General features: G+C 41.1%; 1 protein-coding gene across 5 annotated transcripts; it reads left to right on the top strand.

Moving 5' to 3' along the window:
* Positions 1 to 16,815: 16,815 nt before the first annotated feature.
* syndig1l (synapse differentiation inducing 1-like) lies at positions 16,816 to 92,558 on the top strand. 5 transcript variants are annotated; one of them, XM_076756312.1, is made up of 4 exons: positions 16,816 to 16,931; positions 63,980 to 64,653; positions 81,536 to 81,673; positions 89,719 to 92,558. In XM_076756312.1, the coding sequence occupies exons 2-4, from the start codon at positions 64,144 to 64,146 to the stop codon at positions 89,875 to 89,877; spliced, it is 807 nt and encodes a 268-aa protein (XP_076612427.1). In that variant the 5' UTR covers positions 16,816 to 16,931; positions 63,980 to 64,143; the 3' UTR covers positions 89,878 to 92,558. The 5 variants fall into 5 exon arrangements, with proteins under 5 accessions (XP_076612427.1, XP_076612423.1, XP_076612424.1 ...); XM_076756308.1 differs by lacking the exon at positions 16,816 to 16,931 and adding an exon at positions 57,752 to 58,233; XM_076756309.1 differs by lacking the exon at positions 16,816 to 16,931 and adding an exon at positions 57,807 to 57,989.
* Positions 92,559 to 123,091: the final 30,533 nt, after the last annotated feature.

Here is a 123,091-nt window from a genome sequence, read left to right as displayed (position 1 = left end):
AATGAAAATTTGATCAAAGCTACAGCAGCACTAAATTATGATTTGCAATCTGTCTGCAAAATCCTCTTCCTCGTATTTACACAGATTTGTTTCCTGTCTGCTCTAATTTTGCAGACCTGCCTCAGATTAAACAACGCTGATGGAGCCTCTTCTCTCTTTTCTCTGTCTCGAAGAAAGTTCCTCAACTGTCTCCCTCTGAGCCAATTAAAAGATTACTGTACGTACAGTAGGTCAGCATGCAGAGGCTTTGTTGTGCGCTACTGGCAGAATAAAGAGGAAAAAAAACATAAAAATGAAGTTGGTGTATTAACTGAAAAACATGTAATCTCGTCGAACCAGATCCCTACCTCCCTGCCATCTTCTGTGCCTGTTTATTCAGCTCGGTGTCGACTGAAAACGATTTCCAAATCAATTAACTCTAAGAAAACACAACGAGGCCTGAGGTGCAGCAAAACCAGTGGCATTGATGATGAGAGGCGGACAGGCAATTTGCCACTTGTGTGGACTTTAATAGGGCAGTCTAATGCTTATAAGGGAGAAATAAGGCAATTTGGATTCATGGTTAAACTTGGGAGGAGGGTCAGCCTTTGGCAACCGCAATAACTGGTCTCTGTGTGCATTCCATAATAATTCACTGCTTCGTCGATCAAGGTGTTTCAAATAAACTATTTAAAGCGCATGGTCATATGTTACTCACAAATAGTGCTTTATGTACAGGTATAAACAGGAAACTGCTACCATGGAAGCAGACCTGCTGCCAGTAGTAAATAGCAAACGTGCCTTCATCAGAAGAAGAGTCCTATCTGTGGGTGTCAATAGGATTAATAGAAATTTGATGTGGCTTATATTAATAATACATGCCTCCCGTGTGTGTGTGTGTGTTGATAATCAGAGGAAAGCAGCGTTCCCATTAAGCATGCGATTCATGTTTCATTCATGTTACCACCTTCTATCATTATTGTGACAATCATTTGTCTAATTGATGCTGTCATACATATCAGCTAATGCTTGACATTTGTGACAAGTGATTGTCTGATTACCTCTATTTGTTTGATATGTTGCTCTGTAGTTTCATGATTGAAATTGACTGATTAGAAATGGTTAGGTGGCGCCTGAATCAGCAGCCAGCAACAGATAGTTATTCAAAGCCAAAAGAACAAAACAAAAGACTTTACAGTGTGTGGTGTACGTGTGCTATTGTGAGATCCACTGTACATGTATTTGTCTTTATTATTACTTCTTTTGCTTGGTAACGCAAACACTAACCATCTGGTTTTATCCCATATCCCCAAGTGCACATGATGCAACCACCCTCATATTCATGCACATGATCTGTACACAAAAGACTTTAAACGGTGAAACCGCCATTATTATGTGCTATAAGATGGTTCCACCTTCCAATATAATGTATGTATGTATAATGTATACATCACCACAAACTGCAGAGTCTGACTTTGTCATAACCAAAAGCTAATGCGTGACTCCTGCAGTAGGTTACATTTTATTTTACAGGTATTCAAGCTGTTGCATCCACCCACTGTATATTCATGCACACACAGCAAATGGCTATAGATACACTGAAAGGATAATAAAATTATGCTATAAAGTGGTAAGGTTAGCATTAAAAGGGCAAAGAACAAAGAGCGGGGTTATAAAACAGCACGATCCACGTGGTGACATATGATAACCGCATGCATACACACAGCCCCATAAACCCAAACAGTAAAACAAAGCACCTTGGCAATAGTCTTCAGTTTGCCTGTGGTGACTGTAACAATTGTTAAACACTTAAGTCTCTTTTGCGCATCATCATTATTTCCTATCCTGTCTCACTGTTTCCCTTCCTCCCATCCAGAGTCTCTCCCCTGTTTTCTTTGTTTGTCTCACTAATTACAGCTACAGGTGAAAGGACCTGTGTAATAGTGAAGGCTGCTGTGTTGAGGCAATCTGTTGAAATCAATTGATTCGCCTGTTTTTGCTTGACAGTCTCACATCTGTTTTATCGTCTCTGCTTTTCACACAAATGTCACGCGTAGATTGATGCATAGACAAACCCTTTCTATCTCTCTCTCTCTCTCTCTCTCTCTCTCTCTCTCACAAACACACAAACATGTTAAGGCAGTTCATTGTTACGCTGCACACACACCTTGGAGAGTGGAGAGGGATACAGGGAAAGTGCATCAGGTAGGATAGAATGGCAGGTCATTAACGGAACCACTGAAACATGCATCTCTGACCTGTCTTGGCAGAGGAGCAGCCAGCAGTGTTATCACATACTCCATCGCCCAACCTTACTACAGCCATCTGGAGACTACATGCATGTGTGTGTGTGTGTGTTTGTGAGAGATTGTGTGTGGGTATTTGTGTGTATATGCCTTGAGGTTTCCCCTAAGGCAAAACACTTACCATGGTTGGAGAGGAAAGGGCAGAGCTGGAGTATTATTCTTAACCTTGGTGGTTCTCAGTTGAGTTTCATTATGAACGGGGCTTCAGCGTTCATGCAATGTGACGCTGTTCTGAACCTTCGTGTTATGACCTTCGTGCTCGTGAATGCTGCAGATGAAAAGAGAAAGTGGTGCACAACGTGTGATAACAGATGAAAAGGGCTTCAGCTTTGTTCTAAGGCCTTTGCTGGTGACGTTCATGGATGTGAACGCAATGGCTGACAAGTAAAAAATGCTTTTATGGCTGGATGGAGGACTGACTCTGTGGTTGTAATCCCAGCAGGGCAACTCATGTGCACAAAGCCTGCCTTAATACAACACTCACATGTTTACATGTGTAATTTGAGAGCATTTTATAAGATGTTATAATACATTTTATAAACTTATTGGATGCTCTCAGCTATAAATCCACAGTCCTTGCTCTGTGCAAAAATGCATTCCTAAGTTCAGTTATTGGCAGTTTCTGTCAACACAATAAACCCAAATTCATCAAAGGCTGCACAAAGAAGAAATTATGAATGAGTAAATAAATAAATACCCACTCAGTTTGGCTAAGTCAGACAGCTGAAGCTTCAAACTATCTGAAGCTGCACATAAGAACGAATGAGAAGTGTGGATTTCGCTCCCCAGTTCTGATCATATGGAGAAGAGGAACGACTGCAGTGACCAATAACCCTTTAAATGCATGAATATTGTATTGAGATTAGAGAGAAACAAACGAGCGTATCCTTACAGGAAGGGACATTTTGAATCCTCATCAGGCACGAGTTCAGTTTTTTTACTTGATCTCTATAGTCAGATATGAATTTTTGATTTCTCAGTAAAACTCAAGGACAGTGAACAAGCTTGAGATGATTGTTTTTTTGAGGGTTTTTTTCATGCACTGTTTGCAATAGACTAAGCAGCAGAAAAGCTCACTGGAATTAGAGCTACCTCAAGTTTTTATTTATGATGTTGCAACCTGACACAGGTTTTCCTCAGGCAAAGAGTTGAAAATGCTGCTAATGAAAGCTTGCGAGCTCTGATTCTGGTGTGTAGGTGATTTTCTATTGTACTGTAACTAGCAGCATCTGCCTTTAACGTGTGTGGTCCACAGTGTAGCATCCTTAGTGTAGCGTAACATCATCAGGTCTGGTTGGATTTAATGTATGCATGTCAGCATTAAACAGCATAACCATATTGCAGTAAACCACACCTATTTTGTTCACTCTGTATTTGCATCAGGCCGTGAGCTTTGTTAATATTTAGCGAAGCATGAATGTATGATAAAGGACAAAAAAGGGGGAGGCGGAGAGTGAGTGAGGCAAAAAATAAAAAGAAAGAGAGAGGAAAAGAAAGATCAAGAAAGGAGAGGGGACACAGATGAAAGGATAAAAGCTGTTAAACTCTCATTTCTCTCTGCTCTCTCCATGACTAAGCACAACTCCGAAGACGATGGGGCTGATCTGATTTCACATTCAGAATAAAACAGTCTCTCGATGGCTCGAGAATACTTTGAAAAGAATGAGATTTTGGCTATAGTCGTGCAGACGAGACAGTGGAAAATTGGCATTTTTAAGTTACAAGAAGGGTTCGTTTCGGGGGAAGTTTTTTTTCTTTATTTTTTAAACATTTCAGCTCACATTTGAAAGAACAGAGCGTTCAATTTATCAAGTAATGACCTTTTTCTAAAAGCAAAATGATAGGATGCTGTCTCGGGTAATTAAGTTTTCGCTACATTTGATCACACTGGAAAGAACTGCCAAAAACAAATTGGTGGGATAAGAGAGATTTGCTTTTTCAGTCTCTCTCAAAAGACAGCGCTCAAAATGACTAAAGATAAATCTCAGTTTTGGCCACAAAAGTGTCAAATCATTGTTGTACTGTGTATCCTACTTTGGATGCTTTGAAGTCAAATTGGCTTGTTAAAAGCTATAAAATATGTATGTCTTAAAGTTTTCAGCTCCTCTGTGGTCATTTGTCACCTACTGAGCTCATATTTGTATTAATTTGCCAACATACTGCTATATAATGCTCTGTATACTGTTTTGCCAATAAAGTCAAGGCAAGCAATTGAAGAGAAAACTGCAAAGTGGATTCTTGCAAATGAACACGAACAACATAACCTTAACTTAAAAGCGTCTCGCCTATGAGACAATTGTACCTGCATCTGATTGAAAGCAATGGAAGAAGCAGAGCTCACTGCATCAAATTGTTTCTGATTGGAAATGCAATCATCAGTTACTACTTAATTGCATTTTTGTGCCATTCCGATCAAGATAGAATAATCCCTATAACTGTGCGCGTACATTAAGGCTAAATTACCATTAGAGCTGCGGTAGCTCATCACCAGGTAAAGTGTTAATTACAGGGGAATGACAGAAATGCTCCCAGGGGCCCCTGCTGAATGGAGTTTCATGGAGCGAATTAGTGGGCGAGATAGGGGATTCATCTTCTCTCCCTCTCTACACAGAGACACACTTGCGCACACACACAGTCGGTGTCCATGTGTGTGTCCTTGCAGTCACAGCTGTCACGAAGCTTTGGTTTCACCCCGGTCAACCCTCTGCTTTCAGGCCATTGTGTGCTCCCTTTCAATTTCAGTCCGCCCCGCGGTGGATACAAACCATTTTGGAAACTGCTGAGTATATCGAACTTTTCTGCATGGCTACCGAGGAAGAAAAATCAGCTCATCAGAAAAAGCTCTCTGGGGCTTCCAGACAGGCTGAGACAAGGATTGGTCAATTTACACCTCGAGAAGGTGTTGTCTCTGCTGCATGTCTCTGTGGGTGAGAGAGTGTGAGAGTTTACTGTCGCTAAATTGCTCTATTAAGAACAACATGCATGAGTCATTTCAGTTTTCTATTAATTGCATTGCATGTAAGTGGTGCAAAGGAAGGTAATGAATTTGTGGACTCTGCTACGTGGTGGTTGATGATCTGCAGCTCACTGTTCTTTAGATATGTGTGATATGTGATATGTGTTTCTTTTATTTAATATTTTGCAGCTTTTTTGCCACACCAGCATCATGACTTTATATATAACACACACACACACACACACACACACACACATACGTGTCTGTATATATATATAGTCTTCAATATCCATACCTTGCTATCCACCACGTAAAAGGTTACAGTTATTTTTCCTTGTTTCTTTGTCACTCAAACACCGTCTGTAATAAAGTTCACTCAGCAGTTGGTGTTTGCAAAGCAAAGACTGGTCTGAATCACTTTTCCATTTTAATCAGTTCAGCTGCTGAAACTATTACTGCAGATTTGCTCCTTCATCACTGTTTGCTTTTCTCTCTTCCCCATTCCACCATCCCCCGTCTGCTCCTATCTACCACTGGAGATCACCTATTTCTACCCCCAGTTGCTTCATGATTGTATTTTCACATAACCCTCCCACATCCCTACACCACAAACACACACACACACACACACACACACACACACACACACACACACACACGTATCTCTCCTTTCCCAAGCCTATCTTAGATTTTGATTTGGGTTTGTCCAGGGCATGTTTGCTCTCTTCCTTATGCTTAGCAGCCAATACAGAGAAAGAGCAGGATGGTTGATTTTTGTTTGCGAGACGTGTGTGTGGGAAGACAGAGTAAAGAAAAAAGAAAGATAGAGGTTGCAGGATGCCGAGATTGTGAGGATTTATTTCATAGACAGAACCTCCTGATGGGATATGTGGTGTTGAGCTTTTCTTTGCCTGGCAGGAGGGTTCATGGCCCCACTGTGCTGCTCAAGACTGAAGGAGGAGAAACACTCGTCCACTCATCAGCCTTTCACTTGTTCCTCATCTGGGCGGTGCTCCTACTGTGACACCAGACAGGGTGCACAGGCTATGATTTTTGGGGGTTTTTAGATATCCCTGACATTGCGGGGTCTCAAGACATTTTTGAGTGACATAAAAAATCTTTTCATGTGTATTGGTTGAAAGAGAGAGCTCAGAGTGTTATGAACAGCTGGTAAAGCATGTCAGGTTTTCAAAAGGACTGGCAAAAAATACCAGAGGTCAGAGAGTAAATCTAACAATTTAAAAAGGCTCGAAGAAAAGTTAGAAAAGCAAAACAGATGGCTTTGGGGTTTGGAAACTGTGTGTATGGGTTGTGCAACAAGCCCTACACTTAACTTCACTGTATCACATCACTTTTACTATGTGCAGTTACTCAATGTCATAACAGATGTCTGAATGGGAAGGTAAATAAAGCAAAACTAGTGTGATCGAGGCTATCATTTAGATCAGTGCTCAAGGCCACAAATCATTTTTCCTGCTTAAATGTGCCATTAAGTGGTGACTGTTGTGCTAAAGTTTATTCTTCATGTGCCCATTTATTTAGAAAACCAATATCTCCAGCCAAATTGCAGTTTGAGTGTTCAGACCCCCTCGAAAATCCCGTCATTGTTGCAGTATCCAATATCACTCAAGTTATCTTTTTTGAAAAGATTAACTGTATCAGAACACTGAGCAAATGCAACCACACAAACCCATTTTCTTCCTCTTTTCTTTCCAAACAATGACCTTTGTGTGGACCCTGCCAACTCCAGAACCGATCAGGCAGACAGTGGTCCCGCGGGGCCGCCACCTTTTTCTGAGTGTTTGCCAGAGTGCTGTTGCCCTTTTCGCCTACAATTGCACTTCCATTTCAAGCAACTGATTGTTGTAGCAGTGCCCATGGGTCCTGTAGAGGAGACATTCAAAGCCATGCTCTTCTGCTCATTTTACGGCCCACAGACCATGGCACCATGGCTCCAACACTTGTGCCAGCCAGAATTGGGCACTGCAGCGCTTGCTACCACCTTTTGTGATTCTAGCAGGCGGTGAGAACCAAGGAACCAAAGCAGAGCCAGCACGAGCCCCCGAACATGCTTTGTGATTGTTTATCTGGCATGGCAGGGTGGAGCAATTCAGAATAATAGCATAAACCTGGCTGAACTAAGCTTGTTTAGACAATTGCTTGACATAAAGTAACTTCTTCTGTTTTTTACTATTTGTCATGGGCCATGTGCTTATCTTACCCAAGATGGTGGAAGAGAGAGAGGGGCGAGATAAAGGGGTTGGGACGTCGCTTCAAGCAGTGGAAAACAAAGAGCAAAATCATACTGTGAAAAAACACATAATTACTGTGACTACTGTGAAGAAAGCATAATTGGTTTCCGTCCTTGTGGTTATCTCACATGAAGATGGATGCCAAGATTCACCGAGAGGATAGGCAACTTCTCTGCAATGGTGAATATGAAGAACGGTCGACAGACAGAAAGAAAAAATCCATTTAAAAAAGATTTAACCACAGTTTCTCACTGGGAGCTCTGTGGTAAAGACCTTGTCTCTCTGTCGCTTTGTGTGAGACTCCAGGAGTCTTTGGGACATGCTAGATTTAAATATGATCTGGGAGCGCTTGTTACTCCTTGCGGTAAAGGACTCGGCGTCCTCAGACAGAACACAGAAAGAGCAAAAGACAGAGACAGAGGAAGATAAAAACAAGACGAGCAAGTGGAAGATTAGAGTGGTAGAGAGAAAATCTGACAGTGCTGGAAAAGGGGAAAAAAACGAGTGAAAAAGAAAGTTGAAAGAGAAAGATAACACGCAATAGAATATTCATGAACGTTGCCTCATATTCATTCATGCTCTGCTGCTGGTGATGATGGGACCTTGACACCAGAGCCCCTGCTTTCTGATAAGCATGCTTTCACATGCTCCCACCCACCCCATAGCTCCCCCATGGCCCCTGCACCCAGCTAATCCTCAACCTCCGTTTGGATCCTCAGCTATGGGGACCAAACAGTCTCCCTCCCCAGAAGCCTCGGGGGCTCCTTAGCGGTAGTACTTACTGTGTAATATGATCAGGCTGGAGCAGAGCCCTCCACCACTGAGGACAGCTTGCTGTGGAGATAGTTTGGACTGAAGGAAAGTCACAAATTTTTCACTCTAACATGGCGGGCTGAATCATGGCGTGCAGGCAAAGGAAGGTGGAGGAAACACACTCTCTCTCCACTCTCCCTTCCCTCTTGTAGTGCAAAGTTCCCATATCAGCATTATCTTTTGTCAATATTCCTGGAAAGGTTTTCCAGCAATTTGCCCTTGCAGAAAGTGCAGAATGTAAAAGCTTACATTCATCCCAACTACCAAGATGACTCCATCCCCGGTGTTCTGCAAGTGTCAAGGTTGTCCATTAATGAAAATCCTACCATAAAAAGATAGAAAAATCTATGTTGCTTCCTTTGACAATACCTCTGTCACTGCCCTTATCAGTTGACTTCATGTACGTAAGTAATCATGAGTTTTACTGATGGTACTTTGATGGAGGTAAAGAAAGTGTTGATTGAATATACAGTATAACATAAAACAGCATACATGCACATGAATCTTGAAGAATCTTACACAGCATGCAATCAAATCCCCAATGCTGAGTTTACACGAGCATAGTGTCAGCAGACAGCTTTTGCAAACAGTAGCCCATAAAACATACTGACACAAGCAAAGCAACACCCTATATATAGAACTCTGGCAATTATTGGACCAAGTACAAAATAAGAGAGGCAGCAGATTTCCCAAATATGTTCTCTTATATTTGATAAATAATGAGAGACTTTGGTCGGGGTGCTGCTGAGACAACTCATTTAGGTGCTGAAATGGAGACCAGCCTTTCTCCAGTGTTGCTTATAATGTGCAATTTACTCAGTAAATAATAATTTCAAATCTTTCAATTAGCCACTGTGATAATACATCTGCTCCTCTTCTGTGGTGTCCTTATTGCAGTATCCCAGGTAGTTATGTCCATATTGGGCGATTCCACACCTCACAATGAAGTGACGAGATGGAAGTGAGAATATGTTGAATGTACTGCAGTGTCACGTGCAGATATTCTAGAAAGCAAGAGCTGTAAAACCATTTACATCAAACCAACAGCCCTGCTGTCTGGTGTTTGGTTCAGCTGATTTTCGACCTGCTTTTATCTCTGCCGAATATTAAAACGAACCTTGATGCATGAGGCATCACAGCCGTAGGGAAGGGGTTACATACTGTATGTGCTGTTCCTCCTCATGTGAAGCCACAAGCCCAGTTTCATCTCACACCCAGGGGCTTCTCAGTCGATCTGGAATCTCATGAACTCTGGACAGAGACTGGTTAACACATTTTTCATACAGGAGACCTGTGTTTGTGTCAACACCAAAACCACTATCTTACCTGTATAATTGAATCCCTGTATAATGTTGCAGGTGCCACTTCTGAAAGAGGCCTAAGTAGACACTCTTCCCATCAATGACATCTGCCTCGAGTTGGCTCCTCTTCACAGCCCACTATCCCATTCAACATCACTCTCTCTTTCATCACTCTCTCTTTTATGCACTGTCTGACTCCAGCATCCACTCCTATTCAGCTCCTCTCCTCTTTCCATGCTGCCAGCGCCATTCATCCTGCTGCGTGTACATGTGTAACCATGGTGACTGGCAAATAGAGCTGTGTAGCATCATTCAACTTTTTGTGGTAGACATGTAATTTGCAAAATGTGCTTGGGAAAATGGCTTCTTTACACAACCCTGTATTCGTTTTAGTGAATCATTTTGAAGTTTGAGGAAAAAGTTCAGACTTCAGACTCCTTTTAGTGCCTAATCTGTCATTGTATTCATTTTTCAATTTACCATTTGTATGACAAATATAGCATATTCAAATGCTCCATGCTTGTTGACCTTGATCCTCACACCCACTCGACAGATTGCTGGAATTTGCATGTGTTCAAAAATATGATAAGCTGCTACCTTTTCCAGCTTTTTGAAATATGCCAACATGCATAATGCCATACGAGCAGCTCAAACAACATCTCCAGCCCCTACATATGTTTGAATCATAAACACAGGGAATAGTTTATGTTTGTGGGAATGATTAAAGCCTCCACATATTTCATTTAACTTTCTAAGTCTACTGACGAGCTGCCTGCAGTATGTCTGTGCTTTGATGCATCAGTTCTGTGCAGGTACAATCTCTTCCTCCCATTACTGTCTGAGTTACATCCATAATAGTGACAGCTTGCTCTGAATCATGAGCATCTGCATGGTCGGAAAGCTGATGAGCTGAAGTTCGGTGTTTATTAGCGAGCTATATTTTTTAAGGTTAGCGGACTTAAGAAAACGATGCTGCTGCCGTCTCCACCTCATGGCACGGCTCTGTGTGGTTGAGGCATGCAGTGCTCTGAGCTAAATGCTAACACCAGTGGGTTGACATGTTGATAGCAGCGATAATATTTCCCATGCTCAACTTTTCAGTTTAGCATGTCTGTATTAGCTCATTTGTTTTGCAGGTATTTGATCATCAACCAAAGTATTGGACAAATTAAACTGTTGACCTGATGATGGTGTTACATGAAAAGCTAAGGGATCGTTAAAGTTATTCAAATTCATCCTGAGTGGGGCGTGAATGTCTGAACCAAATTTCTCAGCAATCTGTTTAATAGTTGCTGAGCTGCTTTGCTAAACCAAACTATTCTTAGCAGCTGTCGCTCACATAAGAGTACATATAGCCTGCGTCAGACACCTAAAGTAGGTATTATCGTCCACAAATAAACATACACACACCATGTTTTCTGGATGCATTGCACAATTCATTTATTTATTTTTATTTTTTTCTGCTTTATTTGATAGTGACAGCGGAGACAAGAAAGGCAGAAGAGAGAGAGAAGATGACATGCAGCAAAGAGCCAGGCTGGAATCAAACCCAGGCCGCTGTGGTGAGGACTCAGCCTTATGGTACACATTCTACGTGGTGAGCTATCAGGGTGACCACTTCGCTCAATTTAATCCTCGACTCTGGCTTGTGATACCAGTCTGATCTAAAAAGTAATAATGATCATAGGGCTCATGTTCAGTTGACATATTGCTGATTGCAAAGAACTCAATTGAGATTGCAGCCTGTGCCAGAGATGAAATTGATGTGCCTTGCACCTCCGAACAACATCACAAAAACCATTTTAAGGTTTGACTGTGCAGGCTGAAACCTCCCTGTGCTATGTCACTTTTTACAACCACCTGATGTGACTCCTCTGTGTTGACATGCATCTGATGCGTCAGGGTTTCTCCCTCATTTAAGCTCCATGTCTGACAGGAGCCCTCCCCTCACTCATCATCTGTCGCCCTCAGTGAAGTTCATGTGATCGGAGGCAAACTGGCCCATTGCTGTTGAGGCTGATTAAAGCAGCATCAAAGTCTCAGTCTGTGGCTTTGAATACATCACATGTCAGCTTATATGAGAGTACTGAATAATAACCACAGCTTAAACATCCCTCCTCAATCTAAGATGCAAAATGCTTCTTTACCAACAACGTCCTCTTTTGGAAATATAATCTCCCTGAATCAATCCCAGTTAATTGCTCCTTCTAAACTTTGTAGAAAGTTTCTAGCTAGTTTGTATTCCAAGTCCATTCATTAGCTGGATCGAGTGGTTTGGAAACAGCCTTCTTTTAATTGTTTCTGTTTGATTCCTACAAAGCAGGGCCTGTAATTAAAAGGGAAACAGACAGAGGGGAGATAAATGGAGAGCTAAACTGCCAAAGTGATCTTCAAAGTGCCTAAGCAAGTAGGGGAAATAAAGCCTAGGAAGTGACCTCTTCACTGATACTAATTTTGTTTGTTCAAAACTTCACAATAATGACTTGCATGCCTGCATGAAATATATGCACATAAATCCATATTCATGTATACAGAAATATTATGAGGAAAGTAATTTATCCAGAATGAATGCTTGTCTACAGGGCATCAACACAAACAACATAAAAATATTCTTTCTTTCGCCTGCTGCCTGGAAATAACCCACCATCAACATTTGTCCACTGGGACAGCAGAGCTGGATGCTGTCTGTAATCATCAAGAACTGGAAAAACACTGGAGCTGCACATGAACTGTTGCACCTCAAGCAAAAAACTGAAATATCTACTAAAACCACATTTGAATCCTCTTTTATAAGTATTTTATTTCTGCAGTAACTTCATATAATACAGTATTAAATCTGACATCACTGTCGTCAGCCAGGGTGCCACCCGCCCAGGTCCATTTTCAGTGTTATATAGATAACCATGTTACACAGTGACAATATCCTGTTACGCATATTTCTGCCCACAACCATCAAAGCAGCATTATCTGCCCACTGACCCACAGGCTGACCTGCTGTATTAACAGGTTATGCTGAAAAAGTGCTGAGTGGACGTTTCCTACAAATGGGATTTCCTTATCTCTAGTCTGAGAGTATTCTGTCAGCAGCAATAGATGACTCTCTCCATTTTGCTCTGTAATTCATTTCCAGGGTTTCTCTTTGCCTCGCATTCCTCCTCTCTGACAGGTTAGATAGATAAAATATTGTGAGCCAGTCGGTGGCTGATGGCTGCTGAGGATCTCGACTTCACAAGGACAGATAATGTAAATGCAACAAGCTTTCCGTTGAGATCTTGAAAGGCCAAGTTGGATAGAGAATTGAGGATTACGCAGAGCATCACAATTTCATTTTACAATGAAAGACTGATACACACGTTCAATTATTTAACATGCAAATGAGGAAGATAATTTAGAATTTTTTAATTCTCAGAGACCCTCTGCGGTGCTATCAGCTCAACTTTTTCATGCTTGTATGCTAATCTGCTGTGTTTATAATCTAACATTTGCATTCTGCAAGAACTAGACGGACCAAGTACCACACACACAGTTTTGTTTTCATCACTTTTAGGGACACTGGATAGACATTCATTTCCTGGAAACTTACTCTAACCATAACTACTACTTGTCTAACGCTAACCCTAAACCTAACTTAAAACTGACCTCACCCTGACATAAACTCAAATCTTCACACCTAAAATTCAATGACATTTTGTCCCCATAGGGAAGGCGAGTCCCCACAGTGTAACTTTGTGACTATATGTGTCCACACACAGACACACACACACACACACACACACACACACACACACACACAATGTTATTGGCTTCAGTATGGTGGTCTGTTGGTAAAGCCTCTGGGACCCGTGCCAGTAGAGTGCCATCTCATTATCTCCAGTAACACAAATGCTGTGGAACTGGTGAGAAAAGTGCAATTCGCTGCAACTGTTGTAAACGACGGGTGAAGTCAGGACATGCTCTGCACAAACACCAGCAGCCAGCACAGAATGGCAGAATGGATGGCGTTGCAAGCTGTGGTAAATGTCCATTTTTCTTTCTCAGAACTCAGCATTTTCTGACAACTTGGGCCACATTTGCATTTCCAATCCATCTGTTTTGGGACATATCCGTCTGACAAAGAATGAAGGAGAGGCTGCTTTGAGATTTTATTTTTTCAACTGGGATGACAAGAAACCTTGAGGATGGATAAAACGTATTACAAAGTGAACAAAGGATATGTCCTCATTTTGAGCTCCAGGCTGAAAGGAGAAAGAAAACAGAAGTAGTCATGGATGAACACGGCACACTTTAATAGTCTGGATGATTCTGTTCTTTCCTCACTCATGTCCTTGGCAGTATTGTAGTTAATCATGTTGACACTCTCCTTGCTGCCCAGGTAGCCCCGGACGAGCGCCCCCTTTGCTAAAGTTGCCGGTCAAGGTCATTAGTGAGTCATTACAGCCTCCTCCTCGCACATTTTTCAACTCTTTAATGATGCGTGCATACACCTGCCAGCAGACAGAGTGAAGAGTGAAAAATCATCCTTCTCTTTTTCTGACCTCCTCCCATGCTCTCGCTCTTTTAACTCCCCGTCTCCACCCATCTATTAATGCCAGCTCTCCTCCCCTCCCTGCTCTGTAATGTTGACTAGGTGCAATATCTTTCCTCTCCTCCTTGACATTGATTCCAGTGATTTAAATCTTCAAACTCGTGACACAAATTACCTGTAATTTACAGCCACCCCTCCATTTCACTCATAATATGCTCCAGTGAGAATTCAATGTTCCTTCTGTCTCTTTCTCTTGTTTTTTTTTCACCTCTCTTTTCCATCCTCTTTGTTCTCCCCAAACCCCTTTCACTCTTTCTCTCTCAGTCTCCTTGCACTCACGCCTTTACAGCATCACGATTTATAACCTCGGCTGTTCGTCGTAGTAAAGACAAAGCCTATGCAAGCACAGGGTGAACTCTGATAAAGTCTAACACCTTCCTTTTGAATGGGAGCTGGGATGTAAAGCTGGAAAATGAAGTCTCAGCCCTGCCACTTAAAATAGACAAAGGCTGGATCCATCAATACTCAGCAAAAGATAATGTTGGCTTACATCACAAGAAAGGCCTATTTTACTGTAACACCCAGGGTATTTGTTCGTTCTCTGCCTTGAAAAACTCTATAAATTGATCAGCGTCTCGTCAAAGCCTCTTCAGCAGGAGAGAAAATGTTTTAACTTGGCACTTGCTGAGGGATACTGTCAAGTTTTTTTTTCATCCTCTTTCTGTCATTCTTCTGAAAAGTTAAAAGCAATTCGCTGGTTGATTCAACTTGTGACAGCATAAATCCTGTCTATTGTTTCCCCCAAGGAGAAATTTCAAGAGTACATCAAAAAGCATCACATCAGACACGTTTTCCCCTCAAACTAGGAGCTCTCCTGGAAAGGAAAAAGGGGGTTGGACGGTGTCACAAACCAGTGAGTGGAAAATGTCCTTTGTCATTTTAGTGTCTGCAGGTAGAAACCTTGCAGATATGGCACTTCAGGAATGGAGGTTCCAATCACCTCTGAAATGGAATTATGGAGCTCTTCACAGCTCAGTGGCATTTGAGCGCTTTCAGCAATATGCTATGAAGGGGAGGAGGCTTAGACAGCCAGAAAATGACACAGACACCTGGACTATAGGCACAGAGACACTGAAGAATGCACGTTAGGTATTCTTCCATCCTTTTCTCTCTACATTTTTCCCCTTTTTTGTCTTCTCTCTTTCACCAAATTGCAGTATCTCTAACCTGAACTGTTATTGAGACCTTATGAACGTCAAAGTTGATATTGTGCCGAGCGAGGTGAATACAGATATTCAGGGGACAGAAACTTCTTTGACGGAGCATATGGGCTTTGTCTAGAAGATAAACTTTTCTTTTCAGAAAATGTATCTGAATATTGTACAATAAATGTGTCCACCGGCTCCTTTGACTGATGATATGCTCAAGGCAATGGCAGCTCTCTGACATTCAAGTGCTGATTAAAAGGAAATATAAGTAAAAAGCGCAGAGATGGAGACGTCAGGTACGACCAAAGATGGCTCCATTACAGAAACTATCCATCGGTGTTACAGACTGGGGACAATGCACTGAGTCTAACGGCTCCATTTAAATGATAATGAAACTGGGAGATTTGGGCCAAGCTGGTCCACGAAAACAATCTCCAGAGAATTTAACACAATCACATTAAAGTCGTGTGCAGAGGGAGACTCGCCAGTAAACAAAACGCTTGACATTTCTATTTTCATTTTGCGTTGACCTGTAATTTCCTGCCAAACAGCATAATGAAGAAAAAAGACAAAAGAGACCACATTACGTCTGTATTCAGTCAATGCAGACCTTATTTAAGACAACGGAGATACTGTAAGAACAAACTGAAACATTTCTCTCATTAAAGTTTCATCATTGTGATAAAGGGTGGGTTTCTTATTTTATTATGCCTTTTCAGCATGTAGTTGTTGGGGGGTTTTTTTGCCTTTGAAAGTTGTCTTTGGCTGATTAAGATAGATTTGATGTATAGTTGGAAGCATTAAAGTGATGAAACGTCTCAGATCAATAGCTGGCAGACCTGCACTTTCATTGTACTTAAAATATGGCTGCAATACTACAGATCAGGATTTCATCTTTTACGTCTGACAACTCAAATAGCTTTCTGCTTGAATAGTGCTTGATTGAATTGCTGATGTGTTCTGTGTGTGTGTGCTCCAAGTGAAAAGGAGGATGATAGAGTTGGCGTGTTTATTGTTATTGTGCGACTCGGGTTTCTTCACACGCACGCACGCACATGCATGCACAAACACAACTTTAATCTCCATCGAAGAGTTTGCTCCTGGATGATATTGTTATGCTTTACAACCAGCAATCAATCTGTGCAGAGCCTGAGCTGGTTTCAGCACCAAAGGGATTAAGGTGACCGTCCAATTTAAGTATGAGTATTCCTCTGTCGTGGCCGATGTCATTTTCATTTGACCTTTCTACTATATCTGTTTCCAAATGAGCCGTAGCACATTCTCCTTAACCTGTAAAATCATTCCTCTGTAAATCATACGCTCTCTTATTGCTGCTGATCTAGATGCTGATGTTAAGCCACTTCTCGTGCTCTCATTTACTTTCTTGGTCTGTCCTTGCTTTTCTCTTGCAGATGTCTCTTCCCAAAAAGTCGTCCTGCTGGATTCCATCCTCATACCATTTCAGTGTAGGAGTGATGGAGGAGGCAGCAAGTCTCCTTAGAGTTGACTCATCCGACTCATCCGCTGACTCTTCGCCCCTGACTGAGTTCACGAGGAGATTTTAATTACTCGGTGTCGTGGATTCTCTCAGGTAAGGCATGTGGTGACCCATCAGGACGACTTAATGAGTGGCGAGAGGGTTAGTGAGGCACGAGGAGGTTTGGGGTTATGGGAGTGTCTAGCAGAGAGAGGGAGAAGTCAGAGAGTGAAACATGCCAATGAAACTTTTCCACAGCCGCTTTTGTAGAGTAGTGGGGAGAGTATGATCTTTAATGTTTATGCAACAAAGCTGGAGGGGTATGTTTTATGATATGTGACTATTTAGTGATGGAATGCAAGTTCAGTCAGGGACGCTCTGACCATTTACAGCAAGCAGTTACACAGTTAGATCTGTCTTCAGCAGCAGCGAGGATTCTGCTGATGGAGCTCGTGTCCCCTCATCAGGAATAGAAATGAACAGGAATCTTAGTCAAATAACCAGTGGGCAGAGTTTCAGGTTATAGTTGCTGTACACCTGCATGAGTATAATGAATCGTTGCCCCGATTTTAGCTTCATGACAATGCATTTTTCAGATGACTAAATGGTTTAAAATTGTTGATTTAAAAGAGAGGGTTATTCTCTTAAAGGAACATTAACTCCTTCAGTTTATCTTAGGCACATAGCTGCCATTGGTATGCCATAACCCTGTAATGTAGAAAATAAGCTTTGCTTTATTAGTACTAACCAGTTTATAGGCCTCTGTATTGCCACCCACATCAGATTGGTTCAATTCAAATAGGTTTGCTGTGGTGCACATCGACAGTAACTGGCAGTTGGGGATAAAATCAATCAGGGTTCAGTGTGAAACAAAATGGCAATTCAGTCTTATTATTAGGCTTCATTAGTCCAATATCTTAAAGGTAAAATACTCCCTGAAACATTAGTTCCTTAACATTTTGATTTGGCTCACCCAAAACCAAACTGCACACAGCAGAGACTCTTGTAATGATGAAAAAAACTGATCATTTCACAACTATAGTGAGTTTTCATGTTGTTTGCAGGGATGTTGGATCTAGTCCTCAGTTAATATGTTGGTGAGTGGATGATGTCTGATTCGGTTTAATCCAGGCCAAAGTAATGAGGATAAGTACATGTGATCATACTCTTTTCCAGAGTAGTACAGTGAAAATCGTGACGGCACAATCAGAGCAGCTAAACGCCAATCCTGTAACTTTATGCAAAGCAGCCAATATCTATTCTGAGGAAGCAGAAAATGTTGAGCCGGTCTTTCGCTTGTCAGAATGGTAAATGCCTCTGCCAGACTACAGAATTCCATTATAGTTGTAATATCTGTTCATGGTGTCAAACCCAGGAAGGTAAGGGGCCCGTGGCATTACCCAAGGTGCATCTGACTTCATTTTCAACTCAGAAACACAAATGGGACATTTCCTCTCCAGAGAAACAAAGAAGGAGACACTCCGCTGTGTCTTCAGTGACAGAATATTAAATACGTGAACAGGAGTTGGCATTTAATGCAAGACTAGGCTGTCATCAGTAGATGTCCAAGCCTCCAAATAATGTGTTTTTCTATTTTTCAGTGCTTACATTTACCGCTTTAATGAGAACAATGATGGAGAAAATTCACTGTCTACCTGTCTGTCTGTCAAATTAACTATATTTAGGACATCTGAACTTTGTCCTAATATCAGTTTAGCTCTACCAAACATCTTTCCACTGTTAGTGTTGTTTGAATGGCAGTAGGCCAGTGGTGCTCTACACATGCTACCCTCTGAATTATGTTGTATGAGTTCACATTACAGTGTGTGTGGTTTCTAGTAGCCTACAAAAGAGACATAAGTTGTCAAACAAAACAAAAGAGAACAAGATACTTCATGCTTACAATTAGCCTTGTTGCTAATAAAACCTTGAAATCCCTGGCTGCGATTTCTTAGGCTTTGGGGGCTTGTACTCTTTTATGTCTACTTTGTAGAACAAGGTATTTCCATGGCATAAAAAACAAACATTTATTTGCTTTTGTAAGACTGCTCTGTACATGATGCAATTATCTATGCATAATTACCTCCTGCAAAATGATGGATTTCACAGCTTGGGTTTTACAGTGTGTGGGCTAATGTAACTTGACAGGGACAATTCCTCTTCATTAGAATGATCCAACAACCTCAGTGACACAAGATGTCCATGTTCACATGACTAGAGAAAATTCAACACCACTGCCATATGCACTCTTTTCCTGTCTGCAGTCTTCATTAATACTATGCAAAATAACCCAGTGTAGAAACACCTTCTCCTAACCTGCCAGCAGTATCCCTCCAAAACAGAGGACTCTGGCAGACGGCTACTTTAATCCAATCACAGTGAAGCATATTTGCCAAAATGTTTCATCAGTGTTACACACTGTGACAACAAAGCTTACTGTCATAGAAGATGCATCTGTGTAGGTGCGGCAGTGGATACACTGCTCTGTGAAGATAAGTGATAGTCACAGTCCATTTACAGAACAAAAGCACAATCTCTTGGAAGTGTCATGGAAGTTGTGTATGTGTAGCAGTGTAACATTATAAAACAGAAATCCAAACAGGAATTTCTGCTCCATTTTCCATGTGATTCAAATATGCCAACACAAGTCACAACTTATATGTGTTTCTAAGTATTTACGCCACCAAAATCCTAGAAAGAATGTGCCTGTTCTCCAGTTAGTGGCATTGAGGAAAAACCGAGCTTGATTAAGAAAAAAAAAAACCAAAAAAAAAAACAGGAACATCTTCATGTTGCCTTAAAAAAAAAGAAAAAAAAAGAAGCAGTTCATTTACATGCAAAACCAACATTATGTGAGCGCTACATTAACTTTCTGCCTAATTAAAAGACATCATGCCGACATTACACCTACGCTGTGTTTGTGTTCAACTTTACTTCCTCAGTCTGGAAGACCTCAGTAAAACACATGAGTTTTATACAGAACTGTATGTGAGCATACATACGTGTGTAGATTAGATCTGGATACCAAACAAAACCAGCACTGCTACAGTATGTTCCCATAGGACCTCTACCAGCTGCATCTGTCATTCGTGTTCATTTCTGCTTGTTTGTGTCTGAACAGGTGAATTCAACATGGTGGGCTACGTTCCAGCTCTTGAGGATTGTAGGGCGTATTCAGTGTGACATATACAGTATACCCATATTGCTGCTGAGCCCTTTTTCCTTAGCTCATCCTTGCAGTGTGGAGACCATCTGGGGGCCTGTTGGAGGTTTGGTAATTGAAGATGTGGGGGTTAGAGACAAGGCCTCTTTGGCAATCCCCAGCAGATCAGCCATTATCCCATGCAGAGGACTGGGAAGCTGCTCCACTGCTGACATTTCCATTTATATCTGTCACGTTTGGATCCCGGGAAACAAAAAGAAAATGAGACAGAGGGAGAAGAGGAGGAGACAGTTGGTGCAAGGCTTGTTTATGGCTGTAAACAAAAGTTTGAAGCAGCTATGTGAGTGCCACAACAATAGATTGGGGTCTTGGTATAAGTGACTGCTTGTGGACTGCATGGGGCCTCGCAGCCCACCTCTCTGACTGCTAGGAGAAATAAGATGACACACAGGCGTGAACTCATTAGAGTCAACAGCCAGTGAGACTACTGAATTGAATTAATAGCCGTGCATGTTGTTGTTTTTGTCCTTCAATTGACAGTGTTATCTCTGTTTTTCCTAAAATCTCTACAGTCATCTGTGCATACTTTAGCTAAAGAGAAATAATTACTGTCGGCCATCTCTATAGTGCATTTGAATGAAATTTAACTTTATAAGTGCAATAAAAAATTGACATAATGCTAAATGGGTTCAGGGCATTATATCTAATGATTACATCTAACGTGTTTTGCCACAGAAATGAATCTAGACTTATTATTTAAACTTTGATTTTGATGCATCTTTTATTTATGCTGTGACTGCTGATGAACCCTTTCTTATTGTATGGACACGTGACAAACCACTTACGAATAATGACTGCAATAAAAGATGCTGTCATCGATTATAAAGCATCACCCAAAGCTTACATGGGACTCTGTTCGCAGCAGCAATGCTTCAGTACGTTGCCAAGAAAGAAACTGCTTTAGCGGCTAATGGAGTTGGACAATGTCCATTTATGTCTTTAGCTGTCCTTATAAATGCATTGCCTGTTGTTCCTCTCTAAGGCTTCCCACCTGTCAATGTCCCTGCAGTACCTCAGTGCATAATTTCTTTGAATTCACATAAAGTGCTCCCACAGAGACTTCTAACAGCACGATTTCTCCAACTTTATGTAAAATTCTTTTCAGTTGGTAAGATAATTGCACACATCAAGGTGACAAGCAATCATGAGCATGGAGGACACTATGAAATGAAGGAAGAGGAGTATGAGGAAGACAAATCTGAACAGTGGCATTAGTTTGAGATGGGTGTACCAGTATCCTTTGAAGTCAATTAAAGTGATGCACTTGGGACTTAGTCCTTTTTCTTGATAATGTAACAAAAAAACTAAAAAAAAAAAAAAAAAAATGATGGTGAAGTGAGGTTATGTATGTATTTGTGGCTATCTAAGATTAACACCTGTAATGTATTAATGGTGGCACAAAGTGTTGCAGTGCCATTCATACACCAAAGTTACAGAAATTCTCTAATCTGCTTCCTTGTAACTGGCTAACATACTAATCACTGTTAATGTTAAAAATAACTTTATAGGAACAGCCAATCTTCCATGCAGCTTCCATGCCTCGTGGAGTCCTTTTCTTATTGGAGCTGTATACTGACATTTTGACTGAAATGCAGCTTTCTTCTTCTTTTTTTTTTTTTTTTACTTTTTTCTCCAAACCTTCTGTCATTCTTCACTCAGTATCATCCATCCTTGAGCCCACGTCTCTCTCTCTCTCACACCACTCCTGCTGCTTCTCCTCCACTGTTTGCTGGAGCCTTCAGATGGCTCTGCAGCTGCTCCCCTGCTTTCTTCTGGGCAGCTGTGACTTCATCATTCACCTTTTTCAGGTGCTCCAGCTGAGCCACTCAGGAGGTCTGTGTTTTTTCCATCTCCCCCTGACCCTCCTCTTTCATCCTCAGTCGATCTCTCTCTAACTGACCTGCTTTTAATTGTGCCTCTTCCACAACACAGCTCTTGTCACCGGGCTGTATTGACTTTGATTCTGAGGTGTCTCTTCAGCACTTTGAGCTGCAGCATTTCAAGCAGAAGATCATCGTTGTCCTTCTGGTTTTTGGCAGCCTCCTCCTCCAGGTCTTCTTGATCTTCCCTGAGCTGCAGTTGCTGCTCTGAAACAGCAGCGTTTACTCTGCCTTTCTGCTGTCTCGTCGAGCTGTCAGTCTGCTGTTCTTGGTCCCTGTGGGTTCTGTTCCACTGGTACTTTGTTGGAGCCTTTTTCTTCTTCCCATCAGTTTTCAGACTCAGGACCTGCTGCATCAGTTTCACACTGAAACCCATGGTGCCTTTTTTCAAAGCCCTGACCTTCTCCTGCTGCTCTTGTTCAGCTTCCTCAGTCTAGTCCACACTGTGCCGGCGTTTGTCCGTGCACTTCTCCAAATCTTCAAGAGCCCTCTGCAGCTGCAGAATCAGCTCAGAGATATCTCTCTCATTAGTCTGTGAAGCCTGTGTGCACTGATTGGCAGCACAAACCTTCCTCACATTTGCAGCAGCCGTGGTGCTCTGCTTCTTCTGCTGTTTTTCCATGTCCATTTTGAGATTAAGACTTGCAGCTTTGCTTTCAGAGGTGACCAAGTCATGCTGTGCTTTCTTTAGCTGATTTTTCAACGCTCTGATGCTATTCTCTGCAGTAACTAGCCTACAATCAAACTGCTTGAATTGAGCATCTTCCAGCTGATCTTTTAAAAGAGCACTTTCTCGCATCAGCATTGTCACAACCTGACAATCCAAGTCTTTGATGCCACTGTTTGTAACTTCCAGTTATTTCTTCTGCTGGGCCTCCATATTTCTTCTTTGGTTTTTGTGCTTTCCGTTTTTTCCAGTGTGGCAGTGAAACTACTGACATCAGTTTCGTGCCTCAATATTCTATTTGTTTGATAGAAAGTGACTTCACGATCACTCGTTTGGGTCATTACTGTCAAGAATTATTTTTTAGAGTTTGTTTGCGTCTGTATTGTGCAACCACGGTTGTACTGTAAAGACAGCAATAATAATAGGTCTTTAGATGTTAGGGTATGTTTAACTGTCTGCTTAACTGACTGTGAAGATGAATGCTTTCAGATAACAATAACACAATGCAAGAATTTGCTCTGAAATCAATCATTAGAAGAGACATTTCAACATTCCTGACATGTTTAATGCCTCCTGTATTATTTAAATTAAAATTAATATTCCTGTATAAAATGCTAATCGGATACAAGCTGCAGACTGAATGTCAGTGCCAGTGAGCTGCTTTTACCATGTGTTTTTTTTTTTTTGTTTGTTTTTTGTTTTTTGTTTTGTGTATGTATTTTGATCATATCAATCTTTTTTCAGTTAATGGCCATCAGACACAGCCCCTTAATCCTTAGGCAAAGGGACAGAGGGAAGATCATTCCCTAAGGAAGCAAAGGAGATGAGTCTCACACAGGTAGAAAAAAAAAAAAATTACATCCAAACCAAAACACTTGCAATTTATATGTGCCAGACACCCACAGGTCCTGAACGGGAGGATCTATCCACTTGTCTTGGAGTGAAAGGCCCATGGGATCAGCACAGTGGTAGGATGAATGGGGTGTTGTGCCTGACACCAAGAGATTCGAGTTAATAAATGGTGTGCTTGATCTGGGGCTGGCTTTGCAATTGTATTTGGACAGTCTGATGAATTGGGGACCGGGAGCTGTCCTCACTTTTTTCCTGAACAGAGGTGATAACTCATGTTGGAAAGCTTGGCGTCATCTTTAAACTGTAGGTTTTTCTGTCAGAACAGTAGCAGAGAGCCCTCACACCGCTGACTGGAATACAGAACGGTGTTAATTTGTCAGTGAAGACGGCGATGAAAAATATTTTTTGACAACTTTTTTTTTTTCAACCACAAAGAGGAAACAAAAACTAAACAAAAAGTAACTTTTGTTGTTAAAAAATGTGAAAGACTGATGAATGGACAAAGTAAGCATTAGTGCATTGTCATCCATTGATAAGCATGGATTCATCCACCGTATAAATCTGAAAACCACTGCAGACTTTTGACATGACGATCCTCCACTGCAGCAACTCCCCTGTCGAATTGGATCTAGCTATTCACTTCACCTCTTGCACTAACAAGCAGCATCTTGCATTTCAGAGGCATTGGGCCTCCATACCATGCACTACATACTCAATATGTGTACTATCACTCAACGTACTTCCTTGTAAATGAATATTAGTATGTACGGCTCAGCGCAGAAGTGATGCACACGCTGCTTTCCAAGAGCCTCCTTGGAGATACTTCACCGTGGCAACACATGCCAACCAACCTCACCTCTCCTGGCATTTCAAATATTCCCATATCTAGCCATAATCATATAATGCATCCTTGATATGCATGCATTCAAAACATAGATATGAGAAGAAATGCAAGCCACAGGGGAACCCATTGTGCATCTCTCGGTCGTCTGAAGTGAAACTGAAGTGAAACTGAAGTGAAGTTGTATTTACACTTAAATTGAAGATTAATTAATGTTATGCCAGAGATGAAGCTGCCTTGGTGGCTGTCCACTATCAGTGTTGTAATCGATACTGCATTGCATTGTGGGATAATTGTGATTGCATAGTGTCCAGTGTTTGCATACTGAAATATTTACCAGAAATAGTGTGCACTTCACATACTATTTAGTTCATACTCAATAGTATGTTAGTATGGAATTTCACACAGGCCTGCTGTGTCATGTAACGTGTGAAATGTAGAGCTGAAAACAATACTCAACAATAATCCTCTGCAATCCATCTGAAAGTGAGAGAATAAAAACAGCAACAAGAGAGCTGAGAAAAACCCTGATAATGAGCTGTAGCTACAGTGGATGAGGCACCAAATATGACGACAGCTCTAGCCTCCAGAAACTGTGACAAGAAATTAGAAAAGCAAAATGAAAATCAGACTCAATTTCATAAATCTAAACAACACCTAAAAACAAGCAAATGTAGAATGTAAATCTGAGGAATCTAAAACGTGAATATGGAAAGGTGAATATTTTCATCACGACTGAGACCAGTAATTCAAAATAAAGTATCAAAATTAAAATTCATGAATGTGTGGATTTTTCAAGCAAGACATTTTGATATTGCTACTTTAATTAGGAATCAGAGATCAATAATATATTTGAATTGCATCTGGTGTAAAGTCTACCACACTCACCTGGAGTCTAGAAAGTAACCAAGACTGTTAGATGCAAAAAATGTCGCTTATCAACAAAGTAAGTGACACGTCACTCACCTGTGTTTCAGCTTCCAGTGGCTGGAAGGAGTCCTTTCGATGTTTTCAGTCCACAGACTGAACCAGCATCCAGAGGCTACCTTTAGCTGATGCCACACGTGAGCTGAAACGCCTTTAATATGTCATTCAGTCAACTGGACTGTTTGTTATTCTCTCCACAAGACAAATGTTAGTCTTGTTGAATTAAATCAGGCGACAATATAATTGGAAATCATTATCATTAGTGCATAAATAAACCAATGATGTTTGTTCCTGCTGCATCCTGCCGTGCTTTTTGTTTCTTTGTTTCCGTTGGTGCTGCAGCCTGCTCTGTGGAGTTACATACAGGGTGCAGAAAGAGATCAAAATGTCTGTGAGACAGACCTCTTGCACTTTGCACAGCGGGCGAGCCCCGAGCCCTCGCAGAGTAACTTTATCAAGACTGTGCATTAACCTCTGTGATTCAGTCAGTAGCCACTGAGAACTGCCATGCTGCTGAACTGTATAGGATGGCCTCAGATGCATGAAACTGGGTGAGGTTGTTGCTTTGAGGCACATACCAGATTGGCCTCTGTTGCTATACTGCCTGAAACGACAAACCACATATCTCAGTTTCATTTCTCTCCAGCAGGGACAAGGTGTATGTGAAGGACAACGTGATCTGGTCCAGGTACAGTCTCCACAAAGGAAATCAATCAATCATTCAATCAATGTGTGAACATTACCGTTTAGTATGAATATTTACAGTGAATGTTCTCTCTGCATGGCTGGCAGAGAAAACAAACGGGAGGTTTGGATATATCTCTAAATTTTGATCTCTCTCTACCTCAGGGGTTGCAGATTGGGTCAATTTTCCAACTGTTCACTCACTTCCAGTTTACGTGTTACAGTACGAGCTACAAGCTGCAACCAAAGTTTTTGAACGACCTTCAATGTTGCGTAACAGACACGTCTATAATTTTGCCAATCCATACACGGACAAAATCACAGCTCCATCTTTGTATTCAGATGCGAGCCTCAGCTGTGCTCTGTGCCCAGAATAGCTTGTGAATGGGTGCTAGACAAAACTCAGTATGACTATGGCTATGCCAAATTACTACTTGCTTACATGGAGACAAAACATGAAACAGTGCTGCTTTATTTGCGTGTGTCTCATACTGAATGCATAATGCATCAAGAGCATGAATAATTTACATAAACAAGTGGAGGGAATCTGTTTGGTGCTGTGCCAAGCCTTTCCTCTTCTGCTTCCACCTAAAATGCTGCTTTTTTTTCTTCTGTATAAAAAACCAAAACAAACCTCCATATTGGAGAGACAGATGGCAGACAGGGTGAAACTGAGTCTCCTATCCAAAATCACACTGTGATGGAAATGGAGGTTGCCATGGAAATCAGGATGTGGAGCAATTTGTTGGATTCCCCTGAGAGGATGTGGTGGTCACTTGGCGGACTCACACAAAGTCGTTCACATCTGTAAATATTTCTGTATCGTTTGTGAAGTTTTGAGGCAGAAAAGTGAAGCAGTGAGGTGGTTTATGGGCAAACAAAGAAGCAAGCTGTCCATCGCATGGCACGTTCCAGCTCGGTAAATACAAAGTAATGAGGGGGTAATATCTCTGGAACATCAAGTTAATTCTGTGGTCATACCATAGTACATTCAGGGGTAATAAACTTGTCATATCTTGGTAAATGAATGAGACCAGTGGTAGTATTGGAGATATATAAAACTGCCCTTGCATTTTTGGTCCAGGTCCTTGCAGTCTCCTTAAATATGCACACTGTACTATTTCCCCCAAACCACTACAAAGCTGAGTAGCAGTGCTATGGACAAGTGGACCAGTGTACTCACTCGCTCTTGACTGACTCCCTGGTGATCAGAGGTGGCAGTGGAGTACAGAGTATCCACACTCATGGAGTCTACAGCTTCTTGTTCCTCCCTCTGTCTCCTCCACTGCTACCTTAACAACCTGGTTTGACAGTGACATAAGGAGAGATGGAGAGATGACTGTAGTGTCATGTGAAAATACTATCAGGAGGTGGCAATTGTCTTTAGTCAACTTTATCATCTGACCGATAACACTGGAAACGGACTGGACTCAACTTCACATGGACAAAACTAGACCACAATGGATGAGTGAACGGGCTGGAACCTGAACCAGTCAGCAACTGTGCTGATGTCGTTTAAGCATCCTTACACCATGCACCATACAAAATAGTACCATGACAATACAATGACTCCAGCTAATTGGGTGGAGTATTAAATTAACATCATTATAAATTCAGATCTAAAGCTGGAATTCCCTGGCAAAGACGTGCAAAAAGCTGTACAATTTAAACATTACCTTACTGGTAATGATCAAAAGTTATTAATTCAGTTAAGGCATAAAACTGTTCTATGATAGTGACTATTGCATCAGGTGTTTACATAGTTAATATGCAGATCACTTTTTCACTTGCTAGTAATGTTCAGATAGGAGTAATAGACCTGTGCGTGTGATAGGGCAATTAAATCAAGGTCGTGCTTGTTTGTTTGGGGAATTTGAGCCATAACTGCTCTAACTCACATGCGTACTCATGCTCAGGTGCTTGCCATGTGAATGTGTGCATGCTTACATCACAGCAGCAGCCACAGTTTGTACATACTGTAGGTGACGAAAGGTCTGAGTGGCTACATATAGGCCTACATTGCCCCACAGATTGTAATAACAGTAGTCTGTGTTGTAAATATCACAGTAGTTACCACAGACCTGAAAATTGATACAACTCTCTTGTGTGTACGGTGAATATGTAGCAGAAGCCAGCATCCAGTTAGCTTCACACAAAGAATGAAAAGTCCTGCTATTTCTTAAGGTATCACAATCTGTCTTCCATCACCTTTAAATGGTTAAATTGTTGTTTTTAAACTTCTTTTTTGGATAAATTAAACAAACCATATATAATGTGTTAAATGATGAACTTTAAAGGTGCTGATAGGTATATTTTGGTACTTTTGGACAGAGCTGTTTCCCCTTGTTTCCTGTCTTTATGCTAAGCTAAGCTCAAACATTGAACTATTACTTTACTTTTAAAGGCACTGGAATGTTAATACATTACAAAATACACAGAATATCTTAAGTGAAGTCATATATAGCATGTGTTTGGGCAAGAGTGAGTTCATTGGAGAAATAATTAAAAAAAAGTAAAATTAGAAAACATTTGGCACAACCACCAGTTTAAAGGTCGTTCACTCTCACAAGACCTTAAAAAATCTACGCCTGTAAAGACAAAGCCCACAGCAGCTTACCATAAACACAGAGTGGTTTGGTACGCTGAGAGCAGCAGGTCAGAAAGCCTTAAACTACTCTCACAAGGCTGTTTTCTTTCCCAACCTGTGATTCTGATTTTCTGTTCATGCAGCCAGTCATGCTCAAATGTGATGTGAGACTGTCGGGGAGGTGGTGGTAGGGGTGGTGGTGGCGGTGGAGACGAATTTCACATGGGGTGTATTTTTAGAAGAGTAACACACGCATTGTTTTCTCGCCCTCGTCTTGAAGTTCCATGTAGTGTTTGATTTTAATCAGAGGCTGGTTTGCTGCTGGTCTCGCAGTCATCAGCTCCCATTAAGAAAAAACAAAGACGGAAGAAGAGTGTTGAATATGTCCTGTTGCTAGGAAACTGAAACATCATTATGACGACACTGTTTCAACATATTCGGTATGCAGAGTGTGAAGGTTTATGTTGATTTATGTTCATGCCACGCCCGTTTATTTGATTACATTTAGCTAAATGGAAATGGTCACTGTGTAATGTCCCAAATTGGATACATTTTCATTCTGAATGTGTGATAATTAAATTGATTGCAGCAGTGCAGCACGGTAATGTCACTCGTAATTGCTTCACAGGTGCAAAATTAGGCAAATTTAGTGCGCTTAAAACATATTAAACTTGTAAATATCATCAATCGTTGTTCAAATCAATGTTAGCTGCTGTGACTTTCTGGCAAAGTTTGAATTTTAATGCTTCAGTCAACCCACACTTCATCCCACTTGTGTCAATACTTGATTTAATGTTATAGTCTGTACATCCTCTGTATATTTGCACTGCACACTGTCTCTTAATTTAGTGACTATCAGCATTAGATTTTCACCACCCACATGGACAAGAGCCGGAACATATGTTGTTCCGCTGAACTCAGGACTCGGGGTGAGAGCTTTTCTGCAGCAAATGCTCCGTCCTCTTTAAGATGCCTGTATCAGTGTCAAGTATAAAACTATCTGTGCTGCCTACCTTCACTATTAGTGGTTCCAAAATATAAGCACAGGAGGCCAGAGGTAGACTACATTAATAATAGCTTGGGATTGAAAAACAAAAAAGAATGCATATATGGTTTGATAGGAAACCTGACTGGGCAAATTAAATGAAGGACGGACTGTCAGACAATAACAATGATCTTCACATTTTCAGTGCTTTGGTTGTTTTTGTGTGTTTACCACTTGTGGCTGACCGATTTGCAGTAGCATCCTTGTGGACAATAATCTATATAATACCCATCTGTCTGAATTTTTACTTCAGCAAGGTAATTAAACACTCAAACATTACATGCATGGCGGGTAAAGAAAAGCAGAGTTTAAAATATGCTGAGCAGATGACATTGTAAGGTTTTTCCTTTTAAAGCTGAAGAAATCCGTCTTGTACAAGCCACATGCATCTCAAGTCCTCAAAGATTACTGTGCTCTCTTTTACTCTGCTGCATTCATTCCTGCTCTGATGCAGTTAAGCTTGATGTTCACCGCATCTGTCAGACAACAGCATGTCCAACTGTCTCCCTCAATCATCTTCCTTTAACGATTCAATTTGTTGTGGATTGACAGCATCCAGACACAGCGGGAGTGATGAATGGCCTGCTGTGCCTCCAGTTTACTAGATTACCTCTGTATTTATGTGCACAGGCAGAGAGTCATATATGGTTCTGATCAGCAGGTTATAGTGGAGAACATATAAGCATGAAATCTGGCATGAAGGGTCAGCTATTTTCAGGACAATCAGCTTCATAAGCCTCGCCTGGAGCTATGAACTTCAGCATCATCCCGGGGAAAGTCCTCCTGCAGCTTGGGGATAATGGATGTACTTTACACATTTATCTGATTAGATATGCAACGCATGCGATCATACTGCACACTTGGCTCCAGTGGGTATCTTGAGGCTCTGCCCTGCTGCCGGACACGTTAAAAAAAAACTCTTTCTCAAGTGGTTTCACGGATGGTTGGAGCTCTAGGTCACACTTGTACTTTGTACATTCCCGCCTCTGACGTCTATCTGGTGCCTACTGACGTTAGAGTTGTGGGCGTGGAGGCAGTCTGCAGGTGTATGTCTGAGTGCCACTTTGGACAAATTACGGCAGGTAGCCATTACAGCCACTTGTCTGCTTGTTACACGGCAGCGTCCAAATGTCACTTATTTCAGGCAGCAATGTTGAAGGGTTGCACATGGGTTTCCAATATCCCGAAGACTTATTTCCATGTTGGAATATTCTACACCTCATAATTTATGTTCAGTGCCCTCTCAACCAGTTGCCATGTGAAGATATTATAGAAAGTGAGAATAAACTAGAATTAATTGAAATTTTCCGGCGCCCTGCTCTGGGCTGTCCCCCCTCCTGTACTACTGTCCACATACCCATTACATTTAGACAATGGTACACACATCCCTGCTTTATATAAATGGAAATTATATAAATTCAGCACTTTATATAAAGCACGCATCACTTACACATTATGCTTCAGTTGTGATTTTGAGAGGGGGTACTGGCAAGTGAGACAATTGGTAAGAGAAGGTAATTACAGACGGGTGGATGAAAGAGACAGCATACAGTAAATACATTTGGTGCAATTGGTGGAGCATGTTGGGTGCACTTATACTCGGCAAATTTGTCATTTTGTGTGATTCTCAAAAATCTGTGTGGCATATTTTACAAAAAGCATGACATAACATTGCTCTTCATTCAGTTCGTGTAAACCCCCTCCCATTTGTTGACATGCTTGCACAAACTTTTAGCCTTTTTGGCAGCTGCTCCATCACTCCCTTCTTCTTCTTACTCTTCTTCTTCTGCTTCGTCTTGTTTGGGTGAATGACTTTTTGTCACTAGATGTTGCAACCAGCTGTACCACAGGGGAATCGAGCTATGGACTATGGATGAACATAATGCCTCTGGCCACATTTGTTGCTGCTACAGAGGCCTGAAAAATAAAAAACTTGTAAGTGAACATAATCAGGGATTTTTCAGAAAGAGGTTACAGTCCTATTGTGATGGTGCTGTCCATGGCCACCAAGCTGCATTCGTCGACATGAGAGCCTGAAAGAACAGAGATATAATCGAGCTCTCATCCAAAATGTGCGATGTGATGAAAAAAACTTCAAAATAAATCCTATGCCACACTGGATGCTAGTTTGCTGTTGCTTAGCAGCATTACAGATGAATTAGTGGGCAGATATGTTCTGCTGGGTACGACAGGTGCTCAGGGCATTACAGCAGTCAAGGCATGAAAACACAGAGGAATCAATCACAGTTGCCAGGTGCTTAAAAGACAGAAGAGCTCTATTCTTGGAAAGTCACATAAATCGCAGCTGCACAGCTGTTTTTTGCTATCTAGACTTGCCAGTAATAAAGTAAGTACGAGATAACACATTCAGTTTCTAGTGATCTGAAATTCCTCTTGTTCTCTGCTTTTAAGCTGTTTAAATATACTTAGTCCAACCAACAGGAGGAAAAACATTCCAAATCCCATTTTTCTTCGTGCAGGCAGCAGAGGAGACACATTTTTCAGGAATGAAATGACACCAAGCCACAGAGTGGACTCCATCGGGGAAAAATACAAGAACAGAACTCATGAATGAGAGATGAGATGAGTGAAGAAAAACACTTTCAACGGAGCGATAGAGAGAGACACAAGGAGAAATAAACAGACAAGAGAGATGGAAAATAGAGAGACTCACACACACACACACACTGAACAGAGACACTAGTATTAAGAGCAAATTCATCAGTTTAGTTGTCTGTGAGGCTGTTGTTGGAGAGTTATAGGAGGAAGCTATTGGGGTTAATTAAAGCCTCTAATCGCATTAAGAGGTAGAAGTTGAGAGGGGGCTGACAGCAGGGCTGAATCTGCCACTTTGTGCTCACGGGGCACGCCAGTGGCTCATTTACATCCCTCTCCGAGTCGATCGAGCTGTCGCTGTTCTCCCTCACTGGGGCGGACTGGCCTGTCATTTCCGCCACCTCAACATCAGGTGCTGCAGTCGGATCCACCGTCTCCCCGTCTGTAATTGTGTAAAGTGAAGCACTGAACATCCTGTGCTCCAGCTGGTACATCATCAAAGTTCACAAGGAACCTGATTTGAAGAACTGACTCTAAATGCCCCCTCACCCCGACGGCGATCAGTCCCAGCGCCAGAGGAAAATATCTGCAGCGGCACTTCAAAGTCGTTCTGAATAATCTGAATATTTCAGTGTTAGGTATATTTGCGTGTTAAAAGACTACAATTAAATCATGTGCTTATCATTATGGACTGTATATTTTAATGATGACACTTTAAAATTCAGTTCAGTCAATATGAATTAATTGTGACCTGATAGGGCGGCCTATTATTTATGAGAATGGCAAAGTATGCTAAAGTCATGTAGTGTCACGCCACTATTTAACCTTACAATGCATACACAATCAGTCTGAGGCCTAAGCCAGTTATTAGCGCAAAACAAAGTCACTAAAACAGTGATATCGTTACATCAGGCAGCACTGCACATCAAACAAGCAAGGCTACAACAGCGTGCAGCTCAGGGACATTTTATTCTACTCTCACATATCTATTACTGGATACTGGCAAGCATGCACTGAAAAAAACCCAGTGTTTAAAGCGAGAAGACAATTCAGGAAAAGACAGCTTAGACAGAAGTGATACAACTAATATGATTGTGGCCTACTTACTACACTTTGGTGGCTCAGGCTGGGCCAAATAAAGCTGCAGCTGGTCTCTCTGCTCCGTCTTGTGTTTCATGGTCAGGTCTTTCTCAAAAGCAAGTTGAATTAAATGGGCTTTGCAGCGGTGTGACATGCTTCTTCGATGCTCAGTGAACACATTTTTCAAAGTTGGAAAAGAGTTCTCACAGCCTTTTACTGTAAATGTTAAATCTAATTATGTATGAGGCCTAAACTGTCCAGAGGGAAACAGTCTGCAGCATCACCCCTCACAGAGCACTCCAGCCAGGGTCTGTTTTGGTACCATGCACTTGCAAAAGCGCGTTTCTTCACTGAGAAGAGCCAAAGTGGAAAACTATTCAGGCTGCACCTGCTAAGTGACCATCTTCTATAGGTGAGCTTTGCTTTTACAAGAACTAACTAGCTCTGCACAGTGCTGTTTATTTCCATGTCTTCCACTTGGATCATCATTGGATGCTTACTTGTAGCCTGAGACGTGCAGCTTTAGCCTCAGGCTTGTAGTGTAATATCAGCTGTGTAGCTGTCAATTGCATATTTAATACCCTTTTAAAAGGTTGTTTACTAGCTAGAAATGAGACACCTGTAACTGGGGCTTAGGTCAGTTCCCACCACAAGCAATTATTACTCTTTCAGCAACTGTTAAATACCTGACCTGACATTTCACAGCTGTCAGTATGTACAGTATCAGCTGCAGCATGTCACAAAAACTGGGCCCCTTTACCACAATGCACGCTCACACATGCATATTTGGACTCTAAAGCTGTGTCTTTGATGACGGCAGTTCTTGGATTGACACCGTTTTCCCACAATGCAAAGCACAACAGTCCCAGCTGGGAAAAATGTGGACAGTGGAAATGACAGCATAGTGACAGTTCAGAGAACATGCAAAGAGAAAGACCTCCGAAACATTTGGGGGGGGGGGTCAGCTTTTGGGGACATTTTTAAAATGAAAACTTGGCAGTAGTCTTAAATTTCAGTTTGATTGATGTTTTTCAGTCAACACGCAGTAGGCTATGTTAAAATTATGCGGAGAACTGTCTCTTTGAGGATGGCCTGCTAAAAGACACAGAGGGTAAAAACAATGACAACTCGTGTGAGGGAGCGACAAGATAAAATTAAGAATATTAAAAAAATCACACAAGGCATTACAAAATGAATTGAGACTTTTGAGAACAAAGATAAAAATGTGAGCAAAAAGGTTTTCAGGATGGTGAGCAGGAAGTGAAAAAGCTTCAGAAGACGAATGAAAAGTGAAGAAAAAAAAACATTTCACTTGTCATATCTTTTCAAAAGAGAGAAACCTGCTCAGAATCATTAAGTCCAAACTGACTGGGGAAGTTTATTTTATTTTATTATATTCTTTTTTTTTTTTTAGCGAATTGAATATCCTCCAAATGCACCAAAGATGAAATAGTTGTAGAGCTGAACAAAATGTCTGTCTACCCAGCGGCTTTAATTTGCCTCAATTCAATACTGGAAATCAGCTTTGTATTTTGAAGTATAGAGAAAAAAACCCTATGAGGTGGTGTTATAGGATTAGTCCTCTGAAAGCAGCAGCCATTTCTTTTCACCTGTTTCCAAATAGGTCTAAGCTGTCCAAGGCAGCTCATTGAACTGCTTTATACTGCTCTTAGGATGGACCACATATCCACCTATAAAACAGCCTTGTGGTGATTCTCAACTCATACTTTATCACTGACAGACCAGACAGCATTACCTTAATAGAAGCCTTCATGACAAAAAAGAAGAGAGAGAGAGAGAGAGAGAGAGAGAGAGAGAGAGAGAGAGAGAGAGAGAATATAAAATGCATCACGGCTTGGACAATGAAAACTGTCATTGCAAATAAGAAAATTCCAGGTGATATTTCAATTTTAAATATCATTTCACAAGACATATGAAAAAGACTCAAAGGAATATAAACTCATTATATGACCAAGACAGTTGTCCTTCAAACAAATCAATTAAAGCAAAGTACACTCATGTTGTTGTTTTTTTCCAGTGTCCTCTGCTCAAGAAACATCCAAGGCTTCGAAATTAACTGAGAAAGGAAAAGCACAATGCGGCAGTATTTCCTTTTACTGACACAGTTGTCTGGCAAAGACAAAAGATTTCTTTTAAATCTTGAGCTCAATGTACGGAAGCTGTAGAGAACAAAAAAGAAGGTAAGATGTTTGTTTTTGGTGTTGAGTGAACATTCGTAGGACTGGAAGTGTCAGATATATGATTAGAAAGCATACATAGTCAAATACATACACGTCAAAAAATTGGTCCAAAATACTATTTTGTATGTATGATCTATGATCAGATATAAGGGTATCACATTAAAGGCATATTCCAGCAATTCATTGTGCTTCCATAAAGGCAGGCTGCTATATGACAACATTAATAGAAATAGTTCAATAAAATCTACTCTATATACTGGAGATGTCAGTCTTATAAGTGTACAGCATTATACAGCAAATATAAAACAAGATTGCCATCTCACCTCTCAGAACCCTCGTTGTGGTTGCAGGTTCTGCTCTAAAGGTATCTCCGGCCCGATCCTCAGAGAATTTAAATGTCAGCTGCTTTGTGTGTACTCCATTTTCTCCTCTAAAAGGACCAGTTCACACCTTCAGTCGTCCCCCGAGGCATCACTTTAAAAGTGCTCAGTGACACAGAAAACGAGAGAGAGGGCTGATGATGCTTCATCTGGACCGAGAGGGAAGGCAGACCTGACAAATTAAACAAGGTGAGGCACCTTTAGATGGTGTTGAGGGGAGTTCTTTGAAGGTGGACCACAAAGTCGGCCTTGGGAGGATTTCAGTTTGAACTTGATGTTCAGTTGATTTTTTTTTTTTTTTTTAATAAAGGCAAAACTTTTCCATGTTGTGTGACAGTGAGGGAAATATACTTGGAGTCAAGTTCTTAATGACTTTTTTATTGCTTGTCTTGAATATAATTTTATAGTCATTTCCACACATTCATGAGCTCTCCACTCGAATTGAATAGAACAGTTGTGTGGGATTGAACAATGATTGGCTGCACAACATGAGTTTGTGGAGATAGAGCCATCTGGTAGAGTTTAAAACAACTGATTCTTGAACGACTCACACCTTTATTACTAAGATTTATATTTTATTGGCTATTTAGGCGCAAGCTATGATTATATTCAAGGTGACGCATACAGTATAATGCATAGCCAAGATCACCACTTTATTCAAAACTGCCAACTGTTGGCAGCCTTTCAGTAAATATGTGAGTGTTTATCAATGAGCACCTTAAAAATGAAAAATCTAAAGTCATAAATAGTGAAACATGTTGTGAGTTTGCAGGAACTGCCGTGGGCAGGGAAATGCTGGGGGCCACGATCAAAAGCAGAAAATGAAAGCATGTCCTTCAGCACACACATTGACCATTACACTGTCGAGGTGCTCTGGAATACAAACCAGGTCACTAATGAAGCTCAGGCAAGCTCACAAACAAAACGCAGGGTCTGCAGACTGTGGAAAGAAGACAAGAGACGGAGAGACGTCAGCTTCCTTTCTTCTTCTTCTGCATTCGCTCTGCTTCTTGTCCCGTGGGAGCAGGTGATTTTGTGGGCAGGCGGGCCTTAGGGAGCATCTCTGGGGGCTCGACTACATAAAGATAGCTTCAAGGAGTGACTTTAAAGACGATCAGGTAGAAAGTTTGCATTTTACCGCTGGTACTCAAGGGGTGGCACATTTGAAAGTAGAATACTGACTAAAGGTCCTTCTTTAATTGAGACGTAATGCTTATAGCAGTCTCCCAGTGACTGTCAAATAGTCACATGGTTATTGCGGATTATTTCGAAGTCACCTTGGAATATGCCAGTGCCAACCTGTGTCCTCATTCTCCGTTTTGTAGCTTCATTTTAGCTTGACTTGAGCTTGATTTTTATCTTGACCTTAGCTTCATTTTAGTTTGATCAGGACATAAAAAAACATCCATTTCACCAACCTTTGTTCTTGTTTTCTGGTATACTGTCTGGGTTCCCTTTGCCTTACTTGTCATGATGGGTAAAAAGACACATGTTGCCTCGATACACAGTAGCTGAGGTACACTGAGTTTAGTGTACAACCTGTGTACACATTTGTTATTCATGCATATTTGAGAGCAGACAAATGTTTCCTGCGGGGCTTTTTAAGATAATTCATTCATGGTTACTTTGTATCATTTTCACTGCAAGCACATTGTAGCTGCATTTCTGCAATCTCTGAAGTGATCTTGTCATACTGTATAATTAGTCTCTTTCATAAATGCTGCTGAAAATCAGTGTTTTGGGTGTGGGTTTATAGGTTGTCACGTGACGTTAAATGGCGGAAGTGAAAACTGCAATGGACGAGCTGGAGGAACGTTCTCACTGGGCTAGTTTTGATGAAATCATGAGAGATTATTGTTACCCAATAAAAGCAAAAAATATCTGCATTTTCAGTGTGTGTTATAGCGCTTCCTATGCACAAAATCCCTTCTGGCCCTCCATCTGAAGTTTGCACCACGTCACAAAAGACTGACGTGACGTCATCTGCAAGCAACCTATTTCTTGCATTTTGACGTCTAATGTGTTGATATCTCAGGCTCAATGAAACATGCTTAAAAAAAACAACCAAACAACATTTTGCTGCTGGATCCCACTAATGTCTGCCAGATAACAACAAAGAGCCCCCGTGGCTCAATTTACTATCACCTGTGAAAATGAAAAACCCAGAATGGAAAAATAACTTCTGATTAGCTGGGTGATATTGTGCAATAGCGGGTTGTATGAGTGGCGAGGCCGACCCAGGGCCCACACACACCAAGGGGCCCCAAAAGTAGCCAATAAGAACACACCCTACTTTCTTTTTGTAAAAATGTAAATTAAATTTCACATTTTTTTTCTTATATAACACACTCATTTATGTATTCAATATGGCAGCATCATTCAGCGAGCTGTGCATGTGCTGTTCCTCTAATGCTCTTTTGTGATGCCACTGTGTTGCTCACACATTGTTATCTGTCTGGTACCCCTTTAAGGGCCCTTCTAGCCTTCAGTTTGCCTTTGTGTTTTGATGGGTGAACTTTGTGAACTTGGTAATTTAGTCTTTCACATAAATTTTAAAAACTCTGACTGCAACGATTTTTGAAAATGCATAATTTTATACTAAATTTAGTTTGACATGAATGAGTTCGTTTTGTAAGTTGTTAAAGTCTTTACATGCTGAGCTGTGTCCTGTTCTGAATTAGAGCTGGTGGGATAGTTTTTCAGGGATACAGTGCTAGAGTCTACAATGGCTAACTACTGCAGAATGAAAAACCAAATCAGCTCCACAGAAGTCAAGTCAGTTTTATTCACACAGCCCAATATCACCAATCGCACTGTGCCTCTGGGGGCTTTACAATCTGTGCAGCATACAACACCTTCTATTCTCAGACCCTCAATGCAGATAAAGAGAAACTCCCCCAAAAACCTGTTTAACTGCAAAAAATGGAAGAATAAACCAACAAAATACTCAGTGTATACACATTATACACAACACTATTATGATGATGAAATGACAGATATGTGCAGACTGTAAAACGTGAAGAGTATAGAACGCAATTTTTTTTTTTCTGGTTTGCCAGTATAAAACAGAAGCATGGACATTAACTTTTACTAAGTTTTTATTTGGAAACCTATCATCTTGAACCAGACATCTTTCAGAAACACACAGAGATAGTTCAGGAAAAAAAAACCATACATTTACATTAAACATACAGCCTAGTTTAGTCAAGTACTGCAAACTGCTCTGCTAATCTGGAAAAACTGCTGATTTTATTCACACTGTGGTCACGTATTCAGACTTGTAGCGTGCGGTCTCCTCGGTGCTAAAGTGATGATGAGGTTATTGCCGTTTGGCAGACTGCTGTGTGGAGTAATGGCTTGGATGGCCTCCTGTTTCTCAGGGGAAAACTAGCAGTAAAGGCCAGTAACAGGAGTGGTGGGGAGTGGTGATCCCGATGTGGGTGTTTTAAGAATACTCTGCCCACTCTGTCAGCTTTGATGGCAGCAGCTGCCCTGTGATTGGCCAACAAAATCCCAAAGACACTGTGGACAGAATGATGTAATCATATGATATTATACAGATATCAAATGAGAAAAAAAAATCATAAACTCACTCACTATGATAAATTAACATTAAGATAATTTCATGTATGTTATGACACAAGGTGTCAAGACAATAAAGCAAAGTCATAAGATAATGACAAACTAGAATATGCATGAAGTACTCTAAACTTATTACAGTGTACTGTACGAGTACTGTACAGTGCAAATATATGATAGGTATACAAGGCTGAATACTATAAACTGAACAAGTGTTTGGATTTTTTTTATGATTCAGAATGCATATTTTAGGCAATTTCTATACTGTGTTTATAAACAATATTACTGATTACAGCAGTGACTGGGAAAGGCCCACAGACAGTGCTGCCACCCCTCCATCAGTGGGCCTGCCCAGCCCCTGTTACTGCCTGCATCTTGATTCAAAATGTCACACTGCCCCCGGCTGCCAGCATCTCATTTGGTTCTCCGCACTGCATGTGGTCAGCAGAGTGGATTTAGGGACAAGCTAAAATAGTGTGGACACTTTTCAGAGAAATCAAAGAACTATAAAAACTGCATTATACCTGCATCATGTACTGGTGCTGGCGCTTTTAAGCCCACTGATGGGATGTTCCAAGGTTACGCAGAGTCAGCCAGAAATCCAGCCCTGAAGTGAGATGATGGTTTCCTCAAGCTCTTTAAAGGTGATGAGGATATTACAGGGAGCTGTTAAGGTAAAACAACACCTACATGTCACCTTAGGGAGCATTTTTACAACAGCAATGTTAACTGGCTCCAGATCACTGTGATCATCCATCATTACTTTCCGCTCAGACATGAGATTTTTTTTTTTTTCCTATAATGGCAAAAACTGCAGAGACACGCAGTGTTAAACAGGAGGTCTGAGATGTTTCCTATCATTATATATACACCAAGAGATGTTTTCAGTTGTGATTGTGGTTCTGCAGGAGGAGGAGGAGGTCAACAGATTGCAAAGGCATTTATGGGAAGTTAAGCATTTTATTCATTTTGTATATATGAATATTTTAAAGGATGTCTTTGAACTCTGAGAGCAGTATTTTCTTATGAATTACTAACTCCAAATATATTCTTAGTCTTATATTAGAATAACCATCAAGTCAGGAATGAGTGTTTCTAAATCATCTTAAAGAAAATGTCACTCTAAGTGGATTTGAAGATTTCTGTCTCTGCTGAATCCACCTTCAGTCAACCTGCTTCTTCTGCCTCTTCTTTAGATACTGACTTCCTACATTTCCCTCAATGGTTTTCAGGGGACATAACCATTGTGGACACTTTTCAGTTACATATATACAGAGTGATCTATCAAACCTGACTCAAGTCTGACCATATAGCAACCATAGCTTTGGTCTTGTGACTGCAATGTCATTACACATGAAATGAAGACTGGTAACTAGCTAAGCACCCAAATGGGACGAACAAACCAATAGGTTGGGTGCCAAGCCCACACTGATATTACAATTACTTCAAACACTTTTATTAGGGAAAAATCAGGACACCACTCTGTGCTCAGCAAGCACCATAATTGAGATCTCAGCCAGAATCTGTGATGTGGTGAACAACATTAGGTCCTGCAGAACTGAACATTTCAAACTTTTTATAGTCTCACATTCCTTCATCTGACAGATTTAAGCCTGTTTCACATCTGCTCTCCTTCGCCTTGCTCTGATGGAGATATAATGAAGGCATTACTCCTGTGGAGCCTCTCAAACTGAGCGGCACACAAAAAAGGGCACCAGTGCTGAAGAGTAACTGAGTACTGAAGTCTTCAGTTACTTGTACTTGAGTGTTTTAATTGGATGCTTTTTGAAAACTTATGATGAGCATATACATCAATGTATTGTTATGCATTAAATTAAACCAGTCAGTGGTATATACACTGAGTGAAATTAGCTCTGCTGCAGTCATCTACAGCATTAAAATGCAGTAATAGTAATAACAACAATCCACCACCTGCAGAGCCCATTTTGGCTGCATGGTGAGTAAACCTTTTTTCTAAATACTTAAACTGATAATACTTTTCTTTAAGTACAGTAAGAGTCTGAATGCAGGACATTCTTGTAACAGACTATTTTTAAATTGTGGAATACCGAATACAAGATCTTAATATTGAACAGCACCAAAAAGTCTTCACACCGACCTTCAGAGCAGTTTTTCTCGAGGAAGTTAACCATTTGTAGCTAACCTCGATCAACACTTAGAACCTGCAGCTGCTTCCACTGCTGTGTTCACTGCTTTTTTTTTTTTGATTATCAAGAAATGTTATTAATGTGAATGACATTTAATAGTTTAATATTTCAGTTGCAACCATTTAATTTTAAAGCACCAAGTGTCAAGTTTCTTTAAGGAAGAAATGAATTCAACAAAATAATACAGGTTGGCAAAACTTGTTTTAGTTTGTTTCAAAACTTGTGAATTCGAGTTTGACTTAAAACTGAAAAGGTTAGCGCAGACAGCCACCTTGAAATGTGTTTTCTTAACTTTTTTTTTTATTATTAGTGTCAGAGTTATCCATTAGAATAAGAACTATAGAACAACATAACAGACCAAGAAATACAAAGTGCATAGCCAATAGCTTTGCTAAATTATGTTTTTCTTCTTTAGGCCTCACACCCTGAATAATAATGAATCAGTAATAAAACCAGAGAACAAAAAAAAAAAAAAAAAAAGGAGGGGCAGGTAAGTTGTGAACAGTCATACAAACCCTGGATCCAGTAAGTGCTTCTTAAACTGCATCTCAAAACCAATCCTACTTAAAGTAGGTAACACGCCTGATATCTTTTCCTCTCTAAAACATCACTCTAGAACAAAAATATACTATCGACTTCATGTGGCTGATGATAATGTGCTGGTGCTTCACAGTTTTATGTCAGAGTGCACGTCTCTCCAAACCTATTAGTGGAACGGCACACAGACATGCAGCAAAGACAGTTCAGATCCCTCACCTAGAGCGCTCTAATGACCGTAGAAGCGGATGGCCAGTCTCTCTGCAACTATAAAAAGATTTTCAGTGAAGCTACACTTGTTTGGCTGAGATAGTAGCAAGAGGGGAGTCACAGCTGTGAGCCCTGACTCTGCATGCTCTACCAAGGGGGTCAGGCAGCAGCCGCAGAGCCCATTAGCACATTACACGGCCCTCTCAGCTAGGAAACGAGAAAAAGCCATTGAACATCCCATTCCGCCCTGCCATACAGATTAGAGTGGTCCTAATGTAGCCGCAGTAAGGTATGGTACTCATGAGAGGGAGAGGAGAAGCGGGTGAGAGTGACAGAGAGTGAGGGGGAGAGGGAGGCAAAGAGAATATAAGAAAGAGAAATGAGGAAGTAAATGAGGTGTGCACTACTGATGATCATTCTCTTTGATGGTGTATCGGTGTAGCATCCAATAGACCGCACACTCATTAGAGGCAGAGAGGAGAGCAGTTTCCCTCCATGTGCCTGGTGAAAGCAGGCCAAAAGTTAAGATAGCAAAACCAAAGCATGTCACCTGCTTTATCAGCACAACAACGCAATTCCAATAGTGTTGATCTTTTATTTATGGTCCTCCTGATAACAAGTCTGTGGAACACAAAGCACGTTGCATATCCCCTTGGGAAAACAGTGTGGAGCGTGTCCTGTGTATGCTTGAGTTGACTGGTAGGCATATATGCTATACTGTGGATACTTTTTTTCTTTGTGGGTTTCTGGGCCACTGCAAGTGCACCGAGTATGTGTCAATGCATTTGTTGTGTATGATGAATTGTCCAGCTCCCCTGGTTCTAGGAGTTTGGAGCGAGGATAAAAAAAAAAAAAAAGTGCGAAAGGAGAGGCTTCGAAATGACTCTAAAGTGCTTTTTTCACTTGTTGTATAGCACACATCACTGCTACCAGTTATTCTCCTCTTCCTCTTTCGTCGTCTGGGTTTAGCCAGTCCTTTGATTTGTTTTCCTTTCACACACTGTAATGAACATTTGTGAGAATACATGAAAGGGCAGCTGCGTACTTTTATCTCCAAGGCAGTCTAATATCAGCCAGAGGCTTGGTATTATCATGCCAACGATAATGCAAACTGCCTCAGAGGCAAATGAAACCAATCCATTTAATAAAGTTTCTCAGAGTTTCAGAGCATGTGCCGCCTTTATAATTTGCCTGAAATCATTAAACAAATATCACAGTTGTTCGTCTTGCTTCTCGTTTGCCTCTCATATCAGATGATGCTGACGGAGGGGGTGGTTGGGGCAGGCTTAAATAGTAATTGAAGCATGCAGACTCTTGCATTTGTTTTTGAAAAGTATTAGAAGAGGAGGAGAGTGAAAAAATTGAAAGCGGCAGAAGGGAGGGGTCTGGGTGCACAGCGATTCATTAAAACTGATTTGTAAGCTTGGTCGAATTTCTTCCTATCTGGGCTTGCAGACATGAAATGCCCTCGGGTATATTACAGACACAGTCGGAGCATGTGATATATTGGATTCCCTGTCCAATGGATCCACAGATGGACAAACAGATAGAAGGGGAGCACCAACAATCTATAATCACTTTTGATATACCCCTACCAGTCCATGATTTGAAAGCCTTGAGTACATGGAGAGAATCTATGAAAATGGCCATTCATGGGAGATGTGCACATAACTTTCCAAGGAGGCTGCATTCCTTGACCTTTTGGTTTGCCTCTCATAAGGAATTCTTTCTGTGATATGCTGGACCTCTCCGCTTAATAACCCAGGACAACATATTTGACCACGGTGTCACGCCATTAATTCCATCCAGGGACATTGCCAGTCTATATGCTAATATTCCATTAAACTAATCAGTGTGCTGTATTATGTGCAAGCAGACTGTTGGTGTGAGAATAACTCCTGTCACAACACAGTGCTATGGTGACTAGCTTGTCTTACCTTATTTGGGGCGGAGTATAAATATTTTTCTAATATGTTAAATTATTAGAAATTAGATTATTAAATCTGTTTGACCTCTGATGATTAGCTAATTGAGTGATTAGCTGATTAAAATTTCTTTTAATTTAGATTGAATTAAATCTATTAGTGGCCACTGCATAGCGCAGGCAAATACCTTCATCTGCAGCAAATCAAAGCTGGAGAATTTTCTTGCAAATTAAAAATTCTGTGCAAACAATTAAACAACAGGCTGCATCTCGTAAAGCATTATTACAGAATGCATAAGATTCATCATAAAATCTCAGAAAAATTAGGCTTGAAAGTCTTGAAAGTGGCATGAGAATCAAACAAAAGAACAAACCCTGCAGAAGGTTGTTTCTTGGGTGGGTTTGTGTGTGTGTGTGTGTGTGTGTGGGTACGTATGTGCAATGCTGGACCAAAAGATGCCGCACCAGCCTCACCCTCACATCTCCAGTGCATCAAATCTAGCACACAACAGAAGTTGACATTTTCTCTCCTAAATTTATCTCTCTGCACAGAGACTCCCGCCTCTTGTTCCAGACACAGAACACTGAAGGCTCATTCGGTTCTGCAGAAGTCTGTCAGTTCCCATAACGTGCCCCCTATGACTTAGCTGAAATGCCAAGGTACTGCAGAAACACCACCTTTGTTTTAATCACAGACTTGTCAGATGGAAATTAAAATGAAACTTTAAGGCTCTCTCACTTATCCGGCGTGCAGCTGGCCCTGACGGGGCTTGAAAAGAAAATTCATGCTTTGGAGAGCAAAAATATGTCAGAAGCTTTAGCGTACGAGGTTCATGCAAATGAATCTCCTGCGAAAGATGTTTCCCCGAGTCGCTCTCAAAGTAAACAGAACATATGTTTAATAGGAAAATAAGTGTGCAAACATAAGATGAAACCCAGCATGAAATTTGAGTCTTTTGACAACTGTAAAGCACCTGCGGTGAAACAGAGGTTTTATTCCTGCAATTATCTTTTGATTTACTGCTAGAATTACTTCATGAAATCATTCTGCATTCAGCTGAACACTAGTTTCATACTACTAAGTCTGTAATGTAGCGTTAGTGTTGGAATATTCTGAATTGAGCCAGAACACAAAACATGAAAACAGCTCATCGGTTAAGTCATTGATTCCACTATTCTTTTACTTGCACATTGCATCATAAAAACGTGTACACCCAGTATGCATTGAGTGATAGAGATCATTGTGAGGAGCACGGCAAAGACAAAGAAGACATGTGACACCACTGTCAGGTGAATGACTGTGAATAGCTTGCATCAGTCGCAGTTCCTCTGAGAAATGTCTGTTTGTAATGAAAAAGCATCTCTTGAAAAAAGGCAGGCTCTGTAAAGACACAAAGACCCAGGCGGGAGGGATAGACAAGAAAACAAAACATGTCAAACCCTGATGCCAAGAATGCCGCCTCTCATAACATCCTATTCTAACCGGATTCTAACAGACACTGTCAATCTCGATCTGTCACTCAGGAAAGGCTGCATTTATGTGCCCTTTACTGGCTGTTATTTATCATTGTTTTGTCGAGGGAGCATGAGAAAGCTCAGCGTTTCAGGTGCAGGCATGGTGTGCTTATACCCTCGTGTATTTCTGTAGCCTAAATAAACACTGGTGAAATACAGCGTGACAAGACAACAAGCTGATTTAAACAGCCAATTTGGTCAACAATGTTGCGCTGCTTTAAAAATAGCCTTACATGTAAAGCCATTTAAATGGCTTGGCTTGTTCCGAGCTTGTTCATTTAGCCTGTTCAGCTTTTCACAGCATAATGGAGCGAAAATTGCCTCTGCCTGCTCAGGGATGAGGATTTTGGAAGGCAGGAGCAGAGTGAGACAGCGTTGACATAAGCAAACCAACATCATACTATTTTTTGCCGGATTTCTCAATATCCATATTATTCTGTGTACAGCTCCTGTCCTCCGTGAATGACACAAAGCAGTGCTGTTTTCAATACCTTCATGCTGACCTGCCAAATTCTGACAAAACAATGACACTAACTTGCAACAAAAAAATCACACCAAACTAAAAATGAATTCAGAATCTAACTGATTTAGTGCTGTTAATTAATGTTATTGACCATTGTTCCAATACATGAACATGATATATGACAAAAGGTATGAACTATACAGTCTATGTCTGTCTCACACATAATGCTTATAGATGATATGTCAATATTAGCTATCATCTATACTCATATACCTCGTCAGAATACTTCCAGAAAATGTTGAAACTTGTTTTTAAAAAAGTCTCTTTCTAGAACATTCTGAATTAAAACAGCATATTTTCCAGAGCTGATGATGGAAATAGCTAACGAGTGAGCCATCTTGCTTCCTTTTCATCTCTGCTGAGAGCTGCACATGCACATTATTATAAGAAAATTCTAATAATATTAATTCAAGATATTTTTTCTTTCATTAAAAAAGCCCTGGTTTTCTAAATAGCCTGTCCTCAGTATACAGCAGAGTCACTCAGGGATAGCTCCTGCAGTGGAAGTGGTATTACCAAATCTCTATATGTGGACACATTTCTACTGTCACAGAGTGTATACCATCATCTCGCCCTTGTTCAGGGTCCCCAGATGATGAATCTCAGTTACTTTGGTGACACCATGACATCACCCAGTGATACTGTATCTCAAATCTAATGGTTGTACATGTTCCCCAGAAGATGACTCTGTAGGTCAAAATTTTTGCACAAGAAATAAAGAAAATTAAAACTGTAGTCATTTGCAACAAACGGGCTTTAAGGCATTTACAGTTTTACATATTTTCTTTTGGAAGTTGAGTGCGCTTCACGTCAGTCGCTATGAATTGTTAAATGAATGTAATGTGATGTCACGTACACTATGATAATCTACCTGAGGCCATCCTGAGGTACACTTGATAATGATTTGTTCAGCACATTCATGTTCCCAGGATGATAAACGATTCTAGTTTAAATAACCCCAAGCCTTTTCTCTAGTGTCACATACAGGAGAAATTTGACTTTGTCATCCTCTGTACACTGACAAAGCTCTGGCATCAAAACTGTGCTATGTGCGACGTTTGTATGCACATCCCACTCTCTTATACAGTAAATTATCCAGTGAGTCACTCCCTGTATGTATTGTCAGACATAATGTTGGAGCACTCAGCATCATTTCAGTGATTATCTACGTCATACCTGGAGCAGGGCGGCGCTGGAATACTTAAACCACAGACTGTTATCAAACAAGCAAAAAACAACTCGGATGAATAAATCTCCCTCATGACAGGACTAATGGTTTGGCAGCTGTGTTAATCAATCCTCATCTGTAAGAAATGGCAGATTTACAGCCTTCACAAAGAGCTGCGCTTCGTCTCTGTCTGTCCACTGAAGTGAAGATGATATGGAAAAAATTGCGATTGATTTGGTTTTGTACACAACACACAGACTTCCTTATTATTTTTCCGTTTAATTATGATGTTGACCTACCAAGAGGCAATGTGAAAATTACAAAAGTAAGCGGCTAAGTAAGCATGCTGTGAGGAAGCAGCGATCTGTCTGATGATCGGAATAACCTGCAACAAAGTCATTAACTAACTAACTGTACTACAAATACATAGCTGCATACATATTCAGTCAAATCATGCTCCTTTTTTAAAAAATACGTTTCACCAAAGACAAATGCTCTTTAGGTAAGGTAGCATATTGTGAAAACTCGAGCAAACGTTCATTCAGTGTCCTCGTTGCTATTCCATATTACTGAGGACCCTGTTACAAGATGCTTTGGAGAAAAGTAATTCACTTACAAGGCACCCGCTTGAATCTCCAGCCCTCCCACCCACCCGCTCCGCTCCTCTGTCGCAGAAAATATATAATATACCCCGGCGTTATGCATGGAACAACACAAAGTCTGACATTTTAATTGAATTTACAGAGAAAAGGCCTTGAGAGCCAGATTCTCCGAGCATGGTATAGTAACTCCAAGTTAAGTTTTATTTCCAATACCCACCTCCGGCTGAGTCATTCAGTCATAATCTGAGGAGCTGGAGGGTGTCATCACTTTGTGCAAAGTGAGAGGGAATTTATTGCTCCACACATATCCCCCCTTTAGTCGTCAATATCTTTTACAAAGAGATTAGGCTGTATGAGACATGCTAAATGAGGCTTTAATTGGGGCATTAACAAGAAGCATATGTCCACAAACCTATTCGCTCCTATCAGCCCCATATTTGGTTTAATTCAGCTGCGGGTACGTGCTGTTATAATTGTGGCCATTCTGTGGACCACAAAATCACAGTGCAGTGAAGGGATGTTAATGTGCTACTACATAAATAAATAGGTCCCAATATTTGAATGAAAATTAGGGTGATTATTCTGCAGTACTCAACAAATTGATTTCCACCAGAGCCATTAATTATTAACAAGTCTTTTTATATTAAGGAAAACACCGTCGAAAAAAGAGAGAATTAATTACTGTAATATGTTGTGATCTGCTTCATGTCCGCACAGCATCGTTGTAGTCATAGCAGCATATAGTCACATGAGTTAATAAGCAACAATTTCAATTTATTGGAAATATTTGTGGCGCTGTTTGTTCCAAATACAGATTTTTTAAGACATGTGTTTATACATGTAGATTTATGGACCTAACAAGGCCCATGGTGGCTGAAATAAATGTAAAGTTTATAGAGGAAAGTAAAACTGACATACATTTTGTATTAATGTCAAAATGAGCTGAGAACCAGAGCCAGTTTGAGCTGGAGACCGGTGAAGCGTGGTCCTGATTCTGTGCCTTGTTTTGTAGTCATTCTGGTCTCTCCAGGTGTGTGTGTGTGTGTGTGTGTGTGTGTGTGTGTGTGTGTGTGTGTGTGTGTGTGTGTGTTTTGTGTGCGTTTCTGAACTCAGTCTTGGCTGGTGATTAGATTCCCTTGCCTCCTTTAGCACTCAGCTGTGAATATTCCTCCTGCAGCATTCTGACTCATCTCGAGATTTCTTCAGATGTCTGCCCACAATGAAGGTGACTCCATCAACCACCTCTCTGCACAAATAAGGCACGTTTACATTGTCTATCTGAGAGCTCGCATTCTTCTCTGACAATGCTAACAATATGCAGGCATGTTTAAGTCCCCTTGAATTCCACATTTGTGCTCATTTCAGCTAAGTAATCAAGTGTTGCTACTGTGAGCTCAATATCATAAACAGTTCAGACTCATCACTCCCCAGAATATTCTTGAATTTCATTTGATGTCTTCCTGTTTTTGTTTCTTACTGCAAGCGGAGAGTTTACACCATAGTTTTCAGTAATCAAACGTTGACAGCCCAAGAATGCTTATGTGAAAGAAAGGGAAGAGAACAATTGAGAAAGTAATGCAAATGAATCAGTGGTTATGCACCAGAGTTCCTCTAAGTAAATGAATGAATTAAAGGACAAGTAATAAACCTGGTTAACCCACAGGGTGTCTGCGCTGCAAAGGGTTTTAAAATCTGGCAAATCGAAACGTGAGCTCGGGAGCTCAAGAAAGAGGAGCAGGACAATATCCTGGAGGCAGAGATGTGACAACCCCTGTGAGGGAAAGCCAACAGACCACACAGCTCTGAGTGATGAGTACTAACGGCAACATACAGTAACAGTGTCCTCTGCACATGAGAGGAAATTTATGGCAACAATGTAAATGTAATTTCCATGAATTTAGATGAGCACAGAGGGAAACTAAATTCAACAACCCAGGTCAAAGAGAAGCAAACTGACACACAAAAAGTTGTGCCAATTAAGCAAACCATTTACACTTCAAGTATTCTCAAGAGGTGCTCAAGTGTTACTCAAGGACTGCTCAAGTTCACTTCAGCATACTTGAAGGTGACAAAAATAAGAGTGTACTTAGTACATTTTTCAAAAAGTATCATTTAATATTTTTTCACCTGGGAATATGGAAAGACTAACTGATACCTTCAGTCAATAACTAATTCCTCTTTTTTAAGATGCTGAAAAAAGTTGTGGTGAGAATTAGACTCTAGTTAAGTCACTTTCAGGGAGTTTTAGGGAGATTTCGACAGATTAGAGCCTAATCTGTCTGAAAATGCCCAAAAAGGTCTTTAGAAGCAAGGCAAACTAGCAGCTGGTCAGACACAACTCATTCCAGGATGTTTAGGATGAACAGTCTGATGTTGTTTGTCTGGAGTTGGATCTTTAAAAGAAAGGTTTAATAACAGTTTCAGAGGCAGAGAGGGCCCCAAATTGAATAATACGTACTACACTCAAGAAGATTAATGAGCATTACTGTGATTTTGACATACAGATATCCAGACTCTTTCCAGATTACTCAGACTACTGTCCCTCATGACTCCTCGTTCAGGAACGATGCCCCAAATTCTGCCAGAGCTGCAGTTTTCCAACGCAACCTGAAAATATCTCTGGATGTCAGTCCTGATCAAACAAAAGAAGAGAAAAGAGAAGAGAAAAGCATCAAGTCAGCACGGTTGCGTGCAACTGTGCGATAAATACTGGGACGGCCTCAATAAATAAACACATCACAGTTCCAGCCATTTCCAAAGAGCAGACGACATCAACCCACAGAAATAATATCTCAAAGTTTGAACTGATGATTAGAATTTTCCACAGGGAGCTGCATGAAATATCAATTGTGCCCTTTGACTGACATTTGGACACGCTGCTCTACTGATTACCCAGGGTAGCCAGGACTGTATTCTCTGCTAATAGGGCAAAAATGACATGCTGTTCATTAGCGGGGCTGAGTAATCAAAGGTACACAAGTCCTCATTAAACAGTTGCCAATCATGTATCCTGGATCAAGTCAGAGACAGCCACAGAGGGCTTGGCTGAGCTCTAAGGGACGGTGAAATTAGGCCTGGTAGTCTGACAGGCACCCTTATTTCATGATACCATGCCAGCTTTAAGATGCAAATGTGGAAGAGTTCGAGCTGATTTCTGCTCCCGTTATTGATTCTTAACCCACAAAGTAGAAGCATTTCTTTCCCTTGAAAGAAGTTGATAGTTGATGTAAATCAGTATTATCATATCAATATATATCATGGACCTTATCTCCAAGTGATATATGGACCCCCTGGACCAAATTGAAAAATGGCAGACAGAGACACATTCTACACAGCTGCACAACTGTTATTAGGATATTTACATTCTCTGCTTGATTAATCACAGTCATTATGATCCACACTGGAGCATTTGTTGGTGTTATTCTTTTTCAAACATCAGTGGCTCCGTTTGTTGTCCAACGCTCACTGGGGGGCAGGTTGTGTGATTGCAAAGCAGTCTTTAGGGGTTAGCCGCGGTCGAACTAGCGGTGTGACCGGTTGGTGGCTGAAACAGTCCTGGGCAGGCACAGCACAACACGCGCAGGCAGGTGGTGGAATCAAAGAAGCAGAGAGAGAAGCTTGATAGGACACCCAAAGGCTGGCAGCGATGCAGCAGCGATGGAGAGGGTCCTGAGCAAAGAGGAGGATGAGCTGAGCGCAGAGCTGCTGTAGTATTTTGTACTCCATCCAGCACATGGCTTAATATTAATGCAAATGCAGGCAAAATACCATTCAGATTGATTTGTACAGTGCGCTGGCCTTTTTCACCACTCTGGAAGAGACTACAGCAGACTGCATTCACAGACATGCAGACTCACTTAAAAGGAAACCTTGAACTGTGCTGGGAGCTTCATAAGTTCACCTTCAGGCCAACCCTGCCCTATTTTTGCTTTTTTTTTTTTGTTAAAGGGATCTCCTTCATGCCAACACTTTATTGTATGTTCATCTTCTCGAGCAGCATAATGGCTGAAATTTCAAATGACTGACCCTCATCATTCATAACACTGTGAACCTGTCAGAAGGCTTATTTTATTTGTGACTGAGCAAATCAAAGAATTGCTTAAGTCTCTTATCCTGAAAAGGATTCATTAAACCAAATGACAGGGGGAAAAGGCCACGCACAGCTGAACCGACCGAATCACGTTCACTTTGCTCTGACAGGTGACTTAGTGGGAAGGGATTAATCTGAGTGTCAGCAGGTCTGCATGCCTGAATTAACTCACTGCTTTTTATGTCTACTTACACTATTATGCACCAGAGTTCATTCATCTGTACAATTTTGGAAAATATATAAAAATTTGAAGAACTTACTTATACACTCTGTGTGCAGTTATATGGAGGAAGAAATTTCGTCCATATGGGACAATTTTAGAGGTGAGATTAACGCGTAACATGAAAAACGTGATGTGATTAGCAATTAACAATAACACTTAAACGCACAAGTGAGTCTTTGCACTTCTTTTATGAGATTAAACAGCAAAGAGAGGTTTTTTTTTTTTACGATTTAATAGACAAATAACAAATGGATCTCGGGCAGAAAACGGAAAACATGGCTGCATGATTTTTAAAGGCAAAAACGTCAATCTCAGCAACGGAACGAGAGACTATTAAAATGAAAGGCTTGATAGATTTCCAGTGCAGCTTATTAGTAAAAGGCCAGCTACTATAAGCAGAAGAGTGCTTACAGGCGTAAAAACAATTAATGTTTGACATGAGGGGAGGGCAGGAAAGAAAGCATTATTGTAGACTAGCTTCTGAATCATGGCTGTGGATGTACATTAAAGACGTACAGTAGCTGGAGTGGAGAGATATGTCTAAACACCGTCTGTTTTGACAGTCTCAGTGCTTCCTCCAGTAATCTCCTCTGACTGCTCTCTTCATATTCAAACGAGAACAAAATTCATGAAAGACCTTCAAAGTCCTTTCTCAGCAGTGTGTGTTCGGCGGATGGGTCCACTCCTTGCTTGATTATTTTCAGACCTCTTTTTGTTCTCTATTCCGTTTGGCGCGGAGAACACAAAGCTTTGTTTGAAAAACAACTGTGATCTGCTCTCATTCCGGTTGTAAAATCCCATGAACGTGTAAACAAAGTTAGAGCCACCTCTGAACATGAATGGGATTCCATTTAAATCACCCAGGCAAGTGCCATGCGTTTTCAGCGGGCTTAAAGTCAAAAGATGAAACGACAATTAAGAAATTTTTGGGTTTTCTTTGTGTGCTGAGTTCAGAGGGATGACGGTGGTGTGTTGATAGCATGCCGGCACCAATTCTGTCTCTCTTCACAGCCTCAGAAGCTGCAACACTGGTGTTTGGGCTCTATGCTACAGTTTAATGTATATGACTGACAGCAGGATGAAGTATTCTTTACTTAATACCACACTGTAAATACTCCACTGCAAGTAAAGGTCCTGCATCCAAAAAGTATTATCAGCAGTATGTGCTTTAAATATGAAAAGTGAAAGTACTCATTGCGCAGTAAAATGCTCCCTGTCAGTGTTTTACAATTATATATGATGTTATTTGATTAATATTACTGCTGTATTCATGTGTTTGTTGCATTTTACTGCTGTAGATGTTTAAGGTTGAGTTGATTTTAACTACTTTATATACTGTTGAGTAGTTTGATCTACAGCAATGCATCAAATTCTGTCAGCTCATCTGTTTGTAGTGTCGATTTTGCAGCTAATTCAAGAGGGATTTTAAATAGTTAATTTATCTTAAGAAGAAAGAGAATTTTCAACACTCGATTCTTCAGTTTATCTCAAACATTCACTTTCAAAATCACCAGATATGGAGATACGTGGTTTTCACTGGACAGGAAGGATATGAAAAACTGAAGAGTAACTCATAACTAAAGCTGTCAGACGAATGTAATGTTGAGTACAAGTGTAAAGTTGCATAAAATGGAAGTACTCAAGTACGAGTACTTCAAACTTGTACTTAAATACAGAGTAAATGCGCTTGGTTACATTCCACCACTGGTGACTGATGTTCTCACCTGCTGATCTTACCTTCAGCAGGGGCCTTAAAGACATATGCAGCCCACAAAAGCAGATTTTCTGTGTGCCTTGAGGTAACGTTTACTATGCCACATAGAAACCTTCAGCTCGCCTGCAGTAGCCACATGAAAAACATGGAAGAAAGGTTACACTCTACCCACCTTGCAGTATTGCCATGAGACAACGCTCTAGCCTGAGGGTCATGAATTTACTCTGCCTGTATTTAATATGACTTTTAACAGACCCAGGGTTATTTTCACTGTTTATATGTTGATTATCATACACAGTATTTATTTGGATATTTAAACATTTTCCTATGACAAAATAACTCCTCTCAGTGCATTTATTGCTGGGCTGCTAATTGAATATATCTGAGAAATATCGGCTCTGTCTGAAGGTGGGAAAATGTTCCTACCACCTCCTCTAAGGCTAGTTATGCTACAGTAAGCTCACAGAGCAACAGTCATATGCGCCATATAACAGTTTTCAGCACAAGCACATTATGCTAAGAACCATAATCAATGTTTAGGTTCAAGAACAGATGGCAGGCCTCACCAGAGTTGTCAGCAGCACATTTCTCCCGTTGTCACAATAGAGGAAATTAACTGAATTACGCTGAATTATGACATCTATGATTGAACGAGCTTTATGTAGTCTGTGTTAACACAAATGTTTTACAATGAAGAAATGAAGAAAACACACGCCGTACACATTTAACACCTAATATATACATTACAAACCCTGCATAATCCATGATGATATCCACAGATGATTACCATCCAACCTCTGTAAACATCACCATCATCTGGCTCTGAAAACTCATATTACTGCTCATTTGCATTCCCTTCTGCTCCTCCCTGTGAGTGTCTGCTGAGAGGTAAGAGTGACTGGAGATGTTGTAACTCTGAGCACGACACTGTGGATGAGCCCTCCACCTCCTAAACTCTTTTGGGAGAAGGTCTCTGAAGGTGACAGACGACGCCATGAGGGAAAAGCAAGAAAAGAGGTGTGAGGGGAAGGAAGAGCAAGGATTTGTTAAAGAAAAAGGTACCTCGGCTGCTAAAGAATCTCTCCATGCATCAGCCATTATCCCAGTACGCCTGTCTCCTGTCTTGAAACCGACCTGCGAGCCGCTGAGCCCAGGGATATTAATTTGCAGCCCTAATGTTCTGTGGCAAAGGAATTGGAGTCATCTCAACACAAACAAATTGGATCTTGCAGCCCATCTGTAATGCGAGGCATGCCCGCAGGTATGGCGGCAAGCCTAGTGACCCCCTCCAACAAGCAGAGGAGGATGCGGCTAAATTGCCTGTTCAGTGGTCAAGCAGCGTTCAAAATATAAGGAAGGAAGGAAGGAAGGGAGAAAAGCGGCGTATGATGTCTATGATTGATGGAGTTCTGACGAGGTCCTGAGTGCAGCTGGCCACTGGATCTGAATGTGTTTGTCAGATGTGATTGCGGCGGTATTAAGAGAGGTGGGGGAGGAAAAGACAGTAGATGAAAACAGAAATAAGAGGAAACACTGCAGGGGAAGAACAGACGGTGGTTTGGGGAAAAATGTTGAAGTATAGGTGTGACCAGTGTTTCAGAACACTCAGGCTATTACACAGCCTGTCAGAGCCACCTCCCTGTGTGCTTGCCCTCTTTTCTGTCCCTCCCCTGGTCATCGTCAGCAAAGATCAGCGCAGCTACAAGACTATTTTTGATCCTCTCACTTTCCAGCTATTTGTTGACCTTTTTTTCCCCCCGTGTTGCTCTGTAGAGCCCACGTTCAAATGCCAAACGCACAATGTATCGTACATGAAAGGAAGGAAGTGTCAATACCGCAGATCCCTCGCTGGAACCGTAGGAGCTTTTTCTTGAGAGATCAAACTGACAAGATTGTGGTCAGGACTCCACTTGCGTGCTGTTGAAGACGATTTAGATCCCAGATAATGATATGGGATTTCAGACCTGGTGCCTGCCTACCTTTGAAGTTCATTCACTTAAATGAGCTACTTAAACTATGCATTAACCCCGTGGAGGCTGTCTTGAACTTTAAATAATAACCTTCATTTAACAGTAGGAGCATAAACCACACCTATTTAACAGTTATGGCCCATAAATCAGAATGTATTTATACTCCTTCATATATATTAACATTCAACATCCACGCAGTGTGATTTCGTCGACAGTAAATCAGAACGCTGCAGTGACGCCTGGCCCAGCTTTTTCTAATCACACCGTGCTACTAAATATAAAAACACCAGTAAAATTGCACCAGTAAGAATGACACGACATTTATGAAGCACAGTCCTTCAGCACGACATCAGGAAGCTGCTCCGCTCTTCAGTTTTCATTTCCACACAGCGTTAATAGAATTCCCTATCAGTCTAAATTCTTCTGGAGATATCTGCAGAATTTTGTTCTCTTCACTCGCACTCTTGTGCAGTCCTTCCTCGCCTTATTTGAACTCCAAACCTTGGCTATAAACATGGACAAAAAAAACATGGATTTAGCAGAATAGTTCTTTTCCTCACATCCTATGATATGTGTTCATGTGTGTCCAAGTTCATTGTTTTTATGCATGTGAGTGCATGTGAGCATTAAATCTACACCATGGATGTCAAATACAATGTTCTTATTGATATCTGTTCAAAGGGGCGGGGGGATATTTATGGTGGATGATCAGGCATCAGCGCCACGTATAGGGAGGTTTCAATGAATGATTCCAAAGTCTCCAGAGAGTTTGGCGTTGATTAGTGTTCATAGAGTTTTCCAATAGAAAATGATAAAATATCTGCACATTGTAAATTTCATTGCGTATATTGTTTATTGCCTCATCATTCTTTGTATATATTGTTTATTGTTTATTTTATGTTTTTGCAAAACTTCTCTTATAGTTTTGAGCTGTATGTCTTTTTCTTTCTTTGCAAGTACATGCAATGCTTAAACCGGAGCCGCATACCTTGTATATGCACACATTCTTGCCCAAGAACGCTAATTCTGATTCTGATTTTAATTTTCTTAATAACAAGAATATTTCTTGAGAATTCAACTCTCAAAACTCAACTATTTTCGTATCATCGGGTCTCTATCAGTGTGGTTTGATCCAAGCTGACTGACACATTCTGAGTTAAGCTCACTTCAAACCAGCAAGAACAGCAAGAGCAAACACAGAGTACTGCTGTAATGATGGCTGGAAGCTGCTGTGATCATGCTGGAGCCCATCGCTCCTCATAAGCAGCTGACTGAGAACATTGCATTGACATCTGCTAATCACCAGTTTGGGCTCTCCAGGTCTATTTTAAAACTGAAGAAAGTGACTAATTTGAGTGCCACAAAAATGTCAACCACTGCTTTCTTTGACATTATTGTCGTCCACATAAACTAATCAAATCAGTGGGCTCACAGCAGACACACGTCCAGACACAGTAATTGTAGTAGCTGTTTAAGAAAAGTACTTCAGTTACTGCTATCTGCCCTCAAAGAAACGCACGAGAGATGACCCCTCCCAGCCATGATCCTGCTCACTTTGACAACTATGTGCTGTTTGTTCACACTTTCCACACGTTTCAGTAACTGACAAGAGCCATCCAGACTGTAGCTCCTGCTGTTGGCTTCCAGTAATTGATTTCAATGAGGAGGTGTCTGAAATGATTTTGTCCAGCTCTCCTCCTCTTTGGATGTCGCTGTCTGCTGATGATATGCAGGGGAAAACATCCGTTCTAAGAGAAGATTAACCTCGTTTATTTACTTGTAGTCAGTGAAAGTAGGCGTATGCATGCGGGCAGGGTGGACGCTGTTGTGTCCCTTTACGCGCATTGCGAAGCGTATCGGACTGCTCTGCGCCTCCTCCTCCTCTTCCTCCTCCTCTCACCATCTCACCCCTCTCTCTCTCTCTCTCTCTCTCTCTCTCTCTCTCTCTGTCTCTCTCTCTCTCTCTCTCTCTCTCTGAAGGTGTTTTAACTTTCCGAAGGCGACAACATTTCAGTCGACTCTCAAGGTAAACGCTTTATGGGGAAGGGAGACCTTCGTATTTATAGAGGAGAGAGATTACGAGAGTGTGACGGCGGTGTTTTTGCCGAGCGAAGACCTGTTCGCCCGAAATGATTGGCTCTTCCTTCAAATGAGAAAGTCTAAAGAAATGTCTTTCCCCCCTGGCCGACACCTTCAGCATAACAGCCACAATGTTCGGGCGGAAACAAGCGAGTGTTTGCGTCCTCCAAACAGTATTTGGATTGCCAAAGGTAGGGAATGAATCCACCCTTTAAAGCTAAAAGCGTCTTTCCTGGCTTTTCTTTTGTTTAGTTCAGTTTGCTTTCCGTGGCGCGCGTTTTAACGCTGTAAAGCGCGTTCAGAATGGTTTAAAATAGGTCTAAATTGCCTTTACGCAAAATGTGTTTTTACATTTACGCACATGTTCGCATCTCATTGTTTCATAGAAAGAAGTGAAGTGTCGCAATGCAATGGGGCTGCTGTCACGGAGGATGTTGTTGATGAAGAACTCCGCACAGTTTCCACCTGCGACCGCGTGATCACAAATCCCGTCCGCTCGTCTTTGTGTGTGTTATGACTGAGATATGCTCCTGGCATGAAGTCATCATGTCACTCTGTGGGCTCTGCGCTGCGCTACTGCCTTTTCTCTGTGTGGACACTGGTCAGAACACTTGTCCGGAGAGTGCGTTCAGGAAAATTTTTCAGCCTGTAAACAATGAAAAAACAACAGGACACGAAAGGAGTGGTTCAGTGTCTGCGTTCAGTCAGATTATCTTTATTTTTATGCATGCAAGAAGTCATTGTAGGGTGATGACAGGGATAATTGTTGCAGCTTTGGGCAAAATCAGGAGGCATGCAGCAAGGAGCTTATGTTCTATCTTTCTAACACACACACACACACACACACACACACACAGAGAGAGAGAGAGAGAGAGAGAGAGAGAGCTATCAATCCCCACCTTTTCTCTCTGATCTACCTCTGGTGTCTGCAACAATTGGGATGGCACAAGTGATGTCAGGTCTGATCCCTGCTTGAACTGCAGTCCTAATAGATTGAAAAACCTTCGACAGAAAGTGGCTGGTTTTCAACTCACAGCTTCAGCAGCATGTCTGGAGAATCAGATGTTTCACAAATGTGCTTCACATATGATCCACTCCACACGTATGACACTGTGTCGTCTGATTTGAAGTGTTTTGTTTGTCACTGTGGAACTCTATCTATCTATCTATCTATCTATCTATATATCTATCTATCTAAATTCTGGCATGCCGTCAGCTGCTGGGGACTATGATCTATAGGCAACGAAGCCAGTTTAGCCTGCATCTTATTGACAACAAACCGCTGTAGCAACAGTGTACGTGGTTGGTATTGACAGCAGCGTCCCATTGAATTATTCAAACGCATGTGGCTTAGATTTTCAGTGGAGGATTTAATCAAGGTACGCTTTGAACCATCTGAAGGAGGTGTGGAAGACACTAAGCCAAGTGATAAGAGTGTTGTCGTACGGGAGAGGAGACAAGGGTCCAGAGGAAAAAGAGAGAGAGAGAGTCCTCTGTGGAAGGGTCCTTGCTGAGGGTTTAATGTTTTATCAGCTCCACAGATAGACGTGCAGACGGAGGGGACAGACTATCAGCATTGGCTGCTGACACAGGACTAGGATTCAGATTAATTTCAAGTGGATTACGACGTTCTACACAGTCTCCTTTGATGATAATAGTTCATAAAAGGATCAGTCAACAGGGTTTTAAGCCCATTACTCTCTTCATCCTGTTCTGTTGCTTAATCTGTCAGTGGACTTTCATGTGCTGATGCCAGAGGGTAAGGTTTGCAGACAAATGCAGTCTGGGGACTAGTTTGCATTTTCTGCACTGAGCCCTTGTGCATTACCTCGATCTGTGATCATCAATAACTACCTGGCGTTACCTTATTATGCATGTGGCACGCCAGCCCCTGCTTCCAAAATGAAATTACAGGAAGTTGTCGAGTGCAGTGAGCAGGTCTCCACATGAGGTATCCAGGAAAAGCTGCGAGAGACACAGGCTGGATGAAATGGGAGAGTAAACATGGCTGACAGATAAGACACATTGGTATTCAGCTGCATCTCGCCGCGCTGGCCTCCAGGCCTGGCTGATAATACCCGCTCTCGGCTTCAGGGTCAGAGGTCTGGGGTTGATTGGCAACGGGCTGACACAGGGAAATAGAGTGTGCTGACTGGAGTCTAATGGGGTTGAGGAACACAGACGTATCAGTGCGGCTGGCATGTTCACGGTCTCACTCTTAGCCGCGCGCACCTGGATGCTTACAGGTTGTTCACTAATCTATTAGCCCCTCGTCAGACACCCCTGGGCCCTCCCACACAGCAGCACTGCAGCCTGCGCTTGTGCCATCTCTGTCATGCTGAATTGTTTTTCCTCGCAACAGCGTTTGCTCTGCCTCATTCGCTTTCAGCTGTACCTCCCAGCTCTTCTTGCCTCCAAGGCGCTTCTGTCTACCAACATGCCGAACGCACTCAACCAGAGAATCGCATATAAGTATGATCTCTCTTTCGTTCCCCCTCCTCTCTGTCTTTTCTTTGCTCTTTCCCAAACACATCCACCCACACACACACACGAATATTTACTCATAGCCGTACGTGCATGGAACACAAACGCCCACAAACACATGCGCACACACACATCAACACGCAGGACTGTGGTTATTTCTCCGGTGTTCATCCTCACTGATTCTGAGGTGTCCTACATTGCTCAGTTTGCACTGAAACGGCTTTTTCACACTTTAATTCCCATTAACTGGGAAAAAAGCTCATCTCTGCACCAACAACACAGCAGCAACGTATCTGGAAGCATGACAACACCAAAAAGATTTCTCTGAGCATCCCTAAGTAATGACATGAAAAGTAATCCGCTGTCAGCTTGTAGCATTTGTGCAGAGTAGGAGTGTTACAGTGGCAGAAACAGGAAAGTACTCATACTTATTATGGCTATATTCATGACAGCCACTGTACCTGCTTTAATGTCAGCCAGAGGGAGTTCATTGACATTGATCTGTTGGCACTGGTCTGTTTGGGAAAGCATACAGAAGGCATTTTTGGCCTTCTGCTGCTGTGAAAAAGTCTTTTTGGACGAGCAACGTCCTGTTTTGTGTCGTTGAAGCCATATCTCACAGAGCTGCGAGATCTGATCATCAGAAACCAGTGGAAGTAGCTTGTCCTCCTACAAACTGTCTCATGTGATTATGCTAATCGCAGCTGCGTTTCAGTATTAATGCAGCAATGATTTATTGATGTTAAAATGCTATTTGGAGCTCCTTTAACTTAAGTGGCTATCCTTTGATTTGGAAAAAAAAAAAAGAGAAGCTTTCTGACATTTTGAAAACTCTGGGACACGAGGGTGTGTTATGTAAAAGCCCTCTTTGACACCCAGTTGGAACGAATAAATAGATGCAGCTCATGTCCAAAAAATCAGTTTAGATTATTCATCAGCTCCGCCCAGGAGGTCGCAACTGATTATCAGCAACAAATCTCCCCTGGAGATGGCACGGGTGCAGTATTTTAAGGACACTTCGGCAAGGCAGATGCCAGAGACCATCGTGCCCCAGAAAAGCAGCAGTGTAATGCAGCAATAGCATCCTAAGTAGACTGCAACCTCAGCACCTGCTCATCTTTAGTTTTTCATGAGAATTTGTAAGTGCTCAAAGTTTCAGTCGACTGACTCAAGAACTGCATGAGCGTGCGATCCCCCCGAGCCATACGTAGACCAAGGGGCGCGCTGGTGTGGAACAACAATGTCAGCACATTCAGACGCAGAAGGTCCAACGGGGAGGAACCACGAAAACTTTCTTGGCTGTCCGGTGCTTTCTGGGCTTCAGGAAGCCTGGGAGCGCGGGGCTTGTATTTTATTCATGGGGCAGAAAACATGAAAAGTACAGCAAACAAAAACCTACGTTGGGGGAAAAATGAGAGAATCAAAGAACTGCAGCTTGAAAGGAGTAGGACAATGTAAGACACAAGGGGTGATTACACTGGAAATGAAGAGTAGAGGATGAAAAATGGCAGCACACTGCAGGTTATGGGCCAGTCTGTCTCTTCCTCAGGACACTGATGAAGTGGCACTCTGTCCAGTCCAGTGGGAGACTATTTTAGAGTAGAGCTCCATAACATCCTATAATATGGAGTCTATAAGCTGTCATGTTTTCTTGTGGTAAATGTCTGTATGACACAGAATTTAAAGCTTAAGCAAAAGAAAAAATCAAATTGATTTTGCTCAATATGAATCAGAGGAGGTTTTTCTGACCATGATTAACCAAAGGATCAAAAAATACACGACTCATCTATGAAACGATTAGTGTACATGTTTTTAAACTGTGTATCAACAAGCCATTATCCATATCCCATCACCACAATGCTATTTTGTATTATGTGTAATCTTGTTGTCTTCAATTGGAAATACCTTTAAGCATTTGGAAATGGAGCAGTAAGCCAGCCATACACGATTGGGGTCAGGACCTCAAGAAATAATCTGCTTTTGGCATTTCTATTTTAAATGCAGATTAATCAGACAAAGGTTAAGGGTGGAGATGAGAATCAGAGAACTCTGGGTTGTTTTTTGCAGCGTGCAAATAGCTGGGAGGGAGAGAAGGTTATCATTTGGTTTTTGGAACTTGTGGTCTGAGTTTCCTCTTGGAAATATTTCAATAGTCAATTTCAAGTTGTGCAGTTGCTCTCTCCATCCTTGTTTGTGAACGACGGAGCCTTCCAGGATGCCCCTTTCATACCCAGTCATGATGCTATCACCTGTTACCAGTGAACCTGTTTACCTGTGGAACGAGTGTTTTTGGAGCATTCCACTACTTTCCCAGTCTTTAGTTGCTGCATCAAATTCACAATAAGCATATATTTACAAAAATCAATGAAGTTGATGCAGTAAAACATTAAATATATTGTCTTTGCCTTGTTTTTAATTGAGGTCATGTCAAAAAGGATTAACAAATGATCACAGTTTGTTTTGTTTGTGTTTTGCACAGCATCTCAAATTTTAAAGTATAAAATTATTAGGGTTCACAAATTCAAATAAAATTCAAATGCCCTATAAAAACACACTCACTCACACACACACACACACACACACACTCAAATTTCTCAAATTCATTAAGATCATTTCTGATCAAAAAATTCACACCAAGGATAAACAATCCAGCCTGAATCAAATTTAAGAAAGAAAGAAAGAAAGAAAGAAAGAAAGAAAGAAAGAAAAAGGAAAAAAAGAAGAAAATCTTTTTAATCATTTTGCTTAAAAAAAATCTTTCTGGCCATGAGTGATGTCATAGACATGTGGCAGACATAGCCATCTTAAATAACTCTTCATCTTTAATTAAAATAATTGCGATACACTTACAGGTTAGTGGCAAAGAATATTTTTTTATGTGCTGCCAACTGTGGTTTTAATGCTCGTCTTTAACCTGTCTTTTAACTTGTATCATATTTTCACATCGTAAAGACAATTTGCAGTCAACGTCAAACTGCTTTCAGCATAACTGTCAGCTATAGATTTACACAGAGGAGGAAGATTACAGCCCGTTTAGCTTTACAGGTGCAGGAGGGCTCACCTGATCCATATCAGGAAGTGAGCTTGATGACACCTAAGAAGACCCAAACAAAGGAGCAGTAACAATGAAATTATAGTAGATGGCAGTGCTTGATGTATTGCTGTTACTCCTCTTGTATGTGTGTGTGTGTGTGTGTGTGTGTGTTCCTTAAAGTGTCAAGAGGGAGGAAGCAAATGAAACTTAATTGAATCATCTGCAGGGTGCTGCTCTTGACATGCGGGATGCTGTAAAAAGTTGCTGCTGAGGGAACGACAGCTGAACTTTGATCTGACGTGAGCAAGTGTTCGGTAAACTGTTACCTGCTGGAAGGCGTCAAATAAAATGTTCCCTCCAGATTTCATATGGAATCTAAAAACTCTCCCTTTCTCTGTTTCTGTTCCTTTCCTCTCCAGATCTCTGAGTGCCGAATGCTGAATGCCACTGACACCTTCACTCCCATCAGCGCACGCCATTGAGAAGCACGCCCTGCCTTATTTCACACGTCATTGTCCCGTCTCTTTGCAAGAGTTAACGTCGCTGAGAAACTCCGCCTGCTCACCCTTTTCCCCCTGTTGCTATGGAGAATCTCAGTGAGCTCCAGAACCCGTTGCTGGACAAAAACAGCAAGCACATGGTCAACGGTTATGGGGGCGACTTCCCTAATAACCAGTACCAGGAAAACATTATTAATTACTTTGCTGGAGGAGGAGGTGGAGGTGAGGGAGGAGGCGGAGGAAAGGTGACTAACGGCAACGTAGTGAGCGGAGGTAGTTACAGTGCCAACGGAAAGATGAAATCTCAGCAGCTTTTGGATGCCACCTCGCTGCATCTGGCGGTGGAGGCCTTCTACAGGCCCAACTTCATCCTGTACAAGGAGGACAGCGGCAGCATCAAGGCTAAGGAATACAAAAGCGAGTGCTGTGAGACCACCTTCACGGAGAAGAAGGCCAAAGAGGCGTCCAACACGACGGGTGCAGACACGCCCGGCACGGAGGATCCCCAGGCGAAGCTGCTGGAAGACGGCGAGCACATCAAGATCCAGACGGTCTCCTATGAGGTTGAGGAGGAGGAGTATGTGGAGTATGAGGTAAGAGAGAGAATGCATGAGTAGAGTTAAGGAAGAAAGTGACAAATTTGATGATTTCACTGTTAAAGTACGTAGCACCTCATGTAGCCATCGTCCAAAAGAATGTATGGAACATCAAGGATGCTAAAACCCTTCAAAGAGACAGATACAGATGAAAGTATTTTAGTTTAAGAGCTTTTAAGGCAGCTGAGGTGCATTTCTTTGGGGGTCAGGGACAAACTTGTGCAATCCTTGTGTTTTCAATGAAAGAACCATATCAGGCTGATAGACTTGGATACCTGCAGTGTGTTTGTGTCGAGTGAGAGAAAGAGGATGCTTGTATCCCTGTTGGGTTTGTCCACTTGCATCATCACATGCTCCACGCCTGGATCAGACTAACAATTTCCTAACCACAAATCCCATTTGATCCACTGACCTTGGCCTCAATTCCCAACTCAAAAATTCATCGTTAGATAATAGTAAATCACCCACGCCTGCCTCACCCAGGGATATTAGGTGCTACAGTAGTACAGCATTAGCCACAGTATTTTCACCCTCAACTGGCACTGCCAATAGGAAAATGCACTCCAAAGGATTTAGGGGATTGGACAGGCGGAATAGGGTGTTGAGTTCGGCCAGTGTCCTGCAGGAGCTAATGGACTGACAGCCACATGCCCCAGAGTCTGCTCGAATTAACCTGGATTGCTGTGATAAACATGTAGCTGCTGAAACGCAACATGACATGAGTGCATGTGTAGCTTGGGGGCTCATTCTGCAAGAAGACAGTGCATTTGACATTATGAATAAAGAATTAGGCAAAAAAAAAAAAAAAAACTTCAATCAGAGAAAGAGATAAGAAAAACAATAATGTACAGATGCTAAAGAGCAAATAACCTGCACATTTTCCTTTTATGTCCTTTGTGCTGTTTCAGTGGATGCTCGCAAAAAGAGAGCAAATGAATCAGACACATGTACCGAGGTTCCTCTTAGCCGCACAAAGGTTAAGTGAACTCATTACCATATTGTTCATATTTTTCCACACGTTTCCTGCTCACAAATGAACAAGCACATGAAAAAGGCATCACCAGGCCCCACAGCCAGTTGCGAGATGTAGAGAGAAAGATGCACCGTGGGACTTGTTATGTAGCCTCCCAGCAGTAGACCATTGACACCACAAAGTGCAGGTTGTCTCCACTGCCCTGCCCACAGCCTGACACAATGCAAAGACAGACAACAAAGCCCTTCTGCTGAGATGCACTAGACTAGTTGGCATTCTGAGTGTTCACTTAACGAGGCGCCATTGTACGAGATGTATTTCCTGTGTAGCCTGAGTCTGGATTGCATGTTTGCAAGCACAGAACAGTTAAACTCCCAACTATTTTTAGTATTCATTATTTATTTACTTTTGTGGAGTTTCTCTCTTAATGGTTTGTAACAAGTTGAGGGCAAATTATATTTTTGTGGGTTGGTTTGGAAATAATGTTAATTAGCCTGAAGGTGCCCTGTGGGGTTTTCTTGTAAACAAACAAAATTTATGTTTACAAATGCATTGTGTGTATCCTGCTCTGATAATCCTTTCGGTTGCATTTTCTTCCTCATTAAATCATTATAAAGCTGATTTTCTGAATGTTCTAATACGTGCAACATTTACACACGATTGCCAGCTTGCAGTGCATCGAGACGCTTCTTTGCACATTACTGCCACCCACCGTTGATGAGCGGAATAGCTTAAAACTGGCAGATGGAATGTGTATTGTGTTGCCTGCATGCTTATGAACAGATACACAGATGCAGAGATACATTTGTTTGCTTCATTTCTATTTTGTTCTCTGAGCTTTTGATATAAGGTGACAGCTAAATGCAACATGTACATTCATTTGAGGCAGGATTTTCTTTAGGGGCTCTCCTCAACTATGAAATAAAACTCTCTCTATATATAGTTTAGACTTTGCATGCTATATAACTATATAAAATTATTCTTTGTTTTATGAGGACAACATGACAGCCCTTTGATATTGCACGTCCACAATATGGCATGAACATTCCTGTAATCCATATACCGGTCATAATCCCTGCATGACATTAGTACGCAAAACACACATTTGTAATCAACATCAATAGATGTTGATTAAAAATTGCCATCAGACCATAAATCAGAGGTCTCAGCAATATCCTCGAGGCACACACACATTAATCACACATAGGCTCACAAACAATACAGTATAAAAGCAGCACACATAATAAATAAACGTGCATACTTTCGATACAACAGTGACAGTCAGTCAGACACACAGACACACACACACACACACACACACACACACACACACAAACACACACACAGACACACATACACACACACCCAGAAACGCAGTGTATTGTGCTATTGGTTGTAGTAACCACAGTAAAATGGAAGCAGAGGCCCAATCATGAGTACAGTAACTGCAATATACTCCAATATACCAGACTCTCTTAAAAATTGTGTGACTTTTGTGAGCCCTTGAATTCAGGGAGACTTTCTAAACTTTGTGAAATGCTGTCTTGATCAAAATCTTAATCAGTTGTCCCCTCTTGTGATTTCTGCAAAGTAAATCATTAAATTATTCCTTCTTTTGTGTTAAGATTTTTTGCAGTTTGTCCTGGTGTTACGGTGGAAGGTAGGCAGTAAGCTCCACCCCTTCAATGATGTGCACCTATTGATGGCACCTGCACTCATTAGCGCAGCTGGAACTAATCAGCTGGGCTGCTCTATAAAAGGAGGCTTGTGGCTCTGCTTTAGTTGGGTGTGTGATACCAGAGAGTTAACACCTTCAGTTGGCTCTCCTGGTTTTGTGTGTGGCATTGATGAATGAGTGTGTGAATGGTCTTAAACTGTGGTGATTCTTTCTTTTCCAGAATTTCGCTCCCTCCTTTTTAGTGACTCTCAGTTTTTTGTTTTTGGGCTCATTTCTTTTGTTCTTCTATCATTTTGATAGAATTTGTGGGTGTGTGGATAAGTTACTCTCCATCACCTTTTAGACCCCAAGAGGCCCATTTTGTGTTGAGTGCAGTTTGTGTTTTTGTTAGTTTCCCCTACAAGCGACCACCATTAAGTTTGTTTTGAGGGGAAACGTAACACTGGTGTGTTGCTGTAATGTTGTGAAGCCTCCTCTGTGTATAAAGTAGGTTTTACCTGCCAAACACACCGTAACCTTTCTGCCATCAACGCTATTTTCTGAAAAGAAGTAACATTTTTATTGATGCTACTATTGTCGGATTTTACAAAAACAATAACCGCAATTTGATCTGTGGGTAGCCGTGGAGAAAGTGCCCAGACTCCCTTAACAAATCAAGTTTTTTGAGCTGCCAACACTTTTTGAAACGCTGTCTATGACAAATTATTTATCTCCTCTTGTAAATTTGGAAAATATCTGAATCCTACCTGAGTTATACCTGCATTTTTCTTTTGACAGCACTGGAGGAATGCTTAACGTTTGGAGGCACCATATTTATCCACAGGACTCTGTCCCAATATTAGTCTGACTGACTTGCTTCAAAATGCATTTGACATCGTTACAATGCACATGAGAGTGACACCAGTTCTGACAGAGGCAGCAGGAATTGATTACACGACTGATATTAGCTAACATTCCATTAACATAATATTGTGTTTTTGTTATACTTGCTTGGGGGATATTTCAAGCACTCTTAGGGGCTGTCTGGTGGCCATCAGGACTCTAAGCAGGCCCCAGTCGTTGTTCAAATTGTGTCTAATTGATATAATATAGTACAAAATAATATAATATGATATAATTTAATTTACATCAGTTGGTTCATGTAAATCCTACAAATAATGAGGGAGTTCATTTGTATGTGTTTAATTGCATTTGCATGTGTTATTGTAATTGTTAATACATACCGTACTGTCACCATATTAATTCATGTGCACGTGTTTCAAATAAATCAATGCAGAAGATTTCATTTATTGCCTCAAAACCTTCACTTGAAAACTCTGGATTCTGTTTCAGTTCAGCTGTGCTTCAGTCTCTTTTTCTTTTTATGAGGGAGGAACAAAGAAGAAGAAAGATTTAGGTAGTGGAGGCTTGCTCTGAGGAGGCTGGGATTGGGAGTGTGACAAAAGGATGGAAAATTATAGCTTTATATCCAGGCAATTTTCTGCTACTATCTAAACTGTTCACGTCTTCATAGTTACACAGGGGTTGTGTGTGTCTGGATAGTTGGATGGAGGAATTTTAGGAAGCGATTTCTCGTGTTTTTGTTTTGATGGCAGGTTAAGAATGATGATGATGTGTCTTAACATTTAAAGGCACCGTCAGCTCGAGAGCATTGACACATGGGACGGCAACATTTGCTCCTATCGTAGGTATGATGGCGATATATCACGAAATGAGCAGAAAAAGAACATCTTCAAAGGTGTTGCTGATCCTTACGTCCGTCGACAGTGCACATACTTTGAACTCTGCACATGCTTTAAGCTTTGCACGTGCACTGCTTAAAAATTCAACATGTCCAGGCCTTTGCACAGCAGCATTTAAAACAGCAAAATCATTTCCTAAAATCTGAATGACTAGCATATTCTGAACCTTGGCCTGTGATTTTGCACCATTGACCAAGAGCTTTCTAGGGACCAGAGGACACCAGCATAGCTTATTAGCTGTTTTACTCCTCAGCTGAAGCATAAAATGCTCTGCATAAATGACAGAAAGTTATGAGACAGCCACCTTTTACAGTTACAATTAGTCATTTGGCAGATGCTTTTATCCAAAGCAACATTCATGTGAAGGGCCAGGGATCGAACCACTGGCCTCCTGATTGGCAGACGACCGCTCTACCTCCTGAGCCACAGCCACCCTTTTCAACTAAGTGCGTGAACTTATTGTCCCAGTGGTGATCAAGCTAATTGCTTGTTAAATGACATTTAGCCGTACCAGTTTTTGGTGTGATGAGGCCTTTAGGGACATCTTCTAAGCACTGAACCGCTACTCCTTTTTTCACAGTCCACATCTCAACTGTGTCTTTTTTTTTTTTTGCCTGTTTCTCCTTACACGGGGCTCCTTCTTAGAGAGCTCTATTGATTTCATAAAGGAACCAGCAAGGTGTAATGCCTTTTGCCTGATTCAGCAAAATGATGTTCCTCACCAATCATGGTCTGAATCTTGTACGATGTCTAATCCATAATCGTTACAATCCTGAGAGTGATCACAAATGCATATTAAACAGGTAACCTGAAACGTTTTCATCAGCACTGTTTAACTAGATGAGACAAAAATGGGAACAATGCCAGAAACTTTTCTTCCTGTGAACCAAACTCCCCCCTCATAGGTTTATACAGCAGCAAATATGTCAATATAGTGCAATATATTCTATACTGGGATGATTACTGTGACCAATTATTATTGTGAACTTCTGTCCAACTTGGCTTGAGGAAGGATTTTAGAGGTACTATGAAAGAATGCCACTGCTCAGCAGGTGTTGCATACAGTACAGGAAACAGTGTGAAATAGTAAGCTTTAAATCCTCACCAATTTCTAAAAGGTCATTAACTCCAGGCGGTACAGGATGTACTCATTTTTCTTTCCCTTTAACTTGCAGATATTAAAACCCTGGTGTTTTCAGAACTCATTGCCAAAAATTAAAGAAGGGGAAGTACTGGAGCGGAATAAAGAGTTCTGTATTCAATGTTTCTAAAAGGATTTCTCGAATGCAGCGCTCATTCTCTCCAATTATCAAAGTGCATAAGTAAATTACAGATAGCCTCGGAGGAGGATCAGTCAAGGAGAAGAGACATTTCTTCAAGGAGATTTAAATACTTCTTTTTGTTGTAATGTCCCTACCTGTCAAACTTGAAATGCATTGGCAGCTGCTGATATTAATTGAAAAATTTGCAGTTCTTGTGTGATTTCAGCCTCTTATTCTCACTTTATAGTTCAGTATACTATCAGTGTCAGTAATCAGCGTAGCTGCAGATGACAAACCTTTTTGTACAAGCATCAAACATCCAATTTTGGTGAGATTCATTAAACGTGTTTGTAGAAAATTCTTTGAGAGCCTTTTCATTCCTTCCATCTCCACATAACAATCCCCTTTATTAGTTGGTGGCTGTATTACTCTATTACTATCTGTTTGTATATCATAACAAGGAACACCACTCTCAGTCTTTCTCTCTCATTTTTCATCAACTTCTTTTTATTTTTGAGCAGAATATTGGAAAGGAAAGTTGAGTTTGTTACCAGAACTTCTTCTTCATTACATAGAGGGTCCATGATAATAAGCCTAACCCTTTGCCTTCAGAGAATGACAAGCTTAACACAGAGCTCAAGTCTTCCCATGTTAGAGGCTTCACTGCCAGACAGCCAAGAAAATCTTATCTGTCTCCCCTTACCAGCTCCCACACTTAACAAGTATACAGCAAGCACTGGAGGTCTGCCAAGTCATCCCCCCTCTGTCTCTGCCTACCTCCTAGTCAGACTGCTCGCTGGCAGGTGAGATCATGTCCACACTCAGCAAGCTCCATCTGAAAAAGTTTCCCATACCCCCAAAACTACTGGGTATGGATTCCATACTGCTCACATCTGAGCTGTAAACACTCGCTCTGAATGACAATACAGATCACACAAAAGAAGGGTTTATACCTAACAAGGTGAGTGCAACTTGTCGGCACTGTGATCAGCGCTTTGATCGATGTTGTCAGTGCTGCAGTGCCCAAATTACTGATGGTGAACAGGTAGCACTTAAAAGCTGAAGACAAATTACTGCTTTACTTTATCCTCATTCAGTTGTCTGACAACAGAATCAGAAACATGTCAACGAGGGTACCTTAATTGTGTGCGTTGCTTAACAACAATAGTGATCATGGAGAGTTGGAGGTAAGACAACTGAGGTTTTCTTTCTCTATACAAGAAGGAAGATGAATAAATTCATTTTCATTCATTTTTGTGTGTCAGTGGTGACAGAGAACTTTCAGTAAATGACCTGTCACGGTGTTTTTTGATGTTCTGTATCTGCATTAGATGGACATTGCAGTTAGATACAGTAACACAGTCCTGTCCGAGTGGAGATACTGCTGCTCCTCACTAAACCATAATGAGCTGGAAGGCTCGTCACTGTGGACCTGTGGGTCTGAGGCAGGAGATGTGTCAGGCAGTTCTTCTATTCGCTGTATGTGGACACACCTGACAAAGTTAGTACATCTGACAACAGAGCAGAGTTCCAGGAAGAATAAAGTGGTTGAACAGGACAGGCCAGGGTCTAAGCATTAGTTTAAACCCCTCATTCCTGTGAATATTGGCAGTAACCTCAGATTGGGGAGTTAAATGGGGTTAATGAACCAGCAGGAATTAATTTACCTTGATTTTAACAAGATTGTATTGCTGCACTTCTTCCTCACGAATGTCTGGCCAACGAGCATTTTAAGTCCCAGAACTGAAATGACACATTTATCAATCATTTGGGGCACGAAACGATCTTTGAGCTGCTTCTCTGTCCAAATTACAACAGAAGAGGAGAAATTCATACAACTTATGTTATTTCTACTGTAAATCTCTGTAGCCGGACACACTTAGCAGGCTTCAAATCCGCAGCCATTAATCCCTGGCGGAAAACGGTGTGTGGCTCCCTCTGGATTGGCAATGAGTTGCTGTCCCGAGTGAAGGATTTGAAGCATCTTGGTGTTTCTGTTTAAGGAGGGACCCTTAAACAGAACTGCGGTTGCGGTTGCCGTTGTTCCGACAGCTGTTGAAAACGCCTCTTTATTTCATTATTCATTACGCTGTCAAAATATATCTGATTGGCTCTTTAAACTACATCTTGCTTTGAGCGTCTAATATTGCCGTGGATGGGTTTACACTGGAGTTAGTTGAAAGCTCAGAGCATCTCATACAGACATTTATGACAAAACATCTGTATTTGACGACCTGGGAATGAGAACGAGGCCTGGAGGGCGGATTCACTGACAATGCAAGCCACTTTGTAGAGAGGTAAACTAATGAGTGGAAGTACATTTAATGGCTCTAACAGAATAAATACCAGTCATGAATAGTGTCAAAATGACTTAAAGGATCCAGTGACTCTGGATATCTTTGATCTTGGTGTCATGTACCAAGTCCATTAAAATTTTCCTGTATTTTCACCTGCATAAAAAATAGCACTTGATCTAGGGATAAGACCCACCATTTCTATTTGTCCGCCATCTGTTACACCATCTTCAGTGCATGAAATTTGCATTTATTAGTACATTTCATATTCACATAATAATTTGAACATGTGGTAGACCTGCCCCTCTGCCAAATTTGAATAAAAATAGCTTCTTCTCAGCTTTTCTGATCAAACCTTTGTTATTTTTTTCAGCACAGGCATTGGAGCGCTAAAATCATGGCTGTGGGTGTGAAACCAGTAGAGAGATGACTTTTAAAAGAAGTATATTTCTAACTGCCCTCTTTTAGATCAGATCAGGTTTGATTAGTGGGGTTGTTCATTCTCACTAAGTCTGAGGGGACGTGAGCACTTATGCCTTCATTAAATCTAAAACACAGTCATGCTGCAGCTCAGTGCACACATATTGTTCCTTTCCTGAAGGGCCCTGCACCCAATATGAGCCTGTGTCATATATTCTAGTGAAGTCTTTCAGAGATATCCCTTTTCTCATTCTGCATTAAATGATAAACCAATCTTTTGGATCATTTCAATTCAGCAGAAGCGGACTCCTCTCTGCTAACTGGAGATATTTATCCCATGGTTTGGTGCATTTTTCAGGGCTATAGAAACCATAAGCCGCACTCCGTGGCTTCAGAACAGTAATGGAAATTGTCAAAGAATTCGACTTTATTTCTGAAGAACGTCTGTAAACATACCAGGAAGAAAAACATTCTTTAGGTCGTCATTGTACCCAGAGTATAGGACCAAGGTGGAAAGCCATCTTACTTACACATTATACAAGTAACCATATAAGGACCAGAGTATGCTTGATCAGAACTAGGTCATATGACTTGTTGTCTGACCTCATTGGAAATCAAAAGTGTTTCTAATTATTCCCAGCGGCTGCATAAAGGTGGAGTGAAAAGCTGGCTGTCATAGAAAGGGGGAAGATGCAATACTGTGTAAACATGGGGATACCAGTGTACATTTTCAGAAAGCCTCTCCTGGAAGACATTCTTAGTGTTGCACTCGGTTGTACACATAAAAAGTGCCAGAAATCGTTGTGTCAAGAATGAAAAAAGAGAGCCTGAGAGAGGGCTTCAAACACCTGGCTCCTTTCTCACCTCATGAAGTGGGTGTGGATGTCGGTTTGTCGGTTTTCAGAAAGTTACAGAAATGGTCGGATGCAGCCGCCTCTAGTCTGATATCTGGAAGCTTTGGGGGGTTTGTGAAAGCTATTCGACTGATCTGACTAGCACTATCGACGGAGTATACTGGCCCCTTAAGACTTCAATGTACCCTTGTTTAATTTGCAGAATTAAGGTGAATTAGACTGCCACAGATGCAACCTCAGTCTGTTGCTTCACAGAAGCAGCATTATAAAAGACTGCAAACTTAAACTACAATCCAAGTGTGCACAGAAGAGGTAGCTGCAGAATTAAAACTGAAGATACAGGATTGGAACCTGGTTTCACTCTCAAAGTGATTGTCTGGTATTAGTACAGGGAGTCATGTTCAATGATGACTCACTCCAAGTTATTAAACTGCTCTGCTGCTGCTAAAGTTTTATTTGCATCAGTAAAACATTGTTCTTTAAAAGCATTTTAAAGGTATATGATGTTGAGGAGGAGAGGCTCTTGTTTTGTTTTAGTAGAAGAAGTGGTCTGCCAAATGTATTCAGGCAACAGTAATTTTTGACTTATAATAAAAACAAGCTTTTAAGTACAGTGTTTTTGAGGGGCCTTCACATGCTAGGACCCTGCAGGGAACTTGGCTCCACTATTCCCCTCACCACCAAACATGAAAAAATGCCCCCTTTAACACCATTGTTTACGCTGTGGGTTTACAATGGTCTTCATATTGGGGTGCATCATTGTAGTTTTAAATGCAGAAACAGTAGGGGTGTGAAAAGAGACTTCCACTGTAATGTCCCATAAAGTTCTTCTGTGCTCAAAGATGTACAACTCTTTCTCTCTGTGCGAGCTAGCATGGTTATATGTTTTTATGATCATATGTTGCGGTCCATTAAGAAATGCTGCCCCACATGCAATACTACACACTTTGAATTGAATTGAATTCTGGAATATATGTTGTAAAAAGATGATGTTTATTTTGTATTTTCTGAGCATGTGAAAGTGTAATGTTTTAAATTTGAAATGTGAAATGGACTGCTGAAGTGGCTGCTCTGAATAACACTTTAAGTAAAGAAATGATATATAAGGCATGTGGTGGTATCAGTCAAATAGAAAATTAGAAATAGAGGATTCCCCTCATTCTTGGTTTTGAAAGAAGTTCCTCAAAAAGAAATAAAGAAGCACAGTATTGTCTCTCTGCCAAACTCCACTGGTGCTTCCCTAATCCTCGCCTGAATGGCAGCTCAGAGTATTAAAAAGTGAATAATGAGAAAGATGCTCCTGTCATGCAATGAGTTTTGAGTAATATCAGCCCTTCGGGGATGATTATATGTTACAAATCTGAGAAGTTTTTTCAGGGACAGCCATGTCATGATTGTCCACCAGTCTGCTGGATTTAGATGGATTTAGATTTTCTTTATTCAAAAACAAACTGAAGGGAGATAAGGCTCTTTTTGCCATGTACGTATCATCAGTGGGCAGTTACCCTGGGGCTTGTCAGCCTTACATCCACTCTGTTGCTCTCCATTAGTGTGGCAGGTCACCTTCTCACTGGGTGTGAATATGTAATACAGCCTTGTCATATCCCATATTAAACGGCTATAGGAGCAGGCTGATGCTAGCAGCTTCGCTCCAATGCAGCTGCAGCCTCAGTCGGAGTGGCACTTATCTCAGCATGCAGGAAGGTGTTGAGTTTGTTTTAACTGTAGCTGAAATCTTTGGAGTTCGGATCCTTGGATCTTGTTTTTGTTGTGTGGAAAGAGGATTGCATGAGTGCGTGCATACAGGCCGTAAGATGATATTTAGATGTAGTCCCATCTGCAGCTTTCAAGTGTTAGGTGAGTTTCTTTCCTTTGTTTAATGCAGGCCCATATTGTACCTCTTTTTGTTGCTGTGTACTATTATAGTATTCATGTAGTATTTCTATGTATTTGTCTTCTGCAACCAGTTGTTTCAGTATATTAGGGTGCATTATGAAAGTTGAACCCTTCTATTTGTCTTTTCTTTCCTGTTTTTAAGGTAATTTTTCAGCATTTTTATGCTTTTGTTAGGGATAAACAGTATAGATGTGATAGGAAATGAGATAAGACGCAGGTGGGGAGTGACATGCAAGAAAGATCCGAGGCCGGACTCAAACCAGGCACAATGCAGCACCTTAAACTACAATCAACAAGGGTTGTTTTTCTAATAATATGAAATACACAAGAGGTAGCCATAGGACCAGAGTTTATTGTTATTTTTGTCTGATTTAATCTGTGATTTCTTTGCTGTACAACGCAGTTTTGCTTGTTGTACCTGTTTACAGAACATGATGTGAATACTAAACAGGATGTGTAGTGTTGTAGCCTCATTACACCATCCTAAATTGCACACCTGTCAACTAGAGGCCACTGGGGCAATGGAAAGAAAAAACAACAAATATCGTATTCATTAATTCCCCGCAGGCAGTACATCCCCATGACAAATGTAATACATGTGTGAGAGGACTGCATCACGACAAGGCTCTTATCATTGCGATCACAGGCTCTGTCACTGAGTGTCCCTCTGGGGGTCCTGAGGGTGGTGGACCTCATTGGGCTGCTGACCCCAGACACTTTGTAAATCACAAGGTCTTATTAACCATGTGGCAACGCTTGTATTTCTCTCTCCCCTTTGGTAGCACTCTATCACACTGCTTGATAAATTACGAACCCTTATGATAACACCCTAGTCATATCTGTGCTCCAACCCCAGAATAACTTAACATGACCATCTGAGTACAGCATGGATACAGAGCGAGTGCATGTTGCCCTGATGCTGTGTTAGGGTGCAGAGGGTACAACTGAATGTTGTCATGGCTCCAATGGCCCCGCGACAGACAGGGAGACCAGATGATCTGCAGATGGCTTTCATGCAAAAAAACAGTCACTGCATTTTGTAGAAATATAAATAAATGAGAGGGGGCTATGAGGAGGGCACAGATATTAATGACTTCTGCCTGCTCCCTTTTGGATGTGGATGTGGGACACTCGTGCAAAAGCAATCATGAGATAACATCATACGTAGTTTTTGTGATTTCCCATGAATATCTGCTGCAGTGTATACCTAATATGTATCTGTGTTGTAAATGTAATTTTGTGCTATATTTCATCTGTAATGGCATCTGCACATTAACTTCTCTTATGCCCTCAGCCAAGTAATTGAATTCCCTTTGGTGTCTTCCTGCATCTAGACCTCTCTCCATACGTTACCTTTGTGCGTCTGCACAGTAAAGCTATTATTTCATGTAATTTGTGTGTTTGTAATGTGTAGTTTACTGTCTCATACATTCAGGCCAGCAGCTGCACTGCTCAGATCCTAAAGCTAAAGCTCCTTTTTCCACCATGCAAAACTTACAGTTGTTATGGATTCACACTGACTATGCTGGGTGAACTGTATAGCATGGCAATGGAGATAATATATTCACATTTTCCCTATAGAGGCAAGAGACATCTAAATGAAGAAGTCAGCTCTCATAACATGAGTCTGCATTCATAAGCATATCAAAGAAAAGTATATAAAGAAAACTGTGACTGACATCCTCAAGGACATTGAGCTTCAGACACATTTTTTTTATGAATTTTTTATTAAAAGGGGGACAGAAAAATTATGATAACAGAATAGACGCGATTATTTTACTAAAATAACCAAAATATGCAGTGAAAATGTAAGAGTTGTACCATAACAGGACTTTTACGATGCTCTGGCCAGATTCATAGTGTCTTTTTGCAGTCACAACATGTGGCCTAAGAGTTCTGCGCTCAAAGCCTGTATTAATTATTTATTTTACTGTCTTCAACAAATCGAGCAGGGCTCCTCTCCGTAGTACTTAGTTTGAATTTTCAAGGATGTTAGTGTATCACAAACAAAAACAACATTAAAATAAATGTGACAATTCAATTCAAAGACACATTCAAGACCTCGCTCACCCTCATGCCATCTTCATATGATCTGCCTTCCAAGCACGCCCAGGAGCTATGGTACGAGATACTCACTGAAATCAGGACAAAGACATAAATAAATAAATTTAAAGGCACAAAGACAAATCTCTGGAGGGGGGAATGGAGAGCAGGGGGGCAAAAAAAAAGTGGACAGGGGCACATTTCCTGCATGTTGTGGAGGCAGTTTGGCAGCAAATAAATTACACAAGCCCTCTTCTTGGTTGTGCTGTCATGGCAGAGTGGTGAAACCATCCATTAGCTCTTCATTACCTGTCAGCCTGTTGCCTCATGTTGACAGGAATTACGCCCCACAAGACATATCTGAGCGCAGCTAGCAGCACTGGCATACATAGTCATTAGGAACGGGGGAGGTGGTGAACAAATGACAGTGCGCACACACACACACACAGGCACACAAACACACATACACACTCATTAAAAGTCAGGTAGAAAATTTGTAAACAGAATTCTGCTCACTTTGAATCAAATACAGCGTCTTAAATCCAAAGTTGGTTCTGGAGAGTGTGATTTCAATTCATGGATGACATGGACATGAAGATAATGGTGTGATCACGCTCTAATAATTGCTCCATGAGACAGCTTTGCAGATGAATCATCTGCTTTGGATCTCCTGCAACCATTTGAAAGGTTTATGATTAATGACCTTCCTGTGCATGCAGACAGGTCAGCATGCGCAGGAAGCTACATGCAGACCTGTCTGGATGTCCGACTCCAGCCAACCCCATTGTTCGCTTGACTTGACTGACTTCCTGTGCTTCTTTAACGTCTCACTCTGTCTTCCCCAGTAACCTAAACCAGCCAAACAGCCATGATCCCTGGATGATGTGTGTTTTCATTCTCCAAACAGCCAGAAGGCTGTGCAGATATTGTCAGTGAGCTCTAAGGCACAGAGCAGAGCAGGGCTGGCACTGCAGAGATTGCACCGTAGCGCTTAAGGCCATGAAGACAGAACGACATTATGCAGAATGTAGGCTGCATTATGCTCATGTGTTATGACCTTTTTTCCCCTCAGCATTGCATTATGAAGAGAATGAAAATATATCGATCATCTCAGCAGGGTCCTTTGCTCACAGCTTTTAACATATTCATAAGTAGAGTTTAACAACAAAGTGGCATTTTGTTGTGAGTTTAGTACACTTGTTTTGTCTTTTGGAGGTCTATTTTTGGATTAAATTAATCCAGTGTTGTCCCTACCATTAGTGGGCATAGCCCCCACACATTTCAACCATCCACCCACTAATCCCCATCATCAATCAGGCAACATGACTACAAGGGCTGCATGTTATTAAAACTAATTGAAAACTGTTTCACCCCTCAAAGCAAATGTATTCCCAAAACTCTCACCCAGTTACAGCAATTTAACTTTTAATACAAAGCAAACACCGCGGTGTTGCACTCTTGCTTATTGAAATAAAATGCTCTTACTGTACACAATAAAATTACATGCTTTTGAAAGAGTTCTCAGCAGTACCTTATTTATTCAAATCCCTTTATTCTAACCATAATATAATTTTTGTAGTGTTTTTTTATGTACGTTTAGATTTAGCAAGAGAAAAGTATCACTCAAAATCCAGCAAGATCGGGATGCAGTGGTGGCCAACTGTGAGCTGCAGCATCTCCACTTCATTCGTCTCTTTACACCTACGCTGTAGTAAAGGAAATAAATGCACCAAAAAATTATATCCTATATCCTGTGCCTACTGCAAGGAGTGAATCTATCCACATTGGTACAATGTGAATCTGTGGTCAAGGAGGAAACACTGCAGTCTTAGTGTTTGAAATAATGTCCAAATTCATTAGTTACATGACAACCACAAAACCGCATGCAGGGATTAAGAGTTTTAAACCCACAGAAAATACATACAAAAATAAAGATTATATAGTGACAAGATGTCCGATTGCTCTGTGAAAATGAAGGAAATGCATTTCTTTTGTCAGATTACCATCTTGAATGTGATGATTTGACTGAGCTCTCGACAGCTCTTGATACAACGTTCGCATGTTTTGCCTGATTTCTCCCATCTGTGATTGAAATATTCAGCTTAATATTAAACTTTTTTTTTTTAAAAAAAACAACAGTGTATTGTTAGCCTTGATTTCTCTCATTTATTTTTCATCTTCCACCCTCATGCTGGATCATCCTTCAAACAGGATGATGTGTGAAGGATGCAGCTTAATGGCTCATATAGAAACCATGGCCTCAATCTGCAATTTCTTTTCATTACAGTCACTGTGGAAAATAAACCTCGGTTCTTAGTCCTGCCTTTGTTGTGGTATATCTTCATATCTGATACAGAGATATACAGTATACAGTGTGTGTATTAAAGGTTGTTGGGCCAAACGTGGTCATGACAACGCACACTGCTATTTTCCGCTGTGGATCAGGACTGAGAATCTATTATCTCCTTAGCAGTATGCAGATGTATGAACGGCTATTCTCTATTGCTGAAAGGCATTTCAGTTCTATGTGAGGAATGTTGCATGGAGCGTGAAATAGTTTCATAAAGCTTGAGGGAAGAGGTGTGTTCGACTCATAACTATTTCACATCTGAAATGAAGTGTACTTTCAACCGTAGCTTTTTTTTTTTATTATTCCATCTGTTGTTTAGATGCCAAAATGTAGGAATCTGCATATCTCAAAACTAATGAGAAACTAATGGGCCGTCACAAAAAGTCCGTGAATACGAGCTGTGACATTACGTGAAAGCAAATGATGGTGGATGCAGTGAATCGTCTATGTTTTGTTTCCCATTACCCAAATGCCTTTTTTTTTTTTTCAATGAATGCAGATTTGTTCTCCACCCTGTCAGCTTAAAAATCACCTCTACCTGTACACAGATTGTTGTACTGTGCAAAGGAAAAATTTTTCTTCCATCTTTTACTGCGAGATCTGCCTCAAACCATCTGTCTGTCTGTACGTCTTCTTCACTAACGATTACATCTTTCCAAATGTTTCTAGAAATGGATGCACTGGCCAGTCAAAACTACAACTTTTGACTACTTTAATGTGACTGGCCCAAAGGGACGCTTCAGATATTTGTGGAGATATGACATGCCAACATTGCCAAGAGCTAGATGAGAAGATTAACACCACTTTCATGCATGCATGCCTTGGCCAGTTAGCTTAGCTTAGCACAAAGGCCAGAAACAGGGTGAAACAGCTAGCCTGACTGTCCAGTGGCAACAAAATCAACATGACTAGTTCACTAATTAACACAATATAAGAAATAAAAACATGCCTGGCTATTTCATGGCTGTTAGGTTGCATATAACCTCCCGTAAAACCACGAGTTGTCATTGTCACACTTTTGTACAGACTAAGCGAACAAGATATAACATGCAAATTGGTGAACTGTAGAGGTGCCGATAGGTGATTTTGTTACCTTTGGAGAGAGCCTGGCTAGCTACTTCCTCCTGTTTCCAGTCTTTATGCAAAGCTAGGCTAAACTAACTGGCTGCTAGGAGTAGCTTTAATTGCTATAGCCATGAGAGATTGTATTGATTGATGAGTATTGATCTTCTCTTCTACCCTTGGTATATTTGCCAAACCGTAGTTGTTTGAATGAATCTTACAGTTAACTGGACACCACCTGTTTGCATGCTGTTACATCACCACTCAGTAATTGTGAACATGCTTGCATTGACTTGCTGTTGCAGACGGACTGTTCCAGCGACAGTGAGAGCGAAGACAACTTCATAGTCGTCCCTCCACGAGACCATCTGGGCCTGGCCATCTTCTCCATGCTCTGCTGTTTCTGGCCTCTGGGGATTGCAGCATTTTACTTCTCACAGGGGGTGAGGACACAAACATAACACACACACAAACACATGCACACATCCAGAGTTGTGGTCTGTCACGCGTACTGCTGAATGATGCTGTATCTGTTTGTTGAGGTGCACACACATTTTCATGAAATTTGGACACGCAAGCCTTAAAAAACGCATGCACATACGCAGCTCTATGTATGAGTCACCACCAAAATGTTAAGGCCTATCACGCATAAAAAGGACTGACAGCTGACTCTCTTACTGCCAATGCAAGGCCACTTTTTACTGAGCTACCCATCAATAACTCAAGGCCAATCTGTAATGGCTGCTTGATGCTCTGTAAACAGGTTGAAAGCCGCTTTTAGGAAGACTACATAAATCACTTTCAAGGCACTATCTATAAACTCTAAGAAAGGAGGCGTTCAAAATACTAACATGAGAGAGGGCCTTTGAACTAGTGGAAGTTTCAAGAGGATTGAAGATGAACCCATTTACAGGTATGCTGACATATTAAAGGTGATTAGCTCTGAGACACATTAAACAGCTTTGTTGGAGCTGTGTTTTGGAAAGTGTTGGAAGAAATGCATGATAACACTAAAAACACTATTAAGTCCTGCTTTCTGCATTTATTTATCTTTCTGGCTTCATGCATATACACGGTGTTTGACTTTTGAAGAACTGAACTGAAGGAGAGTCTTTTTGGTTAAAATAAGCTATCAGATCGTATATAGAGCTTGGATGTTAAATCCCTTAATGGGCAGCAGATTTGGCATTCAACATTTACAAAGGCAAGGTTCTTGAAAATGATATTGCCGTGCCAGAGATATTTACCTTGATGTAAAGATGAAGCCACATTATTATGAACTGCAGAGACAGCAGTTACTTTCAAAGCCTGTGTGATTTTATACTGCTATCTGTCAAGGTAGGACGTTTATTCTGAAGCTTTGCCAATATGTTCTTAGCTGAAAAAATTGACAACCTGCATATAATGGTTGTGTAATTGATTCCAACTGCACTTCCTCCCTCTTTTCAATTCTGTAGGAAACAGCTCTGATGATGGTGTGTCAGGCAAAGAGCAAAGGGATCGCTACTTGACTTGCCACTAATCAATTCTGTCTCTCTTACATGCGCCATCAACCTGAAAAGGCTAAACATGTTAGCACACACACACAAACATGCAGTGTATGTTTAACCACATAAACAAAGGCATGCTTGAGACAGACAGTCTTCTCAGTAAATTGTTCTGCCGTTGACTATGAATTCTTATCAAAAGCTCGAGCATTTAGCTGTCTTATCTGTGGGCGAGAGTAGTCCGAGGCAGATTAAGGCAGTCAGTGAATTATCTTGTCAGGAGCTAATTTGATTCTTCCTGGGTAATTATGGGGAAGTGATGGCTGTGTTTAGGGATGGATGGCTCTTCTGCCAATCTCCCTCCTTTAGAAGGTGCCGTCCAGAAGAGCTGTCAGGGAAAGATATGGCGGGAGTCTCGCTTCGTTTTATAGCTCAATAACCCACTTCACTGGGTTTCATTTTATTCAGTCGTTCAGGGAGCCCCAAACCTAAATGAATTAATTTTGTAGGAGTTAGCATGAGGATATTGTAAGTTTTTAGCCGAACACCATCTGGATTTTGATTGTCTGTGTGAGGCTCCATGCTCTACACTGAGAGAATAGTGCAGCCATCTGTACTGACCTAAAGTCCAAATAAAATTTAGCCAACATGCAAGAAAGACAGGACTCACTTGTTTTCCAGAATGAAACAATTATTACAGCCTACTTTAGGAATGTGTCCATTCTGAAAAACTGCATGCAAAATTTGTAGGAACTGTCATTAAAGCAAGACAGTTCGGTTAAGCTAAAGGTAGTGTGTAAGATAGCCACAGATAGCAAATTTAACCTACCTTTGCTCCATAAGTAACAGATGAATTTTTATCTGATAAGTTACCAATGAAGTCCCTTCATGTTGGAAGAGAAAACAACACTGCACTGCGCTAGCTTTTTTAGCTTAGCAGAGAAGCTTAGCAGTCACTTTAGCTGCTTGATTCATGTAACTTTTTCAACTATTCTGATGTAATTCATTCCATACCACATAAATAGCCTAAATTTGATAGCCTCTTTATTGTGTGCATATTCATGGAGTGAAGGCAGAAACAAACAGTAATATTGGCTCTTATTGAAATGTAACTGCCAGTCGTCAGCAGTATGTACAGTACGTACATTTTTTGAGGTTACATGTGAGGTCTGTCATTGTGTTTTTTGCATAGAAACCCGCCTAAAAACAGAGAATTAACACAATGATACTTCTCTGTACAGTTTATCGAGCTAGCCTCAAAACTTGAAACCCTTCTTTCCTCACTGTCTCTATTGTTGCCGCTCTCTGCCTTTGCAGGGCAGATGCATTATGGGATTAGACAAGGGCATCAGAATGAGCCAAGGAGAAAAGTTTCGAAATGATAGCACATCAGCTTTGTCACTTACTCCGAGGACATTTACAAACAAACAGGTTAGTGACGGTAATAGAGTCTGTGGACGGCAGATCAATAGTGTTTTTGTCCCGCTGGAAGGTCAGGCCTAGTCAGACAGAAGAGCTGGCCGAGGGCATCAATAAACACTCACAGAAACAGACATGCATTCATCCGCTGCTTTAAATTGCTCATATCCTATTTGCAGAAGACAACGTCATTAATTCTGTGTAAGGTCTTTATGGTAAATAATGCTTTATGCAGTTTTAGGATTCAGTGTTAACCGCCCACACACAGAACTGATAATGCTAAAATACCATGAATATCTGGGGGAAATTAACTTGGAGCATTTGATTGGGAAGCAGAATTGAGTTTCAATTATTGCCACTAATAGGGTGAGTGTTTTGTTTGCAGATGCTGATAAATGTTTCCCTCAGCTTTGAGACATCTGTGCTGCGAAGTGCAGAGTTGAGGAGCCGCAGCGATTCCTTTCACGATTATGCAAATAAGACTCCCCTGAAGTTATCTTACGGCATACAAGTCATCATAATGGATGAAAATGAATGAGCTAATTATTGTGGAACAGTTTATGTATTTGCATATGTGTCTGCGTGGGGGAGGTCGAGAGACAGACGCAGTGAGAGGGAGAGATTTGAGGCTTTATGTTTTGTTTATTTGGAAGAAAAACCTGTTAAGGGCGCTGAATTGACTTCCTAGAGCATACTGCAATATAAGTCTCCATGCAGCTACGTGTGAGTTGTTATCTTTTTTTTTCTATGAGACCACATTTCAATCATTTTGTCAAGGTTGTGGAGATAAAGCCTTAATGCTTCTAACCATTTTCCTCTCAAAGGGATTCAAGGAAAAATCCTCACATTGACATATATGGCATGGCATGCACAGAGAGAAGGGAGCATAAGCGTACTCATCTTTTTGTGTTAACGTTATATCATTATGTTTAGTCTTTCAGTGTCATGTTCCTCAGAGAGAGACACAACATGCTTTGATTCAATTATTTGTTGTAAAGTGGAGGGAAGACTGATAAATCAATTACAGTGCTTAACAAATGCTTTCACTGGAGAAATGAAATAACAGGCATGTGCCCTTCAACTGTGTTTGCTGCCAGTGATGGAAAGAATCAAACCGTCCGCTGTCACGTTATGACTGTCTGGCATTTCTCTCTTCTTGAAGGTCTTGCCGGGGGGCGTAATACATCCTCAAAAATAGAATGTGCTCTGTCTCGTTTTGAAAGCAAACTCAAGCTTAATTTCCCACAAGGCCTTCATAACAGTGCTTTTGTTTCAGTAATTACGGTATTGACATGGAAGCTGCCTTGAATACATGTCCTTTGTCTAGATTTGCCTCTTGACCTTTCGAGGCATTTGTCTGAAGAGTCTTTCTCTCTGCCTTTCATCCGGCTCTCTTTGCCTTGGACTGTGTGCTCTAAAACCTTCTTAGCACTAATGAAACACATGGTGCACAGCGGAAAGTGTAGTTTTCTTCAGCAGTGACAACCACCACTGATAAATGGTGAATTGAGTCTCTTCCATTTATTATTTGTTTATTATTCTGTAGATAAAGGTGCTGTGAGATGGAGAGCCGGCTGCTTTGTGAGGAGAAACAATTCAACCACACGGATTATTGTGCTCATAACGCAGTGCAAGATGCAGTTGCACTGTGGACGGCCTCCTCACACAAGCCGAAAGGGCAACGTTAGAATCAGGAACTTGCGTCTCATTCCACTATAATAAACATAATAAACCACATGAATCGAGTAAATAATCATTGTGCAGTTCTGCTTCTTAAACAAATGCAGGAAGGTATCTGTTCTGTCTGTGTTTGCTTTGCTCGGCAGCATTTTGCAGTGATATATATATAACATCTCTGTCGTGTTATTCTAATATTATAGGCAAACGCGAGGCTTAACACAGCACACGGTGTCAAGTCTAATTTGCATCTGTCTTTTACTGAATTGACTTAATGAGAAACTGCAGACGGAACGATCCAGAATGTCGAGCCAGGCAGGGAATAGTCGAGTCTAGATGGGAGTTCACTGTCTTGGGCGGCTGCTTTGGCTCTGTTTGCATGAGTGTAGTGCAAATGGGGAGAGGCTATGAATAAAACAGTATTTTTCATGATTCTAGGTAGATAGATGAAAAGGCAACAGTAAATATTAAACATTCATAAAAACATCTGTATAGATAGCAAAACAACGGCACATTAATTAACGTGTGAGCTGTTTGTTATTATCATTTTACTAGCTCTATTATTTATGTTAGAATTTAATCGTTATTTGATTTCTTTAGTTCCAAACTTGTAACACTGTAAAATTCACTAACTGTTAAACTCCTGTATGATTAGTTTGTTGATTTTGTTGTGATGCACATAAAGAAGTTAAAATCCACTTCCGAATACATTTACGATCGACCAGTTTTTCAGCTGCTCATCAGATCAGGATCATCCCTCAGCTTCTCCGGGGGCATGTCAGTGTGCTCCAGAAAGGAGTTTTAGACTCTCCACTGTGTGCTACATTCAGATACCTCAGGCTCTTGCCAGAGTACAGTAAGCTATGCAGAGCACACCTAAAAAGAAAGGAGCCTCGAGGCCACGTACCTGAACCAGCTGGCTCCTCTCAAGGAGGAGAAGCAGTGGCTCGATTCCAAAGTCCTCCCAGATTTCTGAGCTTCTCATTCTGCTGTGATGAGTAAGGTTAGGCATCCTGAAAAGGAACCTTGTTAGAGCTACTTTTATCCACAGTGTGAGAGCTTGTGAGCAGAGCTGAAGGTCAGAACAAGGATTTATGTAGAGCCTTGTTTTGGTATTTAGTTTTCTTCACTGCCACTGACACAAAATCCGCATCAGTGCAGACAATGCATCTATCGCAGCCACAGTCAATCTCATCCTCCGCCGTGAATAAAAAAACCTCGTCTATGACTCACTTCCAAAATGAGTGGGTTTTTGTAAGAGATGACCGTGGCCTCCGCGTTGGAGATATAGACCCAGCGAAATCAGCTTCATCACATTCACACATACGCTCCATTATCATTAGAATGAATTCAGCAGAATAATGACAGAAGGTCATTACACATACTCACATGCCACATTTCGATGGCATACATTCAGCACATTAGCGTACCCGGTGTATTGTGTTCTAATAAATTATGGTTGTGAACATGCTGGACTAATTGCACCAGCGAATCTCATCAGCTAGAATACAAATTAATAGATTAAGATGTGATGGCATTTGGAATGAAACAGAGCAGAAATTAGTTTAGGGGACGAGAGTGGAGATGGAAAATGTAAACGCCAATACGAAGTCCAAACACTGTCTCTGCAGCACTGTCTGTGAGCATTTTCTGCTTCAGCGCTGACCTCCATCCAGCTATATAAATGAAAGCAACAGATCAAGCTAGGCGTCTGTCTTCCCTCAGCTCCATCATGGGAAGTAAGTTCATTCAAATAGTGTGATAGCTAGAGGATACCCAGCACAAGCGGCACTGTAAACACATCAACAATGGGCAGAACAACCCCCATTCCAAATGAACTGGGACGTTGTGTCATCCTGTTTGACTTATACTCAAGTGAAAACAGTACAAAGACAATATATTTCAACTTCAGTCATTTTTGCACATATATGCTTATTCTGAATTTGATGCTAGCAGCAACAGCAATAAGTTGGGGCAGGAGTAGCAAAAGACTTGGAAAGTTGTGGAATGCTGGAAGAACACCTGTTTGGAACACTCCACAGGTAAACAGGCTGACAAGCAAGGATGGAGCGAGGTTCACCACTTTGTTGACACATGATTGGATGAAGGATTTTACCACATGGGCTCAGGAACACTTTGTGAAACTGATCACATTCTGTTTTTATTTACGTTTCAAACAGCGTCGCAACGATTTTGGAATTTGGGCCGTACAAGAGAAACAGATATTAAACCACTGTGCTGTATTTTTAAGAAAAATGTTCATATCTGTTATGCATATATATATATAATTTACTTTCCCTCACTGTTTAACAGGGACTCCTGGTGATGCTGGTTTAGTCCTAATAGCATTCACTTTTTAATATGGACCGAGCATTTTTTATTTCTGTTCGAAACATCAGGCCCAACATAATAATTAGGATTAAAAACAACGTATATGAATATTTAAACACTCACATACAATGCATATTGATGATTAGCAGTGAATTTAAATATAACATTTGTTTGTTTATGATAAAAACTTCACAGGGCACATTGAAGTTTTTAACTTGAACAATTTGTTTAAAGTTGCTGTCATAAATATTTTTCACATTAGCAATAGATGAAAATGTTAGATTTAATGTGAAAGTGATAAGCTGAGAGAGAATTATCGCCCCGCTCGGCAGTTCCCCACAGCTCTACACAGCGTTTTTCACTTCATTGTTTCGATTTTATGACCCAGAGCAAAAGGGAGAATGAATATTGGACTGCCGGATGAGTAAACATTCATTTGCCATCATAATAGCCATATCAGCTTTCCAGGTCCATAATATGTCAAACGTGTTATTTTTATCCCAAAAAATAGAAATAATTTCTTTCCTATTCATGAACACTTATTGACAAAAATCCCAATATATGCAAAGGTTGAACAATAATTCACTTGTCATCAATAAACCATCCAAGCGTTGTACATTATATTGAAACAAGGATATTAACAATTGATTCATTATAAATGAACTATGACATGATATAATAAAGTATTATGTGAGTACCTAATCATTTACTCGTGGTTGTTATTCAGCATGCTGATTGATTCTGCGCTTGTGTGTGCAGGTGTGGCTCTGGGCCTCTTTGAAGCAGAGCAGGGAGATGGCCGGGCAAAGGGCCTCTAACATAATGAGTGGAGAAAGGAAAGGCAGTGTTGTTGACGAGCCTGATTTTGTTGTTTTGCTGCAGAGCCAAAAGCAATTGTAACATCAGTGCTTTTCATGCATAGAAATGTAATAACCTGTAATATTTATTGCCTTTGGCGGGCTCATGCTACAGTAGTATTCAAAAGCAACTATTATTTAAGCAGACTAGTTAACGCGACACCACACAGAGGATCCATATGGGCCTATAGGGGGCTATAAAAGGCACTATAGCTTTAAATCCAATGCAACTGGGCCATGCTGATGGGGGTTGTTGTCTTTAAAAATAAAAGCACATGAAGAACCAGGTTTTTAGCTGTAACTCTGTCAAATTTTACTCTACACTTTCTGGGTTTGCCTGAGTAGTGAAAGATGTTGTTTTATAGCTTAATCTGTGCCACTCTTTTTCATTTAAATGAACACTTTGATAAATCTGCTTTTCTTATGTGTCATTTATCATTCAGTGCTAGCTGCTGATACGGCCTCAACCTCTGGTTCTTGACATTTCCACACTAATTGCCATTTTTTAGTTCTGCCATGCATGATGAGCTCTCCTGGGTTACACTCAGTCACTCGGTCAATGGACCCAACGTCCAACTGCATTCCTTTTTTTTTTTCACAGCAGCACTAGACAGCCTCTGTAATTACGGTTCTTTTGAAAAATAGGTCAGTCTTTCTCTTAAGGTCCTTCCAAACTGTATCTGACTTTCTTCTTCTCTTGTATTTTCCCCTTTCAAGACCACCAAGGCGGTGAACAAAGGTGACTTCCCACTGGCCAACATCGCCTCCCGACGGGCTTTGTTCCTCGCCGCTCTCTCCATCACTATAGGCACCGGTGTGTACGTGGGGGTGGTGGTAGCTCTCATTGCCTACCTTTCTAAACCAGGACACATATAGCATCTGCATCCTCCCCCCACGCACCTCCGGGGAGCCCAGGAGGAGAACAACCCCCCTCTTGGGAACGGCATTGCTCCTGCAGACTTCGAGGAAAGTTTTTTGGGGATGTACAGTTTTTCCCTCCACCTTCCTTTCTTTCCAGCTTTCTCTCCCTACAGGCCCTCTGTCAGCCAAGATTAGCCACGGTGACTGGAGAGAGGTCAAGCTGGAGGGTGAGAAGAGAGGGATTTGGGGATTGAGAAAGGTTTTTTTTTTTTGGTGAGACAAGGAGAGGGTTTGAGTAATGGAACTATTCCACGTTGGAGTCCCGTTTGCATCCCATTGACTTAAACCCCCTGTTGGCTTCATCCTCTTTTGGCTGGATTTTTAACTTTCAAGGCCCCGACAGAAACACTGAGGAGAAGAGACTGAGACGATAACTCCTTGAACTTAAGCCACTATTTAAGAGCAGAGGATGAGGAGGGTTAGCAATCAAAACAGAATCACTCTTAAACCCACTCCAAGTTGTTGTTATTTGAGCTGCAGTTAAAATTGTAGCCTCTCCATGAAGTCCTGTCTCCTCTTGTCTCCGATCACCCCAGTTTGCCACCCAGGACTGTCTTCAATAGACCGTGAGCTTCCCTCAGCCACTCAAAATACCAAGACTGCGTTTGTCTCTGTGCTGCCTGCCTCACAGTAGGTGACCACACTCACAGTTACTTAAATCACGACAAACGACGGCGGCTTTTATTTCCGGAGAAACTTTAGAAAAACAACTCAGAACTGCTGATAACAATTTTAATTAATGAAGACTAAAGCTCTGAGAGAGAAAAAAAAAAAAAAGATCAAATACGATATTTCTCATTGAACAATCTGCACTGGCATGAATTGCAAGCATCTGAATGGAGCCTCAGGCCTGTATTTTAGCTTGGAGAAGGTGTCCACCCATCAAACACCTGCCCTGAAATCCAACAAAAATCTGTTCATGCCAGATATAGTTTGCCTACGTACATGCAAATGCGCTTTGTTTTCATGTTTGTCTTTTTTTTTTTTTGTGCGTGTTCCCTGCTGTCTGAAGGCACTTTTGATTAATCTCGCTTTAAGGAATGTTCATTTATAGCCTTTGAAGTAAAGCACAGAAGTGAGGTGGCCAGATGGTCAGAAATTCAGGGGGAAACGGTGGCCCAAAAACGCTGCATCTGGCAACACAATGTGAAATGAAACATCAGCTGTTCACAATGAGCAAGGACGTTATAAATCAGGTAGATAATGTCATTAAAAGGCAGGCCTTACATATCCTCCGGGCTGCACATATAAACAAAGGGTTGCAGTCTGACAGCTTCGAATTTAGCTGTGATCAACTATTCTTCGCATGACTGTAGCTATGCCAGCAGTATACTGCTACGCATGATTGATTGGATTTAGAACTTGTTTTTGTCAGATCATAAAAAAGCTTAAATTAGAATTGATCAGGCTGTGAGGGAAGCTCATATTTTGTGCAACACTTTAACCCACATTCCCCAGTTCAGCTATTAAAACAGAGGGTATTTTATAGGAATAAAGCACTGAGATATTTCAATTGTTCCTTCACAATATCAAGAATTCTTACTCAAGTCGTAAAGCGGATGCTCAGCAGACGAATTCACTGATTCTCTTTGTATGAAGGGCTGATTAATAACTGAGATTTTAGTCTGTGTTTTTATATAGTAGACAGGTAGACGCTAGTTCAAGCAGTGAAGCCTCAAGAGGTGACATTATACACTTAGTTTCCCTGCACAGGTGCTGCATTAGTCATACCTGACATTTATGGTGTGCAATTAGCTTCCTGTAATGGCTTTTTCTGAAGGAATGTCTACTCTCTGGAGCATAGCCCTAAAATAGCACAACCACATTAATTTCACTAATAAGCCACTTTTGCTGTCACTGGTTGCTGTCAGACCCTGCAAGTAAACAATCCATTCGCACATCCTCGGCTCTATGAACATTTTAAAATAAACATGTACGCCAGTTCTGTTGTGCTAATAAAGGATGAAGATGGCCCATATTCTCCAGTGTGCTTTGCTTAAAAAAAAAAAAAAAAAAAAAAAAAAGACTGCAGCTAAGACTTTTCGTTATTTTTCTCTTACATTTATTTTTGGCTGCTGTTAAGATTAAACATCCACTTGTACTTTGATGAAAGGCAGTAAGCTGAATGCTGATTGAGCCCTGAGATTCACCTCATCGGGTGTCTGGTCATCTGAACAGCTGATCATTAAACTGTATATGTTTGGCCTTATAACCTCTGACACCCTCCTAACACACGTTCCAGTGATAACTCATGAACTACTGATTCCACGTCAGTGTCCGCACACGTCATGACCATCACTGTAACTATACTGAAAGACTGTACGTTTGCTTTCATCTCTCGGAGAACGTTTTATTGCTGATAATGATGAACATGCTTTGTGTTATGTAGCGTGTCATTCAAATGATGTGTTTCTATCTGGCTTCTTTGGCAACCTGGTACTGTGCAGTGTGTTCCGACAGTATGCGGGTTAAAATACTGTTGTTATTTTTTATTTTTTTTTCCTCTTTGTGATGAGCTGATGTACACGTCCAAGCAACAAAGACGTTTGCTGAATGCATTCCTCAGCACTGGTGGGGGGATAGTGATCTCTTTGTGTCGTGCTCTTAAGCCAAATTAAAGAAGAAGATTTTTTTTTTAATTACATTTTATGTTTTGGCATTTTTTTCCTATCTTGTGTGAAGGCAATATGTACATAGTGCAAATAAAGAAATGTTCAAATGTAATGACAAATAAATCAGAAAGGAAGGATGGCCTTTCTTAAAAGCAAAAAGTGGCTTTTCTCTGGTTAATATAACATGAAGCTCCAGAGTCGGACTCATATCGGAAAAACCTTCCACAACCTTAGAGAACTGGCTGAGTAATTGAGATGCTCGAGTTGTCCTTAAAGCAAAAGCAAACACACACTGAGTCATGGAGTGTAGGTGGTTTTTCCAGAGAGAGATGGAGGAGCAGCTCTGAAATTTGCAGCTGCAGTGTTCTCATCACTGCGTTCAGGAGAGAACACCTCTCTTTTCGCTGTCACCGTCATGGTTATTGGACATAAATGCACAGCTGCACTCAGCTCAATATTTCACACGCTAAACAACACGCGTACGGGACAACCTGACATTTCACAGCTTCATATTATTCTGTCACATTCACGCAGCCCATACAGAGCACCTATTGCATTTCAGTGGCTTTGATTGTCAGGTAGACTTCAGGTGAGTATGTGACTTATTATCGACGTTGGCAGCTCCAAACCTTTTTGTCTGATGTAGCACAGCAGCTAAAACAGATGAGCGAAAGTACCCCTCCATCAGCACCACCTAAATATGTTGAATAGACTAAAAACTGGAGGAACACTTTCAACTGTTTATTATTACTTCGATTTCAAATGCTTATTCATTACTTTTAGTTCACAGTGTCAAGTGATTATCCCTCACTTTTATCTGTTTAAATCCATTAACTGTTTCATCCATTTATCCTTTCTTTTCAGTGGACTGTTCAGTTTCATTACTTTTAGGTCATTTCAACTGTTTAACTTATGATAACTATTTAAACTGTTTATTTAGGTTTACTTTATGTTATAGCTAACTATTTCAACAACTTATCCTTTGGTTTATTTCGACAGTTAGCTTTTTCTTATTAACTTCCGTAAGTTATTGATTATGTTCAGCTGAACAATTCAAAACAGTTTATGCATTGCTGTAACTATGTCGACCCACGTTTAACCACGTATTTCAACTATCCATTACTTTTAGCTAACTATTTTAACTGTTTAATATTTATTAAAACTGTTTCTTACTTTTAGCTTTTTCAGCTGTTTATTCATTTGGCTGCTTTTAGCTTTCTATTATAAAAATTTGCAAGGCTACTTTATTACCTTTCACTTTCTATTTCAACAGTTTGGCCTGCGTCATTGTTAGCTACTCACTTTTGATCTACATATTTGAGCTATTCCATTATTTTAAGCTTCAGTTGTTACTTTTTCCATTATTTATTCATTGCTTTTACCTTTCTATTTCAGTTATTTAATCACCTTTGCCTAATTATTTAAATTGTTTGTCCATCTCTTTAAAATATCAACCATTTACCTATTGCTTCAAAACATTTGAGCCATTTATCCATCACTTTTAGCTTAGTATTTCAACATTTCTGCTTTCATGCACTCTTAATGTGATGTGTATGAAGCTACATTTGAGATTGAGGACTGAAGATCAGAATTATATCAATTAGGAATGCCAGCTTCCAGTTTCATTTAACTCAAATGTGTAGATATATTTTTTAATCAAATCCCAATTTCTATTTTTAGTTGAAGTAATTAACAAAATCATCCCATTTAAGTACGTGTTAAGCCATACATGTATCTGAATCCTTCTGTGTCAGAGCTGATTCTGAGGTCTGATAGGCTTAACATGGCTGTGTTGTGGCAGTGTACATGCAACAACAGTGGGTGTGACTGCAGCACCAGCTGGGGAAGAGCTCTCATTACAGGAGTGAGAGAGGAGTGAGTCACAAGCTGATGTCTTTGTCAGTGAACACGCTGCACCACATCACACAATGTTGAGATGCTTGCCTAGTCATCGAGGGTGAAAAACGCTCAAATAAAACAAAACAAAGAGCGTGCTCCATTTTTTTCCCACTAGGATACGCTAAGCAGGCTACGCTCAACACTAGACACACAGGCAGATTGAATTAATAAGCACTATAGATCAAAAGACGATTGCTCTGTTTCCCAGCATCAAGTGAGTTGGCCTGAGCAAACAAGACAGTGAACAGGAAAATATTTTTGCTTGTCCTCCCGTGTTCTGTGTGATTTGAGCGACAGGGATTTCATATGCTCCCTTGAAAAATAATTTGTGAAGTTGCAGGTTAGAAAGGGAACAGGGCTGTTCTTCTAAAGTTACACATAGAGAATGATCACAAGCTTTCAATCATTACAGAATAGAGTTTTTTTCAGATTTGACTCAATAAATCTGTGCCTGACTCCTCCACTTCCTCTCAACCATGGATGAGTCAGTTTTCATCATTTCAACAACCGTTTCTTGCCTGCATTAGAGGATCATGCCAAAGATTAGCGTGGGAGAGCCTGGTCTTATTCTCCTCGTGTTTCTCACTGGAAGCGACTAAACTACAGTCTTTTTCTGCAAGTGCAGGTCTTGAGATTGGTTATTGTATTTCACTCAAGGATAGTGCAATACCCTGGAAACCTCCACCTCACGAGCTCTCACACTTGTCCACACATGACAAAAAAAAAGTGGCGTTACACAGCTTGAGTTATATTGTTCACGGGTGGATTAGGCAAAAAGAGCTATGGTGCAGCTTCAGCACTGTGGTACAATCTGTGCTTTAAGTACAGCGTGCATGGCACATGTCCTTCACTGACTGTTTTCTGAATCTGATTCTTTTCTTAGCTTCCATTGCTCTCACTGCAATAAACATTCACTCTGCTTTTCTTTTTTTTCCAACACAGGTGGAGATGACAGCCTTTTTAAATCAGAAGACAGAGACAGGAATAGAAAGAGACTGAATTTTATTGCAGAAATTACATTTTTTGCTGGCAATCATATTGTTTCCCCAACCTGCCAGAACACTGGGTGTTGTACTAGTAATCCAGTAGTTCCAAACACCTCTTAAATCTTTCTGAGGTTTGTTTGGGGAGATAAAGTGCCTTTGAGGCACCCTATATAAGAGTTTCATACCAGGGAGGAAGCTGAGGAAAATGGAAAATGAGAAGCAAGCAAATAGCCTCCTCCCACTCAGGTCATTCCTTACAGCTTTTAAAAAAAATGCAAATCCCATTTCAAATATCTATACTTAGCTAACCTATTGGATTTGGCTTGGTTCATGATGCTGCTTTAGTTTTTCATTGATTTGGTAAAAAAAAAAAAAAAAAATTGAAAAGATATGCTAATTTTAGCTTTAATGGAATTGCTTGGGGCACGAAAAAGGTTTTTGGACAGATTGCAACCTCAGATAAAGAGGCTCATTTAGTTTATGTGACTCAGGCACTTTATAAAAATAGCTCTATGAACAGTTGCTGGTTTTGAACAGACCTTGTGAATTTGTAATGCAAGACTATTCGGAAAAAGGGAGCTTAGTGGGCGCTGCCTCTTCTACTGCGAGGCAACTGGATGTCTCAAAAGCTCCAAACCATAAAAAACAAGAAGGCACACAGATGTTACGTTCTCTAAATGTTCTCATCTTGGATGACAGCACTAGCCGGGCCCCAGGCTGTTTCGGCTCTATTTCCATAGCAGTCCCTAAGGCCACGGCTATAGATCACAAAAGCATTCTGGTCATGAAAAAACCCTTTGGTACAAACTTATTCCCATCTCCAAACTAAACACTGCTGTAGAGCTTTACCTATCTCTCCACATCCAGTCTCTATATTTAGACTGCATATTCGCTGTGGGTACAGTTGCTTTTGCTCATCTCTGTCAATAAGGAAATCTCAGTGGACAAAAGAAAATTGTGTCCCTGCTGAATAACACTGATTAGAAATTCTGTGCAGTATTTTGTCAGTTGAGATGGAAGTATCCACACTAGATGGAGAGATGTGCATCAAAATGCTCACTGTTGAGTTTGGCAGCAGTTAACAGTGAAGTGATTTTTTTGTTTTCTTCCATTTAAGATACAGCACACACACATAATGACTCTAATCATCATTGGAGTCATAAAACTGTAAATGACACCTGTGAATTTAACTTCTAAAGCTAGTTCATTGCAAGATTGTGCTTTTCCATTATATCATGTCTGCACAATAATGAACTTGTGATCCGACAGGAGATGCATGAAAGAGCTGTTCACTGAAACTGTGCAATTATTTTCACTTTCGCTGTATTTTTCTCAGTACAGCATCAGGATCATTTAACTTGCAGCAGCAGCAGTTTCTATATACATGAGGATATCCAGGCTGGTACAGCTGTTGAAAAGCCAGCCAATAATGCAGGTCTAGCTAAGAACCTGTCATATTGAGGAAAAAAAACTCTCATCTGTGACTCTGCACACCTCTCAAAGAGTACAGGCGGTGCATTTCCATGAAAGCCTGTTCAGATGCAATGAAAGTGTTTTCACATAATAATGTTTTCACGTAACTCCGGCTTTTATCTTGCTTCTGCACTTGTCGGTTTGTCTGTAAGGACAGGGGGAAAGGGGGGTTGAGGTGGAACTAATTTTATGGATTCTGAAGCCCTCAGGAGAGAGCCCGATAAATCTGTGAAGATTATTTATCAACTCAACAGCAAACAAGGGAAAGCAGAGTCAAAGAGGCGGAAACATGAGATTGCACAGCGGAATTTATGTACAGCTATTCAAAGTTGGTCAGAGGCAGCAGCTGGCTGAGGGGAACATGTCTTTTTTGGAAGATTAGACAAAGTGAAAAGCCGACAAAGCAGATATCACCGTGGATCACAGATTCATGCTACAAGTTAAATTATTCAGATTTACAGGCCTGTACACTGGTAACATGGAATATCAGAGAAGCCTTTAAAGGAATAGTTGAACATTTTGGGATATGCAGTAACTTATTCTCACTGAACCCACAGCAAGCAGCTGGTTATCTTATTCATGTTTTTACAGAGAGTTTGATGAATGTTGCCATTGTCAAGCCGACTGTGTCACTACAGTCAGCAGCCGGTAAGCTTAGCTTAGCATAAAGACTGGAAACAAGGGGAAACTAGCCTCACTCTGTCCAGGTAACAAAATTCACCTACAAGCACCGCTCAGACTACAACTTATAGTTTTGCACTTTAGTTTTGTATTGACTAAATAAATGAGAAGTAATGTGTTCATTAGCTGCTTTTTTAATCTTTATGCTAATTGCATGAACATGAGAACAGTGGGCCTAGCCATTTTTTCTCTCTTGTCTAGAGAGCAAATGAACTTATTTCTCAAAAAACTGAACTACTCCTTTAGGTGTTGCCTTAGTCAGCAAATCTGATGCTTAACCTCTGCATGACAAACCTTAATAACCTGCTAATATTCAGCACAGATAAAAAGTGATATGAGTTATCGGGATTGGTAGATGTTTTGGCTGTTATAATACTTAATCGAATGTCTTGCAGATATGTAATTTTCTCACAATTTGGAAATCTGGGGTGATCTGACCTGCCTTCTTATTTATTTGTTTATTTATTTATTTTTGCAATGAGACAAAATTACAAAACACTGGTGAAACAACACAAGGATGTAAGAACAGTAAGAACATTAAATACAGTAAATAGAGTACACACAGGCCAGTTAACTGAGTTTCATGGGGAATAATGGAACAGGGTTATATTAGCTGTGTCCAGTCTTTGTACAAAGCTAGGCTAACCAGCTGCTGGCTGCAGCTTTATATCTACTGCACCTGAGAGTGGTAATGATCTTCTTATCTAGCTTTCCATGTCAAATATGCATATTTCCCAAAATGTGACCGATTCAGCCATTAAATGAATGAAAGTCCTCAGTCATCAAAATATACAGCATCAGAAATGAACACGTTTCATGAATTTGCATCCTCGCACATACTTTGCCTTTCTCGACAACAGTATAAGAATAAGTCTAAAGATGCTGTAAGACATGAGTACAAACTTAAACGTTTTTAGATAAATCACATCTCAAATACAACTGATTAGCATTCTGACACTGCTCTGCACACAAAGCCAAGAATAACACACACACAGCTATTTAAATCTGTTGCCTGTGGCAAAAGCACATCAGTCCATGTTCTAGCATCAAGTGAAAACTAATCTTTTTCCCTCCATACCAGCTTTTGTGTGTGTTCAGGGTTGTCTGCCTAATAAACATTTCCAAGCAGTCACGACTGTCTATGAAATTCAAAAGCTATCTTCATCAGGACAAAGAGGAGCATGAATGAATGAAACGTAATGAAATGAACAGCTCAAAGGGACCTGCTCAGAGTAGTTCTGCGGGTGTCTAGTGACAGATGCCGGTCCTGAGGAACCGCTTTCAAAAGTAGCTATTTTTCTTCCACATTGGTGATAAAAAGGACAGAATTAAGACTCTTTCTTCTGTCCATAAAACAGATGCTTTTCATGCCGGCATGGGTGACAGACGCACCTGTCTTGGTGTGTCAGTGGAATTCAAATGCTATTTCATTAACTGAAACACTGAAAAGAAATCAGCAGAGCTGTTAAAGGGGCTTAGACCTTTCTCATTGGCAGAGGTATGGCCGAGCTGCTGCTAATCAAAACGATTTGCCTCAAGCAGTGATATACTGCAGGGGAAATACGAGCATCCATTGCTTTTATGACCATATAGTGGCAATTTGCACGTGTTAATTGAGAGCAATTGAATGTCTACAAGGCAAAACTGACTTCCGAATGTCAAGGTTGCAAGAATACGACTCCCAACTGTGGAAAGACAAGTCAATTACTTTGTTCCTGTTCTCACATGACTTTCGCAGGTCAGCACATATATGTGGTTATTAAACGCCACTGTGGTGTGTGAGCCGGTTAGATAAAAGATCATGCCAGATAGTCTCATCTTGTTAATAAAATGAGTCTCTAAATGGTAAGAACGATGACATGCTGAGCTCTTAAGTGATAAATCTGTCCACCTCCTTTAACTCCAGCCAGACAACTGTCACATTAATGATTCCTGAAAGATTACAGCATTTCAGATGAAAGACATCGGACCTCCTTGTCTTTAGTGTGCTCGTGCTTGACTGAGTCAACAGCATCACGGCGGGACTTTTACTACAGTCTGCAGACTAGATGAGTCCTATGGTGGCATGCAGCGATAGGCAACATGAAAAGGAAATAACGCGGCAAATGCCCACACACACCTGCTACTGTCATTATCTTTAACAATAAGCCCGGCTCTGTAGGAACGTCCCCTGCAGCTGCCACTCGTGACTCCTTCTGTTCCTCATGGTTTCTTCTTTCAGCTGCAGTGTTGGTAAGTTTCAGATGTCCATTGAGAGTAGTTCCAGATGAGATTTGTCTCTTTTATTTATATGGATCATTCTCCCGCTTATTGCTCAAGAAACAAGAGATTTTATGCAGGAGGCTGCACTTAAAACTCTCAATTTTTCCAGCTGGCATCAACAGTCTGATTATGAGCCTGGCTAATTGCTTCAGCGCTAGAGCCTCTTTGATTAGCAGCAGTCCGCCGCTCTAAATGAATGAGGACTCCAACGCCACACAAATTTGCAGAGTTTGTGGCCATGTATGCAAAAGCAAACTGAATTTGTGGCAGCCTCCATTTCTGGGAGATATACTGTACTGTGGGTTTGTTACGGATGAAGCGCATGGACTGGTCCATTTGAATAGCTCTTCAATGTATTGACAGCCTCACAGCATTGTGTTTGTGCTTGTAAGCACAGACAAAAGCCAGCAACTCAATAGAGCTTACCAGGATAAATGCCGCTTCAGCGCCACAAGCGCACTCAGATCTCACAATGACGAGATAAAAGGGGGTTAGCTACATACACGAGTCAATGTGTGTAACCTGGGTAATGTTACTGAGACTATCTGGCCTTCAAGCAAAGCAAGAAATGAGTGGCAACAATCAGCTGGTGGCAGGGGGAGACCTTTAAAATGGGGACCACTCACTCAGTTATCTTGACGCAGTGAATGGAGCGATCACTCTTCGCAAAGGTCGCGAGTAGAAGCAAAACACCGCTGCACGTACAGTAAATATCATCAGGGCAGCATGAGACCAGACAAGAGAATGTGAAAGAGCAGGATACTTTAGAGTGAACCGTGTGGAGGAGAAAAATGGAGACAGAGAGTGAAGGGAATGAAGACGAGACCGGGTGCAGCCAAGGCCGTTTGACAGACAGGTAGTGATTTACTGCCTTCCTGCTGACTCTCACGTTGTTGTCTCTGTCCCTAATTGACAGTCAATTATCTCCCGATGACAGCCCCATCCAATGGCGAGCCAGTCTGCATGAAGGCTTTGTCGACATCCGCGGGGCACAGCCAAGTTTACGAGGCTGGACTCCGGTGACAAATCAATCCTGCCTGTCAACACTCTTCCTTTCCCCTCGAGGATCAGGAAAAAGGCCCATTGTGGACGTTCGTGACTGATGTCCGGGAGACCATACACACCTACACTGACGTTGCTTTTCGATGAGTAAAAGCGGCTGATTGCAGGGGGGATGGTTGCGCCTGATTGCTGTGTTTTACAAGAACGGATAATGATGACAATGAGGACGAGAATGTGCTCTTTAACAAATGTCAGTTCATGATGGTTTGAGGCGGACCATCTAGTTCCACTCTGGGTTGGACATAAGGGACGTTAACATAGCTGCAGTGTTTCTAGATAAAAATATATACACTTTCAGACTCTGTAGGCTCTGAGACAGATGGAGCTAAAAGCTCCAGACCCTCTGGTTTTGAGCGCGATACATTAGCAGACCGGTCGGCTGTTAATCAATCCTTTAATTATGCTGTGTGCAGAGGACTCCAGCTGTTAGGGTTATTGTGGAAAAACTCTTACCCCGGGTCAAAGGGTGCGAGTGAAGCACGGTGGCAGCAGAATCAATGTATTGATGATGTTGCAGCAGCAGGATCAGAGCAGTATAAAAAAAGGAAAGTGCTCTAACACAAGCAGATATTAGAGAGAAATGTTGCTATGCTGCGTGTGTGTGTGTGTGTGTGTGTGTGTGTGTGTGTGTGTGTGTGTGTGTGTGTGTTTATGCGCGGTGCATCTTTTTGAGGTCCTTGAGACACAGCTCAGGTCCCAAGGTTCCCTTCAATCACAGCTGTTGTTGTAGATGGCTTTTTTATGTGAGGTCTCATCTCCCATCATCGATGAAAACAGCTTGATATGGGTGTGTGCTCGGTTTGGTAATGAAACGAATTGTGTTGTGTGCTGCCAGGCAAAGAGAGCGGTTGCAAACAACCCCCAACACCTGTCCAGTCAGCCCACAAGCCTTAAATGTTTTTCATCGGTGCTGCTGGTGTTCAGGAGCTCTGCGCTCGCAGGGAAACGCTAGTAATTGGCTTCTGTTTGTTCCTGGCCTTATCAGTGTATTACTTTCATGGATAACGTGGAACTAATTAATCAGGGTATGGAGGGAGGGATGGGATTTGACTTTCTGTCTCACTCACTTTCATTTTCTTTTCATTTTCTTTCAAACACCAACTCTTCTCGCACTGCTCTGCAAGCCCTTTTGGAACAGCCAGACGAGGACCCGGATAAAGAAAAAAATGCTTTGACTATTTCTCAACTTAAGAGGCTTTGTTTTCACATGCTTAATCCTATGTTTTTGTCTCACGGTGCCACTGCTGTTTTGTTTTAATGTTTACAATATGTGTCTTCCAGCTGCCCCGCAGCATCTCCTGCTAATTTGAATGCAAAATAACTCGATTTCATTCTTTAAAAGCATCACACTGTGTTCAAATAATTGCTTTGATACAATCTAGGAATTTCATCTATTAATGCCCCAGGAAGTTCTTTAATGGAAAGTGACTGAATGTTGTTGAACAATGGTGCTGGAACTGGCACAGAATCACACTGGTGCACGTAGCTAATAAAGAAATTTTGACGAGAAATATACATAGTTAGCAAAGATATGATCAACCATGGTGCATTATTATAATTCTACAAATATCACCAAGCAGATGGGACTCTCATTACTCAGTTATTTCGTATGATGATTCAATCAATCAAGGGAATGTTCTTTTTTGTCAGCCCTTCAATCCCTAGAAATTACATTTGTATACATCGAATTAGCAACAGTGAATATGTTTTGAAGGAAACGTAATGCCGGCTTATTTTACGTTTTGTAATTAACATAATGAGGAAATGTTGTTAATTAACATACCAGACACGTAAAAATGCTGATACTGACATTGTTTTTCATTGTGGGCAGTTTGCAATGCGCTATCCATTCATAGTGACCGCAGCATCATTCAGCTTTTTTATGATTATGTTAAGGCACTGACAGCACATGGTTTAAGCAAAATCACGGTCTTTCCCAAACCTTAAAGAAAGTGCTTTTGTTGACTAACCGCACATTAAATGTGAACCCTGAATTCTGGTCTCACAGGCCTGCACTTTGTACCAACCACCCTAATCACCTCTGGGTGACTCCAGCGAGGTACATAAAATGAGTTTCAATCGAGTAAAATTAGTAAAACTTGATTCTATATTACACAGGCTCTCTATATATGCACAGCTCTTGAAATCAATATGGATCCAAAGTGACCTCATCTCCTCTCAGGGATAAACCACCTCGTTTGACTCTCTACCACAGCTAATTGGAGTAAAGCAGGGGCAATCTAGCTGCTTAGACATATCCTCTTAATGTCTGCAGTGCCACAACTTATCTTGGACCTTAGAAAGATTCATTAAATTTCAGCAGATAGTTAGAAATTACAGAACAAGACAAAGACCAAGACATGACCACACAGATGTCTACTATCACTGCTGCATTGAACAAAGCCCCTAAAGTTGCCATACTCTTGGCAGAAAGCCCTCCCTCCTGGCTAAAGCCTTCACATAGTCATCGTGCGAGTTGTTTGTATAGATGAACATCTGTTGCGAGCTTCCCAGGGATGCTGTGCCTTCTACTTAACACGCCAAAGTACACACAACACAAAAATGATGCATTTCTTCCAGCTTGGATTGGAGAGAAAAAGGTACAGAGGTGCACAATCCTATCGCCAGACAACAACGTTGATATTGCACAATTCTGCACGTCCCTGAATTATATTTTAATATAAGGTTTTTTTAAAAATCCAATGCCAAAGTTTTTCCAGTTTTGACATTCTACAACATCACAGCACGGCCACTGAGGTATACTAAGGTTAGCAGAAGACTGATCTAAACGATCCGGGATGTGAATCATTAGTTGCAGAATCAACCAATAAAAAAACATCTGAAGATCTTATCTGACCTGTTTGTTTGTCTGCTCTGTTAACAAGCAACTTGGGAAAAGCAATAAGGCTCATGCATTGTGTACCCTTTTCCCTTTCACCTGTGAGAGGGCCACTGGAATTAGGGTCACCCAACTAAGCTAACGTTTACAGTGTTGTTGAGTGGGAAACATATGTCAGCTGGGTTGGTCCCCATTGGCAGTTTGATGACCTCAGACGGTAGCATCTGTGTGGAGTGCAGGGGTTCTGGCAAGAGGGTTGTTTGCCTGCTTCTTACTGCAACTGACAATCAGCGGCAGAGACTGCACACACCAGGTTTACTGCTCAAGTGGCGAACCTGTTACTGCCCAGCAGGGAAGCTTGCAGATGACCCATTAACTGGAGGGAACAGAGGGAATGTGCACCATTAAGCATGAAAAACATGTGAGCGGACTTTCAATATTCTCGCAAATGTAACAGGCACATCATTTGCATTTGGCTTCATACTGGTCTTTGTGGTGCTGTTTGTTGCACCGTGCCATTCTGAGCTTCGGGGAAAAAAATGTTTTCCAAAGGAAGCTGTCTCTCCTCTCCATTTGGCGAGCCATTTTCGTCATGTGCTTCCATGCTTGACACCTCAAGCAGCTCTTTAGGGCATAGCTTGCTGCAGTGGAGAAAGGAGGCAGTTTGCAGGCAGTGTGACAAGACTAATGCATTTTTACCTGCGTTTTGGACTGGCAGGTGGCCATTTCAAACATGCAGTATATGGAAACATACATTTTACATTAAGCAGTATAGATCAAATAAGGAAAAGGCAAAATACAGTGGTGCTGGATGGTAATGGAAAAAAGCTATTTTTCTGGTTCTAGTTGCCGTGAATCTGATGCCATTTTCAAATAATTGCATTTGAGTATTCTTTCAGGCTTCATTATCAAGAGGGAATTCAAACCTTATGGAGGTCTTCCATTATTTAAGAAACAGCAGGGATCATATTTGGCGTATAAAACACTTTGACACATTTCTTTGGTGATGAAATGTATCCTTATGCTTCTGCCTAGCATGAAGCGCTTTCTGTACAAATCTATCATTTGAGTAGCAGCCCATGGGAGTTCCGCCTTGTCATTTTTTTCCCCTTTCCTCTCGTCAGCCTCGGAGTGTGAGAGAAGTGCAGAGGGGGCTCGCATTAATGCCTCCTGCTTTCAAATGGAAGCCCATCAACTGGGGATGTGTGTTCATTTCATTTGCTTGATATCTAACTCGGAAGGAGGGATGGAAAATGTGAGGATTAGCAGGCGGACAGACACACAGCATAGAGGTCTGTCTGGCTCTGTTGACTCTGTGGGATCCCAATAGACTCTGTGCACACATACGGGGCCAGAGGGTTGCAACGAGGCCGCTGTTGGTGTTTGAAGGCATACACATGCCGATATGTGGACTGGAAGGGCCCACAGGCTCGCACACAGACAAATGTTAATATGTACTTGAATTTATTAACGCCTGTATGAGCACACACACACATACACACATGTGCACACACGGTATTTCAGTTGGATATACTGCTGTTACAATAAGCTCACTTCATTTTCCAAGAAACATAATGTCACATTTTTCGTGCCCTTGCTGAAAAGCACATTGACTCCCACCTACATGAAGCTCAGTAAGAACAGTCAGAATTAAACATTATCGTAGCATTTGTACGACAAACAGGAAAACATTCCTTGTACTTTAGGTCGTGTCATTATGAAGTATTTAGATTTTTTCTATGTTCTGACATTTTATGTGTCCACTCAAGCATTCAAAGCTGCAGAAATCAGTATTTTTGGAAAAACAACAAGATGACTAATGTGTAATGTAAAAAGGTGTCGCACGTAGTGACAAGCAGTGAATTATCACCTGACTTGCAGGTTCTCTCAGCTTTAAAGTGTTTTCCCACTCATTGTTTGGATTTTTTCACCTGCATTGGTGTTGGCTATTTCAAGAACGCTCTCATGTTTGAACCTAAGTGGTCACTGAAAGACACTTGCACTATATGTTTGTGTAGGTAAATGACAGAGTGGAAGCTGTTCTACACTGGTCATTGAATGTACATTGCATTTAATCAACTAGCATATTACTGTATTTAGTGCATTTATCTGCAGAGACCCTGCCCTCTGCCTGTATTTTCCTTTTTTCTTCTTAATTTGCAGCGGTAGGGCTACAACCTGTGTGTAGCCCTCCAGCCTATAACAAGGCACAGGTGAGGTCTGGACGTAATAAAAAGGTAACAACCAGGCACCAGACCATAAACACACAGCCAACAGGAAGTGGTGGACACAGCACCGAAATAATGCAAATATAGGCAAGCAAACTAAGCTGGTTTGAAACTACAGCTGTTCACATGTCAGCAGGATCCTTTGACTTTATCATGTATGTTCTCCAAATTAATTGGCATTGTGGACATAATCTTTTAATGTGAATATATGCCCCTTAAAATTCTGGGGTGAAGCAGACTCTTTCTGAAGAAAAGAAGTAAATAATTCACAAGAAAATCTCTCAATAAATACATTTACCCTAATGTAAAGTGGGAGATTGCTGAACCACAAAAAGTGATTGAATGAAGTCTTAAAATAATTCCCTCAAAATCTTGGAATACATTTCAGAAAATTGCATCATTATTTTTTTTCCTGGGGAAGGACCCCTCATGCCCTCTGTTCTTATGGTGCTCTCCAGAATTTTGGCTTGCACGATGCCCCTGCTGACATCCACAGAATACCTTTCAACATAAACACATACCATGTTTTTAAGCACCTGAGTTCCTCATTTCACACATTTCACAGTCATGCTGTGAATCATATCCAGATAAAGAAAAGGATGGAATGCAATTTTACCACTAATTTCCCTTTCAAAACCCACCTCAATTTACGTTAATGCCTGTGTTTGTATATGAGCGCAGCCATGTGTCACCTTTGCACGTGTGGGCTTGTGTGTGTGAGGGACGCAGCTGTGATGTTGTGTGGTCCGTGCGGGTGCAGGTGGCACATATTGGCCAGCGTTTGCGTGCTTAAGTGCGCGAGCCTGTGATCCTGAGCACAGCTGCGATATGGCTATACACTCAGCACCAAGTTCAGCTCAGGCTATTCATACATCATCCACACAGTTGGAAGATCCTACAGTCATTTGTGAGGATGCGCTTTGGTAACCAGCTCATCTTCACAGCCGCTTGTCATCTGTGCACCCCACAACACTGAAATGATGCCTCTGGGGCGCTTTAGAAAAGTGTGACAACACCTCAAGAAAAATTCATACATTTTTAATCCCTTCATGGATGTGTAGTTAGGTTTTACTCATCCACTCACCATCCTTTCTTCAGTATTCTTCAATTTATTAAAAGTTCAATCGATATCTCTCTTTTGAGCAGTGTGTATATGTGTGACTGTCGGTGTGTGTCACTGCAGCTGTGTGATTGTGTGGGTGTTTTTCAGGGCCAAGATGAAAAGCTTTGAGATGAGAGGAACAAGCCCTTTATTATTTTCTCACAGAGATTTATGTGCAATCTTCCACTGTGGCTCAGCATGGCCTGATATCGGAAGCCAGTAATCTCAGCCATGGATTTAGAGCCAGAGTCGAAGGGTCAACAACCTCTCCATCCACACAGAACTCTCAACATGTGATGGATAACCTGGACCTCGGCAGGACACCAGCCATGTTGTTCCTGTCCGTCATGCTGACAGACGCCATTTGAGCTCCTTAAACGTCTACTTATTATGTCCATTTCCTCAGAGATGAAGACATAATGCGGCGTCACAGCTGCAAACTAGCTGGCACTTTCTCTGAGGAGCTTGAATGTTCCTACCATAGAAGGCAGCTGGAAGGCACCTGTGGCTGACACAGTCATTTGGACCAATCGGCGAAGCGACTGTTCCTACAGATGACAGCATAGATGCTGCTATAGCATCAACGCTGGAGAGTATTTCCTTATTAAAAGAAGAGCAACGAACGGCACTGAAGGCTTTTCTTCAAAAGATGGTTTAGTCTTCTTCGAGCTGCCTTTCTGACTACATCGCATGGTTTGTTGATCTGATTGGTTGAAGTTAGTTGTGATAAACAGTAATAGGCAGATGGTTCATCCAATCATCTGCCAACAGTTTCCATGGCCAACTTCCCAGATAACAAACCATCTGGCGCGTCAGGATATACATGTTCTTCACTTTCCTCCCACTTTCCAACAGACACACAGCATTTGTTAACCCAAATGGACGAGTAAAATTTTACTGAAAGCTATTGGACGGACTTTTACAGCCATGATATGGTTGCCTGTAATTAAGTGATGACAAAGATTAGTTGAGAACGGAAGTGCGTCTCACATAATTAGTGGTGAACAAATACTAATTTCAGGTACACACTTCAATAGAGCCAAGATGCAGATTTCCTCAGATAATCCCCGTACACAAACAACAGATTGTTCATAGAGGGAAGTTTAATTATTTGCCACCTATTCAAACTTTGTGAGAGCTCCTCTTTGACTGATAAAAACAAAAAGAGTCTTTTTTTTCATGATAATATAAATGAAGGCTACCAGCAGTAAATAACTTTCTGTATTCAATTTTTCTACTCTCTCGCTCTAATCCTGATTATTCAGCGCAGCTCTCCTGTCTCTCTGAATGCTCTTTCAGCCATATAGTTTGAAAGCCACAGGGACAATTACTGAGACACATTGACACGAAAATGTAATTATAATGTCATTAAATGATAATAAAAAATGCAGCCATCATAATCCCAGCAGAGCCGTTACCTCCACATTCGCCATCAGCATAGCCGGCTCAGTGGTGTACAGGGCCTGTAAGACACATGCAAGCATTGAGAACTGTTGGCAGCTCTGGCATCATTTCTAAGTAAGTAAATTCCTTCACAAGATGTTGAAAGTCACTAAATACATAAAAAATAAATATCTGCACATTTAACATGTGACCCAGCGTACAGTGAAACACTGAAGGCCAAGAAAATATATTAGTTTATCACAATGAGAGGTGAATTCCTGCATGAATACAAAGATGGTATAGACTCTCTATAGAATGGAAAACTTTCAATAAATAACATTTAATGATGGGTTTTTTCAGATTTTGGCTTTATTTTTGTCCATTTAGTACAGTCCAATTTATGCTTGTCAGAATTGGTGCCAATCTCTTCTACAGGGTTCTAGCAGTGCTGGAATGAGCCTGTAGTGAACATACAGTTACCCTCTTCGTTCACCTTTTTCTATCAAGGTGTCACAGTATATTCAGTTCTTACCTGCTGCCATTGTTTCCTCATCTGCTCACTTGGTACTTTTCCACTCTCAGCCACGCCCACCTGCCCGCTCACCTAATCACACACCTGAGACTCATAGCAATCAGTGCAATATATAAGCTGCTCTGCCACACTCACTCTTGGCCAGACTGTCATGGTTCTCATGCAAGACTCTCCAGCTAAATCTCATGGAATGATCTCCCGTTGCCAACCTTGCCCATTTCTGACCACGCCTGTTCTCCTGTTCCCCAGTAACTACCTTAGCCTTTTGTCCCTGGCCACGAGTCTTCCTTTTCGTTTCCTGGATCTTGTTTGCCTGAGTGTTTGGTCTTGCCACACCAAACACTTACAGAGACTCTAAGACCTTGTATTCTGCACGTCCCAAGCCTTTGTCTGCTTATGACTGCTGGATGTTTTATTCCCTGCACAATACCAGAGACTGTACTTGTTGCTGCTAATCTGGTTCTGCCAATGTAAGATTAAAGGGGTGATAAAAGTTTTACTTGTGTTGTGGTGGTTCTGCGCCTGAAACCCGCTTTGAGACACAAGGACCAGATTAAAGCAGAGCTGCAGAGCTAGACTGGATATTGTTTGTTAAGCCAACAAACAGTTGGTGGCACTGAAATTCTTTGATCTCAGGCTCCCTCTGTCTCACACAGATATGCAGATATACAGATATGAATATACATAGCTTAGATGTAAAGTTTTGAACAGTAGTATAATAGTAAACAGGTGGAACCGGCACAGTGGGACAGGATCAGTAAGTATGGTATAAGGTATAAATATGACAGTAGTATATAGTAGCATAAAGTTTTAAGTGGCATCCATGTATCAGGAACTACAAAAGGGACATAGTGCAAGCCCAAGAGCTCAAGAGCTTAAAAGTCTTATGGCCTGCAGGATGAAGCTGTCCCTGTGCCTGGTGGTGCAGGTCTGCCGGACGGCAGCAGCTGTAGAAGCTGCACAGTATTCTGGGTTATATTGACACACAGGCACAGGCTTTGTCTATCTCTTCTGCAGGTGAGGTCTGAACCTCCAACTGAAGAGCCAACAGAAGTATAGCACACTGTTCATACACTGCAGCAGACAGTGAGCCTGCTCTTAAGGCCAAATCCTTTCTCCAAACAATGTGCTAGCAGGCATTTTTATGTAGTTATGTTATGTTATGCAGACGGATCATTTGGATTGCTTACCTTACATATAACCTTAGATGTGCTATCCTTTGATGAAGATGAGAGAAAACCAATTCAACCAAGGAGGAGGCTATTCTCTCTCAGTGCTCCCCTCACGCTGACTCTCCAGCAGCAGTTTGAAAGCTTGCCTAACAACAGGGTTGGTGGAGGTGTGGAAGCACAGAGCAGTGGAGGGTTTTCCTGAGTGAAAGTATATGAAACACTTGGTTTGCATGACTCACATCTCAGACAGATCCACCCAGACACTGGCTGATAACAGTGTAAAGTCTGCACAGCGGGTGCCTGTGACTGCCCCAGCCACAGGAGGAATATGAATAGGATTTCATAAAAAGGTCTAGTATTGACATGTGTTCTATTTAGCAAAAAGTGACCAGCAGCATATGTCATTACTGCATTCGGCTTTACAGCAAAAATGTCAGGGACAGAACATTTCCTCTCCTTGGCTCAATTATGGGCTTTTCTTTGACTCTGCAGGATGATGTGTGGACAGCCGAGCCTTGAGTTACTGTAGAAAGTAATCCTTTCAACTCAGTTGTGAGCACATTTTTTATCTGGGTAATTGCCATAAGAGTGTGCTGCACATATGGGCCCAAGCTCAGCGAGAAGAGAAATGTGTGCAGGATATTGGCTGTTGTATAGTTCAGCTGGGATAGTGAGTAGCTTGTGCCACAACATCAAGTCACTGCCACTTACCTGCTCTATTGACTGTTAAACAACAGACTGCAATAACAGTGGACCTTGGAGTGGGGAACAGCTCCTGGTCTGCCCATTTTGGTAAACAGTATCTGGCTCATTTCACACTCTTTAGATCATCCTCCTGGCCCCGTATAGCTGTTAGAGACAGGAGACAACATTTCAAACAACACAAAATCATTTTAATGAATCAATCTGTTAATTGCATTTCAAAAACAATCAGTATGTTTTTAAGTCTATGAGAAAATGGTGAAAAATGCTCATTATAATGTCTTAAAACCCAATGTGATGTCTTCATATTGCTTTTTTTTTTATTTGACCAACATTTCACATGACAAATATGTTTAATTTACTGTGACAAAAAATAAAGAAAAGCAGCAAATCTTCAACCTTTTGTGACTGTGTTTCACAGTATTTGTTTCGCTCAAACCACTTTATTTGGTATTGTTATCCTCAAGTTTTATAAGACCTCTATACCTGCCATTAGGATGAACAGTGTGTCCTGTAGCCTGCCTGTCCCTTGTTAAAGCCCATTGTAGTCAACTTGGTGAACTCGAGGATGTATTGTGAACAGCGGTGCAGCTTGTAGCTCAGACTATTAAGGTGCTCAGTTCTGGCTGCACCATGTCTGGATTTGAAAGTAAAATAGCTCAGCTTCAAATGCAATACAAGTCTTTGTTGAATTATTTGGTCTTTGACACATGGTAACACTGATAGGCACACATTCATAGAAATGCATAATCATGCATGGATGACTCTGAGCTTAACCTCCCCCTCTCTTTCTCTCTCATGAAATATAATAACTTCTTGTGTCAGTGGCTGGAATTTCTGGACTCTACAAGTGGCCGCAGAGAGCATCATCTCACGAACATGATGGATGTGTGGAGGCATAACTCAGGAAAATGGAAAAGTAAACAGCCGCGGGTGGTGAGAGTATTAGAGCAGATTATACAGGTGGCAGGCTGCGGGGCTGCCCCAGCCCTATTAGCATCAATACCGTCCTGGCTTTAGAGCAGAGGCGACATGCTGCTCTTAAGCCCTGCTTCTGGGGCCCCTCTTTCCACTGCAGGTGTTTGCCTTCGCTAAGCTCACCTACCTCCAGCAAGGGGATGGAGGCTTAGCACCCCAATTTTAATGCTGGAAATATAGGGTTGTTTGTGTGGCACCAAGATCGTGAAAACAAAATTGTGTGTTTATCTCGCTTTCCATCATGTGTCTGCAGGGTAACACACACTGTTGATGCTTGTAAAGTATCTTGAAATTTGGGGTAACTGAGCATTCAGCAGCCTCTCAAGCACCCTGTGCTTGATTTCTTGCATAGCACTGTGGTATCAGATGAAGGCGAAATGTCACACAAGCATTTGCTACAGTATTTTACAACCTGTGCCTTTCTTTTGATGTGAGTGCATTGCTATAGCATGTGATATTGTCTTGTTTAGGTCAAAGCAATGACATGCTAATTATATAGTCAGATTTAATCATGCCCTTGTTGCTCATGCGATTCTCCACTGCCATCCAAATACGATCACATGGAGGAGCGAGGAAAGAAAAAGAAGCAAAGGAACGTCTTCGATTTTCAAGATTTCTGTGTGTGTAGATTGATTGCCAATTAGACAGGCAGACAGCACTCTCTTGGTTCAGGTTTTGGGACAGGTATTGACGCCCCAGGCCCTCTTGCTGTGCCTTTGTCTGGGTTTTTTTTTTTTTTTTTTTTTTTCTGATAGGGTGCATTTGTGTTACCATGGGGGCATAGAAATGAACCGTTCTCTTATTTGCACTCCTCTGTTCCCTCAGAGGGAGCCGCTTTTTGAATGCTAAACAGTGTTGCTATATCTTCAAAAGGTGACACTGGATTGATCCCCTTGAGCAACAGAGGACTTTTCCATCAAATCTGGGATCAATTTACCTCCGTGCCCCACCCAGATTCCACCACCTGAAAGTGAAAACACAGACCTAATTTAAGATCAGGATCCAGACTTTTGGGATGTTTACTTTAGTCGAGTTCTTTAAAGGCCAGAGATGGTCTATTCAGAACATATGAAGACATCAAGATTTCTTTCTTTCTTTCTTTCTTCCCCTATTAAACCATCATTAAGGCAGAAAATTGCAAGAGGAAACATAGATATGTCCAAATAAAACGGTCCTTTGAATTCAGAGATATCTCAAGTTTATGAATATATATATACTCATTACTATACGCTGTGGGACGTTTGCAGTGTGTTCACACTGGCAGGCAGCATTATAGACCCAAATCAACTGCACAGACAATGTACAGGCTACATAGAAAACTTACTATAGGTCTAACTAATTTATCTGTCTTGACGTGTTAATCAGGCAAATGATATAACTGACGAATAGATGCAAATGACAATTCCTTGCTGACGGCTAAGTGGCCAGTTAATTAGGAACTTGCAGCATTTACATTTTCCAAAGTATTTTTATATTCCAAATTGCATCTTTGCCCCTGTGCAGTGAAAGGCTGGCCCAACATCACTGCTATTTCCTCCATTCAAAGTGTTTCCAGCTGTTGGCAATCTACATTAAACAAAACGTTTCATCACATCTTGAAGTGCTCCACAGCTGGAGTTCAAACGGTTGAGGGAAAAAGGTGCTGTAGCAACCTAATGTCAGTCAATTTCTACTGACTGGACAAATTGGGGGGGTGAAATATTCAAGTGTCTCTTGAATTTGGAGCCTCCCTCTTCTCTAAGAGGTTGATGAACTGTGTTTTCTACACCTTCATCAGATGAGTGGTCTCAAGTGGCTTGTTCGGGGGCCACCGTGTCAAATAGTTTCCATGTAGCGCACCCAACAAGCAGGGGTGCAAAGATGCATTTAGCTTTCTTGCTAACTGTTGCACAGTCTAACGGGTGTGGTGAAGTTGCCTGCAATTGGTTGCCAATGTCACGTGATTAATTGTGCATTTTATATTTGTGAAGTTTGGGTACATGTTTACCTATTGTTGCATAATGTATAATGGTAATGGTAATTATTATTTGTATGTGGCACAGACTGTGCACAAACCTGCATTCATCATCACATGCGTGGGCTTGAATCATGGACCACACAACATCACAAAAATGTAACCTTTTAAATATATTTCTCCTGGAATTACGTGAATGAAAGCATCACTTTTACTGACGGAAGATGGGAACATTTTCAACCTCTTACCTTTCCCGACTCTTGCTCATTTTTAATGAGATGGATGAAGCAAGACTTTGTGGGATGGATTCTCCTGCTTATCTTTCACACATTCTTCTATTCCTTTTGGTTGTTTGCTTTACTCATGAGGAGACATTGTGACAGCCTGTGTTGTAGCTCAGATTGTAACAATAGACTGCTTTACCATTCAACTGCTCTCTTCTGATGCTCTCTGCAGCTTTGTACTGTAAGCATGTGTCTCCTCGCCCTCCTCAGTGACATTTGGAGGATGCTATTCACAGCGACTTTGTGTCTCGTAGTGCAGAGACGTGGAATCTGGTAATTCTTTGAAGTTCAGACTTTGAGACGCTAAAAAAAAATATTTTAAGGCTCATGTGACAGCCAAAGTAATTACTGTTTTTTCCTTTTTATTTGTGTGTCTCGCAAGCCATTTCTTTGTTCTTGCTCACTGTTGTTTAGAAGACGATGATGCCTTGGTGGATACGCGGCACAAATAAATCATACTTTCTCAGTGTAAACAAAGGCACTAGATAGACTTAGTCATGAGACAGAAAACAAACTGGATGAAAGAAAACTTTACCTTGTTTTTGCATTTGTGAAAATCCTGAGAGCGCTTCATGGCACGCTTCCCAGACGTTGAATGTTTGCTTAGTTCAACAGGTAAAAGATGAGACAAGACAAGGTAAATGTTCAATGATTTCTGTGGGGAAATCAGGTTATAAATACAAGCAACAGATGTATTACATCCCATTAAGGATCTGATTCTAAATTTGTTGTGTCTTTATTAAAAGTCGAGCAAAGGGATTTTAGGAAAGACTTTTGAAAGGCAGAGAAAAGTTTACAACACAGGACTGAGTTTAAAAGGTATTCTGACTTAGATTCCAGGCAGGCTAGAAAGAAGGTCAACACTGCCAAATACAATAAAACAGGGTGAAAGTGATTGTTTAAAGCAACAGTTTGACATTTTGGGACATGCCCTCATTAGATTTCTGGGAGTTAAATGAGGAGGTTGATACAGCAGTCATGCTTGTATGTTTTAAGGCTACAGCACAGCAGCCAGTTAGCTTAACTTCACACAAAGACTGGAAATAGAAAGAAAAAGCATTTTTTTTCTGTTTCCTGTCTAAGCTAAGCTAACCTGCTGCTTGCTGTAGCACTGTAGTAAATATTTATGAGAGTGGCATCAATCTTCTCATCTGACTCTGTGCAAGAACACGAATAAGCATGTTTCCCAAAATGTCAATCTATTCCTTTAAGGTTGTCTTTCGTTAAAGCGCAGAGTTTTATTGAGTTCAACCTATTAGCTCCCTAATGTCAATACTAAATCCTTTCTTCCTGTGAAAATGCATTACATGAAAAACTTGCTTCAAGTGTTTATTGTTTTTCTTCCTTGGAGTTATCATTATTGGACTGGATTGGTTTCTGAAGGCTGTGCAGTTGATGTGCTCATCTTGTTTCCCCTCACCTTCAGCAGTGGGAAGAGTTGATTAAAAAGCTATAAAGCTACAGATGGAGAGACAGACAGAGAGAGACAGAGACAGATTAGTTAAGACAGGGGAAGAGAGACAGAGAGAGATGTATGATTGCACTGGGATCATCTCCTTGTGGCCAGACATCCTCTTGAGTATCACTTTTGATAGCTGACTTCATTGAGTGTGTGTTTACTAGCAGAGACACTCTTTGCTGATAATGAGTAATGCAGTCAATATTCTCCTGACAGATAAGACCCGTTTGGATTGGACACATCGGAGCGCTGCTACAGCTGCTTGCTTCCAATGAAGGACCTGGCCCAGGGGGTCCCTTGGTCATCTGTTGCATGGCTCCGAGAATTTGTTTCCAAAGCTAATAAATCAGGACAGATTGAAGTTCCAGCCTGCAGGGGAAATGCCATTTAATTTACAATTAATGAAAACAAAGCAGCGCTCTCCTTTTCAGTGTTCTCTCCTCTTCACCTGGAGCTATAGTGACTGTATTTATGCAGAAAAGTGATTGATTTTAAGCCCAAAGGAAAGCCGACACGATTGCTTTTGATACAGCTGTGAATGCAGGTATGCTTTGGATCATTAAAATACAACTGTGGAGCAAATTCAACAGCTTCAATACAATATTGTTTGAATTATTGGACTCTCTGACAAAGAGTGAAGCCAATCAAAATCTCTCTATTGAAAGAAATTTATGTTTCTTTTATGTTTGATCTCAATTATCAAGGAGCTATCCTTGTGTACAAAAGCAGAAAGATGAACTGAGAAACTGGAATCTTTGGCTGTCACTTCACTGGTCGATAAGTTTGTCCATCCCCCTTTGAGCTGTCTGCTCTCATTCTGCATCCTGCATTAAATCCACCTCACTGTGTATGTTTGTACATGAGCCTACAATCTGTGCAGCATTTGGAATGGAAAATTACAATTTTCTTGTTTACTGTCTATAACAAGGCCAAATTTCTCATCAAGAATACCAGACCTCACAAACAGGTGTCACATTATCATAAAAACATGCTCACTGCATCCAGAACAATCTGCATAAAGAACAGTTTAGTTTTATCTGTCCAAACTGCACTAGCCAGAGTGATTATTGTCAAATGTTGCTATTTGTAGGCCCTCAAAACCCATAATGAGACCCTTCTTTAAGACCCGCCCTTAATTACTGTTACAATGCCTGTTGTTTGCAGTTGCGTAATGTTAAATTTAGATGGAGGGCATGAAGTGAAAACCACAATGGACAAAAAGAAGGACAGTTCTTCCTGTGTTAGTTTAAATGAAATTACTGGAGAAAGGTATAAACAGAAAATCAGATCATATGTTTGATGTGACCCTTATGTTATGAAGAGGAGCACTTTTTCAGCTGTTTTTGGTCAATTTCTTGCATTTTTCACCTTTATGAACAACAACTTTTGGTACTCGATAAACGCTCCTTGTGGTTTCTCACTTTGATCCATCTGAGCAACCAGAGACGACACAAAACATGGACATTTTGAGTGTGTGTCAGACTGGGACTAAAGGTGCACGTCCCTGGCAGCATGAACGCATCCTCACCAGCTGATCCACGAAAGACTTGGAAATTAAGACACAGCATTGTTCTTGTATTGCACCGTACGTTAGGCAGTTTGTCCTACAAGATCTAGAGTGGGGAAATGTTGCTACACTATGCCGCCACTGTGGTTTTTACGTAACCTGTAACCTGACAAAATAATGGATTTCACACAAGTATGAAATGCAGCAGTTACTATTATTGGTAGTAGGCCAGTTAGCCCGACATGCTAACCTCTGCAGCTTAGAGTAGACAAACACACTGTGCCCAGTTGGTTCTCACATTTTTGTTTTTAAAAAGTGAACAAATAATCACAAGGCTCCAGTATCCACTTATGTATTCCACCAAGGTGAAGTTGAACTGCTCTTCATCAGACTAAAGTGACAAAGCATCCATCTTGAAGATGAGACGGTGTTGTGCATTGTCATCACCTTGGTGCAATAGAAAAGTCGACACTGGAGTCCTGCAGCGTGTGAGTTGTTTAATGTTTATTTCACAAAAAAATACACCACCCTCCTACTGCTCTTCTTACAGCCCGATGCACACAGCTTTAACAGGTGGAGATATCCACTTCAGTGAAGCAAAGCCGTGAACAAGTCCTCATTCTGGCGCATCCTGTGGTAGAAATATAGCTTGAAACACGAGCCAAAGTGGTCTGGTGGATTCAACACTGTGTGGAAAAGGAGAATAACAACAGTTTTGAGTTGTGTGACCATGAGTTTTAATCTTAATGTGTGGTGTGTGGTACAGGAATTTAGTGGACTGCACTAATGCTGATGCAGCAAACCCAGGGCAGCCATGCTGTCTTTATCTTCGACATACACCATCTTTTCTCTCTCTTATTCATCCTTTTTGCACCCATTACAGACCACGATGAATTCACATTACCTTGATCTCTGTGTAGACAAGAGCTTCATGTGCTCAGCAGATGTCCTAACCAACAGGAATCCTGACTTTTATCTTTTAATATTTTGAGTTGTCAGCCCACCTTCCAGCACCCACATATTCTGCCCAAACCTGCTCAGAGTGAGTTCAACATCCCAAAGCACATTTTTAATACATCAGAAGCATCAGAGGCTCTCCTAGGGGTGAAATTATATCCATATCTACCTGCACTACATAAAAAAGTTTAAGTCTTTTTTTCCTCCTTAGTGATTTGAAGAAACAATATGTTCCAATTCTCCAGACACAATCAAAGAGATCTGCTTTTAGAGCGGGCGGATGAACAAATGCACTCAGACAGAGGGATTTGGGACTCCTCTGCCTTTGTGTGAAATATTACAGACCTGATTGGAAGTGACACAGCTATAATTCAGCATGTTGAGAGGGACCAGCCTCTGCTCCGGCACACTCGCACACAGACCATATGGGTACTTGCAAGGTACAACTAATTTTCTCACATTTTCATCAGTATATCTTGATGCTAATTAGAGCTGCAAAATCATATCATTTATAATCTTACAGCCTGCTGGCATGGTGACAGCGCATGAAAATAAGTGACCTAGAGATAATGTTTCAGACAAACAAAAGCACAAGATGATGTTTCTAAAGATGCTGAGACAGAGCTCAGTGCTGAATTAAAAACACTGGAGTTGGTTGGGAATAGGAAGAGTCCATGTTTTACTCTTTTAGCTCTATCTTCATTTGCTGGTCCAAGAAAAAAGATCTATCACACAATGCATTACACACTCCTGTGTGCGGTGCACAAATCCTACAAATGATACGTTTCTTAATCTCAGTGCTGATTTCGACTTGATTTAGCAAATGTATCTGTTAAAAAGTAATGCTTTTAGATTAAATGAGAATGTCTTAATGGATAAAAAGACCTAATTACATGGCCAGAAATGAGGCATAGATTCTCTTTTTGCTCTGTTTAAGAGCAAAATGTGCTGACCTTTTTGATGAGATCAGTGCAATAAATGTGCTTTGCAAAATAATATATCCATTTATTTTCATTATTTGCAATGCAGAAAAAGACTCAGGCTTCAAGTTAATGTTCTTCTAATAGAGCAGTTACTGCTTTGTTATGGATTATGTTCTAAGGAATGATCATTTTTGTGAGTGTAAATGATCCATAACTTTGTATGTGTGCAAGCCATAGTAGAAACCGTCCATTCACACAGCGTCACACACCTCACTTTAGAAATAAAGCTTTCACAAGGGCAGCTGTGTAGAATGCTTAGCTTGTAGGTGAAAAGCATTTCTCCAAGCAAACATTTAAGATCTTCTTAGTTCTGTAAATTTCTTTAATCATCACAATCCCGAAGCAGCTTGACTGAAGCTTGAAAGGTAGTATGACTAAAACAGTTGCAATAATTCAACCTAATATACTCAGCAAAGAACTAAAATTGGCACAGGGGATGATTTGATTCATCTGACTCAAGACAGATACACAAAGCTTTTTGTTTTTTCATCAATATGTTGCTGCAGAATTTCACTGCAATCTGGTGAAATAGGCCGTACAACAGCACAGGACTACCTGAGCACATCTGTCCTTCTTGTTACAGGACTTGATCTTTGCTCTAAACACTCTCCACGAACAATGGGCTCGGTCATTTGAGGACAGACCCTTTGTCTGGGTCACATACATGTACTAGAATAAGAGGTACAGCAAGGACAACCTCTCACCTGACATGTCCTTTCATGCCACAGAGAAAAGGAATCTGGATTATTCTGAATATTTCACATTTTCTACTTTCCATTAAAAGGACACAAGGGAGGTAATATTAACAAGTATGAAGCAGTGTAGACACTGGCAATCAAAGCTCTGCTGTCATGAATGCAAAAGCTCTCATTTAAAGTGCTTGCCGCGAGTTACTACACTTATTACCCAAACTCTAATTTCCAGTCCTTACTTCGTAGTTATTCCCCCATACGTCGCTCCTCTTTTCTTGTGCTGAAACAAAATCTAGCAATTAGCTCTTATCTTCTCGTTCTGCAGACAATAGCTCTAGCTGAAATGAGTTCATGGTTCATGGTCACAGTGCTTTTAATCACAACCCCGGACATTAGCCATTAGAGGAACCAACAGCTGTGCTTATACCCACCAAGCTCACAATAGAGCCCACAGGGCCATTATAGGAGGTTCATTTGGCGAGGTTGAGGTTACTAATAAGGCTGTCTTATTAACATGGGGAATCAAAAGAGGGCATTAGCAGAGGATATGGAGGGATAGTTTTCCCAGCATTTTGACAAGCAGGGTTATCCAGCCCTCAGCCTTTACCCTGGAGGATGTAGTAACACAGAGCCCTGTAGGGAGCTGAGGGTAAGTGCATGTCCTGCAATGGGCATGCTTGTATCTACTCTGCATGATGTTTAACCATGAAGCTTGTACTCAGGTAAGAATAAAAGCTTTGTTAAAAGCTGAAATTCAGTAAGTTCATTAAGTTCAAGTGTATTGGCAAGAGTTGGATGAGAACATTAATATCACTTGTAAATCTGCACAGTAAATACGAAGCTACAGGAGATGTTAAATTAGCTTAGCATTAAAACTGGAAATAAGGGGAAACAGCTAGCCTCACTCTGTCCATAGGTAAGTGGTAAATGGTCAATTTAAGTGGTACATTTTCTACCTTAACCTTAATTTGCCTGTCATTCATCCATTCACACACACTCACACAGCCGTGGTGGCAGAGCTGCCATGCATTGGTCTGCTCATCAGGACCAATGCTTTGGGTTCAATGTCTTGTCCAAAAACACTTTGACATGTGACAAGAGGAACTCAATAGGAAGCTGCCATCCTTGTGTTAGTGAGGCCGCGGCTGCCCAGCAGGTCCACCTACCTCTAGTTCATCATGGATTGTTTGATCCATACAGAAACTGAAGTGTAAAAATTATTATTTGTGGTTTACTGGAGGTGCAGGACTTTCTTGGCTGGGAGCAGTGACTTCCTGGAATCCCTGGAGTCTCAGTGCCATGCTAAGCTAACAGGCTGCTGGCTCTACCTTCATATTATATTTGCTGTCTGCCCCTGCAGCCTGGAACAGAGATGGCTCTGCAGCAAGATAGACCGATCCCAAGTAGAGCTTTTATAGATGTAGTGAAGGGTTTGGTGGCAAATACAATTGGAACTTGTAACTGTTTCCTTAACTGGAGCCTCCTCCTCTTGTCTGTCCTCTGATGCATTTGTTTGTATGTTTTGAATGTTTACATGTATGTAGGTTGAAGCACTGTAATGCAGCTATCTTGGCCAGGGCTCCCTTGAATAGAGATTTGGTTTCTGGCTTTGACCATCTTGTGCTGAATCAGAATTGAACATGTGGTACAATGTATTGTGCAAGACCACAAAACAAACACACACAAAGGATTATGTTGCCCAAACATGGATTACCCATCAAGGCCTTTATTTACCTGACCTTTAGCCCTGATTATCATCTGTTGACATGTGGTCTGGTGCACAGGGTTGTAATAACTGCTCCTGTTAATACACTGACAATCCCTCATGTTTCTCATCCACACACACACACACACACACACACACACACACACACACACACACACACACTCACTTTCATCAGTGAAAAGGCATCACAGGATTATTGATTCAGTGCAAACAAATTTGAAAAAATTGACAAAGGAAAAATAAGTCAGGGGCTGCCACTCATTGATTTACTTGTCAGTGAAGGTCTCTGATCAGCAGCTGTTGAAAATGTGTGTATGTGTGTGTTTGTTTACTTGCTAAGAGATGAAATGGGAGGCGCTGGACACAACAACAACACCAAACCTACAGTAAATCACTTCAGAATAAATGTGCGAGGAAATTGATCGGAGCAGTGTGAGGCAGCAGTAAGTAACAGTTTCTTATTGAATTAACTAATGCTTTCTTCCTCTCTTTTTTCAGTTTGTATTGAAAAAAATAAAAGTCCTCTTGCCATGCTTTCAAGGTGCATGCTTGCGGGCACAACATTATGCATAATTAAGCATACAAATTGCACATTACTCATGGAAAATTTATAAAAAGCGTCTCGTCTCCTCGACTGACATGAACAATTCAGGACCCCATCTCACAAGCAGACACACACCTTGAGAGATATGAACTCATAACAATCTCATTTTTAAGTCAAAGCTAAAGTCACGTTGTCCCTCTGTGACTGCCCTGGCCTTTGCTTTTTTTTTATTTTACCATAAAATCCTGAAAAGAATATGCATCTGCTTATGCTCACTAAACCCTAGATGCACTGCGTTCTGTTTTCTCCAGCTAGTGTGACATGATGCTGAATCACATTAAGCTGTGCCAGCTGCTTGTGAAAAAATCTGGATATTATCATGATAATTGAAACTCAAGTGTTTCTTTAGGAATTGGGGGCCACGAGCAATCCAAATTCAACAGGTTCAGAGAAAAATGTAAATGTGCCATTACATGAAAGGGCTTGCCCTTCAAACATCCTCTGCCCTGCACATAGTTATGTTGATGTGAATCATTTCACATGCTTGTTACTTGTACAGCATTGCCTCTGAGTAAAGATAGTAACTATGATGGCATAGAAAGTGAGTCTGTAACATACAGTTTGTGTCTCAACTCTCTGAGACAGGTGAGTCCTCTTAATAGCTTGATGGGCTGGTGCACATCATGTGCACACAGGTCTGAGCCATAATAAGCTTTATTTCTAACACCTTACCTCGAGCTCTCTGTTAATTATTTGTATATAATAACCATAAAAATAACAAGAGTTAGGAGTGTTCTGTCACAAAATAATCCCTTACTAGAGCTCATATATGCTCTCATCTCTTCTTTTTTCGTCCTTTTTCTGCACTGTTTAATCTGTCATTAAGCAATTTGTTTCCCAGACGTTATCTGGTTCATGCATTACTGGCTGCAGTGTTGGATTATGTTTATTAATGGAGATATCACCAGAGAAATCTGCACTACACACCCTCAGCTATGCAGTAGCACATTGATTTTGTGTCCAAACCATAGTGTGCATGCCTGTGGTGAGCTTCTTTATAAAGGCAAGCAAAACCATGGAAACTGTCTTCTGAAGCAAACCACTGCCACCTAGTGGACACACTGTTATATGCATGAATATACTGTAGGTTTG

The sequence above is a fragment of the Chaetodon auriga genome, chromosome 18 (genome assembly GCF_051107435.1).
Source record: "Chaetodon auriga isolate fChaAug3 chromosome 18, fChaAug3.hap1, whole genome shotgun sequence".
In the NCBI taxonomy this organism is placed as follows: domain Eukaryota; kingdom Metazoa; phylum Chordata; class Actinopteri; order Chaetodontiformes; family Chaetodontidae; genus Chaetodon; species Chaetodon auriga.
The sequence above is the reverse complement of the archived record's forward strand: the minus strand, read 5'-3'. Positions and strand labels throughout refer to the sequence as shown.

Coding starts and splice junctions, on each gene's coding strand:
- syndig1l (XM_076756312.1), top strand. CDS start 64,144: ATGGAGAATCTCAGTGAGCTCCAGAACCCGTTGCTGGACAAAAACAGC. Junction 64,654..81,535: donor AGGAGTATGTGGAGTATGAG/GTAAGAGAGAGA, acceptor TTGCTGTTGCAG/ACGGACTGTTCCAGCGACAG. Junction 81,674..89,718: donor CATTTTACTTCTCACAGGGG/GTGAGGACACAA, acceptor TCCCCTTTCAAG/ACCACCAAGGCGGTGAACAA.